This window comes from Schistocerca americana, chromosome 8, assembly GCF_021461395.2.
Source record: "Schistocerca americana isolate TAMUIC-IGC-003095 chromosome 8, iqSchAmer2.1, whole genome shotgun sequence".
NCBI classification, from domain to species: Eukaryota; Metazoa; Arthropoda; class Insecta; order Orthoptera; family Acrididae; genus Schistocerca; species Schistocerca americana.
The window spans coordinates 296093309-296237487 of record NC_060126.1 but is presented as its reverse complement, the minus strand read 5'-3'; the positions used below and the strand labels follow the sequence as shown (position 1 = coordinate 296237487).

The 144179-nt window shown below is 39.7% G+C and overlaps 1 protein-coding gene and 2 non-coding genes across 3 annotated transcripts; 2 read left to right on the top strand and 1 right to left on the bottom strand.

Annotated features, from left to right (window-relative positions):
* The first annotated feature begins 63020 nt into the window (after nucleotides 1–63020).
* On the top strand, nucleotides 63021–63094 carry Trnat-ugu. The gene has a single exon. It is a non-coding gene; the product is annotated as a tRNA-Thr (tRNA).
* A 3473-nt stretch (nucleotides 63095–66567) lies between these two features.
* On the bottom strand, nucleotides 66568–141948 carry LOC124545781 (atherin-like). Its single transcript, XM_047124728.1, has 8 exons — nucleotides 141610–141948; nucleotides 138393–138555; nucleotides 129518–129735; nucleotides 128427–128534; nucleotides 128158–128256; nucleotides 116069–116346; nucleotides 89565–89721; nucleotides 66568–66777 (listed from the first exon to the last, which is right to left on the bottom strand). The coding sequence occupies exons 1-8, from the start codon at nucleotides 141946–141948 to the stop codon at nucleotides 66568–66570; spliced, it is 1572 nt and encodes a 523-aa protein (XP_046980684.1).
* On the top strand, nucleotides 126893–126966 carry Trnat-ugu. Its single transcript has one exon. It is a non-coding gene; the product is annotated as a tRNA-Thr (tRNA).
* Nucleotides 141949–144179: the final 2231 nt, after the last annotated feature.

The window sequence follows — 144179 nt, the reverse complement described above, 5'->3', positions numbered from 1 at the left end:
TCTAGTACCGGTGTGCTTCTCAGATTGTCTGCCATGTTGTGGCATTGCTGGTCTTGGGCCAGTGAAAATCCTGAGTTTCCTTTGATGACAGCCTCTTGTAGGTTGGCTGGTTTCCGGCTTCGTTATATAGGAAGTCCTGTCTTTCTCCCCTCCCATATCTTATCAGTCAGGTCTCTAATGACCTTACTTCTTTTCCTGATGTTTGCTTTATCTGTTCCTCTCTTGGGGGTGGGGGTGGTGGGTCCTCTTCTGTTGGTGATGACGTTGCTTCTTTTTCCTCTATCGGGCATGGTGAGGTTTGTGGGTCTGCTTCTGTTGGTGATGAGGTTGTTTCTTTTTCTTTTATATGGCACAGTGGAGACTTTCCTGCCTCTTTCTTCATTAGTAGTATTATGGGTGTCTGTGTCTGCCCTTGTAGTTTGTGAAATTTTTCCAAAATTCCTTTGCACAGAATAGTTTTTCCGCGGTTGTTTCTGTGCAAACCATGCCTTGTGAAATGATCTCTTTGTGAGCTTGTTGCATTTATGAAAGTCATATTTGGGAAGCTGCTACATATCTTCCTAAATATCCTATGTGTTCTGGTAATTTCTTTATTTACGCAGGACTCGACCATGAAGTCGTGTCTTTGAGTAATGCTTAGCACATATACTTCAGAATGAGTAGCTTTCCCTAGAGTTTCCCACAGTACTCTTCTTGCCTTGATACTTTCGGTTCTATAACTGTCGTTTTCTCCACCTATAATGACACATTTCGCACCTTTTGTTACAGATGTTTCCCAGGATTCCAACACTTCACTTAATGGCGCGCCTGGCTTGGTGATTCCGCTTACTTTTAGTTTGTTTTGCATATTGACTATTTTTTCTGCTAGCCTCTTCCGTGGCTGTCTGAGAAGATGTATACGTCACTCTTTTTATTTCTCTCACTTTCTCTTGTTTCCCTGTTCGTTCGTATCTTCACTAGTGTCTGGCAGGTCATATTTTTTTCTATTATTCTCACTTGTCTCATACATATGATCCTTACTTTTAGTTCCCTGTTTGATCGAGTCTTCCCTGGTGTCAGAAAGCTCAACTTTATTCGTTGTTTTCAGATCGTAATGATTTCTGCACTGTTTCACACGCCACGTTATTTTATGCCTAGTACTCTGCTCGATTTCCACTTTCTTTTGTTTACGATCCCAATTTATCCCTTGTTTCACACGCCAGCTTATTATAGGACTAGCAAATGACTCATTTTCCACTTTTTGTTTTTGTTTTAGTTCCCTGATCGATTTTTCTAGGTTGATTGTATACTCTTTAGTTTGCAGTAGGTCCTGATCTAGAGTTTGTACTACGTTTTCTTCCTGCATATTTGCTTGTTTTAATAAACACATTGATCGTAAACAATAACTGATTACTCCACAGTCACAAATTGTGCTTACCTTTTGAACTACGTCCTGTTCTTGTGTATAGCCAGCGTTTCCTTCCTGTGCGTTGTCTTGTTTTGATAAATACGTCGGTTGAAAACAACAGTAGCTAATTTCCCTCTTGTCACTTTTCATGTTTACTGCGACGAAGCGTTTGGCGCATTTTGTGTGAATCCATTTTTGATTCGCTGTACATAGTCTTAATCCATTTATAAGACTTTCACTGGATAGAATACATTTTATATCGGTGAAATATACGTTTTTCCCGGAGCCCCTTACTACTGCTTCTCTACCCGCCGCCATGTTCACAGATCAGTATTTAAGAAACTGCTGATTAGTGTATCACAGCTTCTCAGGGGTCCCGGTATTTTCACGGGGCTAATATGTTAGAGGAAGTAGAAGCCGACAACATTCTCAGAATATTGTTTCAAACTTTGTATTGAAGATTGCCTTCGCGAGAGGCGTGCGCGAGATAGTCCTTGCAGTCGCACTATCCTCTGTGCCCTCGGTGGCTCAGATGGATATTGCCTCTGCCATGTAAGTAGGAGATCCCGGGTTTGAGTCCCAGGCAGGGCACACATTTTCACCTGTCCTCATTGATATATATCAACGCCCGTCAGCAGCTGAAGGTATTAATATATAATTCTAATTTATTCCAATATCGGTCTTGCCCTACAGTTGTCGTCCTCTGCAGCTCCCTCAAGTACCATGGAAGTTATTCCTTGGTGTCTTAACACATTACTATCATCCTGTCCCTTCTTCTCATGCTACATGTGCCTCGCCTCACTAATTCTTATCCTACAGCTCCACGTATTTTTTGGCACTGGTCTATAACACCACATCTCAAATGCTTCTAATCTCTTCCAGTTTACCAACTTTGCATGGTTCACTTCTATACAATCTTCTGCTCAAAACATACATTCTCAGAATTTTTTCCGCCAATAAATACTGATGTTTGATATTAGGAGACTTCTATCTGCCAGAAATGCTCTCTTTATCTGTGCTAACCTGCTTTCTATGCCCTCCATTCATCATCTGTCATATGTTTTATTGCTTCCATGGTAGCAGAATTCCTTCATCCCATCTACTTTGTGTTTTCGAATTTTGATATTAAGTATATAGTTAATTTCATATCTGCAACTCCTCGTTACTTTTGTCTTTCTCCTGTTTGTTCTCATTGCATAATGTTTATTCAGTAGAGTGACCATTCCATTCAATTCCATTCTACAAACAACCTTGTACAGTCATTTTGTTGGCACATCCCCCAAGGGTCTTGGAGATTCTGAAGGAGGAGCAAGCCTTCCAGTGCTCTCTAACAGTGGATCACTTATATCTACCATATCAACTCCCATGTCTTCTTCTATCATGTCCTCAGACAAAAGAGCATCAAATGTACCATACTCTTTCCATATCCTTTCAACTACCTCTTTTCTCTCTGTGTTTCACAGCCGAATTCCCCTTACATTTTTAATGTTGGCACATCTGTGTAAATTTCACGACAGACAGTTTTGTCATTTCTGTGTGCTGAGTTACTCCTTATGATGACCATTTCCTTCCCAGTTTCTTCATATTTTTTCCTGCAGCCATTTGACATTGGCTTACCCACACTTCCTATTCATTTTATTTCTAAGAGACTTACATGCCATAGTCCGTTTTTTGGGAACACTTTTGTATTCCCTTCTTTCATATGTCAGTTGATCTATTTCTTCTGTTCTTCACAGTTATCTTCTTTGTAGCTATATTTGTATGTCCAACTTCTGTGATTGTCATTTTGTAGATTTCCATTCCTCTTCAACTTAACTGCATATTGTGGTATTCGCTGTCACAGTATGTACAGCCTTAGAGAACATAAAATATACTTTCTCTCTGCACAGTACTTCAGTATCTCACTTCTTTCCACACTGATACTTTTGGACAATTGTGATCTAGGTTTATAACTGCTCCAGGGCCTGCATTACAATCCAGTATCCGATTCTAGAATCTCTGACTCATCATGAGATAGTCCACTTTGTGTTTCAGGGCTTTTTCTAAGTATACCACCTCCTTTTGTGAATTCTGAAGAGTGTATGTGCTATTACTAAATGAAACTGATTGCGGAACTTAATTAGCCTTTCTTCCCTCTCAGTGTTAATCACCAAGTCCAGGTTTTCCCATAAATATGTCTTCTGTTCTTTCCCATACTACAGTCTTACAATCACCCATGAATATTAGATTTACATCTCCTTTTCCATGCTGAATTACACATTCGATATCCTCATACACTTTTCCTATGAATTTATGGTACATTATTTCCCTTCTATTTTTTTAGACTATTTATGATGCCTGAGGATAGCACCTTGGGACAAATATTGCATCTAATGGCTATATTGAAGTGAAACAATATGTTTTTATTTTTGTTGATTCTTATATGTGACAGAGCAGTTTAGAAACTATATTGTACTGATCGATACCATTGCTCTCAGTTCTTTACGGGCAAGTGATCATACAGATTGCAGTTGACAAGATAATTATAATGTCAATACCAAAAATCTCTATCTAGTTGAGAATATAAAATATAAATTATTATGAAATGAGGCACATGAAGCCTACAGAACTCGGTTAATTGATAGGAATGTCTGAAATACTGCATTCTGTTCTAATTACCATAACATGAAGCCGTGTAGTCCAATGTCACTCATTTTCATCCATTAGCCAAAACACCCGAAACAGAGTTTGGAATGAACTGTGAACTGCTATTATTTGTCTGTATAACAAATGTATTTAGTGAAAGTCACTAATTCTCAAAGCAGTTAAGGCAGTTTGCAGAATTATGCAAAGCAAAACATAACAGATCATCAAAAGATACTTTCTATGCAAAAGACAGAAATACTGATAGTAAAATGATAATGATAATAATAATAATAATAATAATAATAATAATAAATATTCAGCAATAATATAAATATGGCTTTTAGAACGGACAAATGTAAGAAAAATAGCATAGTCTAGGGAAAACACACTAAACAAGAAGATTACATATTGGATAACCACAGCGACTGCATAGAAGCGATGGAAAAAACAGATACCTATAAATATCTAGGATACAAACAAAAAATAGGAATAAATAATACAAATATTAAAGAAGAAATAAAAGAAAAATATAGACAAAGCCTACCAAAAATACTGAAAACAGAATTGACTGCAAGAATCAAGACAAAGGCTATAAATGGAGTAACACAGACCTAGAAGCACTCAATACACTTACACGATCACAATGCCACAAATACAGAATACATCACATACATTCAGCAACAGAAAGATTCAAATTAAGCAGAAAGGAAGGAGGAAGGTGATTTATCGACATAAAAAACCTACATTATGGACAGGTAGACAATTTAAGAAAATTCTTTCTAGAACGAGCAGAAACTAGCAAAATACACAAAGCAATCACTCATATAAATACATCGGCTACACCACTGTGGCCGGCCCGGGTGGCCGAGCGGTTCTAGGCGCTACAGTCTGGTACCGCGTGACCGCTACGGTCGCAGGTTCGGATCCTGCCTCGGGCATGGATGTGTGTGATGTCCTTAGGTTAGTTAGGTTTAAGTAGTTCTAAGTTCTAGGGGACTGATGACTTCAGTAGTTAAGTCCCATAGTGCTCAGAGCCATTTGAACCATTTTGAACACCATTGCAATTTCATAACCACTTCTACAACCCTTTAGACCACATAACATCAACAGATACAAAGAAAGTAAATTGGAAAAAGAAAGCACCACATGGCAAGCACCAGTATCATCTAATACAGCCACACATCGATCAAGATGCATCCAACACATGGCTAAGAAAAGGCAATATATACAGTGAGACGGAAGGATTCATGATTGCAATACAGGATCAAACAATAAACACTAGATATTACAGCAAGCATATTATTAAAGATCCCAATACCACAACAGATAAATGCAGACTTTGCAAACAACAAATAGAAACAGTAGATCACATCACAAGCGGATGTACATACTAGCAAATACAGAATACCCCAGAAGACATGATAATGTAGCAAAAATAATACATCAACAGCTTGTCTTACAATATAAACCTATAAAACAACACGTTCCCACATACAAGTATGCACCACAGAATGTACTGGAGAATGATGAATACAAATTATACTGGAACAGAACCATTATAACAGATAAAACAACACCACATAACAAACCTGACATCATACTCACCAATAAAAAGAAGAAATTAACACAACTAATCGAAATATCCATACCCAATACAACAAATATACAAAAGAAAACAGGAGAAATAATTGAAAAATACATCCAACTGGCTGAGGAAGTCAAGGACATGTGGCATGAGGATAAAGTTGACATTATACCAATTATACTATCAACTACAGGAGTCATACCACACAATATCCACCACTACATCAACGCAATACAGCTACATCCAAACTTATATATACAACTACAGAAATCTGTAATTATTGATAAATGTTCAATTACCCAAAAGTTCCTAAATGCAATGTAACATATACCGTACAGTTAAAAGGAAGTCACGGTTGATAAAGGTCCGCGTCACTTTCCACTTTTGACCAGACGTAATGTCTGAGAAAAGAAATAATAATAATAATAACATATATTCAAATACATATTGAAAACATGGTAAGAAAGTTGTACTTAATTTCATCTTCATGTAATGAAGAAAATTATGAAATTCATTGTTGGTTCTGCATATTTGATGTAAACTTGAGTGATAACATTGTTTTTTGACTAAATTGTATTTCTGAAATTGATAAGAGTAGCTGAAACAATTTTGTATATGCATGTAATAATTTTTAATTGTAAAATCTGAAAATTGTACTGTTTAACAATTTGGCAATTGCTCAAAACCTATGTAAGAGTGGGAGTAGTGTTGTTCAACAGTGGTTTTGTCATGCACCACCTCTGAAAAATACAATGAAAACTATAAAGGCATTAAGATATATGAAGATCATAGTAATCCAAACAATCTGTCTGCATTAATTTAAGATCTTTGTTGGTTACTGTTGATAATAACGAATGAAGACTCTTCTCCCTTTGCATCTTGTGTTTCTATGTATTGTCTTAAAATAGAAATAAAAGACAATCCCAAGAATTTTCTGAGTGCTGGAAATCTGGTGAAGTAAAGAGTCGTAATTTGTAAGTGTAAGATGACTGTACTTTTTCATAGAAGAAGATCTGTGTATCATGTGTCGACGTATGCCTTCATCAGCAGAAAATATAGCACTAAACAGTTTGGTGAAATTAAAAGACACTGCAAGTTGTCCAGAATGGGATCTGGAAACAAATGTTATGTTCAGAGCAAAAGGCCTCAGTGGGTATGATACTGGCAGTACCAAGAACCCTGGAGATTGAGAAAAGTCTAAAACAGAACAAAAAGGTGCACTTACAAAATACTATATTTTGAGAACAAAAGATATCAATCCTAAAATCCACAAAATCTGGATTTGATGTCCAATATTGGTAAAGTGCAAATCCTAGAATTCAAACTAAACCATCCGGGGCAGAATAATGATGAAATTGCACCAGTCACAAGAATAACAATGAAACTACCTGTTGTTGTTGTTGTGGTCTTCAGTCCTAAGACTGGTTTGATGCAGCTCTCCATGCTACTCTATCCTGTGCAAGCTTTTTCATCTCCCAGTACCTACTGCAACCTACATCCTTCTGAATCTGCTTAGCGTATTCATCTCTTGGTCTCCCTCTATGATTTTTACCCTCCACGCTGCCCTCCAATACTAAATTGGTGATCCCTTGATGCCTCAGAACATGTCCTACCAACCGATCCCTTTTTCTGGTCAAGTTGTGCCACAAACTTCTCTTCTCCCCAATCCTATTCAATACTTCCTCATTATTTATGTGATCTACCCATCTAATCTTCAGCATTCTTCTGTAGCACCACATTTCGAAAGCTTCTATTCTCTTCTTGTCCAAACTATTTATCATCCATGTTTCACTTCCATACATGGCTACACTCCATACGAATACTTTCAGAAATGACTTCCTGACACTTAAATCAATATTGGATGTTAACAAATTTCTCTTCTTCAGAAACGCTTTACTTGCCATTGCCAGCCTACATTTTATATCCTCTCTACTTCGACCATCATCAGTTATTTTGCTCCCCAAATAGCAAAACTCCTTTACTACTTTAAGTGCCTCATTTCCTAATCTAATTCCCTCAGCATCACCCGACTTAATTAGACTACATTCCATTATCCTTGTTTTGCTTTTGTTGATGTTCATCTTATATCCTCCTTTCAAGACACTGTCCATTCCATTCAACTGCTCTTCCAAGTCCTTTGCTGTCTCTGACAGAATTACAATGTCATCGGCGAACCTCAAAGTTTTTATTTCTTCTCCATGGATTTTAATTCCTGCTCCGGGCTTTCTTTTGTTTCCTTTATTGCTTGCTCAATATACAGATTGAAAAACATCGGGGAGAGGCTACAACCCTGTCTCACTCCCTTCCCAACCACTGCTTCCCTTTCATGTCCCTCGACTCTTATAACCGCCATCTGGTTTCTGTACAAATTGTAAATAGCCTTTCGCTCCCTGTATTTTACCCCTGCCACCTTCAGAATTTGAAAGAGAGATTTCCAGTCAACATTGTCAAAAGCTTTCTCTAAGTCTACAAATTCTAGAAACGTAGGTTTGCCTTTCCTTAATCTTTCTTCTAAGATAAGTCGTAAGGTCAGTATTGCCTCACGTGTTCCAGTGTTTCTACGGAATCCAAACTGATCTTCCCCGAGATTGGCTTCCACTTGTTTTTCCATTCGTCTGTAAAGAATTCGTGTTAGTATTTTGCAGCTAGACTTATTAAACTGATAGTTCGGTAATTTTCACATCTGTCAACACCTGCTTTCTTTGGGATTGGAATTATTATATTCTTCTTGAAGTCTGAGGGTATTTCGCCTGTTTCATACATCTTGCTCACCAGATGGTAGAGTTTTGTCAGGACTGGCTCTCCCACGGCCGTCAGTAGTTCCAATGGAATATTGTCTACTCCGGGGGCCTTGTTTCGACTAAGGTCTTTCAGTACTCTGTCAAACTCTTCACGCAGTATCATATCTCCCATTTCATCTTCATCTACATCATCTTCCATTTCCATAATATTGTCCTCAAGTACATCGCCCTTGTATAGACACTCCATATACTCCTTCCACCTTTCTGCTTTCCCTTCTTTGCTTAGAACTGGGTTTCCATCTGAGCTCTTGATATTCATACAAGTGGTTCTCTTATCTCCAAAGGTCTCTTTAATTTTCCTGTAGGCGGTATCTATCTTACCCCTAGTGAGATAGGCCTCTACATCCTTACATTTGTCCTCTAGCCATCCCTGCTTAGCCAATTTGCACTTCCTGTCGATCTTATTTTTGAGACGTTTGTATTCCTTTTTGCCTGCTTCATTTACTGCAGTTTTATATTTTCTCCTTTCATCAATTAAATTCAATATGTCTTCTGTTACCCAAGGATTTCTACTAGCCCTTGTGTTTTTACCTACTTGATCCTCTGCTGCCTTCACTACTTCATCCCTCAAAGCTACCCATTCTTCTTCTACTGTATTTATTTCCCCCATTCCTGTCAATTGCTCCCTTATGCTCTCCCTGAATCTCTGTACAACCTCTGGTTCTTTTAGTTTATCCAAGTCCCATCCTCTTAAATTCCCACCTTTTTGCAGTTTCTTCAGTTTTAATCTACAGGTCATAACCAATAGATTGTGGTCAGAGTCCACATCTGCCCCTGGAAATGTCTTACAATTTAAAACCTGGTTCCTAAATCTCTGTCTTACCATTATATAATCTATCTGATACCTTTTAGTATCTCCAGGGTTCTTCCATGTATACAACCTTCTTTCATGATTCTTAAACCAAGTGTTAGTTATGATTATGTTGTGCTCTGTGCAAAATTCTACCAGGCGGCTTCCTCTTTCATTTCTTAGCCCCAATCCATATTCACATACTATGTTTCCTTCTCTCCCTTTTCCTACACTCGAATTCCAGTCACCCATGACTATTAAATTTTCATCTCCCTTCACTACCTGAATAATTTCTTTTATTTCATCATACATTTCTTCAATTTCTTCGTGATCTGCAGAGCTAGTTGGCATATAAACTTGTACAACTGTAGCAGGTGTGGGCTTCGTATCTATCTTGGCCACAATAATGTGTTCACTATGCTGTTTGTAGTAGCTTACCCGTATTCCTATTTTCCTATTCATTATTAAACCTACTCCTGCATTACCACTATTTGATTTTGTGTTTATAACCCTGTAGTCACCTGACCAGAAGTCTTGTTCCTCCTGCCACCGAACTTCACTAATTCCCACTATATCTAACTTTAACCTATCATTTCCCTTTTTAAATTTTCTAACCTACCTGCCCGATTAAGGGATCTGACGTTCCACACTCCGATCCGTAGAACGCCAGTTTTCTTTCTCCTGATAACGACATCCTCTTGAGTAGTCCCCACCCGGAGATCCGAATGGGGGACTATTTTACCTCCGGAATATTTTACCCAAGAGGACGCCATCATCATGTAATCATACAGTAAAGCTGCATGCCCTCGGGAAAAATTACGGCTTTAGTTTCCCCTTGCTTTCAGCCGTTCGCAGTACCAGCACAGCAAGGCCGTTTTGGTTATTGTTACAAGGCCAGGTCGGTCAATCATCCAGACTGTTGCCCTTGCAACTACTGAAAAGGCTGCTGCCCCTCTTCAGGAACCACACGTTTGTCTCTCAACAGATACCCCTCCGTTGTGGTTGCACCTACGGTACGGCTATCTGTATTGCTGAGGCACGCAAGCCCCCCCACCAACGGCAAGGTCCATGGTTCATGAAACTACCTAATAAATATAAAAATTTTGGATGTGCATGGGACTGTACTACTAAGGAGGACATCATAAAACCTGAAATCAAGACTTCAGTCTAAAGAACACAAAATGAAGAAAAATAAAGACGAATATGTGTTGCATTCACAGAGATAGGTTATAAGATGAAAGATCAGAATAAGAAAAATGAGATGTTGGTGAAGTGTTTTGGATGTGGAGGTTCAGCTCACTATGTAAGTGAGGATAAAAAGAAACTTAGTGATAAGAAGAACAAAACACAGTGCTCTACATGTGGTTAATGTTATCTGGGTGAGTGTTTGGCAATAAAAGAACTGTCTCCTTATCAATACTGCAAAAACAGAAATCACCCAAGTGAAAAATGGTATTGCAAATAGGAGCATGAGAAGACGAAGAAAGCATCAAAGACAGAAGACTTTTTTCAGAAGAATTAGTGACAGGAGAGCAAGAGAAGAAGACTGATAAAGTAGATACCAAGTTTGTTGTAGACAGTGGAATTAATCAGTACATGTCACATGAAATGAAAATTATGTCAAATGTGAAGAAGTGATGCAAACATACTTAAATTAGGATTTCAGATGGAGATTTCATGTGTTCTAATTTAGTTAGTGAAGTTGAAGCACAGCAGTGACAAATGTGTCCCATCAATTGTCAAGAATTTACTGTCAGTAAATACCATTATTAAAAGAGAGGGAGTGGCAATATTTCTGGGGAAGAAACAATGAAAATTGTGAAAAATGGTGATGCTATTTTTTCGGATTTAAATTAAAGTCTTACCTGAAGAAAATACCAGAACTGCATAATAGTGAGGACATAAATGTGTGGAGAGGACATACCTTCATGGGAAACACGTATCATGGCAAAGCAAGTAAGAAAAATAATTTAGCACACTGCAGTACAGAGCAATGAGACTTATCTCAATGAAGAATATTTTAAATGTATCTTGATGGTTACACACTTTTCTTGAAAGTGTGTTTTTTACACACACAAGATGAAACAGAAGATCATTTCAAGGAATTTGTAAGTGAAAGTGAAGCTCTTTCAATCTGAAGACAGAAAAAAATAAGATTTGACATAGTAGGAGAGCACGAAAGTGCTGACTCCAAGGAATGGCGTAAAGTGAAAGGTATAGTGATTGCCTGCTCTATTAAAGAATCTCCTCAAATCAATGGCTAGGCAGAAATAATAAATCTTACTATAATGAAAAAAGTAAGTTTCATGTTGTTTAATTAAAAATGGGTAAAAGTCTAGAATAGGAGCAGTGGCGTACTTACATGTTTCATGAAGGAACGTTGTCAGTGCTTGCTGTCAGGTATGTTGGGAACAAAAGAAAGTGTGTCATGCAGCTGTGGCGTCGATAGGTCATTCTGACCATGATTAACACCACCTTTGGACTCTTATTTGTTCTGCCAAGCCTCCATGTCACTTTTTAGTTCTGCTCTGTATCTCAAGCTGTGTACACATTTATGACTAACTATGAAATATATCTCTATATGGAATTTAATGGGGATAGTTATTGCATTCTACTGATAATCATATCCCATTCACATAGGTAATGAGAAAACAGCAGGCAGATGGCATACACTCAGAAGAACGTATGAGACATTGAAGCAAATGAAAATTACAAATTTAATTACTCCTTGTTTGAGCCACAGCTATTCAAACTCTGCAAATGGAACAGCATCACAACCCCTGATGTATTCGAAAAAACAGAGAAATATATCTCTGCTCTGTGTTGCTACACAGTCGGTACCCATGATCGATGTTCTTTAATTAAATCAAGGGAGGAGGTAGATGGATCAAAGTGTTTAATTAACTCATGGGAGAAGGTAGGTGGATCAATGTTTTCTTCGTTAAATGATGGAGATGGTAGGTGGATCAATGTTTGTTAATATAGCAAATGTGCAACTGTGTAATTAATAAACATGATCTATGTACCTCCTTCCAAGATCTAATTAAAAAACATTGACCTACTTACTCAGTGTGCTCACTCTGATTGATTGCATAGTCATTGCACCATATACATATTGTCTCTGCAATATATCCACGAGATATGCACCAATGGACAATGTTGCTGTTCAGAACTAAATTACCTTATACCACTTGATGCTATAATCACAAAATATTTATTTAAAAATTTGCTAACACACTTAAAAACAGCAAATGAGACAATGCTTTCAATTTTAGCATTAGAAGTACATTGCCTCTCATTGGTTATGTTAAAGAATCATTATAATGTCTACGTGAAGTGGTGGCACGTTGCCAATCTATGAGTGGTAGGTAAGTACCACTGAGAGTGTCCTGACCTAGACTTCAGCCAATAAAATGTAGGGTTAACTGTTTTGACTCTGCTTATCTCGTGAACAGAAGTTCTACTACAGCTGTTGATGTGGCTTCAGATCAAATGTGATATGGTAAAAAATTGAATTTGTCAAGACTGGATATTTTTAGATCTGGGTGTTCGCAAAACGACTTGGTACTAAAAAAATAATAAAATAAAATAAAAAAATCTGAGTGTGAAAGGTGAAAGAGGTGTCCTTGTAAGATGTACAGACAATGGTTATATCACAATGAATTTCCTTGACCTATCTAAAGCTTTTGTTTGTGTATGCCATGGTATCATATTAGAAAAGCTTCATTGATTTGATATAAGGGGGAAAGCAATAGACATCATTAAATCATGTTTGGAAGATAAAAAGCAGTGTGTAGCAATAAATCAAAAAGTGGAAAATAATATTATAAGTGCCTTTGTGAATTTTGAAATTGTGAAATATGAAGTTCCTCAAGGATCTGTCCTTGGTCCACTACTTTTCATTCTGTATGTCAATGATACGATCAAAACAGTATCTGACAGTATGGTCATGTATACAGATGACGCTTCATTTTTTGTTACAGGTTCTACAACAGTTGACTTGCAAGAGAAGTCTTCGAAAAGTGGAAACAATTACAGGGAAAACAATCTCTGTATAAACGGAAACAAAACAACATGTATGCAGACTCATGCAAACAAAACACACTTTGGACAAAATAATTGTCAGTTTTGGAGATCTAGAACTAAAGGAGACAGACAGTTATAAATTTCTAGGTGTAACAGTTTATAGATATATGACTTCGGAGACTCACATAAAGAACATTTGCAGCAAAATAGTTTCAAGCATATTCCTGATGAGAGAAACTTCAAAATCAGTAAATAGACACACTCTACAAAGATGTATTATGGCCTATGCCATTTGTACCGCTCATATGGCATTCTCTTTTGGGAAAATTCTGCAAATGTGCACACACAAAGGGTATTAAGATTAGAAAAGGGAGTTGTATGATGCATAGCAAAAGTATCACCTAGAGAATCCAGCGGAAACAAATTCAGGGAGCTAAAGATTTGAAGAGTAGCATCAGTGTATATTTATGACACAATTATGTACTTATAAACTTACTGCATTGCATTTCTAAATGGAGAATGTGATGAACATAATACAAGAAGAAAAAATGAATATCATGTAGAAGGAAGTAGACTAAAATTAACAGACAAAGAATGTGTAAATGATGGACACATACTGTACAACAGTTCACTGCAGTGTATAAAGATGATTAAAGTATGTCTCTTTTTTTTAAAAAAAAATTAGAAAGCCATCATTAAGGAATAACTTGAAGTAAAAAATTAGATAGCATGCCAGTAACATTGCAAAGGGAGTCTGTAACAAATTTAAAACTATATAGATTTGCTTCCAATAAGTGAGATGTATGAAATAATATTTTGTGTCAAAATGTTGATGCTGCAGTCCTTTACTTTTTTGTTTTCCAGGCATTGCTGTGCAAACACCAAGAAATTACAGAAAAAGGAACTGTATTATCATTGGTGCCCTTTATAATGTATTCTAAATGACGATTTTGTGAAAATTCTGTAACACACACACACACACTATATATGATCAAATGTATTTGGACACCTGGCTAAAAATGACTTACAAGTTTGTGGCGCTCTCCATCTGCAACACAGGAATTCAATATGGTGCTGGCCTACCGTTAGCCTTGATGACAGCTTCCACTCTACCAGACATACATTCAATCAGGTCCTGGAAGGTTTCTTGGGGAATGGCAGCCCATTCTTCATGGAGTGGTGCACTGAGGAGAGGTACCGATGTCAGTCGGTGAGGCCTGGCATGAAGTCAGGGTTCCAAAACATCCCAAAGGTGCCCTACAGGATTCAGGTCGGGACTCTATGCAGGATAGTCCATTACAGGGATGTTATTGTTGTGTAACCACTCCACCACAACCCATGCGTTATGAACAGCTGCTCAATCATGTTGGAAGATGGAATCGCCATCCCCGAATTGCTCTTCAACAGTGGGAAGCAAGAAGTTGCTTAAAACATTAATGTGGGACTGTGCTGTGATAGTGCCATGGAAAGCAACAAAGGGTGCAAGCCCCCTCCATGAAAAACGTGACCACACCATACCACCACAGCCTCCAAATTTTACTGTTGGCACTACACAGTCTGGCTGATGTTATTCACTGGACATTTGCTGTACCCACACTCTGTCATCAGTCCACCACATTGTGTATCATGATTAGCACCCCACACAACATTTTTCCACTGTTTAGTCGTCCAATGTTTATGTGCCTTACACCAAGCAAGATGTCATTATGCACTTACTGGCGTGATGTATGGTTTATGAGCAGCTGCTCGACCATGAAATCCAAGTTTTCTCACCTCCCGCCTAACTGTCGCAGTACTTGCAGTGGATCCTGATGCAGCTTGATGGTCTGGATAGATGTCTGCCTATTACACATTACAATCTTCCACAACTGTTGGTGGTCTCTGTCAGTCAACAGTCCAGGTTGGCCTGTACGCTTTTGTGCTATACATGTCCCTTCAAATTTCCATTTCACTATCACATCTGAAACAGTTGACCTAGGGATGTTTAGGAATGTGGAAATCTCGCATGCAGATGTATGATACAAGTGACACACAATCACCTGACAGTGTTTGAAGTCCATCAGTTCAGCGGAGTGCCCCATTCATGATGTCTGACTAATGAGGCCGCTGATATGGAGTACCTGGCAGTAGGTGGCACACAATGCATATAATACGAAAAACATATTTTTTTCCGAGCGTCTGAGTACCTATTACACATTACAGTCCTCCACAACTGTCAGTAGTCTCTGTCAGGCAACAGTCCAGGTCGGCCTGTATGCTTTAGCATATGAAACATAAATACATTTGGTAAAGAGATAAGATGTTTAAGTAATGCTCACATACAAGGAGTGCATTGAAGGTGAAGACAAGGAAAAGTGGGTGAAGGCTATAAATGAAGAGAAACAATCATTAAAGAAAAATGAAACACTGACTCTGGTGGATACAGAAATTGCTCGTGGAAAAGAAATAATTATAGGAATATAGATTTTCAAGGAAGTACAAAGGTAGGCTAGTTACAAGAGGATTCACCAAGATCAAATAAAAATTGATTTTTAAAGATATTTTTGATCCTGCTGTGCAAACTAATTACCTGAGATTCCTATTTGCACTTGCTGCCACAAGGAGATTTAACTGCGACATTTAATGTTAAAACAGCCTTTATTAATGGTTTTCTAAAAGAAAATATTATAATAGAAGTTCCAGAGGGATGCAAGGCACTTGGAAAAATTTGCCTGCTCAAAAAGGAATTGTTTGGTTTGAAACAAGCTCCTTTGCAACTGAATAAGAAATAAAGAGTTTCTTGTGAATGAAAACTCATCCAACTGAAATATGATCACTGTGTTTAGGAATCAGACACTAGGAAGAAAATGCATCTTGCTGCACTTGTTGACAATGTGATTCTATCTGGAGAAGACATTTGTCAAATGGAAAATATACTGCAAAAACTGAAATGAAATTTCGACATTACAGTCATTGAAGAACAAATAATGTGTCTCAGACTTCAGATTAAATGAATGAAAGAAGGAATTTATATTCACCAAGAAATAATGCTGAAGAACAGAAAAGATACAGAATTGAAAAATCAAACACTGTAACAACTCCAATTTCACGACAAGGAGGAACTAAAGAAATCAATGCAGCAAAGCCAACCTTTCCATATAGTGAAGAGATAGGCAGTTTCTTGTATTTAGCACATGAAACTAAATGGGACTTGGTATATGCAGTGAACTATGAAAGCAGATCAATGAGTTATCCAGATCACTAGGACATCTAAAATCTGAAGAGAGCGTTAAGATATCTAAATTCAACTTCAGGGATTGGAATATTCTACTCAAAAGAAAATGAGAACAAGAAATAGTGGCTTATTGTGATGCAGATTCTGCAGGTGACAGGAAAGATCGAAAAAGTAGTGGAGGTTACATATTTTTGTACAATAAAGCTCCAGTCACTTGGTGCTGCAAGAAACAGTGTGTTGTTGCACTATCTGCTACTGATTCAGAATAAACATGCAGTTCAATGTCGTGAAGAAATAAAAGTTTCAAAAGTTCCATGGAAGAATTGCTGAATAAAAAGATGAAAATCACACTTTGTGTGGACAACTAAAGCCATGATCAAACCTGGTCAAATGTCAGGAAAAATTAAACACATTGATGTGGTGTATCATATCACCATGATGGACTAAATCATGGCTGGTTCAACTTACAATACTGTCAAACTCAGGACCAACATCCTGACACTTTAACTAAACCTCTCCAAACTATTACTTTTAAAAGAGTGAAAGGAAAGTTGATGTTTAATTGAATGCAAACTCTGTTTTCTTTTTAGTCTTGTGGTTTTCTGTGCTCTCTTAAAATAGAAATAAAAGACAGTAACCAGAATTTTCTGAGTTGTCTTAACAATTACTTAATTTACATAGTGCCATGAATGACTGATGATCATAAACTGGTTCTTGGAAAATATTCCACAACAACCAGAAAACAAGATAAGTACCATACACAAGTTACACAACCCATCTGAACTGATCACATTTCTTAGAGTTTAAAATTTCAGCACGTTTATATCATTTTCACTGCCAAGAATGAAAATTCATTTACTTGAGAATAAGAAAAAAGTTGTATCACACATAATAAGGAACAAACATTATTTGGCATTCTGGTCTGAGCAGCCAGAATTTGCTGTCATCTGCGTTGTGAGGTGCGCTTACTTATGTGAATAAACGTGTGTCTTTTTTTCTGATGAAGGCTGTTGCCAGAAACAGATGTGTAAGTGCCTTTTAATTGTGCCTGTCTGCAACTTAGTGAGACTTGCAGGATTGGAGGTCCGCAGCTTCCATTTTATTTATGGAAGGGTATGAGGTCAGCACATCACTCTCCCCTTTTTCCTCTGGCTGTATTGCCAACTTTCTGATCTTGAAGCCACTACATTTCAGTTTAGTACCTCCTCAAATGACATTATAAGGCTGAATACACCCTGTACTAATCCTCCTTACAAGGAAAAATCCTTTACAATGCCAGAAATAAAACCCAGATCCTACTGTAGCAGTTGGAGGATGGCTGATTCAGTACCATCGTGTTATACTGGTGTCATGAGGCCACGAATCTCAATATTCTAATTTTTCATTTGCCCTAGAATACAACAGGCTAGTGGTACAAGGGAGGGGATGTAAGGGATCTTTTAATAGATTATATGTCTTTCTGATAAGCACGTTACAAATTGCCAACAAGCTTGTGGGCGCCATTGTTTAGTTGGTTTATGTTTACTTATTGCAACAGAACCAGGTAAGGTCACTGTCCAGCAGCCATACTCATATCTATCATACTATTATTGGCAGTAGCATCTTTGGTTGACAAGTCATTCACTTTCCTAGCTCTCATAAGGATATGTGTTTGAGAAATAATAAATAATTAAGGCAATATTATATCATAAATAAGTAAATTAATACCTATTGTAAGCTATGAATTATATGCTTCATATTTATTTGCGTATTTTTCAGAAAAAGAAAAGTGCAAATTTTGGACTAGGTTTTGTGTACATTATCATGTACTATAAGTTACCTGATTATTTCGATATAGTACAGCTTGTGTTATTAGTGTGTTCTTACACACTATCCATTTGAGTCACTACTAAGTAGACAAAGTGAGAAGTAAAGAAATAAGTGAAAAGTTCATCTAGTGTAGGCTCAGTTCTTTGTTTACTTTTGTTTCATCATGTAAACAATACAGATTTAATGGTTTCTGTTTCTATGGAGTTCTGTGTGGTGTCGCAGCCAGACACCACACTTGCTAGGTGGTAGCCTTTAAATCGGCCGCGGTCCGTTAGTATATGTCGGACCCGCGTGTCGCCACTATCAGTGATTGCAGACCGAGCGCTGCCACACGGCAGGACTAGAGAGACTTCCTAGCACTCACCCCAGTTGTACAACTGACTTTGCTAGCAATAGTTCACTGACAAAATACGCTCTCAATTGCTGAGACGATAGTTAGCATAGCCTTCAGCTACGTCATTTGCTACGACCTAGCATGGCGCCATGTTCAGCTACTATTGATATTGTAAATAATGTACAGTCGAGAACGACATTCACCATTTATGGATTAAAGTTAAGTATTCCACCAGCTACGTCCACTTTTTGCTAAAGTCTAATTTCCTTGACCTGTTCCAGACCTCACGCCAGCCTGCGTGAGCTAAAACGTGTGCCTTTCAGCTTCCTCTCATACCGGTGTTGGCTCTCCTGCCAATCCACAACATTCTAAATATTAATTGAGTGGTTTAGGATATTATCCTTATTTAATTTAGACTAAAGCCAAAATTTGTTTGCCATGAGTGAGAAGTGTATGACTTGCCATAGGACTGTTAGTTCTGGGTTGTGGAGTGAGAGTTCTTTCTTCTGGATGCCTGTAGCAGCAAGGGAACAGGGGAAATAAACAAGGCTCCATTGGTTGTGTAGGATCTGCTGTAGAGATAGGAAGATAGTGGAACAGAAGGAGAAGATTGCTGCCATTCAGGCAGAACTAGGTAAGGCAAAACAAGATCCGCACAGGAAAAGGGATTTCCCAGACAGTTGTCAATGTGGAAAACAGGTTTTATCTGTTGTCACCATTGGAAACTGATGAGCCACAGGTAGATGTAGGAGTAGACAGAACACAGCAAACTTTTAAGAAGTGTTCGAGAAGTAAAACGTTAGAAAAAGTTGTGAAGAAGAAGAAAGTTTTGTTGTTACGTAGTTCACATGGCAGAGAAGTTGGCCAACTGTTGCCGGATGACCTAGGGTCAGGCTACAAGGTCACAATTTTTTTTAAACTATTGCAAGTCTGGGTCATGCAATAGAAGATGTAGGTTTCCTTTGCAAAGACTTCACAAAGGACTATGGTAATAGTGGATTGCAGGCAACAGAATAGATAGGGATCCTAATTATTTAATTGAAGGTGACCTGATAAAGTTAGTTTCAGTAACAAGACATACTGGTGGTGGGCTTGTATCTGTTCTGAGGTGCCTTGACTGCCCTCATTTAAACTCTTCTGTTAGGGAAGTTATTTAGAGGTGGAACAGTTGCTGGGATCAGATGTGAGACCTCATATGAGAGTGGCTCCTGTTGACCCTATCAGCACATGGGACTATAATAGGTACGGCCTTCGCCTCAACAGGAAAGGGAAAACTGTCTGGGCTAATAGCAAATAACATAAGGGGGCATTATCACAAGTGATTAAGTGCCATTGGTTACAAGTGACAGAACAGCAATTTTTTATGGTAGGGAGGTCAGAAACAAAAGATGTTCAGAGATAGGCTAAAAATGACATTCACATTGATAAAACAGGCAGCCAGAAAGCAAATTTTATGCACACAATTCATGCAGACAGCCTCTGTTTTAAACTGGAGATATTCAAAAACTGACAGAAAAATATTGTTCGTCCAATTGTGATTCAGCCAATGCACAAAATCAGTTAGCTTTATTGCATCAGAATATCTGAGGACTAAGGAATAAGCTTAACAAGTTGCTTATTTGTATTGGAGAATTAGAGTTGAGCAAACTAGTTGATATAATCTTCCTTTCTGAACATCATGTGGCCACTGGTGTACATATTTGAATATTGCATGATTCAAGTCAGCTTTTTACTTCTGTAGAGAAAATATGGAGAAAGGAGGAGTTGTCACATTTGTCAGTAACTGTTTTGATTTCAAGAATATTGATATTAATAATTTTTCCTCAGAGCAACACTTAGAAGCTTGTGCAACAGACATAGTATTTCATAACACGTCCTTTTTAGTAGTAAATATATACAGAAACAGGAAACTTTAACCTCTTCATAAAAAATCTGGAAGCTCTGTTGTTCCATACCACAGTAAAAAACAAGGGAATAGTATGTAAATGCTCTGTGAATGCCATTGATAATATCATTGCAGACAAATCTAGGAAAAAAGACATGCTACAAAACCAATAGTTAATGGGCTGTCTCATAATGACATGCAGCAGCTTGTATTAAATGTTGCAACTTGTCAGGATAAAAGAAATCTATAATAAATCAGTCAGAAATTGAGAAGTTTAGAAGATTACTCAAATACATGAACTGGATAGATGTTTACAGTAATTCTGACTCAAACAAAAATACAAAGCATTCATTAATAAACTTACTTCATCTTTTGAAAACTGTTTTGCCCTAAGGTAACTCAGATCAGACAGAAGTCTAAAAATAAACCATGGAATACACAAGAAATGAAGGTATCATGTGGGACAAAAAGGAGACTGTATCTACTATCTAGGAGCAGCTCTGACGTTAGCACTGTAATACATTACAAAGAATAGAGCAAATTATTGAAGCAAGACATCTAAGCAGCTTTATTATGAGGAAAAGATAATTACAACACGCAACAAAATAAAAACAATGGGATGTAGTGAAGAGACAGACAGGTAGGGCCAGAAATGATTAGAAACAGATAGTTCTAAAAACAACTGAGGCATTGGTAACAAGCGTATATGGTGTTGCAAGCCTCTTAAACCAGTATTTCGTATATTTTACTGACGGCTTTGGGTTATCAGGTTCGGTAAACAGTGCAATGGAGTATCTGAGACCAGTCTTTACAAATAACTTCAGTAAAATGGAAATGGCACTCACATCTCCCATAGAAGTAGCATCCATCATAAAATCCTTAAAATCTAAGTATTCTAGTGATTATGGTAATATACCAATGAAGTTAGTCAAAGAATGCTCATGTGAGTTCAGTTCTATCTTAAGTTAATTGTGTAATCAGTCTCTTGTCAGTAGAATATTTGCAGACTGGCTAAAATATACTGAAGTTAAGCCTCTTTACAAGAAGGGGGATAAAGAGATACCATCAAACTATTAACCAATTTCACTTTTGCTGGATTTTTCAAAAATATTTGAAAAGTTGTGTTCAAGCATTTTCTTAAGCATCTGGCTGCTAATAATACATTGCCCAAGTCGCATTTTGGGTTTCTTAAGGGTCTGATACAGATAAAGCTACTTACACATATTGTGAGAATGTCCTTAATTCATTAGATAACAAATTAGAGACTATTACATTTTCTGTCACCTGTCAAAAGCCTTTGACTGTATGTGTCCACCACCACCTAGAGAGAAGGCCGTGGCGTACTCTTGTGACATCACGCAAAACAGGCCAGGGTTGATGTGGCACTGTGAGGGAAGAATTGAGACACACGGCCTACAATCTTTGTCAAACAGTTTTACAGAATCTGTTCCATATAAAATAATTGATTTCTGAAACACTTGTAGCTTTATATGCCAGCTCCATGCTGAAGTGCCCATCATTTTAATAATGGTCATAACTGTTGTGGTATTTCACATATAGGTATCAGATTCAAGAATGTTGCAAACAAAAGTAGGGGTTGCTATGAATTTGTGTTTGGTACATATTATACCTTCCTTTGCTGAGTATTAAATACAGCTGAGATTTTGAAATTTCTTTAAAACTCGGGATCAATATTTGCTTCCAATCTCGAAAAAATTGAGCGTCTGCATGAAGTTTGCTTCTGATCGCCTGCACACAGAAATGAAATATTCATAACGCCTCTAATATCTCATAAACCATTTGAGATATCAAAACAAGATTTTGGCAAGGGATACCACACAAAGAGGAGAGAGTGTTCCTTATGGTTAAAATGTGGAACTTTAATTTAATTTATAAATTTACAATTTTTTTAACCAGTAATGCAATTGCTTAAGACTTATTAAAAGCCAGGGAAAATGTATGAGTGCAGGATGTAAATAATATTGTGATATACATTGTAAAACAGGGTACATTTGTGAAAAATATGCCATGAAAAACTACAGTCTATCTGGTTCAGACGACTATTATTTGCACTCACTTGAAAAATTCTCCACAAATACTGTGTATAATATAAAATTCCTCTCCCATCAGTATCCTAAATAAAATATTGTTTCATTTTGGAAGTTTACATTTGCAAGTTTAGTATAAGTTAGTACATAAAAGTTAGCATCTAAGCCTACGGATATAAAAATTTTATTGCTCAAAAGTTTGCTAATTGTTGGGTTTAATTCCTTCTTAATACACTGCCTGTTTGTGTGTTAGCTGTTTATAGAGCTCCCTCAGGAAAGCTGGGTACATTCAGCAAGCAAACAATCACTTTTAACTCATCTGTTCTCAGAAACAAAAACAACCATGCTGTGTTATTGTAATGTAAATTTTCTTTCCTGTAAAAATGCTACAGATTGTGAGCTTGTAATGAGCCAAGTACAGCTGACTTTCTCACAAGAGTTGCAAAGAGCTTTACAAGCCTGATTGTCAATACTCTGCACAAAAAAGAATTAGAAACATATGTGTAATTGAAATTTTAGATGTCTTCCTGACCATGATGGTCAGCTGTTCAAAATGCATGCTGTAAGCACTGCTAACAATGGTATTTTCATCAATAGGACCTATATATATGACAACAGTGAAAATCTGCAAACCTTCAGCAGACGTTTGCAGCAGCTACAATGGGACAATGTAACAAGCTAAAAAAAGTCAATAATAAATTTAACCTGTTTCTATATTAATTTGTTGCATTATTTGAAGCCGTATTCCACAAGAGAATTTCAAGAAGTGTCAACCTAAATGAGTGCAAGAGACAGTGACTCACTAAGGGAATCAAGCTATACAGTAAAACAGAAGGAATGCTGTATATGATATGAAGAATTCTACTAAACTGCAGGACAAGGGGCACTATGATTCATACTGTCAAATCCTAAAGAACTGACCAAAAATTAGCAGTGAAATTGACAGTTCATATAATAAAAAGAATTTGGGCGATTGTACGAGGGCAGTTCAATAAGTAATGCAACACATTTTTTTTCTCGGCCAATTTTGGTTGAAAAAACCGGAAATTTCTTGTGGAATATTTTCAAACATTCCCGCTTCGTCTCGTATAGTTTCATTGACTTCCGACAGGTGGCAGCGCTGTACGGAGCTGTTAAAATGGCATCTGTAATGGATGTGCGTTGCAAACAACGGGCAGTGATCGAGTTTCTTTTGGCGGAAAACCAGGGCATCTCAGATATTCATAGGCGCTTGCAGAATGTCTACGGTGATCTGGCAGTGGACAAAAGCACGGTGAGTCGTTGGGCAAAGCGTGTGTCGTCATCGCCACAAGGTCAAGCGAGACTGTCTGATATCCCGTGTGCGGGCCGGCCGTGCACAGCTGTGACTCCTGCAATGGCGGAGCGTGCGAACACACTCGTTCGAGATGATCGACGGATCACCATCAAACAACTCAGTGCTCAACTTGACATCTCTGTTGGTAGTGCTGTCACAATTGTTCACCAGTTGGGATATTCAAAGGTTTGTTCCTGCTGGGTCCCTCGTTGTCTAACCGAATACCATAAAGAGCAAAGGAGAACCATCTGTGCGGAATTGCTTGCTCGTCATGTGGCTGAGGGTGACAATTTCTTGTCAAAGATTGTTTCAGGCGATGAAACACAGGTTCATCACTTTGAACCTGAAACAAAACGGCAATCAATGGAGTGGCGCCACACCCACTCCCCTACCAAGAAAAAGTTTAAAGCCATACCCTCAGCCGGTAAAGTCATGGTTACAGTCTTCTGGGACGCTGAAGGGGTTATTCTGTTCGATGTCCTTCCCCATGGTCAAACGATCAACTCTGAAGTGTATTGTGCTACTCTTCAGAAATTGAAAAAACAACTTCAGTGTGTTCGTAGGCACAAAAAACTGAACGAACTTCTCCTTCTTCATGACAACGCAAGACCTCACACAAGTCTTCGCACCCGAGAGGAGCTCACAAAACTTCAGTGGACTGTTCTTCCTCATGCACCCTACAGCCCCGATCTTGCACCGTCGGATTTCCATATGTTTGGCCCAATGAAGGACGCAATCCGAGGGAGGCACTACGCGGATGATGAAGAAGTTATTGATGCAGTACGACGTTGGTGCCGACATCGACCAGTGGAATGGTACCGTGCAGGCATACAGGCCCTCATTTCAAGGTGGTGTAAGGCCGTAGCATTGAATGGATATTACGCTGAAAAATAGTGTTGTGTAGCTAAAAGATTGGGGAATAACCTGGTGTATTTCAATGCTGAATAAAACAACCCCTGTTTCAGAAAAAAAATGTGTTGCATTACTTATTGAACTGCCCTCGTAAAAAGTGAAGAAGGCAAAAGTTCAGAGGACAGTATCAAAGTGTGCCATAATGGCAGTATGGTAGATGAAGGTTATATAATGGCCAACATCATATTTTTGACAGAAACTAATCAAATTGGTTGTAAAGTGCACAAAATTAAGTAGATGACTGTACCCTATTTCACTATGTATGATATTGAAAGGAAAGCACATGAAAAACACAAATGTGACTGGTATGGACAATTTATGAAAGTACTTAAATCCTACAGTAAATTTGGTCTTATAATTCTCTATCACATATTGAATGAGTCCCTAATTCCAGGTACTGTCCCTAATAGTCTCAAGCAAGCAGTTGCCTAGTAGATGGTACACCTGCAGTTTCCAACCACTGACCAATTTTATTACTGACAAGTCTATCTAAAATCTGGAGAAGCTTTTGTACAGTAACACTATGCAACATTTTAATAACTACAATATCTTCAATAAAAGTCAGTTAGGATTCCACAATTTAACAGGCCAATTTCTCATCAACTCCTCAAATCCATAAACAATAAAACTTCATCAGATGGCATATTTTATGATCTAAAGCATTTGACTGTAAATCACAAAATACTACTTAGGAAGGCTGAGCAGCATGGCTTAAAGGGTAAAGCAGGGATGTAGCTCCAATCACATCTAGATAACAGGAAGAATAAGGTTGTGTTGAATAACTCTGCAGTGGCATCTATATGTTCTGCTCAACCACAATAAAATCTGGAGTAGAAAAGGTAATCTTGGTCTCTTACTATTCTTAATCTTCATCGATAACCTTCCATGTTGTACATGCCGAAAAGCACAAATCACCCTGTTTGCAGATGACACAACTACTATGTTCAAACCAACTTTAGATTGGTTCATTTCATGTGGTCTGTCATACATTGTTGAAAATATTCAGGTCATGCTATTTCACTAGTGCATGTGTTGAGGTCGAAATAAAGTGTAGTGACAAAGAATTATTGAGTCAAGTATTCCAAATTCCTGTTTGTGACTTCGAAACAAGCATATCTGCATACCTTGGATGTTTCTAGTCACTTATGACATATGGCATTATGTTTTGGGAAAACAGTCACAAGCAAATGAAGCCTTTGTCACAAATGAGGGTCATCTGAATTATGGATAGAGGTAAATCTAGTTTTTATTGCTGAAACTTATTTAAACAGTTTGGGAATCTCACCATACCATGCCTGTATATTTTGTCACTAATGTGCTTTGCTAACAAGAATCAGCTGATTTACAAAATAAACAGTGACTCATGATCTTATACAAGAAGCAAGCATGATCTTCACAGAGATATTTAAAAAATTCTTAGCATGATTCAGAAAGGAGTATGTTATTCAAATAAAAAAGTGTACAGAACTCTTCCAGTTCATGTATTATCATTCATTGCAGATCTGAATTAATCAAAAAACTGCTGGATTTATCTTTTTGATAGTTCCTTTTAGTCTTCATAGGAATTTTTTGAGAGTGTGTAGTAGATTGTGGACTGTGTTTAATTTGAGGCATTTCTGTGTGAACTTACTAAGTGCTTCAAGTGTATCACTTACTGACAGTATGCTTTGTGTATGAAATGGTATGTAAGTCTTAATATTTGTTCATGTGACTTACTATTATAATTTATCTGAGTTATCTGAGCATCTGGATCTCATTTTTCAAATATCTCTTTACATATCATTTCAAACTGTAAGCCTTATGACAGTTTACATCCTCAGATAATTCTACACCACTGCAATAAACTCATGCCAAGAATCCACCGATTTGCACTTAACTAACTCCAGGGATAGATCAGAAATCACTGCTGGTGACTACAGCAAGTTTAATTCTTTGTAATATGTAGACAAATTAATGTAATATGGGTGTTGTAGTCCTCAGCATGCTTAAAATAATATAATTATTAATATTTTATGTTAATGTAGGATGTATAAAACACTAGAACAAAACTGTTAAGGTTTTCGTGGCCACTTGTTGACAAACTGCCTATTGGCTTCTGTCTCGGGTTCTTCAGCCGACATTCATCTAATGATTTTTCTGACGTTTCGCCAGCACGAGTGGCTGGCATTGTCAAAGCTTCACCCTCCATTGCCGATGGTGAACAGCCAATAGGCAGTTTGTCAAAACACTAGAAGTAGTGAACAATAATTTATTTAAGTTAAGACAAAAATACATGTTATGGGAACAGGATCTACCTGGGATATAGAAAACTTAATTCCCATATATGTGGTAGCTCGTATATATTCACACTTGACACTGCGTCCGTACAGAATGAAATATAACAAAGAACTGACTAAAGTAAAGTTAAGATGGAGGCTCGACAGAGCACTTAGAGTACGCAAATATATTAAGTATTTTGTGGTTGATACGAACTATTGATGCCACAAGGGTGAGGGCACGCAAACGTTGACATTGGTGGAAATCATGTATGTAGGCAGGCACACCACAGGTACTTCCATCTCAAATGAGATGGGTTGTGCAGGTGGAGCGGTGAGAAGCAGGTCCACTTTGTAGTCAGTCAGCCACCATGGCCGGATGAGACAGCGGCCGGCTCGGGAGTAAGCGGGCAAGGTGGTTGATGACGTGGTGGAGGCGTGTGTGGTCCTTAAGTGGATCGAGCCCTCCGTAGAAATGAATGCACGTAGAGATGCTTGGTCATACTCGCATGGGTGCGTGAGGTTGTGTGCAATGTTGATGTGTTAGGGACCGTCCGATGGCAGGACCTCAGTATCTGTCAAAAGAATGAGCACTCGGTCATCGAATGTCACTATAGAAACATCGTTCACTCGGTGCGGTGGCACGCTTCAGGACAAACTGATAGTAGGTGCATGTGTCTCCGACGTTGGAGGTAAGTGCATGAAACCTGTGCAGGGTGAAACAGGGGGCGAGGTCGGGAAACCAGCGAACGGTGGCGAACAGTCTTCTGTGGAAGAGGTGTGCGGTGAGGTTGATGGAAAGACATCTTCATTCTCGATCAAGAATGGACCATCTGCAGAAACTGACTGCGGTGGTGTTAGATCATCTGAGTCGACAAAAGCCGGTTTCAGGTGATTCAGAGAAACTGTCTGTGAGCGGTCTTTAATCATTATATCAGAAGTTGCGTCCCCCCACGACAGGACCTTGTAGGGGCCATCATAAGGAGGTTGAAGAGGCTGCCTAATCACATCATCATGCAGCATGATGTGGGAGCAGTTGGAGAGTGCTGTGGGAACATAAGTTTTGGGCGGTGAGTGACTGATGGGTGGGTGCAAACGCGTTCGTTGAAAATGCATGCGCATCCGGCTAATGAAATCTGGGAAGGGGGGAAGATCCTTGCTAACGTGGGGAAGAATAAGTTCCCCCAGTAGGACTGGATTCTTGCTGAAAACAAATTCAGATATAGTCCCCTGTAGGTCAGGTTTACAGATTGAGCGTAGACCAAGTAGCACCCACGGGAGAGCTTCCGACAAGAGGCAATCCCGGCATCGAAGGGCCATCTTGAGGGTGTGGTGCCATCTCTCCACCAACCCATTACTTTGTGGATGATAGGCGGTAGTGTGTATTTTTCTAATACTGCAGATATTGCAGGGGATGGTGAAAAGGGAGGATTGGAACTGTCGACCCTGATCCCCTGATCGGTGGTGATAGTGGTCGGGCACACAAAACGAGCGATCCATGAGCCAATGAAAGCCTTGGCTACCATCTTGGCAGTAATGTTAGAGAGAGGGACAGCCTCGACCCAGCAAGACAAACAGTCGATAGTTGATAAGATATATCTATGGCCATCTGAAGAAGGAAGAGGTCCGATCCGATAAATATGTATGTGACAGAATCGTCCTACGGAAATGTCGAACTTGCCCAGAGGTGTGTTGGCTGATCTTGTTGCACTGGCAAGCAACACAGCTGAGTGCCCAGGTCTGACAGTTCCGTTTGATATTCTTCCAAACAAAATGTTCTGATGCGAGACATGTGGTGTCTCGAACGCCTGGGTGAGCTAGGTTATGCAGGGTGTTGAAAACCTGTCAGCGCAGCCCGGGTGGGAGCAAAGGGCATGGTGTGCTGGTAGAAGAATCACACCACACCTTGTCAGAAACGCCAGGAAATTTAGCCTTTTTAAAAACAAGTGATATTTGTGGGTATCATAGGAGAGCCAGAGAATCTCCGTCAGAAGCTTGGACGGAGGCCAGATCGCAAAGATCAACGATGCAGGAAACAGCAATGATCCCTGAGAAGAAATCCGCAGAGACGTTATCTCCACCTTTGATGTAATGAACGTCTGTTGTGAATTGAGAAACCAGGTCAAAGTGGCAGTAACGTTGCGGGGGTGGGTTGCAGAATGCTTCTGTCAGTGGTTTGTGATGGGTGAGGACAGAAAACGAACCTCCCTTGACGTTGGGTGGAAATATTTAATTGCCTCATAAACAGCAAGGAGCTCTCTATCGAATGCAGAATATTTTCTCTGAGCTGTTGATAATTTCTTGTAGAAGAAATGAAGGAGAGAAACCGTGTCACCCTTGCGTTGTTCCATCACTGCCTCACTGAATAACTCGTCCGAGGGGTTGGGGTGGGCAAGTGTCACAGCATAAGCTAAAGAAGTCTTCAGAGCCTTGAAGGCCTCCAGCATTGGAGCAGTCCAAGAGACGGGTTTTATACCGGAAGTTTGTTTGTCTGATAATGCGTCCATCAGGGGTTCCTGAATAGCAGCAGCGGAAGGCAGATGGTGACGATAGTAATTGATGGTGACGAGGAAATGGCATAGCTCTTTGTAAGTAGCCGGCAGTGGCAGAGACGTGATACCCTGCACACAAGATTTGGGAGTTTTTATTCCACCAGCAGAGATAGCGTAACCTAGGAAGGAGACTGATGCCTGGTGCAACTGAAACTTGTCTTTGTAGACCTCGACACTGTTGGAGTTCAAGGTCTGGGTGACTGTAGACAGATGATTTTCATGTTCCTCTGCTGATCTGCTGAAAACGAGAATGTCATCCAGGTAAGCAAAACAAAACTCGAACTGTTGCAGGATAGAGTCAATGAAACATTGCCACATTTGTGTCGCATTCTTTAGGCCGAATGGCATGAAGTTGTATTGGAATAAACCGAGCGGTGTGATAATAGCCATCTTAGGAATCTCGTGGTAGGCACGTTTACAGTCAATAACACTGAAAATTGTGGCACCCGATAACATATGAGAGAAGTCATTGATGTTCAGCACTGGGTAGTTGTCCATGATGGTACGAGCGTTTAAGTGTCTGTAATCGCTACTCATTTGAAAAGATCCATTGTGTTTGGGGATGAGGTGGATTGGTGAAGGCTAGTTGCTGTCTGAAAGCTGCAGAACACCTGCCGCCAAAAGTTCATTAATCTGCTGCCAGGCCACGCGCAACTTGATAGGGTTGAGGCGTCGGACCTTATGCCTAATAGGAGGGCCGTCAGTTGTAACTATCTCATGTGTCGTTCCATCAGTGAGGGAAGAAACTGACAACTGCACATGAGATTGGTTAATGCCCTGGCGCCAAGTCTTCGGATGAGTAGAGCACAACGAGGCATAGCTGTTAGCACGAGTGGGGAAAGGTAGCATGAAAGTCACATGTCTCTTAATGGAGCATGGCATGTGCTTGTGTGGAGGAGTTGCATCGCTGAGTCGTATTCTGACAGTAGTTCAGTAATGCAGGTCACAAGGTTGCCCACGAGGGCAGAGCACTTGCGTATGATATCGTATGTTGTGGTGGAAACAGGGTGTTGGACATAGGTGCGGGTGCATGGTGTGTGAGTGTTCGTAGGATGGTGGAGCACTGAACCCTGTACCATGTTCGGAGATAGTTTGTAATGAGACAAAAAATCCATACCGAGGATCGGTTCATCGATGTTGGCAATGTAGAATGTCCACGGAAAATGTAGAGAAGGAGATAGGGTCATCGTAACCTTTACTGAGCCTGAGGTAGGTAACATCAACATGTTGACAGCTTGTAGAAGTGACTTAGTCAGTGAAGAAGTGGGTGGAGTCATCGAAGTAGGTATGAAACATACATCAGCACCAGTGTTGACCAGGAAAGCTAGACCTGACGCAATGTCAGTCACATAGAGATGACTACTCGGCGGGGCGGATGAGTGAACGGAGTGTAATGTAAGAGGACACCTGTTAGGTTCCCCGCAGGACTTGGCAATGCTTAGTTCCTGTGGTCAGCATGTGGGTGTTGGCATGGCAACCTGCACTTCTTGGCATCGTCGCCAAACACTTTGCGGTACCAGCAGAAAGGGTGAGCTGGATGAGGAGGAGCTGGAGACTGTGACAGAGGGGGCAGCTTGTCCTTGTTGATTTATTCCAATAAATAGACCAGTACGTAAGGTGGGCGATCCTGGAGTGCTTGGACAGTGGATAGAGTGAGCCGATGCTGCCAGGAGAAGTAGACATGGTGACGGCGGAGCGAGCCCTGCCTCTGCCAGCTGAAGGTTGGTATGCAGGGGCAGCTGTGCTGACAAATGGTGTGGAATGAACTGGCTGATGTTGCCGCAGCAGTGAATACAACTGGTCAGCGATGCATAGGTGGAAGCCGGTGGACTCGAATGAATATGGTAACAGGTTGATCTGTAGATCGGTAGGTAGTTTGGCAAACCACACAGTCCATAGCATGGCGTCAGGCGTAGCAGTTGAAGGCGGTGCCAGAGTTGTGAGGGTGTGTGTTCCCCCAGGTGCTCCTCACAGAGAATCTTGATTATTAACTCTTGTGGCAAGTAGGCTAGTCGTTTCATTATAGTATTCTTTGCAAACTCGTATTTTGGTGCAGGCAGTGGCGAAAGGAGCAGGTCACAAATCAAATCACAGTGGTCATGGAGGTGTGTGATGTGGCAGAGAAACCTTCAGTTGTCATCAGACACATGATGTAACTCAAACAGATACACGATGAGCACAAACCATGATGCCGGGTTGTCCTCATATAAGGATGGTAGCTTCGGCAGGTGGATAGGAGGACGTGACAAAGGCGGCTTTGGTGTATCTTGGGATTGCGGCTGAACTGAGGTTAAGTCAGAGGCCGGCACGGTAGGCCTGGATTTAAACCAGGCGAGCGAATCTGTAGTAGTGGCAGCTGGCATAGCTGACTGTGTGTCATGAAAACACGGTGCAGAAGGCACGGACGATACCGTGGAAACAGGCGGATGGACGGCACATGAGGGGGGTCCAGAAACTGCACCGTGAGTGACAAGTGCTGGATGGAAACGACCTGCTTCTGGAACAGGGTGAGAGACCGGCCTGGCAGACACAGGCAGTGCTGTGGGTGTGGCAGGGCAGTTGAGTTACCAGAAACGGGGATCCCACAAGCAGGGGGGGGGGGGGGGCGACTCAGGGGGGGTTGAGAACACCACCCGCGTGGAACCTATCTGATGCGCAACAAGCCTGTAGTGCATGTGGCGGGCCACTGAGGTGACGTAAGGGGTCCATGTTATGCGAATCACTGAATTATGCATGTAAATTAGACACAACTGGAACACCACACGTGCGGAACAGATGTGGTGCGGTTTGTAGTAATGGCGGCATGGCACAGAGCCCAACATTAACTGATGTAGCATGCCGGTGGATGGCCAAACATGTGTTCAAAAGGAGATCACTTTGTTCTTGAAACACTCGATTTAAAGAGACAATTCGAAATATTGTTCAGTTTACATTTCGCTGTCGGATGAGCATAATCCAGTGACGTGAAGCCTGAGTCCATTGTTCGCTTCGACGGTGTAGTTGTTGACCGTTGAAAATTAATGAGGTTAGCACACAGCGTTGGTTGAGAACGCGAATCACTGCGTGTAAATGATGAATAAGCCGTTGGCGAAGAAACGACAAAACTCGGTGAGCGGAGTTGTGCTTCCACATCTTCGAACAAGGCATTGTTTGGTGTGGTCATTGCATAGTGCATATAACCTGTTGCATAAACACTGGCGTGGAAGATGCAAAACACGAAAAAACTGTGGGATCACCACTATGGGAATGGGATCGGTGATCGGGATGTAGAAAACTTAATTCCCATATATGTCGTAGCTCATGTATATTTACACATGACACTGCGTTCATACCGAATGAAGTATAACAAAGAACTGACTAAAGTAAAGTTAAGATGGAGGCTTGACAGAGCACTTAGAGTTCACAGATATTAAGTTTCATGGTCAATATGAGCTATTGACACCACAATGTACTTCCTGAAAAAACTGTTACAAAATCCAGGGCACAACCTGGTTCCGTTATGAAACTACAATTATCACAATTTCCATCTTAGAAGGCAGCAAGCCTTTTCTACGTTCAGTGGAATTACAAAGAATGACTGATTTATTGTATGCATTTGATATATTGTATTTCATGACAAATGACACAATTGCTAAACGTGTCAGAAGCATATAACAGGTTACATTACCAGTGTTACTGTATATAAAATTTATTAATTGTGACTAAAGATGACTTATGTTGCTGACAAATGTAGTAATTCATACAGAGTAATAAAGCAACAAACGTTTGTTGGAAGGTATGCACCATGATATAAAGGTGTCACTGGGATGATGCACTACCGAAAGACATTCAACAAAGTGAAAATGTAGCTAGTCATTGGAAACTAATAAGTAATGGCAGTACTGGGTATGACGACATATCAGAGCAACCTCACAGTACTGTGGAATACCTGATCCACAACTGAAACAACTCTTTTATATCATTATTGCACAGGTATGCAACATTTGTTGAAAACCCTGCCATAAGCTAGAAGCAGGCCAGTTTCCTTGCAATGAACTTATTTGTGAACAAAATAAATCAGAGGAACTAATTCTGGGATTAACTAAAGATGTACAACATAAATCAAAACTGTAATGATTTTACATTGATTCCAAATTAAGCTGAATGGTGTATGATGTAACATCCAAAACATTTAAATCAAATGCAGTAACTTAACACTCCTTAATGTTTGCAAGAATACTCTCCATGTAAATGTGTGGGAAGAACTTTACCTTCATTACTATATAAACACCACCTTAAGAAAATAACACTCTTTCACTTTATTCCTGCTGTATAAATCTTAGAATAAACTGTTTCAATTAAACTGAGAGTATGGAACAACTAATCTGCATTTTAATGCTGTGAAGGGACTGGTCCAAAGTGATATTTTGTAAAACCTGATTCTACAGTAACTGGCAAAAACTACTTTCACTTTGCTTTCTAATAAAAGAGTTCCTCTTAAAACCAAGAGAGTCATGAACTTTACACTAATGAGATAGTTCAAGAACAACCTTTGCACTCAGTGCCAAAGTGTGTGAGCAGATTAAACCCACGTGCCTTCCAAGTCTGGCATACAGCCTCATGCTGCCAAGGGATTTTATGACTATAGTTAAAAAAAAAAAAGAAAACAATATGGTTAGTGACAAATTAAGGGTCACAGTCTGGATGAGATGCATGTGAAATGTGTTTTATGCATCTCGTAATGTACATAATTCCACAACATATGTCTGATATACAGCAGACACGTCAGGATACAATATGCTTCTTTAAAATTTTGCCACTCTTTGTGGAGAATTTACTTACCTAAAATTTGTGAAACTTTGGTATTTACATCTGCTATAACTATCATAAATTTTTATTCCATTTCAGGGATCCAGCTCAAAGTATCACTTCATCCTTCATGAAATCTTACACAGAGTAGTAGCATCGTTTAGTTACAAAATCATGTAACTTGCTTTTTAAAATATTCATATTCATTATGTCACACCCATTTATTATGTTGTGAATTTTCATGGCTATATACTGAGGAGTCTGAGCACGCAGTTTTAAGCAATGAGAGGTGAGCATAAAGTTTTCTTTATGTCTTGTGACATATGAGTGTTCAAAATGATTTTTTTAATAGATCAGCTCTGCTGCCTAGGAGAAGAACCACCTCAAAGATGTATAAAGAGGGGCAGTTAATATTTTTAGATCTTTAAATAATGGTCGACATGATGCCCTCGGCCATGCAGAACACATGTTAAGAATGATTCTAGTTTGCAACTTTAAAATTCGTATAACGTTTCCAGAGTTTCCCCCAAAAATTATGCCATATTGAATAACTGGTGCAAAGTAGCTGTAATATGCTATTTTCTGGTGATCTTATCAGTGGCACAGGCTAAAACTTCTATTGCAAATGCAAGGCTGTTTAATTTATTTACTAGGTATTCTATATGAGAATTCCAACTCAAAGTTCTGTCTATATTTATTCCCAGGAACCTGACTGAGTCAAGTTCTTCCATTTTTTGATTTTTGAGAGTGATACAGATTTCTTCAGTTTTGGACCATTTGGTATTAAAACTCATCATGGGGGTTTTTGAAATGTTTAGCCTTAATCCATTTACACTGAACCATGTTTCCAGGTTACTTAATGTATTCATGACACACTGTGGTATATTGCCAGAATTTCATTTTCAATTAGGGCAGAAGTATCATCTGCAAACAAAGTTAAATGAGTATTTATATTGAGAGGCAAATCATTTACATAGAACAAGAATAAAATGGGTCGAAGGACTGAGATTGAGGATCACCTTGTTACACAATTTTCCATTCTGAGAAATAATCTGCTCCATTTGATGTGATTACTACCCTTTGTTTCCTCTCCAAGAGATATGATTCAAACCATTTCAAAACAATAGTGCTTATTCCATATCTGTTGAGTTCGAAAAGCATCATGGCAAGGTTTATAGAGTTGAATGCTTTTGTAAAATCACAGAATATTCCTGCAATCTTAGCTTTCCTATGTAGTGATGAAGTAATTTTTCAGTAAACTCATTTATTGCATCTACTGTGTTTTTACATTGTTGGAAGCAAAATTGGTTTTTTGAAATGATATCATTCTGTGTGATGAACCTTTGTACCTGTAAAGCAGCAATTTTTTCATATACTTTTGATATGATGGGGATTGTAGAGATTGGGCGATAATTTCCCATATCATCTTTTGAACCTTTTTTAAACAATAGTTTTACTTCTGCATGTTTCAAGAGATCAGGAAAGTAACCTTCTTCAAAGGATTTGTTTATTATGAGAGAGAGAGAGGATGAGCTATTATGTTGTAAAATTTTTTAATTGTTTTGTTGGGTATCCCATCCCAGCCAGCAAAGTTTTTGTCTTTTAAGGAGAGTATGGCGTTTTCAACAAATTATGCTGTAAGTGTGTTGACATTCACTGGTATTGTCTTTTAACCCAAAACTATTTACTTTCTGCTCGTAATTTGCTATGTCTAAATCAGATTTTGCTACATTTATGAAGTACTCATCGAAGCACTCAGATATCTGAGCTGGATTTACAACCAATTTTTCCTTAAGGTTGATTTTTGAAATGTCTTGTTTGTGATTTCAGACACCTAATTCAGACTTAACTACAGACCACACTGCCCTTGTTTTATTTTTCTTCCCTAGAATGAATTTGTTTATTTGATTTTTGTTTTGAAGCTTTCACAACTTTGTAAAACTAGTCTTATAGTTTCTAACATATTTTACAAAATCAGGATCTTTGTTGTACTTCAGCTGATTGAGTAGCTTCCTTTTCCTCTCACTGGATATTTTTATTCCTGGTGTGATGCATCTTATCTTATTTGGTGTTTTGTTGCAATATGATCTTGGCGGGAAAGTTTCATTAAATACTTCAAGAAAACTGTTTAAGAATGTACTAAATTTTTCATTTGGTCAATGCATGTTGCTGAGTGAATATTTTCTCTGGTGAACTCTGAAAAATTTAGTTTAAAACCAGACTTTTCAATTGAATCAATCAATTTTGTTGGTGCTTTATTGTCATTTTGCAGTGTTTATATTAAAATCTGGTGCTATTACAATCTTTTTCTTCTTTTCTTTCTTTAGTTTATCTAGCAAGCACTGGAATTTAGAGAGGAATGGTGTCACTAAAGCCCTTTCTGGAATTCCATAAACTGAAATGATTAACATATTAAGGTCTTTAAGCTTTATGCAACAACTTGGAATATGCAATCTTCATTTAAACAATTAAACTCTGTTTTCACTTCATAGCTTGTAGAAGAGTCCAGGAGTATGCAGCAACCTCATGAGATTTTTTCTCCCTGCAATAGCTGCTTGCAACATTCAAATTTTCTATTTTCAATATTATTTAAAATTTTTGTTGTATTAGAGCTAAGCCAGTGTTCATTTAAACAAATAATTTTTATGTTTTTACATTCTGGGAATTAGTGAAGTTCAGTGGCAGGAGGAACAAGACTTTTGGTCAGGTGAAAACAGGGTTATAAATACAAAATCAAATAGGGGTAATGCAGGAGTAGATTTAATAATGAATAAAAAAATAGGAATGCAGGTAAACTACTACAAACAGCATAGTGAACGCATTATTGTGGCCAAGATAGATAGGAAGCCCATGCCTACCACAGTAGTACAAGTTTATATGCCAACTAGCTCTGCAGATGACAAAGAGATTGATGAAATATATGATGAGATAAAGGAAATTATTCAGATAGTGAAGGGAGATGAAAATTTAATAGTCATGGGTGACTGGAACTCGACAGTAGGAAAAGGAAGAGAAGGAAACGTAGTAGGTGAATATGGAATGGGAGTAAGAAATGAAAGAGGAAGCCATCTGGTAGAATTTTGCACAGAGCATAACTTAATCATAGCTAACACTTGGTTCAAGAATCACGAAAGAAGGTTGTATACATGGAAGAAGCCCGGAGATTCTGGAAGGTATCAGATAGATTATATAATGGTAAGACAAAGATTCAGGAGCCAGGTTTTATATAGTAAGACATTTCCAGGGGCAAATGTGGACTCTGACCACAATCTGTTGGTTATGAACCATAGATTAAAACTGAAGAAACTGCAAAAAGGTGGGAATTTGAGGAGATGGGACCTGGATAAACTGAAAGAACCAGACGTTGTAGAGAGCTTCAGGTAGAGCATTATGGAATGATTGACAAGAATGTGGGAAAGAAATACAGTAGAAGCAGAATGGGTAGCTTTGAGAGACGAAATTGTGGAGGCAGCAGAGGATCAAGTAGGTAAAAAGACGAGGGCTAATAGAAATCCTTGGGTAACAGAAGAGATATTGAATTTAATTGATGAAAGGAGAAAATACAAAAATCCAGTAAATGAAGCAGGCAAAAAAGAATACAAACGTCTCAAAAACGAGATCAACAGGAAGTGCAAACTGGCTAAGCAGGAATGGCTAGAGGACAAATGTAAGGATGTAGAGGCGCATATCACTAGGGGTAAGATAGATACTGCCCACAGGAAAATTAAAGATATCTTTGGAGAAAAGAGAACGACTTGCATGAATATCAAGAGCTCAGATGAAAAGCCATTAATAAACGAAGAAGGTAATGCAGAAAGGTGGAAGGAGCATATAGAGGGTCTATACAAGGGCGATGTTCTTGACAACAATATTATAGAAATGGAAGAGAATGTAGATGAAGATGAAATAGGATATGTGATACTGCGTGAAGAGTTCGACAGACCACTGAAAGACCTAAGTCGAATCGAGGCCCCAGAAGTAGACAACATCCCATTAGAACTAATGACAGCCTTGGGAGAGCCAGTCCTGACAAAACTCTACCATCTAGTGAGCAAGACGTATGAGACAGGTGAAATACCCTCAGACTTCAAGAAGAATATAATAATTACAATCCCAGAGAAAGCAGGTGTTCACAGATGTGAAAATTACTGAACTATCAGTTTAATAAGCCACGGCTGCAAAATACTAACACGAATTCTTTACAGACGAATGGAAAAACTGGTAGAAGCCGACCTCGGGGAAGATCAGTTTGGATTCCATAGAAATGTTGGGACACGTGAGGCAATACTGACCCTATGACTTATCTTAGAAGAAAGATTAAGGAAAGGCAAACCTACGTTTCTAGCATTTGTAGACTTAGAGAAAACTTTTGGCAACGTTGATTGGTATACTCTCTTTCAAATTCTGAAGGTGGCCAGGGTCAAATACAGGGAGCAAAAGGCTATTTACAATTTTTACACAAACCATATGGCAGTTATAAGAGTCGAGGGGCACGAAAGGGAAGCAGTGGTTGGGAAAGGACTGAGAGAGGGTTGTAGCCTATGCCTAATGTTATTCAAGCTGTATATTGAGCAAGCAGTGAAGGAAACAAAAGAAAAATTTGGAGTAGGAATTAAAATCCATGGAGAAGAAATAAAAACTTTGAGGTTCGCCGATGACATTGTAATTCTGTCAGAGACAGCAAAGGACCTGGAAGAGCAGCTGAACAGAATGGACAGTGTCTTGAAAGGAGGATATATGATGAACATCAACAGAAGCATAACGAGAACAATTGAATGTAGTCAAATTAAATTGGGTGATACTGCGGGAATTAAATTAGGAAACGAGAGGCTTAAAGTAGTAAATGAGTTTTGCTATTTGGGGAGCAAAATAACTAATGATGGTCGAAGTAGAGAGGATATAAAATGTAGATTGGCAATTGCAAGGGAAGTGTTTCTGAAGAAGAGAAATTTGTTAACATCGATTATAGATTTAAGTATCAGGAAGTCGTTTCTGAAAGTATTTGTATGGAGTGTAGCCATGTATGGAAGTGAAACATGGATGATAAATAGTTTTGACAAGAAGAGAATAGAAGCTTTCGAAATGTGGTGCTACAGAAGAATGCTGAAGATTAGATGGGTAGATGACATAACTAATGAGGAGGTATTGATCAGAATTGGAGAGAAGAGAAATTTGTGGCACAACTTGACCAGAAGAAGGGACCGGTTGGTAGGGCATATTCTGAGGCATCAAGGGATCACTAATTTAGTATTGGAGGGCATCGTGGAGGGTAATAATCATAGAGGGAGACCAACAGATGAATACACTATACAGATTCAGAAGGATGTAGGTTGCAGTAGGCACTGGGAGATGAAGCAGATTGCACAGGATAGAGTAGTGTGGAGAGCTGCATCAAACCAGTCTCTGGACTGAAGACCACAACAACAACAACAACAACATTCTGAGAGAAGAATTTGTAACTCATCAAGTTTGTAGCTTAGGCTGCTGGAAGATTAAGAATTTAAGCCAATTATATTCCAGGCATCAAATAAGAATTTTTGTTTGTTTTAATGGTATTAAGCATACATTTTTATAGACACTCTTCAGCAGTTTTCTTTTCAGCTAACAGGCATTTTTCTTTTACATCCCCACCAGTAACTACGTATCCCCACCAGTATCTACATTAGTTTCCCGTAGTTTTAATGATTTTACAAACATTCATAAAAGCTTTGCTGAAGGTCATCAATCCTAGTCTGTTTAGATGCAGTCCATCCTTGGCTAGACATTCCTTGCCCAAAACCATATTTGAGTTTATAAATATAGCACATAGTCTGTCACAACACTCACTGATTCTGCAATTGATTCAACTGATACAACTGTCACTCACTGACCTCCTGTATATGCTTCCATTGATCACTATCCTGGAAATGGGATAATTTTTTCTGGCTGATTGGATGATATTTTCTGATTCATTAATAGTATCCTCTTCACTGTATCCTCGGAGGAATTTGTCCCAACATGAATAAAACGGCTTTGTAATTTTTGTTTGCATCTTTTTCAATGTTTTCTCTTGAATTTTTAATAATTTTGAAATAGTTACTGAGCAGATGGAACCTAATTCCTGGGCAGACTTCAACTTCACAAGTTGGCACTATGACATTCTTCAACATGGAATCACCAATTATGAGAAATTCATTTTCAGCTGCACTTTTATTACTATGACATCTTTTGTTCTTGAACTTTTCACTTGTCCATTTATATGTAGTATTTATGCCTACTATCTGCACTTTGTTTTAACTCAAGTGACGTGAAGCGCTTGTCCTGCAGGGAGCTCATATTTGTATCCCTCCGCAAATGGCGTACTTATTTGTTTGCATCGATCTTCTTCTGGGATTTGTTTGAGTCACAGTTTTCTTCATGAATAAGATCCACATATTCATTTCTATGTCTCAATACTTCTGATTGTCATTTTATTGCCTCATTACCGTTTTTTTAAACACGGCTTTTATCACTCCTCATCCGCAGAAATTCATCGTTTCTGGCGATGTAGTTCCCACAGTCACATTTTTTTTGCCGCATAAGTTTGCTGTTTTCATTTTGTAACACTAACGAGTCATCCTTGAGGGATTCATTTTCTTTCTGCAGCATTTGAATAACAGTTTCTTTTGCAGTCACTTCACTTTGGAGGTCAATCTTTTCTTCACTTAAACGGGTCCGTAAACAATCCTGGCATCACCACAAGAAATCATCATTTATGAATTTTAGGTTCACTTTTGCACACTTTTCATGTAACCAGAAGCGACACTTTACACACAGAATTCCTTTTACAACACGTTTTCTACATTCCTCTCACACTGCACTGCTTAATGGTTTCTTTTTTGATAGAGCTGCACTATTAGACTGACCTATTGGCACCATCTTTCCTTTGGGAATGGAGACCAACTACTGTGTCTGATATTAACCTATTCCAAACTGTCAGTGGAATAAGCAACTACTAGAGCGTAACTGTGTCTCAGTAAAATAATGCAGACAAAGCAATAACTAATTGTTACAAATATACAACAATACTGACAGCTTGTATCAAAATTTAGATGGACAGCTGTTGTGAGAAGTAACCACATTCGGAAACACCCTGGTGTTATTCTGATTCAGAAAAATGGGAGCAATCCATTTTTTGGATTTCCCTAAATACCAGCACTATTGTAATATGCTATGTAAGTTTTATTTGCGTGCATTCCAAATTAATAACCTCTAATTACACACATAATTATAATGAACTACATGAGGTTCACTGCAAAATTACATTAGCAGATTTCTTCTTATTGGCCAGAACAGGCTCAACAAATTCAAAGGAAGAAATAAATATTTCTGTGCAGAATAGCTGGAAGACATAAAGACTTTACTAGGAAAAACTGGCACAGTTTCAACCTTGGCCAATATCAAGTGCACACATGGATGTGTACACAATCTGATAACATTTGGCAGAGATGAGGTTGAAACTAGCCAGTAGGCAAAGCATTTATTTCAGCTGAATAGCCTGCATGGAAACATTTATGACTTTGTGACATTTGAAAGTATTGGAAGCAAACCATCCAAAAACTACAGCCTATGTGGACCAAATGACTATTAGTGTGCATTCAGTTGAAGGTACTACACCAATATGATCATAGAAATTTCCTGTGGCATCTGATAAATGTCCTAGCATGTAAACTGTACGAAAATTAAAATGTGCTAAGCTTCCATTTCTTTAAAGAAGCATTAAAGGTGTCATTCTTTTTCTTAATGTAGTTGTTTAATAATGCATTGGTGGATGCTTTGACTAACAAATTCAGTATTTTGTCTGCTGAGTGACCATTACTGCAAACCAAGTCTGTTAAGAAGAAACTTTTCTCCTGAACAGCATTTACAGTTACATTTTGACCATTGAATGACAAAAATTTCTTTTCATTAGGGGCAGATATCAATTTCTGTACAGTAATGTAATTGTAAATAACAACATTCACAACATCAGGCTGAGGGAAAAATAGACCACCCCTGTACAAATTTTTAATTAAATTAAGATGTCGGTCACTATGCAGGCACATTTCCTTGTCTAAGAGAAGGTATTTGCTGCACACCTCACACTGCTGTTTCTTCAGTACACTGCTAAATATGCTAAGAATGGAAGATGTGATTCTGCCTGCCTGAAATCTTCCTCCAAATACATAATGTCAACCATAAACTCAGAGTCTGTTCGTATAGTCTCTTTTGTGTCATCATTACAATTAAAGACGAACACTTCAGCAACAGGCAGTTTACCAAAAGTACTTGAAATCAACATGAGTGGTAACAAGTTGTGCATCCTCATCTTGGCATCATCCTCAATTGTGTTTGTTTGTGTGTCTATCGACCTGCCAGCACTTTCATTTGGTAAGTCACATCATCTTTGTTTTTAGATATATTTTTCCCATGTCAAAAATACACTCCTGGAAGTGGAAAAAAGAACACATTGACACCGGTGTGTCAGACCCACCATACTTGCTCCGGACACTGCGAGAGGGCTGTACAAGCAATGATCACATGCACGGCACAGCGGACACACCAGGAACCGCGGTGTTGGCCGTCGAATGGCGCTAGCTGCGCACCATTTGTGCACCGCCGCCGTCAGTGTCAGCCAGTTTGCCATGGCATACGGAGCTCCATAGCAGTCTTTAACACTGGTAGCATGCCGCGACAGCGTGGACGTGAACCGTATGTGCAGTTGACGGACTTTGAGCGAGGGCATATAGTGGGCATGCGGGAGGCCGGGTGGACGTACCGCCGAATTGCTCAACACGTGGGGCGTGAGGTCTCCACAGTACATCGATGTTGTCGCCAGTGGACTGCGGAAGGTGCACGTGCCCGTCGACCTGGGACCGGACCGCAGCGACGCACGGATGCACGCCAAGACCGTAGGATCCTACGCAGTGCCGTAGGGGACCGCACCGCCACTTCCCAGCAAATTAGGGACACTGTTGCTCCTGGGGTATCGGCAAGGACCATTCGCAACCATCTCCATGAAGCTGGGCTACGGTCCCGCACACCGTTAGGCCGTCTTCCGCTCACGCCCCAACATCGTGCAGCCCGCCTCCAGTGGTGTCGCGACAGGCGTGAATGGAGGGACGAATGGAGACGTGTCGTCTTCAGCGATGAGAGTCGCTTCTGCCTTGGTGCCAATGATGGTCGTATGCGTGTTTGGCGCCGTGCAGGTGAGCGCCACAATCAGGACTGCATACGACCGAGGCACACAGGGCCAACACCCGGCATCATGGTGTGGGGAGCGATCTCCTACACTGGCCGTACACCACTGGTGATCGTCGAGGGGACACTGAATAGTGCACGGTACATCCAAACCATCATCGAACCCATCGTTCTACCATTCCTAGACCGGCAAGGGAACTTGCTGTTCCAACAGGACAATGCACGTCCGCATGTATCCCGTGCCACCCAACGTGCTGTAGAAGGTGTAAGTCAACTACCCTGGCCAGCAAGATCTCCGCATCTGTCCCCCATTGAGCATGTTTAGGACTGGATGAAGCGTCGTCTCACGCAGTCTGCACGTCCAGCACGAACGCTGGTCCAACTGAGGCGCCAGGTGGAAATGGCATGGCAAGCCATTCCACAGGACTACATCCAGCATCTCTACGATCGTCTCCATGGGAGAATAGCAGCCTGCATTGCTGCGAAAGGTGGATATACACTGTACTAGTGCCGACATTGTGCATGCTCTGTTGCCTGTGTCTATGTGCCTGTGGTTCTGTCAGTGTGATCATGTGATGTATCTGACCCCAGGAATGTGTCAATAAAGTTTCCCCTTCCTGGGACAATGAATTCACGGTGTTCTTATTTCAATTTCCAGGAGTGTATATCTCATAGATATGAGATACTGAGGGCCAGCCATTGACCAGTAGCGGCTAAACCTTGCTTGCAGAGAATCAGTTTGAATTTTTCCACGCAAAAAATAAGTGAAACCAAGCTCTTTAGTTCAGTACCTTGCCATCTCAATCAAACCATAGGTTTTGTGTGTCAGAGGTATATGGGTTTCCTTTGAAAGGGTATTGTTTTTCAGGCCTAAGTCCTTCCACCTATTGAACCACAGAAGAGACTTTTCCCGAAAAACTAATTTTTCATCATTATTGCTTAAAGACAGTGGGCACTGGAAATGATCATTTAGATGAACACCTTTATGAGCCATCTTAACACTCACAATTTTCCACCATGTCAGTATAATTTTAATAAATTCTGCGGTTGGCTGGTAATGTAATAAGCTTTTCTGTTCCCCTACATTTGAAATGGCTTCAGCTGTATATTCATTGAATGCCTACAAAATGAGGCTCACACTCTGTTTCTCAAGTAAAGATAGATAAAGAGAATTCAAAGTAAGAGCATAAGAGTTCTTAAGTAGGCCATTACATTCAATCTTATGAAGCTGCCTCAGTGCTTCAAAAGATGACATTAACACCTGACAATCACTGCTTCCATGAAATTGTGGATGATTGAGCAAAACTTGAGAGTCTATTTATTTATTTTATCCATCATTCAGAATTAACATGCAATCAATGTTAGCAGTAGAATTACAGCTATTTGACATTATGTTTTACATAACAAAATATTACATGGTAAAAAATATAGCAGTGTTGTACCCTATTAGCTTATAACTGCCTCTAGACACATATCTATACATGAAAGTAAGCCTTAATTTGTCAACATTAGCATGCAATCAATGTCGTCAGATGAATTATAGCTATTTGTACATTATGTATCATATAACAAAATATTACATGGTAAAAAATATAGCAGTGTTGTACCCTATTAGCTTATAGCTGCCTCTACACCCATATCTATACATAACATTAAGCCTTAATTTATCTATAAATTAGGTCATCTTTACAACTATTCTGAAATTCTTCTATACTACAGAAAGTATTTTCCTTCATCCACACTTTGGTTTTAGTTTTGAAAATGTCCAGTGAAACCAATTGAGGCTGTACCGGTAAAGTGTTGAATAATTTTATGCCCATGTATTCATAGCTAGATTGGGTTTTCGTAAGCCTGGTTGTGGGTATATCAATCATATTTGTTTGTGAGTACTGTGTTGATGAACAGATTTCCTTATAGTGTAGTGGTTTATGTTTTCTTTTATGTTTAATAGGCAACAATGTAAAGAGATGGGACAGTGAGAATTTTTAAGTCTTTTTGATTAACACAGTTTTTACGTATACACTTAAGGATGTGGACAGAATCAATTTTAAAAAATAGTGGCTGAGTTGGATCAGTTGGATGAGGGTAAACTATATGGAGTTTTGGAGGTGAACTAAAAAGTGCCACAGATTCCCTATTTATATGAGGGTCATTTGAAAAGTTCTCGGAACAGAACAGAAAAAAAAAAGTTCTTACATCATCAAAACATTTTTTATTTTTCAATGTAGTCTCCTTGTAGATTAATGCACTTGGTCCAACGGTGTTCCAGTGCCTTGATCTCATCTTGAAAATGAGTTTCCTACAGGCCTGCAAAATAGTTGTTAACTCGAACTATCAGTTCTCCATTTGAAGAGAACCTTCATTCATCAAGAAAAATTTTCAGTTTTGTGAAGAGATGGAAATCTGATGGAGCCATATCAGATGAATAATGCAGGTGTGGTAACAATTCATACCTTAGTTCATGTAAATTTGCCATGGCAGTGGCACATGTGTGCAGGCACATGCTGTCTTGGTGGTAAATGACTTTTTTCCTTGCTGAACCAGGCCTTTTTTGTGTATCTTTTGTTAAAATTTGTCAAGGAGGTTGGCATAGTATTCTCCAGTAATTGTTTGCCCAGTGCGGATCCCCTTTGCATTCCAGAATGCTGTGCCATGACCTTTTCTGCCAAAGGAATTGTCGTTGGTGGCAGAGAACCAGCCTATTTCCACTGCTTTTACTGTTGTTTTATCTCTGGGGTATAACAGTGCATCCAAGTTCCATCTGTGGTTTGTTTCTCCTAAGATGGGCCAAACATTGTTGCGATATGTGCATTCTCATGCGTTTTTGATCTAGCATCCAGAGCCACGGCACCCATCTTGCTCATAGACAAGTAGAGAAGGGGGAGAGGACAACTGGGTGGGTTGGCAGGATAGAAGGCTGCATTGTGCTGGAGTGGCAGTAGGGAATTGGATAGGCTGGTGAAGGACAGGGACTAGCAAAGGTTGGGGTCTGTATCGTTATGGGAATGTAGGATATGTTGCAGGGAGAGTTCCCACCTGTGCGATCCAGAAAAGCTTCTACAGTTAAAATGTGATATACCATTTTAGATGACATCTGGCAAGTGTGAGCAATTTCACACACTTTCAATCAGTGGTTCTCCATGATCATTTTGTGCTCTTTTGCCATTGTTTCTGGAATAGACACACATCTTGGCTGCCCACTGTGGCAGATCATCATCTAAGCTCTCCCGACCAACTCTAAATTCATTTGTCCACTTGGAATATGAAGGAGCAGAGTCCCCCAGTGTATTATGGGAATCAGCACGAATGTCCTTTGCATTCATACCTTTCTTTACAAAGTACTTAATCACTGCTCGAATCTCAATTTTTTCCATCATTGCAAATCACTACACAGGAGCAACAACAGAGCCACATCACCACCACAGCTCTCATCCAAGACAACTGACATGGCACATGTTTACAGGCAAAAGGCCAATGAATATCACATGAACAACTCGCTAGTGCTGACTCTCGTGGTGATTCCAGGAACTTTCCAAACCACCCGCATAGCATTGTTGTCACTCACTACGCAGACAACTTTTGAACCATGTCATGGAGGTCACATAATATTTTCTTCACATACAAAAACAACTGTTCAGCTACAAGATTTCTCACTGGAAGGACATGCACTACTTCCTTAAAAAAAGACAACAATGATTATATCATAAAGACAAATGTTGTAGTAGCAGCCTTGTCACTATTAAATGCTGCCCCCACAGTGTTTCCTCCCTTGTAATCAAAATAATGTTTAATATGAATTTCATCCATCATTAAATAAATGGTAAAATCACTTTCCTGCAACAATTTAAATCTTTTCTTAATATACAGGAGCGTAGCACCTACATTTTGTTCGTTATGAGGACCATTACTACATGAGGAAAATATTTTCTGTAAAGTCCTGGATGAGGAAGAATAAGACTGCCAGAAGACCTGAAAAATTTGTAGGGAGGGGAGATAGAATGGAGGATACAACAAAATACAGAAAAGTGAGGATTAAACCTATAGGTTTTCTCACTGCTACGTAGCAACTTAACTTGCTCAATTAAGAATTAAATTTGTGTTTGTTTTCCTTCATCTACAGAAGCACACACATCATTTAAAATGTCCTGTATAACAAGGCACTGGCTTTTTAATGAATTTTCTTTTGCACTGGCTCATTCTTTCACTTTGTCTGTTACTGTAAACAAATCTTTGATGTTCAAAAGTCTGTCTGATGTTTTGCTACTGCCTATCTTTCTAATCTCAGTCTTACTTTGATAGGTGGACAACTGCAACTCTTTTGTCATTACAATGGATACAGACACAGATGGAGCAGGTCATACTGTAACCAACAGAAATACGACACAGTCATTTCTCCTAACAATAGTCCACTCTCTGGGAATGGTTTCTCTTTCTAAGCGCAGCAGAAATGCTTCATATCAGAAAATAACTTCCACGAATCATACTCTGTTTTGGTTTTTACACTATCAGTAATTGCTTTTAGGGGATGTTCATTGTCTAATCTAGCTCGCCTTTCCTCTGCACTTTCTTGAGAGCTGGTGTATGGAGCAGACAAATAGCTTGGGCAGCCTGGTAATAGTAATGGAACAGCACGCTCTCTAAGTCTTAGTCTTTCACTTCATCATAACATTCTATTTGCTGGCAGATGTCAGATTTGGTGAACTGAAGTTCACAAATCTACAACAAAGTAGTGTGAGTCAGTGCAGTATACAGCATGATCTAGAGATGTGTGTCTATATGTGAAAGTAAAAAGCAATGGACACTCATTCATTTTCCACCAATATCAGCTTGACAGGTCACACCATAGCAGAAGTATATTAATCATTTAATATACCATGATCTAGAACAACATGCATATTGCATTGTAAAATTCTTTTATTAATTAGTACTATAAACATTAGGAACATGCCTCAACATGCATCAGTATATGATGAATATATCTGTGAACTGCTTGTGCTACAGTAGTACTGTGATATTTATGGAACTATAAGAGTGAAGTTTAGATTTAGTGTCGCCAAATTTCAGGGATCTTTTGGTTTCTGGATGTTAACATAGCAATTATTTTGTAATTTTGACTTTGCAGTTTCTTCATTGTCATGGTATATGAGATATCAAGAGCTGTGGGTGTCATAATGCCAGCACATATTAAAACTGTGTCATTGCGGGTAACACCAAATGAGGATCTTGATATAGCACAAATTTCATGTTTGGATGTAAGAACAGCTGCAAAGCAAGTGCATGAGAAACACAAAATAAAGTTGAACAGATGACATCATAAATGACACACCTCAATAAGACAGTCTTTAGTATCCAATTGGAAGTATGTTAAGAAGATATCAACCAAACACTCCATATTAAATGACACTTGACATGTCAATTAACCAACTGAAACATTTAAGATACTGGTAATATTAAGTAACTGGATGCATTATTAATGTGAATGTTGTTATATGTGTTGGCTCAAGTGATACAGGATGCCACTGAAGTCTGGTTGTCATGACACTGATCTGTAGTGTAACAGGAAGGGTAGGTTAGTTTGAAAGATGATTATTTGGTTGTGAGTTGGCAAAACCAATGATTGTCAATTCCTAACACAGGGAAAAACTAACACATAGAATGACACAGATAAGCTTCACACAGAGAGATGGCTTTTGAACATAAAAACAGCAATTTCAACATTCGTTAGTATTCATGGTAACAAATGTGAGAGAGAAAAACAACACCCACTCACAAATAGAATAAAATGTATCGGTAATGTGTAACAAAATAAAAATTGCAGAGAAATTTAAACACGAATAAAATGTAACATGAGCCAAGAATTTATATTAAATTTTTTAAATTCTCAAAATCAAAATAAAGCCACCTGAAAACAAAAACCATCTAGTCCAAACTTTTGCTCACAATTTTAGTCAAATGCAACCAGAATTTGACGTATTCCATTAGCCGAAAAAAAAAAAATAATAATAATAATAATAATAATTGTAGGTAGATAGTTTTTACATACCTCTGTGTGCTGAGTGGGTTGGAAAATGTCCCGATGAATCACTGAAAGCCATTTTCGATGCAGATTGAAATATTTTTGAAAGGAAAACAGCATTACTTTCAGTCCAATTCCGTAATTCCCATGACGCTTTAGTACACAACATTTGTAAACCACGTTCACAGTAGATTCACTAGAAGTAAACACTATAATTGCAAGTTTTAAGCACAAATGCAGCATCAGAATCCTACAACTGTCTAGGTACACAACCACTTTTAATCAAAAAATGATGGCCCACTTTGAGTGACTTCGCGACCTGCTACGTATTTTGCACTGCGGCCTTGTCTCTAGGTGGTGATGATGAACCACAGCATTCTCTTAATTAAATTAGAGCATCAGGGTGTCATCAGGACTTCTGTGAAATGGTTTGAGTATTATTTAATTAGCAGGAAACAAAGGTTATCATCGTGAAATACCCGTACAGCAAGCAGTCAGTCTTCTCAATTGCATGTGGTGTTCCTCAAGGTCCCACCTTGAGTCTGTTGCTTTTTCTTGTGTACATTAATGGCCTCTCATCTGTTACATTTCCGGATGCTTAGTTTGTTTTCTTTGCAGATGATACAAACAGCAAGTCAAGTCCAGATTTATAAATGGTTGCTAATCAAATTTTCACTGACACTAACAAATGGCATAAAGCTTATTCACTGTCATGAAAATTTAGAAAGTCCTAGTATATGCAGTTCAGATGCTGTAAGGGATTTCCTTCCAGTATGTGTATAACATATGAAGACATGCAGATTAAAGAGGTTGACAGTATTAAATTTGTGGGATTACAGCTTGATAATAAATTCAGTTGGGAAGGGTATACCACAGAATTGCTAAAGCAACTACACAAGTCTGCATTTGCAATGAGAATAATGTCAAATGTAGGAGATAAAAACTTACAAGTAAACTTGCATACTTTCATTCTGTTATGTCATACAGGATCATATTCTGGGGTAACTCCTCAAACCAATCAAAAGGTTTTTGTGTGCAAAAGCATGTAATAAGACTCATTTGTGGTGTCAATTCAAACCATCATGCAGAAATCTGTTCAAGGAACTTTTATTCTAACCACTGCTTCTCAGTATATTCATTCCTTAGTGACATTTGTTGCAAGTAATATATCTCTATTTCCAACTAATAGTTCAATACATAGTATCAATACTAACAATAAGAACAAACTACATAAATACCTAAAAACACTTACCTTGGTCCAAAAAGGGGTCCAATATTCAGGAACACACATTTTCAATAAATTGCCAGCAACCATATAGAACTTGGTTTCTCATATAGCACAGTTTAAAGAGAGTTTGAAAGACATTCTGATAGGCAACTCCTTCTACTCTATAGATAAATTTCTTAACAGGGACAATTAGACCAGATTAAGTATAAATGTGTGTTAGATTTCAGTTTTGACAGAACTTGGTCACAACAGTGAAGATAAGGTATTTTGTGTATGATAAATTTATTAAAAGTGCATAACGATGTTCCATTCTGATAGCGTATTAATTCTGTAAATAGTAGCAGTTCCAGTTTACTGAAATGTACTTACAAATTTTGACAGTCTCCTGACAATGATCAGGGGAGTGACTATTATATTAAGGTGATTTATGTTCTTTATCTTATACTTTCTGACGTGTTCCACACCCAATAGAATTACCTCATTTTTAGGTCTATGGAACAATAACTGAATCTGCTCTAATCTAATCTAATCTGGCAATCAGGACATTAGGATACTGCCATGAAGAGGTAAATAAAGAAGACATTAATTACTGGTGTCATTTTGCACAATTAGCAGTGAAAAGAGTGGCCCACACTAGCTTGATCTCAGTTTGCAGTGGGCCACCAATTAACAGCTAGCTATGTAAACAGTCCTTACCTGGAGGAAGATAAATGTATCGGAGCTGGGATGTGGTGGAAGGAGGGGTTATGCATAATTCCATTAATGGAGTAGTCAGTCTAAAATTTTTTTGATGTGAATTTAAATATGTATAAAGAGGTGCAGATCATTACATAAAAGTAATCATGTCATTTGGTTTGGGTTATAACTGACAGAATCATATTATTTGGGTTACTACCATGTGCAACTGTATTCATAAAATAATAAGGGTTTGTCATCTAGGCATTTATTTTGGGACAGAGGACATACTTAGAAATAAAAGAAAGACAGATCAGTCTACTTGTTCAACACTATTTCTTCTGTTACACGAGTAAAATATATTGAATTCATAATACGGTTAATAATTTTTTTAAAAAATTATGTAAACCTTATTTAGGGTGATTTGCATATCTGTTAGAGGGAATGTAGGTTAATTATATGTATTGAAGACATGTTATTTTAAAAAAATCACAAAATTATGACATAAAGAAAATATAGGTTAAATAAAATTTCTAGATAGAAAAAGATTTTTTGCTTATTTGTCATATACCTCAATGAAAATATTTTATTATCCAGTGATGAAGAATAATCTGTTTATAACCAAAGTATATTTCACTGAACAATATTGTCTACAAAAGAAATTTGTTTACTTTTGAATGTAAATTTGGAATTAATTTAAATATGTCACCAAACGTTGTTCATTTATAATATTAAAGTAGAAGTTTCTGAAGATGTATGTTTTATTGAAATATTCTGCCAATGGCAGTTCAGTTTGTTGGCAGCCCATGGCATTCTTCAGTCAGAAGTTGTCATCTTCACAGCAATGTCTGGCAACCTATGACCACGAACTACATGCAGCTTACCCCACAGCCAAGAAATTCAGGCATTTACTAGAGGGCCGACAGGTCACTATTTATGCAGATCACAAGCTGCTAATTTACACCTTTGCTGTAAAACCAGAGGAGGCATCGCTGAGGCAACTATGCCATTTAGGTTGCATTAGCCAATTCACCATATACACTGTTTATTTACAAGGGAAGCTGAACATACCAGCAGATATGCTATCATGTATGGAAGCTGTGAATGCAATAGCAGACACATGCTCACATGCTGAATCTGTAATGGCTGTCATAGATTTTGATATCCTTGCACAGGCCCAGAAACATACAATGAGGTACAAGATTTGTTAAAACAACTGGGACAAATGAAGTTACAACATGTTGCAATGCCTGAAGTGAATGTTGAATTGTATTGTGACCTATCTGGAGTTAAAGCACGTCCATATGTGCCCAGCTTAAGTAATTGCACCAGTACACAATCTGGCACATCCAGGAGTACAAGCCACTATTAGATCGGTCTGGCCTGGAATGCACGCTGACTGCAAAACATTTGTCAAGCAATGCATTGTGTGTCAGAGGAACAAGATTACACAGCACATCAGAGTGCCACTAGGCACATTTCTGTCACCGAATCAACGTTTTGAATATGTGCACGTCAGTGCTGTAGGCCCGCTCATAGTCTTCCAAGGCTATAATTATTGTCTTATAGTTGTAGACCGATTTACCACATGACCTGAAGCATTCCCCGTGAAGGATATCATGACCAAAATTGTGGCACAGACATTTCTTTGCACTTGGATCGCCTGATTCAGCATACCACTACAGATTACCACAGACCAGGATGACAGTTTGAAGCCTACCTTTTCAGAGAAATAGCTACATTATTAGGCATAAAGTGTATAAGCACCACAGCTTATCATCCTGTACCAAATGGTATAGTTGAATGCCAGCATCACAAACTGAAAGCAACTCTATGATGTCACACGATTCAGAATTGGATGGAGGCACTACCTATTGTACACCTCAGACTAAAGGCATCATTCAAAAGTGATCTAAAAGCTACAGCAGCAGAGCTAGTGTATGGGTAAATGCTATGCCTGCCAGGAGAATTCTTGTACAGCATGGCAGACGATGCATCACACTGCTAGATTACGAGAGCACATATGCCAGCTTTATCTGGTGATTAGCAGAAATGGCCACACGTACCATAAATGGTATGCCTATCACCATTGCACTAGACCGACTCAAGCTCACATTTTTTGATGCATTGGACACATCAAGGACTGCAGGAGGTGAACGAGAAGATGCGAATGTAGCATCCGAAAACGTCTCAGTACCCAACAGCCACCTTGAGACACTACAGATGCCAGGCACCTGATACCTCACATCCTGCTGGAACCAGTTGCTCCAGTGGCACAATGCCAGGTTTCAAGAAAGCAGTGGTAACATATGCATTGCAGCCTGTGAAATTAAATCTCCGGTATCATGAACACTAGGAGTGGGGGGAGCCATGTAGCACCACTTTCTCTCATCACAAAAATGAGTGTACAGTAGTATATTTACATTCCATGTGGCTAGTGTTTGTTATCATAGTTACTCTGTGACATGAGTGATATAGACGATTCGGTGCCTCTCTTAACAGTTACCTGTTCAGCCTTCTATGCTTGCAAGCTATTCTGCAACTACATAGCTATACTTCATTTTGTTTGCTGATATCTGTGCATGGACTAATTGGCTGTCAAGCTGCACAAACCACAACACTGGGACATGTTGCCAGAATGGCGGGGGTTTAATTGTAACCCTGTTAACTTTGCTGCTTGTAGCTGGCTCTGTGGTGATGGCAAATTGTCCATTTTCGCACAAGAGTGAGCATGACGTGGTTGACGTGGAAGTAAAGAACGCTCATGTTACAAAGTGGTCTGGAACGTTGGGGTCATCAAATATGTAGTACCCTGTAGAATTGAACATTTCTTTCTACATAACACACATCTATAAGGGATAGCTTGCAAGCATGGAAGGCTGAACAATTAACTGTTAAGAGAGGCATAGAATCATCTATATCAATCATGTCACAGAGTAACTATAATAACAAACACTAGCCACATGGAATTTTTTATATACCACTGTACACTTGCATTTGTGGGACAGAATGCAATGCTACAAGTTGTTCTCAGTATGTAAACATGCTGATTATATAGATGTTGTTTGCATTCTTAGGTTCAGTCACTCTCTTGTTAAGATGAGCTTTTTAAAACTTTTTTCTGACATATATTTTCACCATGTTGTTTTCTAATAGGTGTTTTAGAAGAAAATAAATGTCAGGAAAGCATGTGCAGAAAAGTGTTTAAATATATCCCTACAGACAATGAGATGGAACCAACCTTCAAATGATTTTAAGGTGAGCCAGAAAATATAAGTGAAATCTTTTAGTATTTGTAATCATTTCTTCTCAGTTATATTAATATTGAGCAAAACTGACAATAGGTTTCACCAAAAATGCAGTTGCAATAATTAATTTTTAATTTTATGGTTATGATTATTTGGGAAGGATGTATTACAAAGGCTGCAGTGACATGGTGAAATAACACTGACCATGACATCTAAATATCTAGATTAGAACCAAGATGTCTGTAAGAGAAGTTGCAGCTGTGAATATGCAAAGAATAGTAATATGTTACTTACAACTGTAATTTAAAACTCACATTTCTCAACAAGCTTCTACAATTAATTAAAATTTGTTTTATTATTATTATTTCAAGTAGTTACTGACTTAAAAATGACGTGTTAGAGAAGGTTTACATTTGTGATATTAGTACTAGTTTTATATACTTTTCTGCTGATAGCACAAATATTTGATAGTGAATTAATGGAACATATCTGTCATTATTCAGGAACTGGCTAATTTATTATAAACACACACATTTCCATTTCATCCAGTTTGCTTGCATTTATCTGTAACAGTTTACAGAAGAATTAGCAACAAACAAAACTGGACAAAACTTACAGATTTTGTGCCTGTCAAAGCTGCAAGGTTCTTTTGTCACTAGGAATATATTTGCAATGTTATTGGTTGCTCACATGAAATTGTAAGTGAAACTGAAATAAGTATACACATTGGATTTATATCCTTGTAATTGCTCTTTACAGCATTCCCAAAAAATGGACGTGAACACAGTAAATATGTGAAGGGACAAATGGATTTCAAATAATTGACTACTGATTTATGTGTGGCCATTTTAGACAAAATACTGGATAAGACGTATTGCTGGTAGTAGAAATTTTTAAAATGCTGTGCTAAATATAATTTGATTATTACAGTGCACATTAAAGATTTGTTTGTTGATGAAAGCCAATCATACCGAGAAGAGCTTCTGATTTCAATTTATTTAGTATTACATATAATTGTTGCCTCTGAAATTTCTCTTCTCTTAAAGCAGTTCCAATTATTTTTTTTATTAATAATATGATAACTTTTGTGGTAAATTGTCCTTTCAGACAGAAAAACCTAAAAGAATGACACAAGGAAGTCAACTGAATTATTTTTTTGAAAACATTAATAACTATACAAGGGTATAAAAAGTAAGTTGGTGGATATATATATTTCTTTCTTTTGGATAATTTTTATACTTTATTAAATGTGAGACCATAGGCCCAGCACTGGCTCATTATGATAAAGATGGGAGAGCAGCATGTTGATGGGATTGTGGTAACAAGTGACCATGCAGCTGTCATCATACAATCAGCTGATCACTTACTATGTGTCAACTGAGTTCATGCACTGTCCACTAGAAGTGCTGACTTGTGGTTAATCCTTGCTGTGGCATGTGGACATTCCACAGTTTGCAAGTCATATTTTTAGACTATTCTGTTGCTGACTATTTTCATGGTCTCTTGCTCCTAGTGTCTGTCAAAATTGTTTTTTTTATGTTTATGTTAATTGTATTTTCATGTTTCCTTGTGGTTCCTGTAATTTGGAAGCATTCTGATTACTGAAATAAATGGCATTCAATTTATGAGCTGCCTGAACACAATTCTTCCACAATAAGAACTTGAAATTAAGCAACAAACATCGTGCACAGTGAGACTTGCGAAAGGATGTTAAATTATGATTTGAGGGGTAGAAATAACCTGATAGAAGGAACTATTCAGGAACTGATTTCACTGATTTGGAATTAACACAAAATAAAATTCACAGACTTGGAAATGGAAATGCAGTGACTTCTTCTTATGTTATACTACTCAGTAGCAGCAAAAATTGTGTTTCAATATAGTGAATACTAAACTATAAAACTTTGCTGGCTGCAATGACTGAATTTCAAATATTTTAAAGAAAAATGAAATCTTCTTCATAACTACTGGCTTTTTGGTTGTTTGATATTTGATAAGACTTGGTATTCCACAATTAAATAATAGTAAATAACTTTTTATATCAAGAAGATTTAAAAAATGTAGAAACACTACAAAGGCCAGTAAGACTATCTTTTGTATATCTACCAGTGACACAAAGAAAACAATATTTATCAAGGCAACTTAGTATATTATTAATTTCTCTCTTTTCTTTCAGTAGTTACATAATGTTACATTTTATAAATACTAGAATATGACCCAAACTAAACAGTTTCTCTTGAGGATATAGTACAGCAAATGCTTATGTTACAATTCACATTAGTGTCAAGCTTATGCTTTCAACTATCTTATGAAAATAATATACACAATTTAATGAATTCAACAGCATAAGAAACACCATAAGAAAATATTGTGCTGGAATATGGCATTGCACATCCTAAAATGTTATTTTGCAAATTTCAATGTCTACATTGAAAGTAAATTATATTGTATCGGAAAACTGCACAGCTTCTGAAGTTCTCTGAATGCTGGCCTCATAATATATAATAAGTACTTTAAATTTTCCTATTAGTTGCATCAGTTTTGTAATTATGTTTGAAAATATCACTGTAATCTCATCAAAAATTGCAGGATTGCTCAAAAATTGGCCCGAAATAAATTTGTGTTCCTCCTGGACATTACCTCTTCTTCCATCATCCTAAATAAAAGTAAATGTCATTAATAAAAACAAACATCATAATGAAACAATCTTGTGGGAATCTTAACATAATAAACCAATTAAAAGTATCTTAACCTTTTTGTTTGGAAACATTCATAGCTAAGTAGCAATAACTCCAGGTAACAATAGCTTTATTTAGGTAGAAAACCTGAGAAGAAGCTGTTGTGGAACTGGCAGATAGTTCAAAGCAATTCTTTTTTCTTTGGAGGGGGGGGGGGGGGGGGGGGGGATGGTGGGGGGAGGGGTTATTAAAGATTTTAAAGCACTTGCTGTTACAGATACAAGGGAATTTCAACAGCTGTTAGAAATTAACTTGGTATAGAAGGTTTATTTTTAGCATTAGATATTCTTCTGTCATAAAACTGAGTTCATTACTCAACTTTTAATTCAACAACTGACCAACTTTTAACAAAAAAGAAGTAGTTAAAAAATAATAAAGTGTTGGTCCTGTTACATGTTAAGTACATGTACTTATAAACAACAACACTTGAAAATATGTTAGTAAATATTTCATGAAGATCAGTATTCCAACATAACACAACTGTGCTATGAGAGCCCAAAATTAAGTTTTGTTCATAGCAAGCAATTAACAAATACCTTCTTTTTACAAAATTAATTAGGCCAATAGAACATAGTTGCATGATAAGAATCAAAGCCTTTTATCTGTGAATGCCTCCAGCCACTTACAGTTCTACCTCTTATTACAGGTTTGAACAAGAAAAAACCAGTGGCAGTCTTACATGTAAGGCATTCATGATTTTTTGATGTTTTGGAATAAAATCATATGGATAACTTAAAGGACGCAAAGTTATACAAGCAAAATGAAAGTTCTTGTAAGTAAATTAACTAAATTTCATTTGATATGTTTAATTTGCTGCATATTTTTCTCATTTAAGAGCAGACTTATGGAGAGTTTCAATGGCACATCCAAATAAGCAGAACTATGACTCGAGGATATATATAAGAGAGCTGCCAACAGAGAAAAGTAAACTGGTGCAACTGATGGGACTCTGAGGGTAGGAAACAAGGTATGAAAATTGTATACTTGCTGTACATATATTTATTTACTTGAGATTTGGTGCCCAGAATTTCCCAAATTTCTTAGCAAAATGGAAAATCCAGGCTCTTCTTGGTGTCTTATTCCTTGTGTGTACATGAAATTAAAATACATATACCAAAGACATATACAGTTATACATTTTTAATTTGTACAGAGGACACATTCCTTGTACAATTTCATTTAACAATAACTTTAAAAACATTAATATTTTTGACTTTCATCATTACATCAAATTTATATAGAATCTTATATACAGTCAATAATCTATATAAACTGGTTATAATTTCAATACAATTGAGCTATAAATTTCAGGATAACTATTCATAGTTCATTAAAACTGTGACAGAGGTATATATGTACTCAATATATATCTGCAAATTTTAACCATACAATAATTATACATAACAGGCATTGTAACAATATTGCATTAATGTAACTAGAGACTGGAGTTTTCATAATGTATTTAGAAAGAGTGTAAAGAGGTTGAACATCCTAGGTATTCAACAAGCAACAAAATAAGATGTTAATTTTACTTATTACCAAAATGCACCATAGTGTCTCATTCGCAACATTTACTTCATGCCACCGTGGCTGCACAATTCCATTTTTCTCTCTGGACGGCTGATACAAAGACAAAATAAAATATTTGGTGTGTCTCCTGCACTACACTGGAAGAAACTCGGAGAATTTTATTTTCAGTTAAAATAATGTGAATATGTAAAATAAATTCCTCTAAATGGGGAAATTACCAAAGTTAAAACTGAAGTATAATTTTAAATAGCTGCAACATTCTTGCCTACTACAGTTGGTGTGGAAACAATTGACTTGCTTCAATGGTTTGCATAGCTGCATTACCATACTTTTGTGTCCTCAAAACATCATCAAATCCACTTCTTATTTTGAGCACCCGTAGCTAAGCATCACTCTGATACTTTGCCAAAGGACATTTAACTTTCACTTGATTCTAAAAATGACTAATGTTTAAAAAGTTAGTTATTACTTGTGCTTAATGATAATTATTAATTATCATTTTATTATTACAACAGAAGTTATTAAAGCATAATTATTTAATGTCAAGTCATTCTGATACCAGGAACATAGCTGCAGAGTATGTGACAACATACCAGATAATTATTGAAAAGCTTGTGGCCGCATGTCTGCAACACTTCTTTTAAAGATCTACGAGTAGCTAAAAAATTAACAGATAAACATATAATACATGTTACATGATTCAAAATGAGTCAAAAGTATAACAACAAATATAATGTACAATCAGTAGGGAGGCAGGACTTAAATGTTGTATATCTTTTATATTGAGAAGGAAATAGCCTTTTTAGAAAGCAAAAATTAATTTTTCTACAAACAATTCACTCATTTCTTTGAGAATGAGCACCTGTTTTCATGAGATTAAATTTTTCTCTCCAGTTTTTAAAGCTCTATTTTGTTTTATCCCAAATAGGAATATGACAGTTATATAGCCATCTAAGAGATATTGCATGTTACACAGTTGCTGTGGCATTTATAAACTCTGGCAGTCACTGATATTTAACAGTCAAATATATTAACACTTTTATTCTTATATTGTAAGTATGCAAATTTTTGGTATCCAAGTGACAGTCTGCAAACATCAGATGGATTGTCTGTGTAATATTCCTAATGGAAATAGCAAACTATAGATTTTTTCACCTTTAATGAATGACTCTGCCTATGCCTGGAAGCACTGTCTTTGGTTAAATTCTTGTCAGTATTTAGCATTATTTTTTTATTGTTGTAAGTGGACAAGTAGTTGTGGACAGAAGTTATTGAGAAATGTCTACATAAACCAGTCTTTTAAGAAATCTTCATATTCCAGGCATTAAAGACGGCCATGAATTAACAACTTTTTACTATGGATATTTATTCAGACAATTTTTGAAGGAGAGTAATGAGAGCTTACAAACGAACTGACAACATATGACAGTGAGTGTACCACTTGTTGCATTACCAAAATGGCAAATGTAGGAGTTAAGATGGAGTTTTTAGAATGTAATAATAAATAAAATAAGACAAACTTGGATACAATGATAGGAAGGGAAATGTTAAAAACCTCCAAAAAGGATAGAAATGTCAGCAAATGACAGAAAGGTATGATGTCTGGAAAAAATGTGAAAAAACAAGTATAAGTAAAACTAATTTAATGTGTTGATAGTAACAAACAAAACATATTGATCTTCTGCTAGTAATGTTATGGGTCATTTCAGATTTCAAGGTGTTATGTTTCCCCTGTTGAGGACAAAAGCTCTTTCATAATATGTTGATGTATTTTATCTCTTTGGATCTTCTTATTTCCAGAATGTTGTAATAATTATTAGAAGAAGGTAGCCAACTTCTGTAACTATCAGGTAGAATTATACATGAAGATATCATGCTGTATGATCAATTAGTCAGATGAATGACACAAAATATGGACAAAATGAACAATGAGATCAATAACAATAACTACCAACAACATGGTGTGGGTGTTCAACAACAGAAAAACAGCTAAAAAAGAACTGGAACATGCTACCTCTGTTTATGAGCTTGTGTTCCTTTTGAGGGTAAACATATACACATCTACCTCAACCTGGAATTGTCATGTGAGTGAGGTGGGGGTCACATTGTGAAGAATGAGAGAAATGAAGAAGTAAGACAGGAAGAGGGAGGAATGAAAGAATGGAAGGGAAGAGCAAGGTCTACAACACTGCACAAGAATAAAACAGCACAGGTACTTGCCTTGATGCAGGCAAGGTTAATAGCAATTTGCCAATAGTCATGTAGGGGGCAGAACATCTGGAAGTCTTTAGGAGAGTTAAGCACTGAACAGAAGGAATCAATAATCTGAAGCTAATATTACTACAAAGAATTAAAAGAGATAAAGACTACTGACGTTCCTTTATAGGTTAAAGCAAAGGTTTCGCACCTATATATAGCCTTCGCCTTTCCGAAAATCATGGCTGCATTTGGATTAGATAACTAAACATAGGAGATTATACAAGAGATACCAGCCGACACAAAGTATAAAGTGAAATTTGTGGGATAAATAACATGCACTTGAAATTAAGAAAGGAGTTTTATAGGAGAAGGTTACTGACTATCTCCAGATTTGTTTAACTGAAAATTGGTCAGAGAATGGAGAAAGATACTTGCAGAATCTAACATTAAAATTCAAGTAATAATTATCTGGTAAAGGATCACTCTCAAAATTTATTGCTAAGCATTTCTAGATAATTTAGCAAGAGTGGAACACAGAGCAAAGATAGCAGAACAAAATTAAAAATTTAAAAAAAAGCAGACAAACAGTATGACTTAAATTAAGTAGAAAGACCATTGTTTATATTTAATTTTAATGGTGAGTAGGTAGATTTAAGTACCTAGAAGACCTCATCGAACATAATGTAGGGAGAAAAGGAAGTTACCAAAGTAACACTGAAAAGATGGATTTAGTATCCAACTCCACAAAATATGTTTATAATATTTCAAAAAAATCATTCTTTATGAATGTGAAAATTCCTCATTACAAGTCAATAATTTCACAAGAATGCACATATGCATAAGAAATGCTCATTATAGGATCAATAAAAGAAAATGAAGAAATTAAAGAAAACAACAGGAAGACTGTGAGAAAGATATTAGGAAACAGAAGAACAGCAGAAACCACTGAGTTATGATACAACACAATGGTGCACAAACATTATCAAAAAACTGTAGGTAAAAACAAGTAAAAGAACACTAATATTCTATGAACCTATCCAAATCATGAGTTTTATAAGACTTAAAAGAGAAATTGTCCAATATGACAAGGTAAAATTTAAATCAACTGGCTTAAAAAGTGAATGACTATCTAGATGAGAGTGACACATATAACCAAGAAATTGAAGGCAGAACAAAACATAGAATCAATGACGACTAACTGAAACCCTCAGCTGCCGACAGTTGTTGTTGACATACCTCGATGTGGACAGCTGAAAATGTGTGTCCCGACCGGGACTCGAACCCAGGATCTCCTGCTTACATGGTAGACGCTATATCCATCTGAGCCACCGAGGACACAGATGAATAGCGCGACTGCAGGGACTTATCCCTTGCATGCTTCCCATGAGACTCACATTCCCAACTGCCCACAATTCTACATATGTAATGTAACTTATAGACATTTGCCCATTCACTCATTACTCGCGCACGCTTTGGCGATTCCCGTAAGAGTTTGGGCAACCTGTGCGCACTCGCACAGATGAAGGTCAATGGCTTGGGTACTGTCTTCATATATGTAGTTAAAGACTACCCAAGCCATTCCCAACTGTCCACAATTCTACATATGTAATGTACCTTATAGACCTTGGGTACTGTCTTCATATATGTAGTTAAAGGCTACCCAAGCCATTGACCTTCGTCTGTGCGAATGCGCACAGGTTGCCCAAACTCTTACGTGAATCGCCAAAGCGTGCGCGCGTAATGAGTGAATGGGCAAATATCTATAAGGTACATTACATATGTAGAATTGTGGACAGTTGGGAATGTGAGTCTCATGGGGAGCGTGCAAGGGATAAGTCCCTGCAGTAGCGCTATTCATCTGTGTCCTCGGTGGCTCAGATGGATAGAGCGTCTGCCATGTAAGCAGGAGATCCCGGGTTCAAGTCCCGGTCGGGGCACACATTTTCAGCTGTCCACATTGAGGTATATCAACAACACCTGTCAGCAGCTGAGGGTTTCAGTTAGTCATCTTTTATTCCAGGGAAAAGCTGCACGGTCATCAACAGTATTCTGTTCTTTCAAGAACAGTTACTGTCTTCATATATATACACAGAATCAAATTTAAGAAGTGGAAAGGGTTCCGAGGTAAAGAAAGTTTTGGGAAAGTGGAGAAGAAAATGAACAGCAGAAGAGAAGAAATAAAAATACGAGCAGGGGGAGTACTAGTAAAAGTGTAAAATTAAATTATGGTCTTAAACACGATCTTTACCATATCTCTGGCACAAGAAGATACACGGACAGGTTTCCTGAGAATGGGCAAGATAGAATAGAGGAAAATACAGACTGCTGAGAGAACTGTTTTGTGGATGAGAATTCATAGGATAAGAAACCTGTTGGGTGAGGGTACTAGAGTGAAGTAGTGAGGAGTCAGAGGGTGATGAGGGAGGAAAGAAAGGTGCAACTGAAGTGGGTACAGGACAAGGACTAGCAAAGCTGGAGGCCAGGGGATTTGCAGGACTCCTTCATGTGATAGAGGGCAACTTCTAATGATATAATTCAGAGTAGCTGGTGTCAAAGAGAGCTAGCAGGCTGGAAGGGACTGAAGGATGCAAATGCTGTTGGATGTGAAGCAGCAATTGAAATTTATCATTTTGTGCCCAACTGCACTTCCCTGTTGATAGTCAACCTTCTACTAGTTCATTAGTTGCTATTCATAAAGGTGGATGCACCTAAAGTTATGTGCTGTCATTACAGCAGAATTTGATGTGGCTGCGTTTATGCATAAATCACACGGAAAGACAAAAGCAAGTTTGTATGATAATCTACAGTTTATAGTTTAAGTACTCATCTACTGCTCAACACTTCTACAATACAGTGAGTGCTTACTGTTATTTATTGCATGCCATCCAAGATTTTCTGTGATAATGGAATAGTGTAGTTACTTTCTTTTCTACACTAATTTAGTGCAGCAGCAATATCTGAAATTTTACCGTTCTTAAATGATTGACTGCAAGAGATAACAAAAAAGAAAGAGTTGTTTCTACAAGTTTATCACCTATCTTGAAAATGCTATTACATGTCACAAATAGAATACATTATTCACCTTTCAAACTAAAGTTTGTTAACAGAGTAATAGGACAGACAGAGATTCTTCTTTGCAGATGACAAAATGTGTTAAGGGGTGATATATCACATTCTCACAGTCTTTAACTGCATGAGGTGCTGACAGACTTCTGAAGATAGGAACAGAATGAGATAATATCAGGAGGGAGGGAGGGAGGAATGAGGGAGGGAGGGAGGAGACTAGATGATAAAGAATTTACCTGTACGAAATTGAGGTAAATATGGTGGAGGTTGTGAAAAACTGAATGGTAATCAACATTTCTATGACATAGATTTGTGACGCTGGTACTGCAGGTGGGATATGAAATGGATACATCCATAAGGAAACTGCAGAAGTCTTGCTCAATATGTATCAGTGAACACAGACCATATAATTGTGATGGGAGTATGAAGATAACAGAGCAGAATTTGTAATGGGACTGATAAATACCAATACGATTACTCACAGTTAGCTTTTTCTGTAATATATGGAAATTATGAATATTGCAGCACATCAGTAATATGAATTATTGAAAGCCTAAGGCAGAAAATGCATTCATGGCATTAACTGTGGGAATCCAGTACAATTTTATTCAGTGTATTTTACAAACTGTCACGTGCTGTAAAAGTTATCTGTGTGATATTACTGTTTTTCTGTGTGAAAACAGCATTACATCACCCATACAATCTGATTAGCATTATACAATATTTGTGTAGACTAAATATTACAACATCCTTTCCACAAATTGTAATCTTGATATATAACTTTTTAGTTCATCTTCTGCTGGCATCTGTTTTCATTATTTATCAATGAAGCAAATTAGTGCAGAAAAAATTTCCATCAAAGTGATACCTTTAAATGAATACTAACTGGTAGTGACATTTATCTGTCAATATCAGACATAAGCAGAATAAAAGTCACACATTCAACAATAATACAGCGTAGGAATGAATGAACTGTTCTCTCCAAATTAGATTCACTGAAGTGAACAAGTATATATTCTTACCAAAATTGATATGAAAAACCACCTTTCCTGACATCTTATATGACAAATTAACCAGTATAGCTAAGCCCTCTCCTTTTCTTCTCTCAGCATTGAGTTTTTTGATGGTACGGTTATATAAACTACTATTGGGTCATTGACAATGTACTAACATTTAAAGAACCTTATTTATCCTCAGCCTTCCCTACTCATCTTTTTCCTTTCTCTGATTTTGTGAAGATTCCTATTTTTCTTCAATGTATGTTTAGCATCTTACTTTACATCCAACTTTTCACTATATACCTTTCTCAAAGGCTAACAAGTTCTAAGGGAACTATTGATATGGAAACATTAGAGCCTACTGAGTGTCTTTTATCTATTACTCGTTATTTGCAACATATCTTGGCACACAATTTTAAAAAATTGAACTTATCGGACCAAGGGTTTTATTGCTTTTACCTTTTCTGCAAACTGACAGCATTTATTTTCAGATGGCACCACATTTCTCTTGTACATTAAGAAACGATATGTGTGAAAGAGACAATATATGTCCAAGTATAAGAAATTAAAATTATTAAGTTTGAGGTACATCTGTTGCGTATCATCGATAGTTCACGTTCACGCATTTTCATTATTATGCAATGTTTGGATTGCCACATCCATCATGTACTAATAATTTTCATTCTCTCCACAATAATTTATTTATTAATTTACAAACTATTGAGTTTCCCACACTTGGATAGTCAAAATACATCATTTTTCTCTCTTTCAAGCAACAACTGTGTGATATGCAATCATAGATGTTTTCTGATGTTCAAGGTTCAGTGATATAACTGGTAAGCAGGCATTGATGAATTAATGAATAATTCTCATAGAATTTCCTTTTAGAGACAAACTAATAGTAATATATTTTCAAGTTATAACTGAAAATGATTTCTAAGTATAATACCCTGTTGGCACTATCTGGTGAGTTCTCACAGTCCACAGCTGAACCAAATGGACTGTGTGAAGGCATTATCAGGATAACAGCAGTACCATGTAAAAGTCTGTAGTGTTTACTTATTTTCTTCATTCCATTCACAGTCAATAGTTTCACTGGAAGAACTTCATTTTGGTCCGCAATCGGACTACACTAAATACTTAGAAGCGCCACACTATTTCTCACCAAAGCCATTAAAAAAAGTGGAAAAAGAAGATATTTTTTTCAGTCAGTGAATTGTCCTGTACAAAAAATTCCTGTTTGTTTCATTTATGAAATAATACTGTATCACTAGAGTTCTAGTGGAGAGTAGCGTTCTGTATGGATGAGCAAAACATGAGGCATGTCATCCAGATATTATACACTCTCAGGTATCTGATGGCACATATGGTTGTCCTCGTGGTGGTACAGGTGGCAACGAACTCAGTGTGGTATCTGTACTGCAGAGTGGTGTCTGTTGGGCTGATCCATCATAAGGGCAACCATTGGTAGACAATTGTGCCCGCAATGGCATCCGTTGCTGGTGTGGAGGGTATTCAAAGCTCTGTGCTCTCATTCCACTCATGGATGCTGGCACCTAGAACAATAACATTAAAACTGTTGGTAAGTCTACAGAAAAGAACTTTGCCAGTAAGTGGGGCAAAGGTACTGCAAGCATTTTGCATGAAGAGGGAGGAAATACTGTTTTGTTTAGTTGTACATTGGTTCGCTGTATTATTGCATTTAAATTTTGGAATATTTTGTGTCAGCTAATCTCTCACATTCATGACTGATTAACCTTATATGAAGTCTGTGCAAAAAATTCCAGAACATTTGCAATTTAACACCAAAGGTGTTTTGTAGCGAAATGCAGTTGGCATACCTACACATGCCTATATTTAACATGCAACTGCCAGAACATTTATTGTTGATTGTCTCTTAGTTATTATGCAGTGCTGTGTTGAGTAGAACATTATCTCACACAGTTTGCAAATTTTGAGAGGGCAGAGTTAGAGGAGCAGCACGTCTGCATTAAATTTTGCATGAAACTCACAAAAGCATTTAGAGACACACCAAACAATGCAGGAAGCCTATGATGCTGAGTGCTTAAGCCATACTCAGTGTTATGCAAGGTTCACACAGTTTAAAAACAGCTGGACAGAAGTTAAAGATAATCTTTGTTCAGGATGCCCTTCGATATCTACCGATAATGCTCATGTCAGGAACATCAATGAAATTGCGTGTGCCAATTGATGATCGACTGTCCAGGAGACTGCAGAAGGATGTAACATTTCAGTTGGATCATGTCATAAAATCCTGACACAGCATTTTGGAATGCATCTTGTTGCTGCCAAGTTCATCCCATGGCTCATGAGTCAAGACCAAAAAGGCCTTTGCCTCGCAATCTGTGAAGAGCTTTTGGATTCTGCAAATGAGAAAGAGATGTTACTTCAGAGAATCATAACTGGTGATGAGACATGGTTCTATGGTTATTATGCAGAGAGCAAGGTTCAATCTTCATAACTGGACAGGAAAGTTTCTCCAATACCAAAAAAAGATTTTCAGTTCAGATCAAATGTCAAAGGCATGCTGATAGTTTTCTTTGACTTTGAAGGCTTAGTTAATCATGAATTCATGCCAAAGGGACACACTGGTAATCATTGGTTCTATCAGGATGTGTTGGGATACCTGTGAGAAAATGCGAGAAGGAAATGGCCTGAAATGTGGCGAGACAATTCATACCTCTTGAATCATGATAATGCAACCACACGTTCATCCCTATTGGTGCATGACTATTGCACAAAAACAAAATATTTCTGCTTCCTCTACCTCCATACTTTCCAGACATGGCCCCTGCAGACTTTTTTATTTCGAAAGTTGAAAAACCCATTGAAAGCATAAATATTTGAAACAATAGATGAGATAAAAGAAAATTTGCAGGCGGTGCTTTATGCATTGCGAGAGGCATACAAAGACTGTTTCTGGAAGAGGAAATCTCATTGGGAGTAGTGTCTCACAAGGGAACCTCCCCATCACACCCCCCTCAGATTTAGTTATAAGTTGGCACAGGGATAGGCCTTCAAAAACTGAACACAGATCAATCGAGAAAACAAGAAGAAGTTGTGTGGAACTATGAAAAAAATAAGCAAAATATACAAACAATGTAGGCAACATCAAGGAGAATGTGGGCTTATGAGCGCCGTGGTCCCGTGGTTAGGGCGAGCAGCTGTGGAACGAGAGGTCCTTGGTTCAAGTCTTCCCTCGAGTAAAAAATTTAATTTTTTGTTTTCAGACAATTATCAAAGTTCATGCACTCACACATAATCAACTTCGCTCTCCAAAATTCCAGGACATGTTCAGATTTGCTTGGACATATGCAGGATTTGACGGTCTACACACGGAAACATTTGAAAACGTAAAAAACATATGTTTTGACAGAGCACAGGGAAAACTGTGCAACTGTGAAACTCTTGCATTCATTTGTTGCAGTTTATGTGACAAACTCTTATGTTTTCATCACTTTTTTGGGAGTGACTATCACATCCACAAGAAAACCTAAATTGGGCAAGGTAGAAGAATTTTTTTACCCATTCGCCAGGTGTGCAAGTTAGGTGGGTCAACAACACATTCCTGTCATGTGACGCACATGCCGTCACCAGTGTCGTATAGAATATATCAGACGTGTTTTCCTGTGTTGATCTATGACCTTGCGATCAATTATTTTCGGTTCCAACTGGAGAGGCATGTACTTTCGTCTACTAATCGCACGGTTTTGCGGTGTGGTTGCAAAACATAGACACTAAACTTATTACAGTGAACAGAGACATCAATGAATGAACAGACAGATCGTAACTTTGCGAAAATAAAGAAAGTAAAATTTTCACTCGAGGGAAGACTCAAACCAAGAACCTCTCGTTCCGCAGCTGCTCACTCTAACCACGGGACCACGGCGCTCCTCGGCTCTCATTATCCTTGATGTTGTATGTGTTAGACATGGACTACTCAGTTTGTATATTTTGCTTATTTTTTCATAATTCCACACAACTTCTTCCTGTTTTCTCGATTTATCTGTGTTCAGTTTTTGAAGGTCTATCCACTGTGTCAATTTATAACTAAATCTGAGGGGGGTGCGATGGGGAGGTTCCCTTGTCAGCTGTGGAGGAGAGTGTTTCAAAGGAGACCAGCAGATAAGTAAAAGGTAAGTGTAGAAAAATTTGTGGACAAAGTTCCAGAATTTTTTGAACAGACTTTGTATTTTGTACCATTATGCCAAAATGCATATTCTGGAAGAGTAAGGTAATTTCCATTCAGCCATTCCAGTTTAGTTTTTCCCTGTTTGCCTGATAGAGTTCCTTCAGTAAGGTCATGGCTGATTTCCTTCTCTATTGAAGACCATCTGAGATAGTGATTTCTTTCTAATGACCTCAGTATCATTAGGTCAATAGGAAGTTAAGATTGAAACTTTTTTTCTCCTGTCAGCTGAACTGTAAATCATTGCATCATAAACAAATTTATAAAAGAATCTTACTTTTGATACGTGAAGCACCACTGTCAGGTACTGTCTTAGACAGGATTCAACACTTTATTCACAAGTGAAATGTTTTGTAATTTATAAAACAAAATCAAAGTAACAGCAGACATTAAAATTAGAAACTACAAAAAGATATGTGAAACAATCTGAACTAAGACTAGAAACATTTTTCAAGCAAAAACTCATTTAGCTAACTTTAAAATAAGGACAATTTCTCTGAAACTGTCAGTAGAAAAACTCTTTATTATGTACTGCATAAAATTAACTGCACCATAAGCCACAGTCCATTATTAGAGCATTTCATGGTAACAGATAGACTTTGTCTTATATCAAGGAACAATATTTGAGGACTAATGTACACCAAGAAGTCTTCCAGAATGGTGGGGTATATCACTGATGGACCCAATAATGCTGAGCTACGGACCAGGCAATGCTATCAAGTCTAGTATCACCATAAATTTGGAGCATGCTTCAAAGACCACTGTTTGGTGTGTCAGTAGAATGGTGTGTCTAAGAGAAGCCAAGGATCTTGGCTGGGAGGATGAGAGAAATTTCTGTTCAAAAACTCTCAACTTCTAGGTAATTTGTGTGCTGATATGTTTGATGGCTGTTGAGCTGTAACAGTTGCTACTGAGCAACCTCTGGATCATCCACAACATCAACATTTATATCATGCTTTTCCAGATAAATTGTTGTTCATATCAGACATTCTTTTCCTAGTTACCCATAGGCTTAAATACTGGCCTCAACAATTAGAAAACCAAAACCGATGGAGGGTTCATGTGGAATATGAGGCAATAACAACATACACAAAGTGAACAGTGTCTAGATTGTGAGGGCTCCGTTGATATTATATCTAATTTGAAAAATGACAGAAAGTAGTAAGACCTGTTGTTTTATTCAGAACAAGTTTATCATCATCATACAGAGAGAGAGAGAGAGAGCAATGTGCATCCATAATTCTAGAAAGAGTGTTATCACTTGCTGATTTTTCTGGAAGCTACCATCAGTGAGGAGAAGTAACAATATTACAAGGTGTCACAGACATCAGAAATATATCTAAATGTATAATGAGGAGATTGCCTGAACTGCTGTGTACATAGGTACCTTCCACTCACCAGTCTTGGAAGAGTTTATTGATAGAGGATTTCTTTACCTCAAGCCTGAATCCTCTTTGTTGCTACAAATGGCAAAATTTTGGTTGTATCAGTCTGATGTGTAAGGGACATGGAACTATGCTGTCAAGAAGCATATCAACATGAAACCATTGCACATGACCCCCACTTTGTGAAAATTGCACTGGTAAAGATAATGAAGGCAGACTGCAAACTTTACATTGAGTGGGAAAAAATTAAGGAGATGAAAATTATAAAATATGCAGATATGTATAGAAAAGGAAGGAACAAAGGTCCTGCAATCACTTATACTTACAGTGTAATGTAACAGCATTATTTATATTATATTCAGTCATGCGATTTTATGATACTACCAGGACTGCCCAGAAACTAATCCACCACACTTTTTTTCCCACAAGGGGAGGCCACCAATTGTGAAATTCAGATTCGATTCATACTGCGCATAATAAAAGCTCTTGGCCAGAGGTGTAATGTGGCAAAGCACCAAGATGCACTTCTCAGCCGTTGTCGAGAAAATGGACAGTTAAAAGAAACCGTTTTGATGAAATACTCTCTACGATTAATAATTTTGCACAGCGTCGTGGCGCAGCGGTAAGCGCTCGGGTTCGTAATGCGAAGGTTGCCGGATCGAATCTCGCGCCATGCGACCTTTTTTTTTAGTATTTGTACTATATATATATAATTCCAGGCAAACAGTTGCAACAATTATGCATATAATAAGTTGTTGAAAGTCGTTTGTCGTGGAAAAACTGGAGACTTCGAACATCATTATGTTTTCCGCAAACAAAGTTGTATATCACAAATGTTATTAATTGTCTTCATAATGTTTACCACGTATAGTTAATGGAAGACGTAGAAACGATATTCCGAAACGAATACGTGTAGTGTAAGTCAAACGTTCGAATTAGAATAGAGACCCCACGAACACAAATTTGCTGTGGCAGGTATGAAATATAAACTCCCTTACTCGCTCGTTACACTTGAAGGACAGGTGTTGATTGGGCCGAAACGAGCCGCCGCATAACAGCGTAGTTGCCTGCTAACTTCGAAAGAAGGTAGATGCAGTCCCTAGCGCAATTTATAACATCGTCGAAATTTGTGATATTGTGTTTTATTTCAAGTATTATTTTTCCACGACAAACGACTTTCAAGAACTTATTATATGCATAAGTGTTGCAACTGATTCCCGAGAATTATATATATATATAAAAAATAGAGGGAAACATTCCACATAAGAAAAATACATCTAAAAACAAAGATGATGTGACTTACCAAATGAAAGTGCTGGCAGGTCGACAGACACACAAACATACACACAAAATTCAAGCTTTCGCAACAAACTGTTGCCTCATCAGGAAAGAGGGAAGAAGAGGGAAAGACGAAAGGAAATGGGTTTTAAGGGAGAGGGTGAGGAGTCATTCCAATCCCGGGAGCAGAAAGACCTACCCTAGGGGGAAAAAAGGATGGGTACACACTCGCACACACACACACACACACACACATATCCATCCACACATGTACAGACACAAGCAGACATATTTGAAGACAAAGAGTTTGGGCAGAGATGTCAGTCGAGGCAGAAGTGCAGAGGCAAAGATGATGTTGAATGACAGGTGAGGTATGAGTGGCGGCAACTTGAAATTGAGGCCTGGTGGATAACGGGAAGAGAGGATATATTGAAGAGCAAGTTCCCATCTCCGGAGTTCGGATAGGTTGGTGTTAGTGGGAAGTATCCAGATAACCCGGACGGTGTAACACTGTGCCAAGATGTGCTGGCCGTGCACCAAGGCATGTTTAGCCACAGGGTGATCCTCATTACCAACAAACACTGTCTGCCTGTGTCCATTCATGCGAATGGACAGTTTGTTACTGGTCATTCCCTCATAGAATGCGTCACAGTGTAGGCAGGTCAGTTGGTAGATCACGTGGGTGCTCTCACACGTGGCTCTGCCTTTGATCGTGTACACCTTCCGGGTTACAGGACTGGAGTAGGTGGTGGTGGGAGGGTGCATGGGACAGGTTTTACACCGGGGGCGGTTACAAGGATACGAGCCAGAGGGTAGGGAAGGTGGTTTGGGGATTTCATAGGGATGAATTAACAGGTTACGAAGGTTAGGTGGACGGCGGAAAGACACTCTTGGTGGAGTGGGGAGGATTTCATGAAGGATGGATCTCATTTCAGGGCAGGATTTGAGGAAGTCGTATCCCTGCTGGAGAGCCACATTCAGAGTCTGGTCCAGTCCCGGAAAGTATCCTGTCACAAGTGGGGCACTTTTGTGGTTCTTCTGTGGGGGATTCTGGGTTCGAGGGGATGAGAAAGTGGCTCTGGTTATTTGCTTCTGTACCAGGTCGGGAGGGTAGTTGCGAGATGCGAAAGCTGTTGTCAGGTTGTTGGTGTAATGGTTCAGGGATTCCGGACTGGAGCAGATTCGTTTGCCATGAAGACCTAGGCTGTAGGGAAGGGACCGTTTCCATTCGCATGAATGGACACAGGCAGACAGTGTTTGTTGGTAATGAGGATCAACCTGTGGCTAAACATGCCTTGGTGCACGGCCAGCACATCTTGGCACAGTGTTACACCGTCCGGGTTATCTGGATACTTCCCACTAACACCAACCAATCCGAACTCCGGAGATGGGAACTTGCTCTTCAATATATCCTCTCTTCCTGTTATCCACCAGGCCTCAATTTCAAGTTGCCGCCACTCATACCTCACCTGTCATTCAACATCATCTTTGCCTGTGCACTTCTGCCTCGACTGACATCTCTGCCCAAACTCTTTGTCTTCAAATATGTCTGCTTGTGTCTGTACATGTGTGGATGGATATGTGTGTGTGTGTGTGTGCGAGTGTATACCCGTCCTTTTTTCCCCCTAGGGTAGGTTTTTCCGCTCCCGGGATTGGAATGACTCCTTACCCTCTCCCTTAAAACCCATTTCCTTTCGTCTTTCCCTCTCCTTCCCTCTTTCCTGATGAGGCAACAGTTTGTTGCGAAAGCTTGAATTTTGTGTGTATGTTTGTGTTTGTTTGTGTGTCTGTCGACCTGCCAGCACTTTCATTTGGTAAGTCTTACCATACGAAAGCGCTGGCAGGTCGATAGAAACACAAACAGACACATACATACACACAAAATTCAAGCTTTTGCAACAAACTGTTGCCTCATCAGGAAAGAGGGAAGGAGAGGGAAAGATGAAAGGAAGTGGGTTTTAAGGGAGAGGGTAAGGAGTCATTCCAATCCCGGGAGCGGAAAGACTTACCTTAGGGGGAAAAAAGGACGGGTATACACTCGCACACACACACATATCCATCCACACATATGCAAACAACAGCAGACATATTTAAAGACAATATTTTATATATATATATTACAAAAAACAAATAATAAAAAAAAAGTTGCATAGCGCGAGATTCGATCTGGCGACCTTTGGATTACAAACCCGAGTGCTTACCGCTGCGCCACGACGCTGTAGAGACTTATAAATCGTAGAGAGTATTTCACTACAACAGTTTCTTTTAAGTGTCAATTTTCTCGACAATGGCTGAGAAGTGCATCTTGATGTTTTGCCACATTACACCTCTGGCCATGAGCTTTTATTATGTGCATTATGAATCGAACCTGAATTTCACAATTGGTGGCCTCCCCTTGTCAGCTGAAAACAATTCTACGAATGCAAAACATTATGTATGTACTATTTGAAGTTTCCTGAGTAAGTGCACCAAGTTTCCATCACTTCCAACTGACAGCTGTTTTATGAACAGACAGTTTCTCTCAGTGGTAACATGAGATGTAATCAAGGGTAAGAAGATACAGGGAAATAAGCATTTGTCATGAACAAATTAGTAGTAATCAAGTAAGTAAAGTGATACCCTCAGTTGTCATCAACATGTGTGTAAGCAGACACGATCGCACAACATTGAGGGTCCAACGTGTGAAAAGGTTAGGGACTGTATAAGTAATTTTTCTGTTTTCTTCAAAGTTTCTTAAATTTATTAAAAAGTCTGATGTATACTGTGCATTGATGTTTGAAAGTATTGTTTGAATGTCCTTAATTTTTTAAATGTATGCTAGCATGTGGTACATACTAATTATTTCACCAGACAGATGCATATGTGCATCTTCATATTTTCACCGCACAAAGACTGATTCATAAAATTTCTGGCATGCAGCTGCATATACTCAACTTCTTCTTGTAATATTTTGGGTGAATACCTTCCAGCCATTTTCAGAGTGAGCCAAGGTGACTGATGCTCCAGCACTTGCTCTGTCCTTTTAAACCCATGGACCGTACCACTGCACATGCAGTCACAGATACACAGGGTGCCAGAGATGCTAATCATCGGCAAAGAGGTATGGCATACGCATGGAAATAGATCTATGGCTGCGCAGTTGATTCACATGGTGATAATGATGTATCATTGCGACCTGCACTGTTATGATGCCTTTGTTATTTTATTACAGAAATTGCTGGATTCCATGATTTGTTCAAGCTGAAGCCACTATCTCTATTAATTAAATTCATCACCAACCGAATTTCGATTGCTTTCTTCATTACTGAGTTCCAGAAAGATGAAGTCGAGGCTAAAATTTCAACATTATCATACACCATGTAGTGCCCAGTGTCATACAGTGCTCTGCCACCACAGCTTTATTAGGTTGTAAGAGACAGGTGTAACTGCAGTGCTCTGTGCATCTCTCCTGGACAGTATGTGTCATCTGTCTGATGTATGAACAGTAACATTCACAGGGGATCTTGTAAACCCCAGGCTTCTGAAGCACCAAATCATCTTTTACAGAACTCAGGAGTGCTGCTGTCTTTGGTGGAGGATGAAAAATTACTTTCACTTTATGCTTACTGAGGATCCATCCTATTTTTGACAATAGGCTTCCCACGTTGTTTGTTGTGGTCTTCAGTCCTGAGACTGGTTTGATGCAGCTCTCCATGCTACTCTATCCTGTGCAAGGTTCTTCATCTCCCAGTACCTACTGCAACCTACATCCTTCTGAATCTGCTTAGTGTATTCATCTCTTGGCCTCCCTCTACGATTTTTACCCTCCACGCTGCCCTCCAATACTAAATTGGCGATCCCTTGATGCCTCAGAACATGTCCTACCAACCGATCCCTTCTTCTGGTCAAGTTGTGCCACAAACTTCTCTTCTCCCCAGTCCTATTCAATACTTCCTCATTAGTTATGTGATCTACCCATCTAATCTTCAGCATTCTTCTGTAGCATCACATTTCGAAAGCTTCTATTCTTGTCCAAACTATTTATCATCCCTGTTTCACTTCCATACATGGCTACACTCCATTCAAATACTTTCAGAAAAGACTTCCTGACACCTAAATCTATACTCGATGTTAACAAATTTCTCTTCTTCAGAAACGCTTTCCTTGCCATTTCCAGTCTACATTTTATATCCTCTCTACTTCGACCATCATCAGTTACTTTGCTCCCCAAATAGTAAAACTCCTTTACTACTTTAAGTGTCTCATTTCCTAATCTAATTCCCTCAGCATCACCCGACTTAATTCTACCACATTCCATTATCCTCGTTTTGCTTTTGTTGATGTTCATCTTATATACTCCTCTCAAGACACTGTCCATTCCATTCAACTGCTCTTCCAAGTCCTTTGCTGTCTCTGACAGAATTACAATGTCATCGGCGAACCTCAAAGTTTTTATTTCTTCTCCATGGATTTTAATACCTACTCCGAATTTTTCTTTTGTTTCCTTTATTGCTTGCTCAATATACAGATTGAATAACATTGGGGAGAGGCTACAAACCTGTCTTACTCCCTTCCCAACCACTGCTTCCCTTTCATGCCCCTCGACTCTTATAACTGCTATCTGGTTTCTGTACAAATTGTAAATAGCCTTTCGCTGCCTGTATTTTACCCCTGCCACCTTTAGAATTTGAAAGAGAGTATTCCAGTCAACATGGTCAAAAGCTTTCTCCAAGTCTACAAATGCTAGAAACGTAGGTTTGCCTTTCCTTAATCTTTCTTCTAAGATAAGTCGTAAGGTCAGTATTGCCTCACGTGTTCCAGTATTTCTACGAAATCCAAACTGATCTTCCCCGAGGTCGGCTTCTATTAGTTTTTCCATTTGTCTGTAAAGAATTCGTGTTAGTATTTTGCAGCTGTGGCTTATTAAACTGATTGTTCGGTAATTTTCACATCTGTCAACACCTGCTTTCTTTGGGATTGGAATTATTATATTCTTCTTGAAGTCTGAGGGTATTTCGTGTGTTTCATACATCTTCCTCACCAGATGGTAGAGTTTTGTCAGGACTGGCTCTCCCAAGGCTGTCAGTAGTTCTAATGGAATGTTGTCTACTCCCAGAGCTTTGTTGCGACTCAGGTCTTTCAGTGCTCTGTCAAACTCTTCACGCAGTATCGTATCTCCCATTTCATCTTCATCTACATCCTCTTCCATTTCCATAATATTGTCCTCAAGTACATCCCCTTGTATAGATCCTCTATATACTCCTTCCACCTTTCTGCTTTCCCTTCTTTGCTTAGAACTGGGTTTCCATCTGAGCTCTTGGTGTTCATACAAGTGGTTCTGTTGTCTCCAAAGGTCTCTTTAATTTTCCTGTAGGCAGTATCTATCTTACCCCTAGTGAGATAGGCCTCTACATCCTTACATTTGTCCTCTAGCCATCCCTGCTTAGCCATTTTGCACTTCTTGTCGATCTCATTTTTGAGACGTTTGTATTCCTTTTTGCCTGCTTCATTTATTGCATTTTTATATTTTCTCCTTTCATCAATTAAATTCAATATTTCTTGTGTTACCCAAGGATTTCTACTAGCCCTCGTCTTTTTACCTACCTTCCCACATATGGCAGAAAAGCCAACGATTTAAAACTTTCCTTCTAATTTTCTGCTTTTCCTATACCCACAATTGGTTTCATTTGTAGTGCCTTATGTATCTGCTGTGGAGAGTACCCATTGGCTTAAAAAACTCTTCTCAGGTGTCGAAGCTCATCCTCCAGACTGCTCTCATCAGCAATGACATGTCCTCTGTTTACTAGAGTTCTGAGTAAACTCATTGTCTGTTAAGGTTGGTGGCAGCTATTTGCACTTAAATATAAATCTGTTTAGGTTGGTCTTTGATATACTGTGTGTCCCAAAGTGCCATCATCTTATCGCCATACCCACACATCCAAAAATGGAAAGCATCCATCTTTTTCAATTTCCATCATTAAATGAATTTGTCTGTGGATGGAATGCAGAGCATCTAAAAATTCTGTTAACTTGTCTTCACCATGGGGCCACACTAAAAATGTGTCATCAACATACCTCCTAACACTGTGGGCTTCCAGCTGGAGAAAGATGTCACGACAGTGCAGCTCAGAATGATACATCTATATCACCGTTTGGATCAACTGCGCAGCCATAGATCTATTTTCATGCATATGCCACACCTCTTTGCCGCAAATTAATGTCTTGGGCACCTTGTGTATCTGTGGGCACATGCGCAGTGGTGCGGTCCACGGGTTTAAAAGTACAGAGCAAGCGCTGGAGCGTCAGTCACCTCGGCTCACTCTGAAGATGGCTGGATGGTATTAAGCCAAAATATTAGAAGAAAAAGTCGAATTATGCGGCTACATGACCAAAATTTTCTGGATCAGATGCATAATATTTGTTCAATGTTTATTTATTACCCATTTACTTATAAATAGTCCCTAAGATAAAGGAAAATGATTGAAAAGCTGTGCTGCTCTTGTTTGTAATTGAAATACTAATGCCTACTATGTTTATTCAATTGTTTATTGTTTCGCTCTGAGAGACAGGCCTCACCAAGTTTGGAAAATAAAGTCACCGCATTGGTGAAGATTTAACAACTGAGAGAATGGATCAATGAGCAACCTGAACATGTGTCATTGGACATCCGTCCCAAACGAATTCAATGAACAATATAGAACAAAATGAGACAAAAGAAGGGGTAACATCTTCAATTAGTAATCAAAACCCACCACTGCTTAAATTGTGATTAATAATCAGCATTGGTGGCTGAAGACTTCCTGCATAGGAAGTCTTCCTCATTCTGGCAATGACCTTGTCAAAGAGGGCAGAGGAGTAGACAGAGATTTAGGGCACTCTCTTGTCCTAGGGATGGGAAACTGCCCCTGAAGGTGGAAGAATCAGCAATGATCAATGGCATGAGGGTGTAGAAGGCAATGGAAACCACTGCATTAAAGACACGTAACATGTATCTATGGTACACATTTCCTGTAACTGAAAAAGTGTCATGATGATCTCTCCATTGGCAAAAGGTTCCAGAATAATCCCCCATTCGGATCTCCAGGAGGGGACTGCCAAGATGGAGGTGACCATGAGAAAAAGACTGAATAATATACAAAAGGATAATGTACTATGAGTCGGGGCATGGAATGTCAGACGCTTGAACATGGTAGGCAACTAGAAAATCTGGAAAGGGAAATGCAAATCCTCAGGCTAGATATAGTACCGCCCAGTGAAGTGAAATGTAAAGAAGACAAGGATTTCTGGTCAGATGAGTATAGGGTAATATCAACACCAGCAGAAAATGGTATAACAGGAGTAGGATTCATTATGAATAGGAAGGTAGGGCAGAGAGTGTGTTACTGTGAACAGTTCATTAATAGGGCTGTTTGTATCATAATTGACAGCAAACCAGCATTGCAAGCTGAAGATGAAGAGGTAAAGAAAGTATATGAGGATATTGAAAGAGTAATACAGTACATAAGGAAGATGAAAATCTAATAGTCATGGGGTACTGGAATGCAGTTGTAGGGGAAGGATTAGAAGAGAAGGTTACAGGAGAATATGGGCTTGGGACAAGGAATGACATAGGAGAAAGACTAATTGAGTTCTGTAATAAATTTCAGCCAGTAATAGCGAATATTCTATTCAAGAATCACAAGAGAAGGGGGTATAGTTGGAAAAGGCTGGGTAATTCAGGAAGATTTGAGTTAGATTACATCATAGCCAGACAGAGATTCCAAAATTAGATACTGGATTGTAAGGCATACCCAGGAATAGATACAGACTCAGATCAGAATGCAGTAGTGATTAACAGCAGGCTGAGGTTTAAGACATTAGTCAGGAAGAACCAATACACAAAGAAGGGGATACAGAAGTACTAAATAATGTTGAGATACCCTTGAAGTTCTCTAAGGCTATAGATACATAAGGAATAGTTCAGTAGGCACTACAGTATAAGGGGTATGAACACTGCTAAAAAGGACCTTCACAGAAGTTGGAAAGTAAAACATAGGTACAAAGAAGGTAACTGTGATGAAACCGTGGATTACAGAAGAAGTACTTCAGTTGATCGACGAAATGAGGATGTACAAAAAAGGTTCCAGGAAACTCAGGAATACTAAAATACAAGTTTCTGAGGAATGAAATAAATAAGAGGTGCAGGGAAGCTAAGACAAAATGGCTCCACAAAAAATGTGAAGAAATCGAAAAACAAATTATTGTGGAAAGGATAGACTCAGTATACAGAGAGGTCAAAACAGCCTTCAGTGACATTAAAAGCAAGGGTGGTAACATTAAGACTGCAGTGGCAATTCCACTGTTAAACACAGAGGAGATAGTGGGTAGGTGGAAAGAATACATTGAAAGCCTCTATGAGGGGGAAGATTAATTGGATGTGATAGAAGAAGAAACAGAGGTCGATTTAGAGGAGGCAGGGCATCCAGTATTAAAATCAGCATTTAGAAGAACTTTGGAGGGCTTAAAATCAGATACGGCAGAGGAGATAGATAACATTCCACCAGAATTTCTATAATCATTGGTGGAAGTGATAACAAAATGACTATTCACATTGGTGTGTAGAATGTATGAGCCTGGCGATATACCCTCTGACTTTTGGAAAAATATCATCCACACAATTCTGAAGACTGAAAGAGCTGACAAGTGCAAGAATTATCACACAACCAACTTAACAGCTCATGCATCCAAGTTGCTGACAAGAATAGTATACAGAAGAACGGAAAAGAAAATTGAGGATGTACTAGATGATGATCAGTTTGGCTTTAGAAAAGGTAAAGGCACCAGAGAGGCTATTCTGACATTGCAGTTGATAATGGAAGCAAGACTAAAGAAAAATCAAGACACGTTCATAGGATTTGTTGACCTGGAAAAAGTGTTCAACAATGTAAAATGGTGCAAGGTCTTCGAAATTCTGAGAAAAATAGGGGTAAGCTACAGGGAGAGATGGGTAATATACAATATGTACAAGAGCCAAGAGGGAATAATAAGAGTGGATGACCACAAACAAAGTGCTTCAATTGAAAAGGGTGTAAGGCATGGATGTAGTCTTTCACATCTATTGTTCAATCTAAACATCAAGGAAGCAGTGATGGAAATAAAAGAGAGCTCAGGAGTGGAATTAAAATTCAAGGTGAAAGGACATCAATGATATGATTTACTGATGACATTGTTTCCTGAGTGAAAGTGAATAAGAATTACATGATCTGCTGAATGGAATGAACATTCTAATGAGTACAGAATATGGATTGAGAGTAAATTGAAGAAAGAAGAAAGTAATGAGAAGTAGCAGAAATGACAACGGCAAAAAACTTAACATCAGGATTGATGGACATGAAGTAGATGAAGTTAACGAATTCTGCTACCTAGCAGCAAAGTAACCAATAATGGATGGAGGAAGGAGGACATTAAGAGCAGCCCAGAACTAGCAAAGAGGGCATTCCTGGCCTATAGAAGTCTACTAGCATCAAACATAGGCCTTAATTTGAGGCAGAAGTTTCTGAGAATGTACATTTTGAGTATAGTATTGTATGGTAGTGATACACGGACTGTGGGACAACCAGAACAGAAGAGAACAGAAGCATCTGAGATGTGGTACTACAGGCGAATGTTGAAAATTAGGTGGAGTGATAAGATAAGGAGTGAGGAGGTTCTACACAGAATCAGAGAGGAAATGAAATGTGGAAAGCACAGACAAGGAGGAGGTACAGGATGATAGGATATCAGTTAAGAGATCAGGGAATAATCTCCACAGTTCTAGAAGGAGTTGTAGAGAGCAAAAACTGTAGAGAAAGACAGAGGTTGGAATACATCCAGTAAATAATTGAGGATGTAGGTTGCAAGTGGTACTCTCTGAGATGAAGAGGTTGGGACAGGAGAGGAATTCATGGTGGGCTACATCAAACAGTCACAAGTTTGTTTTTGGATGGCCTGTAACTCTCAAACATGGCCTAGTCAGCTGCCAGCCTTCATTGTTGAAGCACAGGAGACTAGCCAGTACATATTTAGCTTTTACCGTTTGTTTGCACAGTTTAATCTGTCTATAAATCCAGCAGAAAACTCAAAGAGATTCTGGTCATATGTAAAGTACACCAGTGGCAAGACTCACTCAAGAGCTTCACTGCATGATAACAATGGTGACAGGGCAGACAGAAATGACACTACAGTGTAATGCCAGTCATATGGTATTGGCGTGAAATGTTTGTAACACTGTGAAACTGCTTCTGCACCAGCTGCCAGAGGCAATGTATTCTACGATGCTTGTGCATTTACTCTTAGAATAGTTTCTTATTTCATTTTTACTACTTACATAGTTGATTTTGTCTATTATACAAAGTATGGTCTAGTTGTCAAGTTCATTCTGCTTCCATGTAAAACGCCTTGATCTTACACACATCATTAACCTACTCTGTGCATTTGAATGAACTGTTACTGATTCTGACATGAAGAGTCTATTTCGCTATATTGGCTGCTAATAGTATACAAGCAGTAATTTGTTCAGATTGCCACAGATGCAAGGCTACTCCAACAATGTTACTGATGACAGTGCCACTAAAGCAGAGTTACTAAAAATGGTTTTCCAAAAGTTATTCACAGAAGAAGATGAAGTAAATACTGAACTCGAATAAAGAGCAGCTGCCAACACAAATTACTTAGATGTAGATACCCTTGGTGTAGCATAGCAGCTTAAAACACTTAAGAAAGGCAAGGCTTCTGGTCCACATTATTTAACAGTTAGGTTCCTTTCAAAGTATGCTGATATGATAGCTCCATACCTAGAAATCATACGCAACCACTCACCCATAGAAAGAGCTGTACCTGGAGACAGGAGAGTTGCACAAGTCACACCAATGCCCAAGAAACAGAACTAATATCTGGCATTTCTGAAGGAAGTGTTATAGGTTCTCTGTTTTTCCTGATCTACAGGGTGATTATAATTGAACTTTTAAGATGCTGTAGAAATAACACCACTGGTCAGAATGATGTCAAATTGCAACGTAATATTATCGGAGAAGGGAGAAAACGTATGTCAGAAGAAAAAAATAGTGTGAAAATTGATCAACAGATGGCACTGTATGCATCAGAATACATAAATGAAAACACCTTCCAAGTGCATAACCCATTGCAGTTTGTATAAACAATCCGTGTACACGGGTTTTCCTCCTTTCGCGTCTGCGATTTTCGTCATGCTTGTCTCAATGCAGGATCATGCTCCACTTGTAAAGCTGTATTACAAGAATGATGACTGTGCACACATTGCTCTGCAGAAGTTCTGGACACTGAAAGGTTTGGAAAATGGTCTGATGACTGCCATGGGTCTGGAGAAAATGATTTGGAAATTTGAAAAGATGGGTTCTTTTGGTGTGCAACCTGGTAGAGGGAGGAAACGAATTGATTATGTCAGTGGAAGCAGTGGTCACAGAAATGCAGGAGGAGACAAGTGGTGGTGTGCAAACATATAGTGCAAGGAGAATTGCTCAAAATTTGAACATACACATGAGCATGGTGTATAAAATCCTGTGGAACATCCTTCTTTGCTTTCCATTAAAAATTACCAATGTGCACAAGTTGCTTCCTGTTGACATGCCAGCAAGAGAGATCTTTGCTTTATAATTTCTTGCTTGCATGGAAGTGGACAGTGATTAGCCATGGAAGATTTTGTGGACAGATGAAGCCCACTTCCATGTGACAGGATATGTCAATGCACAGAATTGTTGAACATGGGCAATGGAAAATCCACACACAAATGAACCAGTACCACTTCATCCTGAAAAGGTCACTGTGTAGTGTGGGTTTATGGCATCATTTATCATAGGGCCATATTTTTTTGAAGAGACAGGTGCTTCCAGTCTTGTTAACTGTACTGTCACTGGGAAGTGCTTTGGCTGTCTTTTGTGCAACCACATCATTCCAGCTCTCCAACAGTGTGGATGCGATCATTTTTATGCAAGATGGTGCACCTCTGCACATTAAAAATCGAGCTCAGCAACTGCTGAAGTGCAATTTCAGAGCTGCTAGAAATATCAGCCACCATTTCCCTGTCTCGATCACTTGCTCTTAATCTGTGTGACATCTGGCTGTGGGGCTATCTGAAATATCTTGTGTTCAGTGTTTGAAACACAAACTTAGCTGCATTGAAGGCATGCACGGTGCAACACATTCTGAACCTGATCCTGGAAACACTTCAATCAGTTGCAGAACATGCTGTTTATCGATTTCAATTTGTATTGGAAAATGGTGGACAGCTTACTGAATATGTTTTGTGCCAGTCACACAGAAACTAATAATCCAATTTGATTTTGATTGATACTTGATATACAGTTTTTGGCCTCAGGACAATTAAAAACTGATGTGATTGATGCTTTTTACGTGGTTTTTGGCCTCAGGACCATTAAAACCGATGTGAGTGAAGCTTTTTATGCAGTTTTTGGCCTCAGGACTGTTAAAAACCAATTTTTCCCATCTGATGTGATATGGCCTCGCCACAGTGGATGGGCATACGTAACTAACAGTATCACACTTGTACACCCATGCTTACTGAGTAGTACAGTTTGTTTTTGTCAAATGTACACCTTAGGCATTGTTGTATGGTTCATTTGTCATTTGTAGTCGACCACTATTAAATTATGATGCTCACAGTGCCATCTATTGCTACATTTTGTAACTATTTATTTTTCTTCTGACACATGTTTTCCCCCTTTTCTGATAATATTCCGTTGCAATTTGATGTCATTCTGACCAGTGGTGTTATTTCAACAGTTGTTTGATAGTTTAATTATAATCATCCTGTAAATAAATAATTCAGGAGACAATCTGAGCAGTCTTCATAGATTGTTTGAAGATGATACTGTTGTCTATCATCTATCAGACATTTAATTATGACTTGCAACTTAAACACGTAGATGCAGATTTAGGTCAATTCTCAGATTACTAGTAGTGGGCTGGATGGAGCGTATACATGCTGTGTGCAGATGCAGGAGGTGCTGGCTGCAGTTTGTGAACAACTGACGACATTTATGCCCATGGTGAACCACTTGCAGACTGCTGCAGAGAAACTGGCACATTGCATGGGACATCTCAGGTCTCACTTGTTTCACCAATGGGCTCTGCTGCTGAGGCACCTTCCAGTGTACCCAATGTGGGGGGGCTCATGATTGCTGCACAGTGACTGGTCGCTCATTATGTGATCACGTCGCTTAAGATGGAGAGTCAATGTGGGCACTGGACATCTGGCCTTGCCCATTCACCCTGTGGGTGGACAGATGGCCACTCTGTCGGCAGGGTCTGAGCAGGCACGTGGGGAGAGGGATTTATTAGTTATTGGGACTCCAATGTTATGTGCTTTATGGAGGCCCTTCAGGAAATAAACATCCAACGCCAGAAAGAATTCCTGTGTCCACTCGGTGTGTCTGTTGGGGAGGGGTGGGGTAGGGTCGGGGGGGGGGGGGGGGCGGTGGTGTGGAGAGGGAGCGGGGAGCGAGTACTCATGCGAGATGTGGAGGCGGCCTGGTCTGCAGCTATAGAATGTGCAGGGTGCAATAATCTGAGGAAGTTTGTGCTCATGTTGGTGCTGATTTCATAAGAGCTCCAGCCTGATGTGCATCTGCACAGAAAAGATCATTGGCCATCTTTGCCTTAATTATATTTTGATCCAGCAGCCTTTGTGAATTAAGACACATTATGTCTGGATGGCTTAGTGGTCATAGCGTCTATCTAATAAGCCGGAGACCTAGGTTTGCATCCTGTTCCACCACATATTTCTTTCTCCATTGATTTCAGTCAATGCTTGCTTGCAGCCAATGTCTGTAATTCCTTTGCATCTTAATTCAATATGGTTGCTGGATCAAAATGGTGTCTGTTGTTTTAGACATTTCTGAATTAGGGTGAAGATGACCAGTGATCTGTTTAGTATGAATGCACATGAGGTTCAAACTCTTATGGGAATCAGTGAAATGCCATGAGTAATAAGGGTGATGCACAAGGGTTAGTGGATTAGTAGAGTGTGGATAAGTTGAGAATTTGGGTCTCATGGGAAGTGTGTCAGGACAGTCTGTGCAGCTGCCATGACCAATGTGTCTGAATGGCTCACTGGTCAGAGCATCTGCCTAATACATCTGTGGCTGCATCAATCCATTCCCAATCCAAAGTTGAGAGTGACTCTATCAGCTGCAGATGGATGGCCTTAGCTTGCAGCCAGTTGCATCCTACTGCTTTCTGGTATGATGTATCCTCACTCACAAACACAAAAACCCTTCTGATACTGTGACCTTCCAGAGGGTGTTTTTGAAATTTAGATTTCTTAAAACGTCATTTTAATTCTTTTACAAACATTTGAAAAGTGTGAAGACAACATTTGTTTTACATCACTTTAACCGCAGTGGAAGTTCTATTGTACCATATCTCAAAATCTGTGGTTCTGATTTTTCCTTGTGAGAGGTACCGGCACAGCATATCAGTGTGTACTGTCACAAATCAAGCTCTATTATTTCTTGTAAAGAAGATTGCAATAAAAATATTAGTTAGAAGCTTTTCAAGAACCTTGGGACTCTTACACCCACAGTCCAATACATTTACTATCTTTTTTGCACAGCCCCCACAAGCCATGGACCTAGCTGTGGTGGCATGGCTTGTACACCCCTCTATGATGACAGATACCAGTGCTGTATGCACAACCACATTTGCAACATGCCTATGGAAAGACCAGACTAACAAGTGGTTCCTGAAGAAGAGCAGCATTCTGGAGAACTGTCTGATCTGGCCTTGCAACTTTAGCCATCATGATCATTGTATGTTAGTATGTACTTGTGAATGGCTGAAAGCAAGTGGAAACTACTGTTATTTTATTTCCCAAGGACAAGCAGCTCTATTGTGTGGTTTAATGATGATTACATCCTCTAGCATAAAATATTCTGGAGCTAAAATGGTTGTCCATTTGAATCTCGGGATGAGGACTACTCAGAAGATTTTTATCATTAGAAATGACATTGGATAGAAACGTTACAGAATTTAAAAAGTGAAATGGATCAGTTGAAGTTAGACATAGAGGGAAATAGTGAAGTGTGATGACAGAAAAACAGGATTTCGTGTCAGTTGATTGTAGGATTCTCAAAAAAATTTAAATATGAGCAATGTCAGCTCACAAGTATTCATTCTGGGTGTTCACAAATTTTTGAATTCAGGTGTGTATGAGAGTGTGAAATTAATAGCATCTGCTGTATAGCAGATATGCTTATCAACATATTTATACAATTTCAATCAATGTTAATTATAATAATAATAATAATAATAATAATAACCAAATGTAACATCTGAGACAGGAAATAATAATAATAATAATAATAATAATAATAATAATAAAACCAGTTATAATAAATAATAATAATAATAATATGAATAACGTGTCTGAAAAACAAATAATTTTTGTGGAATTTTATTGCTTTGTACCTAATTAAGTACAGTTTATCACAAGAATGAAATAATGTTTAAGGTTTCACTACTCTCCGTTTCACATTTTTGTGTAAGTGGAAGTGTTTGTGTTTTGTTATTTTTTTGGAAAAATGTACAAGATATCTAATACATGTACTAGTTAACGAATTAACTTCTGGGCTGAAAATCAGACATTTTTACGTTGCACCAACAACTTACACTTATTATACATTTCTTTGTTAAATGTTCCCTTGTGGTCATGCTTATTTGATTTCGACACTTTCTTGGACAATAGATTTGGTCTGGGAAGCCTTAGTTCCTTTGTGGCTAACTTTTCCTGGTGATTTTCTTTTCTGTTAGCTCTTAAAACAGATTCAACAGAGTTCATGTTGACACTGTACAGGAAAGCCGATCCCTGCACAGTAAATAACTAACTCCAAACACAAACTGCCAAGTTTCACCAAATCTAGAGGAAAAATGTAGCATAATGCAGTAGATTTAGTGTCCTGTATTTCAGATTGCCATGTCTACATTATGCTTAACACCATTCAAAGAAAAAAAAAACAATAAATCCACTAGGTGTCAAAAGATAGGCTGTTCAAGTGCTCTTCTGCTCTTACACAACAGCTGCTACTGAACAGCCACTGAGCATGGGTAATTCAAGAGTAAATCTAATAATTATAAGAACATAGAAATGCTATAAGGAGCATAGTGAATGCATTATCATAGACAAGAGAGTCACAGAAAAAGTTTTAAACTCTGGTGAAAGTTGCCAGTGGCCACCAGGCAGAAAACTGAAAATATGCACATATTTTAAAAAAGTAAAAGAGCCCCTTTCCAGCCACTCTTATGATATAGTAGAATACTGGGGCTCAGCAGATGTAAATTTCAGTCAACACCAATGTTCATATTAAACAGTCATTAACTTTTCAATAAGGAGACATATTATAGTTGTCTCTGATACTAGTAAGGTTACATAAATGCTTGGTATGAAGCAGGAGCAAAAACAGAATCTGTGAAGTGCAAGAATGAAAGCAGTGCCTTTTCGTAAAGTAGCTGTTTTTCTTTTTAGCTTGATACCAATCATTTGTTCATAGTATACTTTCCAGAAGTTGTCTACAGTGGTTGCTTCTAATAATTGATGTACAGCAGAACTCACTTCACATCTCTGGTGGTTCTCCTTCATAATGGGATTTATTCAACATCATGTATGAAGGGATGAAATACTTGCATTAATTTTTTACTATCAACTTGAAACGACATTAAGGACTGTTGACAAATCAAGATTCAGTACTTTAATACCATAATTGTGCATTTTGCTTGACAATGTCTAAACATCACTGTGAAGAGCTAGGTAGCAAGCATAGCAGCTATGTTTCCAACAGTTGCCATATACAGGTAAGATACCAAACACACTCTCTCTAGTCCTCTTTACACTAAATGAAAGATCCTCAGCCAGGATTTGGAGAAGTTAATGACACATTTTGCTGTCTATTTTTTCCATTTCGACTCACTGTACTTCACAACATTCATCAATCAATAACCACAATGTTAATTCAATGAGACTGTTGTGGAAAATGTCATGTGATGAAGCTTAATTCTACAGTAATTTTGAAGTTCTTCTATTGTTTCCTTGATTGTACATACAGCTGGTGGTGCATTACCAACACTGGTCTTCATTTTGTCTTACGATAATACACTTGTCTGCTCTTGGACATTTCCAGTGAACTTACAATTACAAATACTGCCAAATTTTTGTGATCATATTCAAAACTAATTTCAATTACTAACATTAGAAATAAAATAAAACCAAAAATTTGACTGTGAGCTCATATCATTCTCATTGATTTTCCACAAATCACTTGTTGCCTTATAGACGTGGTTTATGCATGCCCCTTGAAGCTTGAAGTCAGTAAAGACTTACGTTATCAGTAGATTTGTTTCCCATTGCAGGCACTTGTTTTAAATCAGTTGTATTGGAAAATCTTGTAGATAGAATTAACTTTAGTATCTTTCACTTGCTCCTTACCTCTGGATGTTGTTCATCAACAAGCCTTTGCAGCATATTCAACTCAGAATTTGTAATTCGTTGCTGTTCTTGCTCTTGCCTCTCCATTTCACGAGCCAACATTTGCACTTCCCACGACACACCTGCTCGTTGGTCAAACCCTTCTTCCTCGGCACCACTGAAAAATAAAATTGTAGCTTTTATTGTCTTTATAATCTGGTGTAATGTTCTTATTTACCAAATCTTAAATGAAGAGATATGTCCATGTGATATGAAGTTCCCATTTTGATGCTTAAAATGTTTCATTAGCAGAACTATAACACTGCATGCTTTGCTGTTTCTTTAACAGTTGTATGCCACTATAACTGCAATTCTGAAAGAAAGAAGTGCAATTCTGATTTGCCCATAACATACAATACTTGTTATCAGAATTCTGAGGAACATTGAAGTGTAATGGCTCTAATTTTTTTTAGGTGAAAACTCTAGAAGATGTTTAAATAAAACGAACTTAATTAACATTCTACAGTGTTATTCTTCATTCCTACATATTTTTTCATGAACATAGTCGCCCTGACGGTGAACACATTTCTTCCAGTGAGAGATCAGGTTGTTGATACCATCACTGTGGAATGTTTGACTTTGTTGATAGTGCCACAATCTCACCTCTGCTTCATCACTATCAAAGTGAACTCTTCAAAGGCGTTCTTTAAGTTTTGGAAACAGATGAAAATCAGATGGGGCCAAGTCAGGACTGTTTGGAGGCTGATCGATGACAGTAAACCCAAGGCATCGGAGTATTAGAGATGTTCCACTGGTTGTGTGTGGTCTGGTGCAATTGAGCTGGTGGAGAGGGTACTCCAAGTGTGGACGAACTGTTCTGTAGCTATAAACTCAATTACAGCATGTTGTTTCTCACACACTGACACAATTATTTTACACACCTCCATGTTACACACCACAATTTGGCACCCTCTAGCAGCAGAGGGTAGCAACTTGGATCAATGAAGTGGGAATGCTGACTGAGTAATGTGCATGACATGTAATACCTCAAGTGATTTTGGGAACAGAATTAAAAATTCAGTAGCTTTTCACCACACCCTCATATCAAGACCTCATAAGGTAGTAAATGATCAGTGAAGTGCTCTGGAAGAACGTTTATGCTTGAAGGGCGAATTAGAAAATAAGATAAGTACAAAGCTTCCAAGCCATAAAAAATGTTTCAGAATATTAGATATAAAATACCTTCGTAGCTGAAGTTGCTAGTAACCACTTGTGTGATCACAATCAACTTGGAGGTAAGCCAGTTCAGATCCTGGTGGTGGTAAGTTTTCACTGCCAGTATTTGGCTGGTAAGGAGTGGGAAGGTGGTGGTGTAAAGTTCCTAATCACTAGTCTTTGCAACAGTGTCCTAGATTAAAACGTAAAACCTGCCCATACCAGTCATGAATGAGAACATGTCACACTGTTGACAGTGATCTATCCCCAAAATGGGGGTGTTAAACTAGAAAGCCCCTTACGTGCTTCTGGAGAGAAGTAGGCATCAGCTGCCACAAGGTTTCACCCTTTCCCTTCCATTCATTCACAACAACTAAGCACCACACTGCACTATCATTCATCACAGTTACACACTTGACACTTCATAAGGTAGAGGAGGGCAATGGCAAAACACGTCTGCTACGACTTTGCCTAAAACAGCAATGCAGGTTTCCTGCATCAGCTCCCATACAATCATTCCCTGAGTATGGGACTACATTGAATTTTGACATACAAAACAGTGTGCAGTGTATGGAAACACAATTACTTAATGAATCAAATGATTTAAATGTGAGGTGACAATGGCAAATAATTACACTAGTCAACAAATCTAAACTTTTTTGTGTCTGGTTTGTAATGGACAGATTTAGCTATATTTTTGGTGCTAAATTCATTGGTAAAACCAGTCTTGCTCTATCATGTCACATTTACTAGACATTCAGAAGAATCAAAAACAGTATTAGTGAACATTGAAAGAGTTAAAATAAACATGAATTACATGTTCAGGTCTGTAGGCCTACCATTTAATATGTATATATGAACATGATGCCAATAGAATAACTGAATTAGTGCAGAACATATTTCCAACTTTAATCTTCTTTGATATTCGAAAAATGCAACTATGTTGCTCTGATTTTGACTACTATTTCATCTCTCTGCCTAGCAAGACTCCAGCAATAGTCACCTGCCATTGGTAACAGATTTCCAGCGTATAGGTTTCTTGATGAAAGTGTTCGACCTGTTTGTCACTAAGTCTTAGATCATGATTCTTAAACCAAATGTTCGCAATGATTAAATTATGCTCTTATCCGAGTTCTGCCTGGCTGATTTCTCTCTTTCATTCCTTCCTCCCCATCTACATTCACCTATTATATTTCCTTATCTTCCTTTTCCCACTATCGAATTCCAGTCCCCCATCTCATTTAACTATCTGAAAAATTTCTTTCTCCTCTTCATACATTTCTTCAATCTCTTCATTATTTAGAGAGCTAGTTGGCATATAAACTTGTATACTGTGGTGTGTGTTTGCGTGTGTATTGGTTCCCTGTCTATCTTAGCTACAATTATCTGTTCACTATCAGTTCATAGTAGCTTACCCACATCCCTATTTTCTTGTTCATTGTTAAACATACTCCTGCATTACCGCTATTTGATTTTGTATTTAATTAGTTAGTTACAGGTTCCATGGATCATTTTGCATGCAGATTAATTTGTACATATGATTCCATTTCGGAAATTTATAAGATATATATATCTACATTACAAAGAAAAGATATACATATGTGAGTTGGTGATTTCTACCCACCAACTTTTGCCTATTACAGTAATAGAAATTCTTCTATGGAACAGAAGGAGTTATCAAGGAGAAACTATCTCTGTTCGTTTTAAAATTTCGTTTTGCAGTCGGTCAGACATTTTATATCACTGGGAATGAGATAGTAATATCATATTAATGAATGAAAATATGCAAAATACAACTTATTGAATTGTTCCTCCCTAAGATTTGCAGTGATTTTAAGTGCAAATGTGGCTGAACTAAGTTGTTTTACGTGTTCCAAATAGTCCATTTTCCAATTTAAATTCTCATCAACAATGGCACCCAAGTGATGAAAGTGCAATATTACTGGTTTTATTTGTGATTTCACATAAAATAACTTCAAAGATAAAAAGCTTTGCTGCCGTCGGTATTCTGTGCTCAGTTGTCTTCAGTTATTTTTTAAATTCAATAAAACCGACCAATAACAAGCCCCCAACATTTTGTGAGTGTTATTTGAAGGTGAGAAGCTTAAATTTGTCAGGTTATGGGCTCTGGTTTGTTTTAAAATGGAATTTGTAATAAAATAGCTGGTCACAAGTGGACGGTCATGTAAAGTTTTTTCAGGATGGCAACTGAATTGGAAAAATATCGTATTCCATTATTTATTGGACAAATTTCAACAATTGGAAATTGAGGATATAGACTATCCTCGAGGAACTTGAACTTTTACCGTTTGTGAAAGCAAAATATCTCACAAAGGTGAAATTTGTGGACGGAGAAGCAGACACGCAGCGTGTCGCAAAGGAAACAAGACTGGCTGAATTGGTAAGCAAGATCTGAAATGTCAGCAGTGGCAGCTCGTCAGCATACATTCTGGGTGTTCACAAATTTTTACATTCAGAAAACTGAGTGTGTGAAATTAATAGCATCTGCTGTATAGCAGTTACGCTAATCAACAAGCTTCCACAACTACAGCCGCTGCCAATAATAATAATAAATGTACTAATAATAAGATGCATACCTTATCTGACAAAAGAAATAATTGGTTTTTGTGGAATTTCGTTGTTTTGTACAATTAAGTACAGTTTAGGGCAATAACGAAATAATACGTAATCTTTCGCAACTCTGCCGGCCGGTGTGGCCGAGCGGCTCTAGGCGCTTTAGTCCGGAACCGCGCGACTGCTACGGTCGCAGGTTCGAATCCTGCCTCGGGCATGGATGTGTGTGATGTCCTTAGGTTAGTTAGGTTTAAGTAGTTCTAAGTTCTAAGGGACTGATGACCTCCGATGTTAAGTCCCATAGTGCTCAGAGCCATTTGAACCATTTCGCAACTCTCCATTTTTTGCGTAAGTAGCAGTTTTTGTGCTTTTCCATTTTTCCGGACATGATCCCTAAAGAATGAATTAGTTCACTAATTTGCCTCCGGGCTGAAAATAAGATATTCTTCGCTACAACCGCACAACAACTTGTGCTAACTGTACACTTCCTTGTTAAACGTTCGCTAGTAGTCACGCTAATTTGATTTCGTCACTCTGTCAATCAAAGGACCTGTTTTCAGAGGCCCTAGTTTCTTTGCGCGCTAACTCCTTCCGCTAAGTTGCTTTTCTCTTCGCAGAATGAGATTTACACTCTGCAGCGAAGTGTGCGCTGATATGAAACTTCCTGGCAGATTAAAGCTGTGTGTCGGACCGACACTCGAACTCGGGACCTTGCCTTTCGCCGACAGGTGCTCTACTGACTGAGCTACCCATGCACGACCGCTCTACAAGGCTTTACTTTTCTGGTAGCATTTAAAATAGATTCAACGTAGTTCACGTTTACATTGCACACGAAGGCCGATCTCTGCATACTAAAAACCACCATACAAAGTGCGGGTTTGTTGTTGTTGTTGTTGTTGTGGTCTTCAGTCCTGAGACTGGTTTGATGCAGCTCTCCATGCTACTCTATCCTGTGCAAGCTTCTTCATCTCCCAGTACCTACTGCAACCTACATCCTTCTGAATCTGCTTAGTGTATTCGTCTCTTGGTCTCCCTCTACGATTTTTACCCTCCACGCTGCCCTCCAATACTAAATTGGTGATCCCTTGATGCCTCAGAACATGTCCTACCAACCGATCCCTTCTTCTGGTCAAGTTGTGCCACTAACTTCTCTTCTCCCCAATCCTATTCAATACTTCCTCATTAGTTACGTGATCTACCCATCTAATCTTCAGCATTCTTCTGTAGCACCACATTTCAAAAGCTTCTATTCTCTTCTTGTCCAAACTATTTATCGTACATCTTTCACTTCCATACATGGCTACACTCCATACAAATACTTTCAGAAAAGACTTCCTGACACTTAAATCTGTACTCGATGTTAACAAATTTCTCTTCTTCAGAAACGCTTTCCTTGCCATTGCCAGTCTACATTTTATATCCTCTCTACTTCAACCATCATCAATTATTTTGCTCCCCAAATAGCAAAACTCCTTTACTACTTTAAGTGTCTCATTTCCTAATCTAATTCCCTCAGCATCACCCGACTTAATTAGACTACATTCCATTATCCTTGTTTTGCTTTTGTTGATGTTCATCTTATATCCTCCTTTCAAGACACTGCCCATTCCATTCAACTGCTCTTCCAAGTCCTTTGCTGTCTTTGACAGAATTACAATGTCATCGGCGAACCTCAAAGTTTTTACTTCTTCTCCATGAATTTTAATACCTACTCCGAATGTTTCTTTTGTTTCCTTTACTGCTTGCTCAATATACAGATTGAACAACATCGGGGAGAGGCTACAACCCTGTCTTACTCCCTTCCCAACCACTGCTTCCCTTTCATGTCCCTCGACTCTTATAACTGCAATCTGGTTTCTAAATTCAAGTAGTAATGTCCACCAACACGGTCACTAGACCACAATACAAATGGCCCTAAATCTCGCCGCTGTCTATCCCACACTTAAGTGAATATCAGAGAAACCCTTGATACAGCTTTTCGTGAATTTTCGTTTATACAATGTGGGCCTACAGCACACATAAGCCCGACTGACCATAAGATCAACAGACTTCGCCGTCCAGAGTGGCCGAGCGGTTCTAGGCGCTACAGACCGGAACCGCGCGACCGCTACGGTCGCAGGTTCGAATCCTGCCTCGGGCATGGATGTGTGTGATGTTCTTAGGTTAGTTAGGTTTAAGTAGTTCTAAGTTATAGGGGACTGATGACCACAGCAGTTAAGTCCCATAGTGCTCAGTGCCATTTGAACCATTTTGAACAGACTTCGGAAGCATGAAGAAATGCTTCTATCTCACAATCGACGGTGATGTGCATTAGGCCCTCATGATTCTTTCTAGGGAAACTCCCCCATTGCACTCCTCTCACATGTAGTGAGTGGTAAGAGGGCCCAGTGCACAGCCCGTCTAAAACTGAACACAGATCAAGCATGAAAGCAGCTGTACCGACTGTGAAAAAAAAAAAAAAAAAAAAAAAAAAAAAAAAGGAGGCAAAGTAGAAATAATGAACGGTCCAAGTTAAACAAGTGTAACATCGAGCGACGTAGTAGAGCCACATCATCCTGATTAAGTGGCCACGGTGCGGACAACAATGTGGAAGAGCTATGTTCAAAGTTCCCTCGTGCTAATTTTTCTTTCTTTCGCTGTTCGCCGTATTCAAATTTGTGTCTGTGTCGTGGTGTAACATCCGTTTGCAACAGCAAGGTGTAAGGAAAGGACCTATACTGAAAGTTCAGTCTGTACAATTACTCTATTAACAGGCAAAAGGAAGTGGCTTTCGAATGGGAACCGCAAACATTTGATGACAAGGCGACAAGTCAACCGAATCCTCCACCTGGAAACACGTCTAGCGTGTCATACACGGCAATAGTGACAGTACGTTATTATAAATAGGAAGCTGTTATCGACGCACCTAATTTGTTGAGTGAGTGAGATACGGCTTCTTGCCCGATTTAGGTGATAGGATTAATGTGAATGCGATCGCTCCCAAGGAATTGATGAAAGCGTGGTAATTTGTCACATAAGCTGCAACGAATGAACACAACAATTTCACAATCACACTGCTTTCCCCGTGTCTATCAAAAAATACATTTTTAGCGTTTTTGAAGTTGTGTTCCGCTTTGGAAGTTTTGACTTTTGAATTCCTTTGTTGTCTTGTACTTCAAATCCATTATTTGTTGTTTTCATTTCTGTGAGACATCTACGTGGTATCTCGCCTGGTCTCACTATTCATCACATTTATTTGCGACGGTAACATGTTTTTATCACATGACTCATATTCCTTAACCAATATATAGTAGGACAACTGTCAAAACTACAGAAAGAGAACAAACATTTCAATGACCAGACGGACAGTTCATCATAACGTAAAAAAAAGGCATGAAGGGGTTCGTCCGCGATGCAGGTCTACATCATGACCACGTAACCACGACACCAACACTGTTCGAATTTCTTCCGTGTTGCATTTGTTGGGCTTAGGCCTTTCGCTGTTTCTGTTTTGTTTTTTTCATAGTTCAGTACACCTTCATCTGTGTTCAATTTTTGATGGGCTATCCACTGGGACATCTTGCTACTAAATGTGAGTGGGTGCGATGGGGAGTTTCCCTTGTCAACGCCTCAAATGTGTGAGAAAATCCGGTAATTTTCAAGAATGGTTGCCTAACGAAGTTGTGGTGTCATAACGATACATATCGAACGTGCGATAGTAAATCGATCATGCGACTCTGGTGGCGGGCGTTATGAGTATGTTTACTATGGTCGCTACAGCAACGACAAAATAAGAGCGTTACAAAAATACTTGTAATTGCAAAGGAGACGACTTACCTTACTCGTCATTGGTCTTGTCATCATGTCAGAGTCCATTACAGTGGTCTGGATGGATAATTTGGGACAGTCGAACCATGTATTCTTCCTGATACTCGTTCGTTTTCCGCACTGTTCGCAGTGAAATTGTAAACGATATTTCAGCATCGAAACTGTTCTTACGAAGTTTTACACACTTTGCACCATCACAGTCTACATAGTTCCTTCTTTCCTCATCCAGTGGTACTCCATATTTGCGAAAAATAGTCGAACAGTTTTCTATGCTGGATAAACATGAAATTAGATTTTTCCATGTGAGAGAATCCGCCGAAGAAACGTCAAGAACATCAGACATACCACTCACTAACGACATAAATCGTCTGGGATTCCATAGCAACCCACAAATAATTAGCGGAGGTATGTTATTTAGAGCAACTAATGGAACGACGGAAAACATAAGAATGACGGTCACAAATAATTGATCACAACGCCAGCCACCAGAGTCGCATGATCGATTTACGATCGCACATTCGATATGTATCGTTTGTACACCGCAACTTCGATAGGCTATCCTTCTTGGAAATATACTACACTCCTGGAAATTGAAATAAGAACACCGTGAATTCATTGTCCCAGGAAGGGGAAACTTTATTGACACATGCCTGGGGTCAGATACATCACATGATCACACTGACAGAACCACAGGCACATAGACACAGGCAACAGAGCATGCACAATGTCGGCACTAGTACAGTGTATATCCACCTTTCGCAGCAATGCAGGCTGCTATTCTCCCATGGAGACGATCGTAGAGATGCTGGATGTAGTCCTGTGGAACGGCTTGCCATGCCATTTCCACCTGGCGCCTCAGTTGGACCAGCGTTCGTGCTGGACGTGCAGACCGCGTGAGACGACGCTTCATCCAGTCCCAAACATGCTCAATGGGGGACAGATCCGGAGATCTTGCTGGCCAGGGTAGTTGACTTACACCTTCTAGAGCACGTTGGGTGGCACGGGATACATGCGGACGTGCATTGTCCTGTTGGAACAGCAAGTTCCCTTGCCGGTCTAGGAATGGTAGAACGATGGGTTCGATGACGGTTTGGATGTACCGTGCACTATTCAGTGTCCCCTCGACGATCACCAGTGGTGTACGGCCAGTGTAGGAGATCGCTCCCCACACCATGATGCCGGGTGTTGGCCCTGTGTGCCTCGGTCGTATGCAGTCCTGATTGTGGCGCTCACCTGCACGGCGCCAAACACGCATACGACCATCACTGGCACCAAGGCAGAAGCGACTCTCATCGCTGAAGACGACACGTCTCCATTCGTCCCTCCATTCACGCCTGTCGCGACACCACTGGAGGCGGGCTGCACGATGTTGGGGCGTGAGCGGAAGACGGCCTAACGGTGTGCGGGACCGTAGCCCAGCTTCATGGAGACGGTTGCGAATGGTCCTCGCCGATACCCCAGGAGCAACAGTGTCCCTAATTTGCTGGGAAGTGGCGGTGCGGTCCCCTACGGCACTGCGTGGGATCCTACGGTCTTGGCGTGCATCCGTGCGTCGCTGCGGTCCGGTCCCAGGTCGACGGGCACGTGCACCTTCCGCCGACCACTGGCGACAACATCGATGTACTGTGGAGACCTCACGCCCCACGTGTTGAGCAATTCGGCGGTACGTCCACCCGGCCTCCCGCATGCCCACTATACGCCCTCGCTGAAAGTCCGTCAACTGCACATACGGTTCACGTCCACGCTGTCGCGGCATGCTACCAGTGTTAAAGACTGCGATGGAGCTCCGTATGCCACGGCAAACTGGCTGACACTAACGGTGGCGGTGCACAAATGCTGCGCAGCTAGCGCCATTCGACGGCCAACACCGCGGTTCCTGGTGTGTCCGCTGTGCCGTGCGTGTGATCATTGCTTGTACAGCCCTCTCGCAGTGTCCGGAGCAAGTATGGTGGATCTGACACACCAGTGTCAATGTGTTCTTTTTTCCATTTCCAGGAGTGTATATATAGCTCATTCAGAAACCCACAAAACAGGTTTACTGTCAGTGCAACTTTAACATATACTGTCATCCGATCTAATTTTACTACAATATATAGTGAATAAATTAGTATAGCTTAGGAGTGTGCTATCATCTAGTAGGATTTAGGCTCGATTCACACGGTGGGCAACGTCACGTCAACTTCAACGCGGGTCACGTAACGTCAAAATATTCGTCCAATGCTTTGAAATGGCGAGGTTCACATGGTGGGAAACGTCACGTCAACGTCAGTTTGCCTGTCGGCCTGTATACGGCTCGATTCACACGGGGGGAAACGTCACGTCAACATCAGTGACGTCACACACCGTCAAAAATCCACTTGCAATCACACTGGACGGAACGTCAAGCGACGGCAAAACTTCAACCACGTTTTGGCACGTTATTGGAAACTCGCAGAATTGTTCACGAGAGAGGATGGCGGACATTATATTTAGTCTTGATGAACTTGCTACGGTTGCAATTGCTTTGGATGATGAGGAAAGAGAGCGGAAATTGTCAAGGCAATCAAAACGAATGTGGGTGAAGAAAATGATTTTGAAGAGAATGTGTGAAGGCGAATATCACACATTCTATAGAGAGCTGGAAGAAGAGGAGACGTCATTTTATAAATATTTACGAATGTCGGGACAGCAATTTTTTAATTTGCTGTCTTTGATAAACAGCAGCATCAAGAAAGCAGACACAAACATGCGCCGTGCAATTTCTCCACGAGAAAAACTAATGGTTTGTTTGAGGTGAGTCTGATGCTTCAGCTTTACCAATTCCTTTGAGGGTTCCTGTTCTGTACCTTTACGTATTTTATAGAACAGAATATGTATTGTAATACTCCACACTATCAACAAATTGATCTATAGGCTAAACAATCACAATTTATGGCCCCTTGTTATGTAGATCTAAATCTGCTACAGTTCGTCCTGCATAAACTTTGGCACTGCAGAACCAACTGCACACTGTATATGAATGTGGAAGTTCGAACTTTTTACTGCAGTTGTACTTAAATAATCTGTATCCATACGAAATGTTGAGTGAGACTCAGTACCACAAAGTATGTAAATAAATACTATACATAAGTAAACTACTAGCCAAAATGACAATGTGGCGTAGGATACACATATTTGCTTAGGAATGATAAGTATTACATATAAACATGGTCGAAATAAACCTTCACGACTCGCGAATAATTGTGAAATTGGAAAGCAGGAAGGCTCTAACCTCAGCTAAGCGTTTTCACGTCCTAATCTTGAGTACATACATACATAAATAGATGCAGGTGTGATGTTATACATCTAAATACATTACATACAAAATAAATATAATCTGCAGTAGGCCTACAATATTCATAGAGTTATTTACCTGGGCGACCGATAACCAATCCAATTTTCTTCCATATTTCTTCCTTAAACAAAGTGTCGCTGTATTTTTTTTGCAGCTCATGTCATACAACTCCACATTTTGGCGAACAAGTTCGATTAACTTCTCGTCGTTCATGTTTATATAAGAACATTTTATAACTAAAAACTCAGTATATACTTTCGATGTGGGGAACACTGCTAGCAAAAGCAAACTCGTGCCATACGAGCAACCAGAGAACAGACAGAAAAGTAACAGCCAATCGTAAGCAGTTCGCCAACCACGTGACCCCCACCGTCAACGTCAAACTATTCTTTCGAAGTAAACCGGCCGGCAGGCAAACTGACGTTGACGTGACGTTGTCCACCGTGTGAACCTCACCATTTGAAAGCATTGGACGAATATTTTGAAGTCACGTGACCTGCGTTGACGTTGACGTGACGTTGCCCACCTTGTGAATCGAGCCTACTTTCTGGTACTGAGTCTCACTCAACATTTCGTATGGATACAGATTATTTAAGTACAACTGCAGTAAAAAGTTCGAACTTCCACATTCATATACAGTGTGCAGTTGGTTCTCTGCAGTGTCAAAGTTTATGCAGGACGAACTGTAGCAGATTTAGATCTACATAACAAGGGGCCATAAATTGTGAATGTTTAGCCTATAGATCAATTTGTTGATAGTGTGGAGTATTACAATAAATATTCTGTTCTATAAAATACGTAATGGTACAGAACAGGAACCCTCAAAGGAATTGGTAAAGCTGAAGCATCAGACTCACCTCATACAAACCATTAGTTTTTCTCGTGGAGAAATTGCACGGCGCATGTTTGTGTCTGCTTTCTTGCTGCTGCTGCTTATCAAACACAGCAACTTAAAATATTGCTGTCTCGACATTCATAAATATTTATATAATGACGCCTCCTCTTCTTCCAGCTCTCTATAGAATGTGTGATATTCGCCTTCACACATTCTCTTCAAAATCATTTTCTTCACCCACATTCGTTTTGATTGCCTTGACAATTTCCGCTCTCTTTCCTCATCATCTAAAGCAATAGCAATCGTAGCAAGTTCATCAAGACTAAATATAATGTCCGCCATCCTCTCTCGTGAACACTTCTGCGAGTTTGCAATAACGTGCCAAAACGTGGTTGAAGTTTTGCCGTCGCTTGACGTTCCGTCCAGTGTGAATGCAAGTGGATTTTTGACGGTGTGTGACGTCACTGACGTTGACGTGACGTTTCCCACCGTGTGAATCGAGCCTTATGCCTAGCGAACAGGGGTAAAAGTCTGCCGCCATGTGCTACCACCTAGTGGCACTGACGTAAACTTCTAGTTGATTGGCAGGGGCTAGCTGTGCACATCCACCGTGCAGGTTCTTTATCAAATTCGTATATATTTGGCCCTTAAGGCAATTACGTCACTCGAGTGAGCATGCGCAAATGTACACAACTGTAGCTGTGCCCACAACCATGATGTGAAGTTTCGAGGAGTCTAGAGGAGCAGTAGCCTGGTGTATTTAAGTGCCGTATCTTTCAGATTGCAGCACCTTTGCTACGTTTAACAGCATTCAAAGAAAAATAAGAAATAAGTCCGCAAGGTGTCGAAAGTTATTGCGTTCACATTCTCTTGCGCTCTTACACAGCAGCCGCCACTGAATGTAAGTCTCATCTTATTCAACACACCGCCGACAGTCACTTGGAATATGCGAAAGATAAGGTAACCTCTTGCGATATGTAGACACCTCTGTGCAATTATTTTGAGAGAAAAGTAATTGCTAGTCAACTTCTGTTGAGAAAACAGCTCTCAACTATGAAATTTTATGCAAAAATTATATGCTAATTAATCACTTTCATAAGTTTGATAAATTGATTCGAGAATTACTTTCGACTGGAGCTGCCGTCGAAGAAACCGACACCGTATGCCTTCTACAGGGGATAGGCAAAACATTGTGAACACCTGTACTTAGTTGTGAATAATTTTTTAATAAGGGATATAACCCCCATTTGCCCGTAATACAGCTGCGATTTTTCTTGGAATATTGGCGCATAATGATTGTATAGTCTCCAGTGGAATGTTGTGCCACTCTTCGATCAGAACCTCTTCTAACTCCTTTAGTTACGTAGTAGACGGAAATCTGCTCCGGAGACTGCGCTCCAATACCGCCCACAAGGATTCGATAATGTTCAAGTCTGGGGACTGTGCTGGTCAGGAAAACGCTGCAGTTCAGTTGCATGCTCCCCAGGCCACGATTGTACTGTGCTGGCCTGGCTGTATGAATGGGTGCATTATCGTCCTGGAATACGGCATCATTGTTGGAGAACAACATTAGTTCTGTAACACGACCTTTGAGAGTAATGATGGGACCAGCAGAATACCATGATATGGCTGCTCACACCATCACACTTCCACCTCCATGCATAACCGATGGAGTCAAGCAATCAGGATTGTAGGCTTATTTTGGCTTTCTCCAGACGTAAACTGTGCCCGATGTTTGAAAGAACGAAAACGCTTATTCGTCGGACTATATGACGTGTTTCCACTGATCAGACGTCAAGGATTTATGCTCCGGACACAATGTTTTACGCCTCTTTGCGTTGGTTGTAGCCACTATTGGTTTCGGTATAGCAGCTCGTCCGTACATATTAGCTTTATGGAGTTCTCGACGGACAGTGTCGTTAGATACGTTGTCTCGAAGATGGCTATTGAGCATCGCAGTTACTTTAGCCGCCGTAGTTTTGTGTTGTTTTGACACAATTCATGTAAGTGTACGAAGATCTCTGTCATTTAGTTTTGATTTGCGCCCATTATCACGTTTATGCAATGATTTGTTTACATGTTTTGTGTAGGCTGTCGTGACTGTTGAAGCAGTTGCTCTTTAAACATTCAATAAGTTGGCTGCCTTGCTCTCTGATGCTCCAGCTAATTGGGCCCCCACAATCTGCCCTCTTTGGAACTTGTTACGTATTTCACTGCACGTCGACCTCGGCCTCTGAATGCACTGCTCCTACACAACCTGCACCGATGCCTAGTCGATACTGAAAACGCCCAGTCCATTGCGATACGTGCCTTCCTGCGTTGTTGACCGTGAAGCACAACAATCCCATAACTACCACTGTTCACATTATTTTGCCTCTCCCCTGTACTTTTAACGATGCTTGCAGAACACAGTGTAATGGTCACTGCAATCGAAACGCTCTCAATGAGGGACTTGACGCTGAGCTTCATGAAAAGTAGGCTATTGTATGAACAGTCGAAGCGGGAGTCCTTGCGAAAAACAAAAATGAAGATAAACTGCCTCTTACAGCTTTTCAGATTCAACGGTGTCAGAAAAAAACTTTCATCAAACGACAGTAAAACAAGAAATCGCAAGGAACTTCAGCGAACTCATTCAACTTTACTTGTTGTCGTTGTGGAAAGCCTGGTCATAAAAGGGATAACCCCAAAGTTATCAAACAAGAAATCAGGAACCAGCAATTCAGTGGTAGTGGCTAACGTCAAAGAGGAAGATGATTTTCGTTTTGCAGCATCAAGTGAAGATCAGTCAGCGAACAACATAAATTTGTTCTTGGGCTCTGGAGAAACTTGATTAACCGTAAGATACCACTCACTAATTTAAAGAAAGTGGAACAACGAACTGACGTTAAAGTAGCCGAGTCAGGCATTTTTCTTGAGGCTAAAGTAAAAGGACAAATTATTGTCACTAGTGTTGCAAAAGGAATGGAAATTCAGATAACGATTAAAGATGATTTATCTGTGTCTGATCTTATCTATAATTTGCTGTCAGTTAGAAAATTGGAAATTAATGGTTTTAGTATCAAGTTCGAAAAAGCTCAAGCTTTAATTACAAAGGGAAAAGAAATCATTGCTACTGCAAATAGGAATAAATCTCAGCTATATATTTTAAATTTTTTTGGTAATATGAAGCCTTCTCACCTACTTCAGCTGAAACTATTGTGAAAATGTGGCATCGCAGATTTGAGATATATTAACATTAAACTACGTATCTCAAAATTTGCGATGCCACATTTTCACATATTAACATCAATAAACTCCCATCCCCCCCCCCCCCCCCCCCCCCCCCCCATGGACCTTGACGTTGGTGGGGAGGCTTGCGTGCCTCAGTGATACAGATAGCCGTACCGCAAGTGCAACCTCAACGGAGGGGTATCTGTTGAGAGGCCAGACAAACGTGTGGTTCCTGAAGAGGGGCAGCAGCCTTTTCAGTAGTTGCAGGGGCAACAGTCTGGATGATTGACTGATCTGGCCTTGTAACACTAACCAAAACGGCCTTGCTGTGCTGGTACTGCGAACGGTTGAAAGCAACGGGAAACTACAGCCGTAATTTTTCCCGAGGGCATGCAGCTTTACTGTATGGTTAATGATGATGGCGTCCTCTTGGTTAAAATATTCCGGAGGTAAAATAGTCCCCCATTCGGATCTCCGGGCGGGGACTTCTCAGGAGGACGTCGTTATCAGGAGAAAGAAAACTGGCGTTCTACGGATCGGAGAGTGGAATGTCAGATCCCTTAATCGGGCAGGTAGGTTAGAAAATTTAAAAAGGGAAATGGAGAGGTTAAAGTTAGATATAGTGGGAATTAGTGAAGTTCGGTGGCAGGAAGAACAAGGCTTTCGGTCAGGCGAATACAGGGTTATAAATACAAAGTCAAATAGGGGTAATGGAGGAGTAGGTTTAATAATGAATAAAAAAATAGGAGTGCGGGTAAGCTACTACAAACAGAATAGTGAACGCATTATTGTGGCCAAGATAGACACGAAGCCCACGCCTACCACAGTAGTACAAGTTTATATGCCAACTAGCTCTGCAGATGACGAAGAAATTGAAGAAATGTATGATGAAACAAAAGAAATTATTCAGATAGTGAAGGGAGATGAAAATTTAATAGTCATGGGTGACTGGAATTCAGTAGTAGGAAAAGGGAGAGAAGGAAACGTAGTAGGTGAATATGGGTTGGGGGTAAGAAATGAAAGAGGAAGCCGCCTGGTAGAATTTTGCACAGAGCATAAGTTAATCATACCTAACACTTGGTTCAAGAATCATAAAAGAAGGTTGTATACATGGAAGAACCCTGGAGATACTAAAAGGTTTCAGATAGATTATATAATGGTAAGACAGAGATTTAGGAACCAGGTTTTAAATTGTAAGACATTTCCAGGGGCAGATGTGGACTCTGACCACAATCTGTTGGTTATGAACTGTAGATTAAAACTGAAGAAACTGCAAAAAGGTGGGAATTTAAGGAGATGGGACCTGGATAAACTGAGAGAACCAGAGGTTGTACAGAGTTTCAAGGAGAGCATAAGGGAACAATTGACAGGAATCGGAGAAAGAAATACAGTAGATGAAGAATGGGTAGCTTTGGGGGATGAAGTAGTGAAGGCAGCAGAGGATAAAGTAGGTAAAAAGACAAGGGCTAGTAGAAATCCTTGGGTAACAGAAGAAATATTGAATTTAATTGATGAAAGGAGAAAATATAAAAATGCAGTAAATGAAGTAGGCAAAAAGGAATACAAACGTCTCAAAAATTAGATCGACAGGAAGTGCAAAATGGCTAAGCAGGCATGGCTAGAGCACAAATATAAGGATGTAGAGGTTTATCTCACGAGGGGTAAGATAGATACTGCCTACAGGAAAATTAAAGAGACCTTTGGAGAAAAGAGAACCACTTGTATGAATATTAAAAGCTCAGATGGAAACCCAGTTCTAAGCAAAGAAGGGAAAGCAGAAAGGTGGAAGGCGTATATAGAGAGTCTATACAAGGGCGATGTACTTGAGGACAATATTATGGAAATGGAAGAGGTTGTAGATGAAGATGAAAGGGGAGATATAATATTGCGCGAAGAGATTGACAGAGCACTGAAAGACCTGAGTCGAAACAAGGCCGCGGGAGTAGATAACATTCCATTAGAACTACTGACGGCCTTGGGAGAGCCAGTCCTGACAAAACTCTTCCATCTGGTGAGCAAGATGTATGAGACAGGCGAAATACCCTCAGACTTCAAGAAGAATATAATAATTCCAATCCCAAAGAAAACAGGTGTTGACAGATGTGAAAATTATCGAACTACCAGTTTAATATGTCACGGCTGTAAAATACTAACGCTAATTATTTACAGACGAATGGAAAAACCAGTAGAAGCCAACCTCGGGGAAGATGTTTGGATTCCGTAGAAATATTGGAACACGTGAGGCAATACTGACCCTACGGTTTATCTTAGAAGCTAGATTAAGGAAAGGCAAACCTACGTTTCTAGCATTTGTAGACTTAGAGAAAGCTTTTGACAATGTTGACTGGAATACTCTCTTTCTAGTTCTGAAGGTGGTAGGGGTAAAATACAGGGAGCGAAAGGCTATTTACAATTTGTATAGAAACCAAATGGCAGTTATAAGAGTTGAGGGGCATGAAAGGGAAGCAGTGGTTGGGAAGGGTGTGAGACAGGGTTGTAGCTTGTCCCCGATGTTATTCAATCTGTATATTGCAATGAAGGAAACAAAAGAAAAATTCGGAGTAGGTATTAAGATCCATGGAGGAGAAATAAAAACTTTGAGGTTCGCCGATGACATTGTAATTCTGTCAGAGGCAGCAAAGGACTTGGAAGAGCTGTTGAACGGAATGGACAGTGTCTTGAAAGGAGGATATAAGATGAACATCAACAAAAGCAAAAAGAGGATAATGGAATGTAGTCGAATCAAGTCGGGTGATGCTGAGGATATTAGATTAGGAAATGAGACACTTAAAGTAGTAAAGGAATTTTGCTATTTGGGGAGCAAAATAACTGATGATGGTCGAAGTAGAGAGGATATAAAATGTAGACTGGCAATGGCAAGGAAAGCGTTTCTGAAGAAGAGAAATTTTTTGACATCGAGTACAGATTTAAGTGTCAGGAAGTCTTTTCTGAAAGTATTTGTATGGAGTGTAGCCATGTATGGAAGTGAAAGATGTACGATAAATTGTTTGGACAAGAAGAGAATGGAAGGTTTTGAAATGTGGTGCTACAGAAGAATGCTGAAGATTAGATGGGTAGATCACATAACTAATGAGGAGGAATTGAATAGGATTGGGGAGAAGAGTTTGTGGCACAACTTGTCTAGAGGAAGGGATCGATTGGTAGGACATGTTCTGAGGCATCAAGGGATCATCAATTTAGTATTGGAGGGCAGCGTGGAGGGTAAAAATCATAGAGGGAGACCAAGAGATGAATACACCAAGCAGATTCAGAAGGATGTAGGTTGTAGTAGGTACTGGGAGATGAAGAAGCTTGCACAGGATAGAGTAGCATGGAGAGCTGCATCAAACCAGTCTCAGGACTGAAGACCACAACAACAACAACAACAACATTAAACTCCTTCCGCCACAAGTGGAACTCGACACTTCAACAATCCCTACGGAACGATGCTCAGATTGTGTCGAAGGAAAAAATCACAGCTGCCATTCGATCACACTGGAAACGTGCCATGAGACCTCTTGAGTCGATCCACAGTGACCTGTGGGTCAATCTCACCAGAATCGTTCGACAGTAAGAAGGGCGTGCTCAAGTTCGTCGACGACTTTACTCTTTTTACAGTGGTCTACGTACTGAAATCAAAGTCGGAGGTAACTCGCTCTCTGAAGATGTTTCACACCATGGCTACAGCTCATTTCAGCTTGAAGATCAGCAGATTGCGGTGTGACAATGTTGGTGAACATATGCCGAAAGAGTTGAAGCAATTTTTTGATGAATAATAAATATTGTTTGAGTTTAGAATCAGATATACTCCTCAGCAAAATGGTGTCTCGAAGCAAATGAACAGAACTCTTACTGATAAAGCTCGCTGTTTGATACTTCAATGTGAATTAAGACGTTCTGGTTAGAAGCTGTTCATACTGCTGTATATCTGCATTAAATAGAAGTCATACTGGGACTTTGGAAGGAAAGGTTTCTGCAGCTTTGTAGTACAACGAGAAACCTAATTTGAGTAAGCTGAGAGTATTTGGATGTATTGCTTATCAACTGGTACCAAAGGAATTGAGAACAGGGAAGACCGACAGCAATCCTTTGAAGTGTTACGTCACTGGCTCCTGTCCTAAAGGCTACAGACTTTGCTGTCCGGAAGAAGGAGAAATAGTCACAGGAAGCAACATTGTTTTCTACGAAGGAAGATTTGAGGACTGGATTCCGGAATCTGTACAGGAATCATTAGAAGAGTTACACAAATGCGATAATGGAGGTTAATTCACCGAAAACGATGTTAAACCAAATGATGGAGGTCATGGAATAATTCCAAAACAAGAACTGTCCAGCGACTGAAAGGAATCTGAAGTTAAAGATGTTCAACGTTGTACAGGAAGAGGAACGCTTCCAAATACCTGGATGACTATGCTGTTCTTGCAATGAACGCTGAAAATTTGTCGGTGATATGGCGAAAACCTAGAAGGAAATTATAACTTGTAAAGATAAGGAATACTGGTATAAAGCTATACTGGATGAAACAGATTCTATAAAGGAAAACAAGAATCGGATGTATATTAAATTACCCACTGGAAGATAGACAATCGGCAGTAAGCGGGTGTTCAAATTGTAGAAGGACAAGGATGGAAATAAGACTTGTGGCTAAAGGATGCTCACAGACAAAAGGATTTGACGATGAGGAAACATATGCTCCAATGGTTCGACTTGTAACTGTTAGAATAATGTTAATTATTGCAATCCAACAATGACTGTTTCTGGAACAATTTGATGTTGCTAGCCCTTTTCTTCATGGATTACTCAAGAAGGAAATGTGCATAGTTATTCCTGAAGGAGTGGCTATTTCTGAAAAACTGAAAGACACAACTGGTTTGGTTCACAGGTTGCAGAAGTCTTTATAGAGTTTAAAGCAAGCACCACTATTCTATTCATAGGTTTCTTATCTCTATAAGATTTACTCAGTCTGAAGGAGATAAATGACTTCACTATATGATTTTAAAGGAAGTAGTCATTTACATTGTGCTCTATGTTGACGACATTCTGATGTTAGGAAATAATAGAGAGGAAATGGAGAGAATGAAATTTAAGTTACAGAAGCAGTTTAAAATAAAGGAATTAGGAGAATCACAATCTTACTAGGGAATCGAGATTTCAAGGAACAACGAAGAAATATAACTGAGTCAAGCGTCATATTTGAAGAATTTGTTACAACTATTCAACATGCAAGACTGTAACCCGGTCAAGGCACCTATGGAAGTTAAACTGGAAATCAAGGAAAGAAAAAGGATATATTAGCCATGGAAAGAATTGATGGAATGCTTGATGTATGCAATGACAGCAACGAGCCTTGATTTATGTGCCGCTGTCAACTTCTTACGCAGATGCCATAACAATCCATCGGAAGAACTCTGGGGATGCTTGAAAAGAGTTTTGAGATGTATCAAAGGAAACATCTACATGAAACTACATTATCGTCAAGGGAATCATGAAGCTCTTCTTGGCCTACGTTATGCAAACATGCACAAAAAGCAAGACGCAAGATCTAACTCTTGTTACCTATTACAACTGTTTGAAAATACTGTCTACTGGGCAACGAAGAGACTGACTGGTGTTTTTTTGTCGTCTGCAGAGGCAGAACATGTAACTCTGGCAACAGCTGCTGCTAAGCTACTCTGGCTGAAATGTTTGCTGGACGGCATTAAAGTTCTACTCCAGCTACCAGTTCGTATATTCGAGGGTAATCAGTTCTGTGTACGGTTTCTGCAGAAACGGCAACACCGTCGGTCGAGGTATGTCAAAATTAAATGTAGCTTTGTGCGTCATCTTCACCACTGCAAAATAATCACCGCCAAGCATGTATGCTCGGAGGATCAGATTGCAGACATCTTCATCTAATACCTACCAGCTCCTAGATTAGTCGCTTTGAGAAGCTTATTGAGTGTAGCTTATTATTCATGTTAAATTTAAAATAAATGAATTGCAGAGGGGTGTTGAGAGTGCAATCAATATCTGTGGTTTACGTAAAATAACTTTGAAGATAAAAAGCTTCGCTGCCGTCGTTATTCTGTGCTCAGTTGCCTTCAGTTATTTTTTCAATTCAATAAAACCAACTAATAATAGTCTCTAACATTTTGTGTGTGTGATTTAAGGATAGTCTCTAACATTTTGTGAGTGTTATTTAAGAGTGAGAAACTGAAAATTTATCACTATGAATTTTGAAGTTCCATCATATTCATTATTTCCTTACCATGTGTTAACATTTATTCGTGTAGTACCCCTAATTGTTACAATATCCCTGCCTCAAGCTAATTGAAATAATGTACCAATTCTCTCTTGAATGACTGTGTACTGTACTGGGCGACTGTGCAGATAAAAAATGAAAAAAATAGGAATATTATGAATGTTTGTGAAGTTGATAGCAGGATTTTTCCTAACAAGAATCTTGAAGATTCTCTAAAAATAATAATAATAATTATTATTATTATTCTATATCCAGCAACAGATTCGCTGGCGGAAGAATTCTTATTCTGAATCACGGCGATGTCAATCCCGGGATTTCACAGCTGCGGAGATCGGTGATTTTGTATTGACGGCCCGCATCTCGTGGTCGTGCGGTAGCGTTCTCGCTTCCCACGCCCGGGTTCCCGGGTTCGATTCCCGGCGGGGTCAGGGATTTTCTCTGCCTCGTGATGGCTGGGTGTTGTGTGCTGTCCTTAGGTTAGTTAGGTTTAAGTAGTTCTAAGTTCTAGGGGACTGATGACCATAGATGTTAAGTCCCATAGTGCTCAGAGCCATTTTTTTTTGTATTGATGGTTCTACACAATCTCAAAAAAAAAAAAAAAAAAATAAATAAAAAAAATAAAAAATAAATAAATAAATAAATCGGGAGGGTAATGAAAATGTCAGCAGATTCTTAATCGTTGCAGCGAGAATAAATCCACGTCCGGGCTACTGAATGTTACTTTTGAGAAAAGACGGCAATGCCACTCAGCACTGGTTTTAATCCGGGTTGTTATAAATTCGATGTAGGCTCTTGAAATTATTTTCGGCACAGGATGTAAATCTTGCTGGTAAAACTTAAACATAAACAATGTGAAATGTCGGGGTTTGAAAAGGATGAATTACTTTTTCCTGTTTTGTCGTCTTTGACGATGAATACATTTGCCGTTTATTCATCAAGATGAGCTCTTACGAATGACAATGGTTTTTAATCCTTCCATCTTTTCTACATAGACACCAAACATTAAAGTCACAATTTTGATTACAATGGCGAACTAACCCTTTCACACAACAATATATACCTCTCTCTACTCCCGCTAGGATGACAATAAATTACATCCAAGTCAGCTATCAAAGCCAGAGATACAGTGAACAACAGTCTCTTCTAAGCATCGCTGCTGTCACTCGCAGCCACTATAATGTTGCGTGTCAATATTACCTTTCGTAGTTTGGTTCTCTAACTTTTGTACTCTGCACAGATCGGACGTAAAATAACCATTATGCATTATATTTCAAATCATGTGCGATATTAATATTAGGCTTCGAAATCTTTTAAGATAGTGATAAACATTTCCACCTCGTGGACACCTTCGCACACGCTTCGTAAGACAGAGAATACAATGAAATAGCATATTCTCTCGACGTGATACTACAACGGTTAGAACTGAATAAGTTGTGACTCTTCAAAACAGAGGGTGAGACCAGTTGCAGAAAACCAGTCAAAAGACACTTTTAAGAAACTTGTTTACCATTCCTTCTGTTTCTGTATTTACGTTTGGATTGGTTAGAACGCAAAAAGAACTAATTCTGCTTGTTGTATATTAGACGGAAGATCATTTACATTTGTGAGGAACAACAGCGTATCTAAGACGGAGCTTTGGGGAACCCCATACGTAATTTATTCCGTCACATTTATGTCCCTGGGCCATGTTGGTTGAATTACTAATTATAACTTTCTGCATTCTTTTGGCTATATATGACATTATCCATTGGTTAGCCATATCATCAATCCCATAAAATTTCAATTTATCTAGACAGGTCGCAGAAAATAACAGCTGGAGCTATTTTGTTATATAACGCTTGCAAAATCTGGTAAGTCAACTTGTAAATGTCATTCTCAGTAGAACAACACTTACGAAACCCAAACTATGTTTTGCTGAGGATATTATTGTTGCTAAGGTAAGATACTATTGCAGAATACGTCACCTTCTCAAAAATTTTTGAACTTTATAACTATATTCACCTACATTCTTCCTGCCATTGAACTTCATTAATTCCCATTCGTCTAAACTTAACCCATCCGTTTCCCTTTTTAAAGTTTCTGACCTAGCTGCATTATTAAAGGATCTAACAGTCCACACTCCAATCCACGGAACGCCAGTTTTGTTTCTCGTAATAGCGACATCCTCGTGGGTATTCCCCACGGGCTATCGGAAGGGGAGACTGTTTTGTCTCCAGAATATTTCACCCAAGAGGATGCTGTCATCATTTAACCATACAGTACAGCTACACGCCCTCAGGAAAAATTACAGTTGTAGCTTCCCCTTGCTTTCAGCCGTTCGCAGTACCAGCAGAGTATGTCTGTTTTGATTTATGTTGCAAGACTACATCAGTCTCTTGCCCCTCCCACTGCTGAAAAGGTGCTACCCCTCTTCAGGAACCACATGTTTCTCTGGCCTTTCAACAGATACCCCTCCATTGCAGCACCATCTACAATGCTACTTGCTGGACCACTGAGGCACGCATGCCTCGTTACTAACAGAGAGGTCTTTCTACATGTACATCTACGTCTCCATAGATACTCCGCAAGCCACCGTACGGTGCATGGCGGAGGGTACCCTGTACCACTACTAGTCATTTCCTTTACCGTTCTACTGGCAAATAGAGCGAGGGAAAAACGACTGTCTGTAAGGCTCCATATGAATCCTAATTCCTCGTATCTTATCTTCGTGAGTCTCACGCGCAATACATTTTGGCGGCAGTGGAATAGAACGGCAGTCAGCTTCAAATACCGTTTCTCTAAATTTTCTCAATAGTGTTTCTCGGAAAGAAAGTTACCTTGCCTTCAGGGATTACAATGGGAGTTCTCGAAGAATATCCAAAACACTTGTGTGTTATTCGAACCTACTGGTAACAAATCTAGCAGCCTGCCTCTAAATTGCTTCAATATCTTCCTTCAATCCGACTGGGTAAAGATCCCAAACACTCGAGTAGTACTCAAGAACAGGTCACACCAGCGTCTCTTTACATGTGAACCACTGTTTCCTAAAATTCTCACAATGAACTGAAGTCGGCCATTCGCCTTCCCTGCCACTGTTCTCACGTGTTCGTTCCACCTCATATCGCTTTGCAACGTTATGCCCAGATGTTTAAATGACTTGATCGTGCCAAGCAGGACACAAATAATGCTGTATCCTAACGTTACAAGTTTGATCTTACTGTTCATCTGCGTTAACTTACGTTTTTCCACATTTAGGCAAGTTGCCATTCATCACACCAACTGGAAATTTTGTCTAAGTCGTTATGTATCTTCCTACAGTCACTCACCTTCGACACCTTACCATACACCACGGTATCAGTAAACAACCGCAGATTGCTGTCCATTTGTAGCTATAAGGTCTGAGATATTTGCATTGCGTGTGGGCTCTTGAGCTAGCTGCTCAAGACAATTTCCAGAAGACGTGTTCAAAAATATTTCACATGTCTGTCTGTCTGTACCTCCCGCAATGAACCCATAGACATCTCAGTATGTATTCGGCAGGTTAAACTAGCCTCCAACTAGTATTGCATGACCTGGATATTTGCGCTCTATTGACCGTAGACTTTCTTTGAATGACTCTTGAAGTGTCACATCAGAATCGGGTGACCGGTAAAAACATCTAGCAATTAACTTGATTTTACCTACACCTGTTATACGCTACCAAATGACTTAAACTACCACTCTCAACTTCGACCTCAATAGAGACAGTATTTTTATCAACTGCAATGAACACTCCCCCTCCAACGACCCACTAGTTTTCTTTCCGATATAAGTTCCACGCCTCGCTAAATATTTCAGAGCTTTCCACTTCTGGTTTCAGCCATATGTCGACTCCAAGAATATTTTGAGCGCGAGAACTTTTTGGAGGGAAGTAAATTCGGAATCTTTATGACGAATACTTCGACAGTTTACTGATAAAATTGTGACAGTCTAAGTGTCTTTATTCTGAATACGGTTCGACTTCCCTTGCTGCATATGGACTGGCTAGTGTTCGTCAGAGCACCTCAAACTAGGTTCTTGATTTACTGGGGGGGGGGGGGGGAGGGGCTAATCAATTAAAGACGTTTCATGGTCTGATATTGTTGTTAAGTGAGAGATTAAATAAACGTATTTTCATGTATACGAATGAAAACTCATTACAATGAAGGTATTCCACATAAAGGCTAGAAACTAGAGACGAAATATTTTAGTCTAATTCTAAGTAAGATACTTGAAAAACTCAAATCAGTAAAGTCTACAGCAAAGGAAAAGTATTATGAGAAATGCCACTTGGTTTTAGTAAAAGTTACTTAATTAATGCTGCCACTATATGGTAATTGTTGGAGCATACCTTGTGTCACTTAAGTCATTTCCTTTCCTGTTCCACTCGCAAACAGAGCGAAGGAAATACAACTGTCTATATGCCTCCACACAAGCTCTAACATCTCTTATCTTTGTGGTCCTTACCCAAAATTTACTTTGGTGGCAGTAGCATCGTCCTACAGTCAGCCCCAAATGCTGCTTCTCTAAACTGTTTCAACAGTGTTCCCCCAAAAAGGATGTCGTCTACCCTTCGGTGATTCCAATTTGAGTTCACAGAGCATGTCTGTAACAATCGCGTGATGATCAAATCTACGGTAATAAATCTAGCAGCACATTTCCGAATTGCTTCGATGTTTTCCTTTGGTCTGACATGGCGGGGAAATAATAGATCGCGCGAGTGTTCCTTACATGGTCTTCTTTAGAAATGAACCACACATTCCTAAAATTCTCCCAATAAAGCAAAGTTGACCATTCGTCTTCTGTTTTGACATCTGTGCTCCTTCCATTTCATATCACTTTGCAATATTAGGCCTGGATATTTTAATCGATGTGACCGCATGAAGCAGCACACTACATATGCTGTATCCGAAAACTACAGGATTGCTTTTCCTATTCATCATCATTACTTTAAGGTTTTCCACATTTAGGGCAGGCTACAGATTCTAAGTCTTCTTGCATCCTCCTTCAGTCACTCAAGAACGATAGCTTCCTGTACTCCAGCGCATCATCACCCTGTTCATCAGGGTAGTTGTATATATAGAGAATAGGAGCAGTGCTATCACACTTGTCTGGGGCACACCTTGTCTCTGATGAACACTCACCCTCTACAAAAACGTACTAGGCTCTGTTACTTAAGAAGCCTTCGAGCCACTCACATACTGGGGAACGTAGTCCACATGCTCTTACCTTCCTTGACAGTCTGCAGTATTGCACCATATCAAACACTTATCGGAAATCTACGAATATGAAATCTACCTTCGTCGCTAGATAAAGGAAGAGTTGGAACTGACCTGCTAGAGGACTCAGAAGAGTCTTCGGAAGAACTGCCGAGGTCCACAGAAATGGACTCCTGCCTCCAGGAAGGCTTTTTGGGCGCTGGCGGCAGAGGCAGCGGCAGTGGGACCGGTGGCGGCAGCACGCCCAGCTCGACACGCTCCTCACGGGACACCTCGTCCCAAGATGGCGGCCGCGGTCGACACCGGCCCGGTGCTGGGGGCGCCTGATCGTGACGGGCACGAGGCCGAGCCGTCTCAGGGGACCCCAGCACTGTGTCCACGGAGTCTCCCCTCTGAAAATGACGTGCTATTGTGCTACACAGTTCGATGGTCAGAAATAGATGCTCATTGTTACACTCCATCTTCAATCACTATTACCTTTCTGCTCTTGCAGTGTGTTCCAGTGGATGGCGCTTGCTTTGGTCCTCATGCTTTTCCAGAACAATTTAAAAACTATTACAGTGCTGTTTGCAACAGTTGACCTTATACTGAAAAAGGATAAGGACCAAAATAGCATCGACTCCAGACATTGGTGATAAGGAAATCCAAAATCTTGTCTAAACTTTGGTATGATGTGGCTATAGATCTGACTTTATGTAATACTAGGGTCATTCAGCTATGGTATATCTTGCAATAACGTAACAACATGGTAATTCCACAATGTGCATTGAATCAGTAAGGCAATGTTGGTCGGAAAGCCAACATAAATAGGGTTCCACTACAGGAGGGCATGGAAAATGTTTGAAAGAAACGTATGCATTGGAACTGTGTGTAAAATTGTTGTGCACAAGTAAAAATGGAACAAAAATGAATCAGAATCAACTACTGTCCGTCAAAATAGTACCCCAGAACATCCACAAGGCGTTTCGAGCGACGAGGCAGGCGGTGAAAGATACTGGTATTGCCATCAATATGTACCACTTGTAGACGAAATGCCTTGGGGATTTCTGGCCTGTTTGCAAAGCGTCTCTCACTCTCCTTCAGTTGTGTAATAAGGTCGAAGTCGTGCTAACTGAGGTCTGACGATTAGTGTGGGTGGGGGAGGATTTCCCACTCCCATCGTTGCACAGAATTATGGGCGACGACTGCAGTGTGGGCTGTAACATTATCAAGGACTATTATTTCATTATCCAGCAGTGGCGGACGTTTTCGCCGGATTGTACATCGCAGATGGTACAGCACAAAATTACGGCGATGTTGGGCATTGACAGTATAGCCGTAACTAACAAGGTGACACTCCTGAGTACCATGGCCATCACACACTATAAAGAGTATGATCTTTGTGGGTGATGCCCTATCACCCACAACTGCTCACAGTTCCGCATGACACTGAGTAACATTTCTGCCAGCGAGAAAGGTAATTTTCACCTACTTTCGCTGTTCCACTATGCCTACGTCCCAATTTTAGCATGGCCAAGCTCACACTGAACGTTTCAGGTGCTGGTACGGAACCATCCTCGCATGAGGAGGCAATCTGTAAGTTGATTTTGGTATTGTTTTACACGGGCTTTCGAATGTGTTTACTGCGATTACAGCGATGCCACATGTTTGCACGATATACCATAGTTACCTTGATTTATTGAATGACCCTGGTGTCAACATGCAAAAGTAATGAAAATGGGTAAAATACGTAGAAAAATTTACGAGGGCATTCAACAATTAAAGAGAAAATTTGGTATAGAAAGAACTAGATTTTTACAAAACGAGACCTTTATTACTTCTCAGAATAATGTCCATCAGTGTTAATACACTAGCCGGCCGAAGTGGCCGTGCGGTTAAAGGCGCTGCAGTCTGGAACTGCAAGACCGCTACGGTCGCAGGTTCGAATCCTGCCTCGGACATGGATGTTTGTGGTGTCCTTAGGTTAGTTAGGTTTAACTAGTTCTAAGTTCTAGGGGACTAATGACCTCAGCAGTTGAGTCCCATAGTGCTCAGAGCCATTTGAACCATTTCTTAATACACTGGTCCCAGCCCACTTTTCTCATTGGTTTGTTGGATCAGCCGGGCGGTGTGAGGGCGAACATTGTCGTGTAGCAATATCATGCATTTTCTTTGTGATCTGCTGCATTTTTCTCTTATTGCTGGCTTTGTTCATTAGCATGCCTGAATAGTACTGTTTATTGCACGCTGATCGTGCAAAAATCTCATAAGATGACACCTCTAATATTTTTAAAATACGTTCAACATGATTTTTCCCTGTGATCCTTGTGTTCTGAATATCTTTCGGACAGGTGAGCTGATGTGCTTCCATTCCACGCTTTGCCTTTTGGCTCTGGTCAAAATGGTGAACCCGAGTTTCATCACACTTTAAAGTCTTCCCTTTCACAGCGTTCTTTCGACTCTGTACACACTTTGAGTCTTGTGTCCTTGTGTTGTTGCGTTAGCTTCTTTGGTACCCATCTTGTACTTGTTCTGCTGTACTTGATCTTGTTCCAGATAACTTTATGAACAGTGTCAACACTTACTGCAACTTTTTCTTTGCTATATGTTCAGTTGTAATATATGGGTCTTCACGAATAAGGTCATCAATGCGGGTTTCAAGCGAAGCAGCTGACACTTCAACTGTTCAACTGGCAGGCTAGGAAGCTGCTCTACTGTCGCTGAGGTTCGACCATTTCGTGAACAGTTACACCCACTTTTAAAACTTTCCACAGTTCACCGCAGTCTGAAATTATTCGAGAAAAGATTTTAGCAGATTTTTCACCCTCAGAATTAAAAGGGAAATGGATCACTGAACGTTTTCAAATAATGTTGAGACTTCAAATGGGCACACTGCCATTAAATGCAATATTGAGGTTATAAACAAAACAATTTTTATCCGTCTGCTCTTCCCAGCTCATTTCAGTGATGTCAGCCTAGTCATAAAAGTAGGAAACTTCTCCTTACATCGGTCTGTGTCTTCCAATTATTGAATATACGTCATGGAATCACGAAAATAGTTTATTAAATATTTAACATAAAACAATAATTTGAACTGAAATCAACGTCTGGTTTACACTGTAACCTTATATATGCAGTTAAACGTACCATAAACACGAAAAGGGTATCAAGAAGGTGCGTTTTACATAGCTTAATTTTTATCTTGAAACTCTATACTGCGCTAATAAAAAAAAATATTTTCGTTGACATCTGTCAAATGAAGTGTCCATCTTCACTGAAATTACGAACGTACTCTACCTTACATTTTATTCTGAAGCGCAATGAACGTGCAGTACTTTTCTAAATTCTCTGCAATCATAGAATGTCAGAGGCTAGAAACAACTTTTTTTCTTTCTTTTAGGAGCAAAGTAATTCCTCCACATCACAGGGCGTTAACGATGGTGCTAATTTTAGGAGATTAATTCCTGGAGAGGTGTCAGTTGGAGCGTCTTCTTCTCCCCTATGAGGATATTGCTCATGGTACAAAATTCGAGTAGCCTGGAGTTCTGGCCAAAAAAAGGATTAGATTTATTGCTATGCCTCTGCCAATATCATCTTTAATGTGTCAACTAATATTTTACAGTTTCAACAATTTATAGAGATTTTAGCAAAGGCAGCCAGTAGATACTAAATATTTAACGCTGCTAGCAAGAAAAAAAATTCCTATGAATGTGTGCCACATTTTTTATTTTCAATGAATTCAGTTTCTGCCTCTCGTGCTGAAGTTGGGGAGTCTCTCGAAAGTGGTTCAGTCACAGATTTCACGTCTTGAGAAAATTCATTATTAAAAACCGACAGCTTTAGCCCTGTACCCGGCCTACCGCCTCAATTGAATTGGCTCAGGTGACAACGTAGAGTACGGTAATACGTTGCAGTGCATTGCCAGACAGGTGAACTGGATTAAATGTAAATTAGGGAAAATACAGCCTTCAACATATAGGCCGCAGCATCCGAAGACTTGACAAGGACTTTTACTTCTTGACGACACGTAAAACTGTCATTCAAAAAACGAGCCACTGTTGGAAGTTTTGTCCGTTCCATCATTTTGTAGGAAATCAACAACGGCTTTGAGGGGTATTCTCCGTCGAGTTTGTTAATGAAACGGCCACATACGTCCGTCTTTTCGTTGACGGCTATCGGTGTGTGGTGGGTCAAACATAGAGCCGCATGCTCTTCTGAGCCTCCTGGTAGCAAACGTCTAATTAGTTTTTCCCTAATGTCATTCACCAGCCATGGCCGGACAGACAGCGTCAAGTTTACAATAATGTTACCACAATAAAATGAATACAATATTGCAGTTTGAACTATGATATTAAAAAGGATACTGTAAACAAAAATAATGAGATAATCAATAATAGAATGTATTACTGATACTCAGTCAACATCATTCACTGGTCGTGACTGGACAGATGACATCACGCGGTTACACACTGATCAGTGAGAACATTGTGGCCACCGACCTACTACTGATGTAACGTCGTCTAGGAGATAGCACTATCAACTATTGAGGAATGACTGCCAGTCAGACACACGCACGGTGCATGTAGTCTCAGTGACCTTGCTGTCCGTGTGTAGAATGGGGAGGGGTCGCGATCTCTCTTAAGTTTGATCTAGAGCAGATTGTGGTGCCCTGGAGACTCGGTACAAGCACTTAGGAAACTGCACGACTTGTCGGGTTTTCGGGAAGTCCTGTGCTGAGTGTCTTCAACAAGTAGCGAAACTAAAGTGAAACCATCTTCATACGACGTGGGGTTCAGCGCCCACCCTTCATTACAGATGTCGGACATCGTAGGCTGGTCAGACTGGTAAAACAGGACAGCCAGTGAACTGTGGCGGATCTAACGTAAGGCTTTAAGGCTGAGCACAGTACAAGTGTGCCTGGACATAGTGCACAGAACACTCCTAACTATGGGCCTCCGCAGCCGACACCCACGCAAGCGACAATGTTAGCACCATATCACTGAAAGTGGGACGTGACCGTCGGCAGTGGACATTGCACAGTGGCAGAGCATTGTATGGTCTGATTAAACCATACAGCTTCTTCATCATACCGATAGGAGGGCGCGAATCCGTCGTCTTCTAGGGGCACAGCTTCTTGGTACCTATACTGCCGGACAGAGACGGAGACAGCGGCGGCTCCATTATGTTCTGGGGATAATTCATGTGGGCATCCATGGTCCAATGGAGCTCATGCAAGGCACCATCGCGGCCAAAGAGTATCGTACACTGGTTGCAGATCACGTACACCCCTTCATTACGATCATGTTTCTCGACAGCAGCGACATTCTTTTTAAAAGGATAAAGCGCCATGTCACAAGGACAGCAATGTGATGGAATGGTTCGAGGAATACAATGTTCAGTTCCAATTGATGTGCTGATCCCGCAACTCACCAGATCAGAACAGGATAACCTCCTCCCCGGAATTTACGGGAATTAGGTGACTTATGTATGCAGTCGTGTTGCCAATTCCCTCTAGCGACCTACTAAGGCTTCATTACTTCACAGCCACGACGCGTGGCCGCTGTTATCCGTACCAAAGATACATTCCGGCTATTAAGTAGGTGGTCTAATGTTCTGCCTGATCATTGTACGCTGTAGTGTCTCCGCTATTATCAGAAGGTTCTGGGAAGTCCAATGTTGTAGCACTGAAGCACATTCAAAATTTTTGTGTGCGTTAAATTTCATTTTGGTATATTTGAATTTCACACACGTAAGCAATCAAAATGTTACTGACCCATAAAGTTCTTTTCATATGAGTGCTGTTTCCTGCCTTGGCAGAAGGGAACCAGCGGAAAAAATGCTCCTATCGGAGTACAAAAAAGGCGGATATACTTCTGTCTGAAAAGTGGGGTACCAGCTGCTTTTTTCTACCTTCCTCAGCACATTGAAAATCTTTCCAACGACCAATGCTTCTTGCACCGATTTTCATTCCATACTGAAAATCGATTAACTTGCGACGTGCTACTATGGGCCTCAAGCGTCTGCGCAGGTACTGAGTGTACACTCTAAGCGCAACATACAGGCATCATACAAGGTGTATCTTCAAATATAAGGGGCAATGAATATAGTGCGACTCCGATGCGCGTATACAAGCACCGAAAAGTAGGCAAGGGCTTAGTATGGGATTCGTGTCTTCCCGATGTGCATGCGGTAAATGCGGAAACATAAACTAAGGCGACGTTGTTACCAAATGCGTCCAGTCATAGCCAACCAGATGCTGGGAAGATGACGCTAGCCCAGGTCTTTGATAACCAGAGTCCATCGTTCATTGATTTCAAGAAACCTGATGTCTCCATCACTGGGAAAGGGTCCTTCGCAACTCTGGAGAAATTACTTGACATGCGGTGCTGCTGCTCCGTGGTGACACGCGTCCCCATATCACAAATGACGTAAAGCAGAAATTACGCCAACTTAGGTGGGAGATACTCAAGCACCTGCTCTATAGTACTGATTTCTCCCCATGCGATTATTCCGCCTTCGTTCTCTTGAAAAAGGCGATTCCTGTCGGACGAGGATGTGCAACAGGCAGTTAAGTACTTCTTCACGCAGCGGGACACGGTGTTTCGCCAAAGGCTTATATTCAACCTGGTGCGTCGGTGATGGCGACTTTGCCTGGTTGGCGTACAGGTTCTGGACTGTACGGCCTCAGAAGCGAAACTTTCTGATCATCCCTTATAGTACATCCTTCCCATCAGTTTTCGCTACTCGAATTTACATGTTCAGCTACTTCCGTTTTTTGCTTACGCAGAAGTTTTCAGTTTTACATTTTTTATGTGACAGTAGAAAGCTTCTACATCTACATCAGCAATATTAATCGAAATGTGTTTTGTAAATATCATTTTCGGGTTAATTGAGTAAAAGGTAACTAAGGGTCAGTATACGAATAGGTGAACGCGATGAATTCCCAAAACCACTCTCAGACTGGCCTGCCTTCGTCCCATAGGTTCATTACATTACTGTGCAGCCTTTCCTTCTTATGTGGACAGTTCACAGATACATAACGCACGTGTCATTCTGTTGCTCCCAGTAGACTGATAATCTCCCAATCGCTTCGCTTCAACATTGAAATATCAGTCTTCCCTTTTTTTCTTCTCCTAGCGCATAAAATGGTATTTGATATTTTTTTTTTTTGGCTGATGGATTTGGTCCCAAACGTAAAGTACAGGTAGACGCGCACAAAAACTGTGTCGTTCAGAGTCTGCTACAATAGCTCTGCTGTGTAGAACAGAATGTATAATGCGTGAGGCAACTTCGGGTCTCCTACACACACAGACAAACAGTAAACTAACGTTGTGATCCCTGTTGAATCCCGTTGTGGGAGGTGCAAACCACAATGCGTAGATATGTCCAGTTAGCCAAAAGATAAACAGAACTTTGTTACACTATACCTTAAGAAAATACATCAGAAAGTAGCTTGCAAAATAATACCACTAAAGACAGTCCTGGTGTGAAAAGGGTTGACACCAAACACGTCGACAATTTCTCGAATGTACGAGCCACGCTGTTTGCTACCTTACCCACACTGTTCGTCCTAAATTGGATAGCACTGACGTAGTCCGGAAACGTCCGTACGTGGGTATAGTCAAAATGGTTCAAATGGCTCTGAGCACTTTGGGACTTAACTTCTGAGGTCATCAGTCCCCTAGAACATAGAGCTACTTAAACCTAACTAACCTAACGACATCACACACATCCATACCCGAGGCAGGATTCGAACCTGCGACCGTAGCGGTCGCGCGGTTCCAGACTGTAGTGCCTAGAGCCGCTCGGCCACCTCGGCCGGCCGTGGGTATAGTCAATAGCTGAAGCACTAGCGAAGATATGGCAGCTTGGACGCTGTATGGAAGGCTGCAGACTTCGACTAGTGTGTGCTGCACTTCGACGAATGGAACTCTGGCTCTGCGACCTTCTGGCTCAAAGAAACGTAGCTGCGAAATCCGATATCGACTGACAGGCGAGCTGCTGGTTGGCATCGTATAAAACCGTCTGGCGGAAAAATATCAAGAAATCATGATAATGTCAAGTGGCTCGCGTAGGAGAGCAAGTGCCGGCGATAGCAGCACAGCATCCGGCGGATATAGCTCCACCAGATACCGCAACGACTGCTGCACTATTGATGTGCATCTTGTGCGTAGCAAGCGCCTTAGTTGTGCGGCAACCCGCGGCACTCTGGTGTATCGCTGGTGGCTGGATCGGAAGGTACCAGCTGCAGTTAGAATTCCGCTGTGCAATAAACGAAAGCGGTCTTCTCTATGCGAAGTAGGAATGTTTGGCTGGGGTGTATAGACCACACTGTTACAATGTTTATGTTAAGCTAAGAATTCACATTGAAATCTGGGCGCCGGTGTATTGGACCGATCCCTTTCAGCATCTTGGTAAGGGTTGTACGGTGAAACGCCAAAGAAAAATTTAAGGACACTGGGCACAGTTTTCCACCTATTATTACTGTAGAACAGCACCACCACATTAAGCAAATGATGTAATTATCTGTGAATCTTAAGGGAGGTAGGACGTCAAACGGGCCGTCTTGGTGCAGGAGAGACACCATAGGATATTTTAATTCCCACTGTCTATACTTTTACGAATAAATTCATAAAATTTTGTCAGCATGACCAGGAAGGATTCAGGATTCGCACTTGTATCAGTGGAAGTTCAAAAACATTAAAAAATAATTTTTTTACATGTGAACTTACATCATTTTTTGCACTTACTATTGGCTGCGTTTGTTATTACAGGTACACGTTTCTTCATAAGTAAGAGAGATTCTTTGATGAATTTTGCACAGCATACAAACCATACTTACAGGTGTATGAAACTCTAGAAATTATTTAATTTATGAAAAAATGAATTTGCTGTTACATTTTAAACTTCGTGTTTAGAAAAAACTCAAATTTTATAGTTAATTATGTCAATTATTACCACAGTTTTCAATAGATTTGGAAAATTCTAGAGTTTCGTACACCTGTAAGTATGGTTTGTATGCTGTGCAAAGTTCATCGAAGAATCTCCCTTACTTATGAAGAAAAGTGTACCTATAGCAACAAATGCAGCCAATGATAAATGAAAAAAATGTCAACTTTTAAATATAAAAAAAATTTTCTTATATTTTTCATCTTCCACTGCTATGAGTGTAAATCCTGAATCCTTTCTGGCCATTCTGACAAAGTTTTATGAATTTATTCGTAAGTATAGACAGTGGAAATTAAAATGTCCTCTGGTACCTCTCCTGCTCCAAGTCGTCCCGTTTGACGTCCTACCCCCCTTAAGACGGATGTGTGCAGACCAACTGATTCTCCACTGTTACTAATGACCTGAAGTCGGCCAACTACTTGACCTACGTTTCAGACTGTGTAATCATTCCATTTCATATACTCACAGATTGTTACTCCCAGGTATTACTATGATTCGATTGTTCTACGCTACACATAAGAATTAAAAGATCGCTTTTTCGAAACCCCGCAATTGTCTCCGATTCTCATGTACAACTTTGAAATTTGGCTCAAAGATGCCTACAACATTTCTTTGCAACGGTGAAAAATTGCGGCGCCCTGCGTTGACGCCATCGAGGTCTATAGAAAAGTGTCGGCACATGCGAAAGAAAAGACCATGCTCGGAAGTTCATGTGGCGTGCAATGTGGGTTAATTATGTCACATTGGCGCCAAATTTCACCACAATTCTGCCCAACGCCATCGTGGACGTGTCATATGATCGGAAGGACGCCACAGCTCCTATTACATTTCACCCCTTCTTTTGACGCTTTTGCAATGGTGGTGAGAACCTCGACTCCCAGTTTTGAATTCACGCGGTTTTCTTATGAGTGTCCGAGGTAAACATTTCAGACACACCATCGCTCAGCATCAGCACGAAAAGACGTGAGGGGTGGGGGGTGGGGGTGTGACGTAAATGGCGTCAATGAAACCACCCCTGTCCATCGGACGTTGATTCCTGTTCATTTCCTGTCCTAAGGAAAGGACTGGTTTCATTGACGCCTTTTATGGCAACCCCTGAGGTCGATTCTGAGCGGCTGTGTGTCTGAAATGTTTTCGTCGGACACTCATATGAAAGCCGCGTGATTTCAACGCTATTCCAAGAACGTAAAAAACTAAAACTTCATCCGAACAGGTCACGAAGGCCCAACCGTACCGACCGGCCGCCGTGTCATTCTCAGTCCACAGGATGGATGCGGATATGGAGGGGCATGTGGTCAGCACTCCGAAGAGCGTCAAAAGAAGGGGTGAAAAGTGAGTAACACACTTTCCACGTCTCATGAACTTCTGAGCTCTAGTCTTTCTTTTGCATGTTTTGACACCTTGTTGTGTGAAGCATCGTGAGTCCGAGGGTGATGTCGCAGGGCACCACGCTTTTGTACTATAAAGGGGAATGTTGTGGGAACCTTTGACCCAAGTTTCAAACTTATGTATCGCAACGGGGGACATTGCAGGGTTTCTGAAAAATGATTCTTTAATTCTGCTGCGCAGTGTAATTGCGACTCATTGATTTTGTTGCTACAGGGTAACATGTTTTATATATACTAAGCAGGAGATCCCGGGTTCGAGTCCCGGTCGGGGCACACATTTTCATCTGTCCCCGTTGACGTATGTCAACGCCTGTTAGCAGCTAAGGGTGTTCATTTCATTGTAATGGTCACCGATGGTATCTGTTCTTTCCGACATGTCTGAAAGAACAGATACCATCTTAGTATATATAAAGTTAAGGCTCACCGGCCACTTGACCATCTTCTTCTTCTTTGCGAATGCACAAACAGTGCCCGGACTCCTACGGGAATCGGCAACGCGCCGCGAGTAATGAGTATAATGGGAGGGGACACTACGAATGTAGTGCGGGACAATACGATGAGAATGTGGGTTTCGCGGGAGGCGTTCCAGAGATAAATCCCTGTAGTCGCGCTATCGTCTGTGTCCTCGGTGGCTCAGATGGACAGAGCGCCTGCCATGTGAGCAGGAGATCCCGGGTTCGAGTCCCGGTCGGGGTACACATTTTCATCTGTCCCCGTTGACGTATGTCCCCGTTGACGTATGTAAGGGTGTTCATTTCATTGTAGTAACATGTTTTCATGTCCTGTGAAGTGGAGAAGGCGCTTATGATGTACAAAGAGCGCTTCAGTGGCAGAAATATCGAGGACACCCCCAGGATGACGTGTTATTATTTCAAATTTGTAATGGAAAACAAATTCTGAGGATACAAAAAAAAAAAAAATGCAAAATAGCGTGGGTGGTAAATGCGCAGTAGCCCGCATCTCGTGGTCGTGCGGTAGCGTTCTCGCTTCCCACGCCCGGGTTCCCGGGTTCGATTCCCGGCGGGGTCAGGGATTTTCTCTGCCTCGTGATGGCTGGGTGTTGTGTGATGTCCTTAGGTTAGTTAGGTTTAAGTAGTTCTAAGTTCTAGGGGACTGATGACCTAAGATGTTAAGTCCCATAGTGCTCAGAGCCATTTGAACCATTTGAAATGCGCAGTCGGCAGGGCACACAAAATTGTTCAAATGGCTCTGACCACTATGGGACTTACATTTGAGGTCATCAGTCCCCTAGAACTTAGAACTGCTTAAACCTAACTAACCTAAGGACAACACACACATCCATGCTCGAGGCAGGATTCGAACCTTCGTCCGGAGCGGTCTCGCGTTTCCAGACTGAAGCGCTTAGAACCTCTCGGTCACTCCGGCCAGATTCTGAAGATACAGAATTCACAAAAAGTAGGTGAGCTCATGACAACTGTTACAGCCTATTAACACCAACATTTAAATTGTTGTAAGGTTCAGTAACAGTATACATAAAATTTATTTTGAGCAAGTGGCTTATCAACAACTCATGATCTTTTATGTATAGTTGATCCGTAACACGACCAGCCACAAATGAGTGTTCTTCTTCAACAGTTTTAACTTATTAACATCTACGGAGTTCAACAAGATCCAGAATAATTGGAATAACTTGTAAACTAATTCTGTTCAGTTTGTCTTCAGACACCTGAGTGTGTTGTTCTACAATGTAATTAATAAAAATGAGGCGTTTCCGAGCATTGGACTTTTTTCTTGCTTCTGTTTAAGAGCCTGCCCCAAAGTCTGTCCACATATTGTGTTTTTCATAGCCCTATATTTAGATGATTAGAGTACCATGGCGAAATGACCGTGTGAAACCTTTATTTGAAGAAATCTCAGGTCGCTTACCATAAATGGTTGGTCATCGGCATCAGATTGGTCACTGCTGCTCTCTTCTCCACCGTTAGGCACTAAAGGGTGACTTTCTGCATCTCCTTGCGGGGGGTTCTACAAAATAAGTTACAAAATCAAATGAAACAAAAGTAAAAGAATAACTGACTAGTTTTAGAGACTATACCTTTGTGGTAGCAACATAGACATTATTTAAAATAACTGGAGACTGACTTTAGACAGAAAGGTACCAAAAGTAGAAATAAAATGAAAATGTATTCCAATACCTCAAGTTCGTGAATTCTCTTTTGCAGTTGCTGAATGATTTCATCTCTTCGCTTGACCTCCAATTCTAAGGACTGAAAACGTGATTGAAATTTGTTCTGTATGTCCTCCTGAAACAAAAGGTATATATATGGACTATCACTGATAGCAGATAGAGCAAAAGTCCTTTAATTTGTTACAGATAAAAGCTGCAGCCGATGGAAAAATACCACAAAAGAATTCTCATACTGAATATAGTTCTGCTGTGACATGTTCATAATTTTTGCTATTATGTCTGCAAGGGAGGAATGGAGGTATTGGCTTGTTTGAGTTACGAGTCGGGGAAGGATATCCCACATAAAAAAAAAAAAACAACAAGAAAACATAAGTTTTATGAACAAGACGCGTTGTTCGTAGTCAGCTTAAATTATTTTGCGGATCATTACATGACATTGTGTTTCGCGGAACACACGTGTTCTGCAGGAAGTGAATACGTGCTCCGTGAAAAATATTAATAACATGACTTTTTTGACATTTTCCTTGTTTTATTTTTTAAATTTTATTATTATTTTTGCCTTATTAGTTACGGTTTAAAACTGAAGTAATCACCAAAGAAACAAGTTTTTTCCTATTTTTTAAAACTGTGTTAATATTATTAACCTCCAAAATAAACAAGGTATTCCATCAAAGTGTTAGGATTATCAAAGTGTTTTGTAAGAGGAAAAGTTTTGTAGCTCCTGGTCCAGAGAATGTGACTAATGCTCCCTATTAATTTCGTACACTTGAGATTTGATAAATAAAACAAAAAAGTAGTACAGTTTCAATTTTGTCTCTTATCGCAATATGTTTAGGAAGCAGTGTTAAGGTTCGTAACTCAGGAAAATCTAGCTTAACTTGTTAGTTACAACGATGCTGGAGGGAACGGTAATAAATTTCGCAGAACGTTGTGAATATTTCAGCTAGAGGTACGTGAAAAGTGAACATACCCGAACTAAATCAATATTCATGTATTTTTCCAATAAATAGTTTCATTCAACTTGTACATTAAAATGTATGAATTATTACCATAAGAGGCGCAACATCCAGACTAGTAATGTGTGTTCTTAATGCTTACGAGATGGCCCTGGATGACTTGCTTGATGCCACTGATTATGTCACCAAAAAATTCTTCATCTCCATTTTGTGATGGTAGGAGCAGCGATGTTCCCAGAAAGTTTTTCTGATTCGCTGCTAAGACGGAAGCAGGCGGTTGTGGCTTCTTCTGGGCAATAACTGGTGGCGGAGGAGTTATCAATCGATTGTCTTCCGCTGTTGTTGTCGGACTAGTGGGACCTGTGTGAAATTGAATTATATTGAATACATTAGAGTGGAAAACTGAAACACGTATAATATAACCATGAACAGCAGTATATTTTGAAATATGGTGTGAGACCTAGTTTCTTAGTATCATTAATAAAAATAAACTGCAATAGATTATCCGTCTAGTAACACAAGAGGGGGGGATGATGTCTTTGAATGTCAATGGTCGAGCTTGCTGACCCTTCTTTAATTCTGTTGTTCATTAATAGTGCGCTTTGGGGTGTTCTGAAGAGCTATTGTTCCATTGCCTGCATTGCAACAAAGACTCATCAAAAGGCCCGGAAGCACACCGTTAATCAATGGCGCCGAGAAAATCTGATAGATCAATGTTGTTCACTGTCCTAGGCGAAAATGAATATGTACGTTCAAGTGCTGTTTATGCTTCTGACTGTGTCTAAGATGGGCATGTGCTTGATTATATTACACGAATTTCGCTGATGTATTGACATTACGAGCAACACTATTTGAATCACCACGAGCTAAAAGGGCTGCAGTCATCCCAACCTAGTTTAGAGAGTACTAGTAGAAACGTAATTACAGTTAAACCACTCTTTTGCTTCTCCTTAAAAAAGCAGCCGCAACGCATTAGATTGGTGTAAATACAAGGGTTAGTTTCACATCGAGAAAAATAAAAATTGTGCACATAAAAAGTATAAACTTCGGTGACTGAGTTCGTTCTAGAAAGTCTCGGTATTCCTACACTACATACAGTTTTTTCTTTTAATAAATGCTTTCTACAGTGGCTTGAACGATAACCAATGCTTGCAAATTTCTGCCATAATAAATGTTTGACCTTTTGCTGGAATTTATTGAGTTTTGTTAGTTTGCGTATCGTATAGAACCTGTCATGCTTTCTAAGCTCTCTTTTGATTATGCTGAAATCCCAGTCAGAAGGGTGGAAGGAATGTCCCCTGACAGGGAAACAGTTTTCAGTTTTCTTAGACCGATTACTCAGCCAGAGCCAACCAGATTTTCGATACAACATGATTCTTTTTCTGTCGTACACAGTTTTCGGAATATAAGTGTACTTCAGTGACAGATGGAAAAACGTTCTGCAGAAACTTATAGGGGAAAGTGTATATTTTGTTGGTCACCTGTTTTGGATTGCCTTCATTACATGCATACATACTGTGCATTATTTTTAATGTCATGAATACAAAATATATCAGCTGTCAACTGTCACAGATAAAGTATATCATGGACAAGAATCTGTGAGATTTGGACATTTTGCAGGAAGTCAAAACTAATAGCAAGTACTTAGGGCTCGTCTGTCCTTTTAACATCTTCTACAAGCTTAGTACGAAATTTTTGGGACCTTCTTTTGTGACCAGTTAGCTCTCCAGTGACACTTCGTTTTGTAACATCGTTAAGGTGTGGGCTTCTCATTTTCACCTTCAGCTCTTCACGTGTCCAAAAGACATCTATGTGAGGGTTCCCGAAATGTAAACTGCAATTTTTCTATAAAGATGTTGCATAAGTTGATCTTTATTTGGGGATGTTTCTCCTTAAACAACTTATCTGTCACTAAAGTGTTAAGTCTGGTATCTAAATATTTTATATTCGTGCCAGCATAATGACTTACTTTTAGTGGAAAACTTTCAGTGTGTGGTGGGGTAGGTTCTCTTGTTTCTGCTGTAAGGGCTCCCTTGACATCCTATCAGAGCTTCAGTCACTGACTGAAATCCTTGTAGCACATAATGTGATTTCTGTAGGATCTTTCCTATCATAAACAAGCATCTGACAGAGTGCCTTCTAGCATTGAAAGAAGCGGGTATCCTTCAGCAACGCGTCGATGCTGTTAACTCCATTTTGGATATTTCGTGAGTGGGGTCCTTTTGGGATGTGGTGATTCATTTGATATCTCTACTAATATCTGCAATTTTAAGTTCTTGATTTAACAACCCAGTCTTGAATATCAGTCGTTACTTATTACCGACAACAGATGACGAATTGTGTGGTACTGTGAAATGTCTTAGGCAGGCCGCCCTCTTCAAGCGTAAAAAGCTTTGTAGTACGCCTTATACAATTTTGGTTCACACAAAAATGTTATGTCATTTACTATAATATGGCGACTTCTGGTATCGTATTAGATTTAATGAATAAAGACGTCTTGGACGCCTTAGACCCACAGATGAACGATCAGTATGCTCCTCCTCGAGGAAAGTCTACCAAATCCGGTTGCGTATGATATTCGAGGGCAGGAGGTTAATTGGAGCAAAAAAAAAAAAAAAAAAAAAAACACCAAGTAAAATTACTATTAGTCTAAAGACAGCCTCATTTGATTATTTGAATACTTTAGATCCACGGTTACAATTTACAACTCTCTCTTCCCAATCACTGTTCGTACATTCGCTTCGTCTCCATTAAACTAAGATGTCTCATACCAAAATGTTATAATCCACTTGCATCTGCCCCTAGCCGGCGTTTCATTATGACAATACTGATTACCTTCATCGTTAATAGCGACGTAATAAGCAGTAATTCGTATCTGAATTTCGAGATACCTAGGCCAAACTTTGGTTTCTGTTCGACGTGACGTCTTCGGAAGGACCTCGGTTTTTCTTTTTTTTTTAATTCTGCTCCAATATCTACCATACACTCCGAATTCACAGCATGCGAAGTCGTCAGTTATCACTGTTCCTTTTCTGAAAGGCACCCTTTTAGCAGGCACAGTTATTGGAAACAAAAAAACAGTGTACACTGTAAGAAGCCTTCGTTGACAGTTACCAACATCTGAGTAAACATTACTAAAAGTTATCATGGCCAACTGGTATTCCATTTGTCTGAGTTTAGACTGCTGTAGTAGATTCTGGTCGTGGCACATTTCTCGGATACATTTGAGGAAAGTTTCAACGCTAACATTCAGAAATGTTTTATCAGTGTACCAGCAATTTCAGTAGCTTTAAAAAGCCGCTAGAAGTATATCTCTCTGTTTATTTAAACTATCATACTGGACATCTAATCACGACTTATAAAATATTACACAATATCTCTCTGTGTAGTATCATTTTCTTGAAACTCTTTTTGAAATCTTGAGCCTTTCACGAAGTAAAAGAAGTATTACGTCTCGTGCGACTAGCCTGTACACATGTACACGCTCATTTGACCTACGTAGTTAATGCAGATGGAAGGAGAATGAGTGGATCTGGCTAGTATCTACTATTCGGATTTCGGACTAGTAAGTGTATTCTGTTAGGAGGGCTTGAAATCCACTGAATTCTGCCTTGCACACACAGTGTCATAACTTCTAAAGCTACTCACCAGCTAAGACGTTTTAGAATTTTATAATCTCAGTGAGAATAAAATCGAGATATTTTCAAAAAGGCACAGAAAATCTCAGACAAATTGGCACACCATAATGCAGTCTATGGACGAAAATCATGCCATAAAGCTAGCAAGATTTAAAACTAGAAGCAAGACGCAGAAGTCAGAGAGAGCCTTGGAACAGGAGTGAAAGAAGGCCATAGCCCTTATACTCAAGAAATACTGGCTATATGCAAAAGCTTTTAGGTAATCACGATGTGTTTACACGCTTCCAGTACAGAATTAAAACAAATAAGAAAAAATTCTGTTACGCATAGTTCAGAATTGGCTGTAGTTTTCAGAGAATGTGACTATGAATAATTAATTGTCTACAAGAATATGACAGCACTAGTGCAGGGTTAGCAGATACAATGAATAAAGTAAGGAATATCTCTATAAACTAGACACTAAGTTATCACAGAGGTCAATTCACTAACTACGTCGGTAAGTGACATTACAAACTACCACATTAGCTCATGTAATCGTATAGGTATGGCAAAAATGTGTTGAGCTGTACAATGGGCATGGTCTTTGGAAGGCTGCCCTTTGTTGTGATCTGAACAATGTGTAACGTTACACATATGTAGGTGAGTTATTCAGCCACATAACATTGGTATGAGGTAAGATTAATTTGTTTATGCAGCTAAGCACTAGACAGTAGGCAGAGGATGAGGTGTGTCCAGCTCAGCCAAACGACCAGTGGTGCAAAAGCAGTCAGCAGCATGACCAGAAATGGATAAAGCCTAGAAAAGGGAGAATTTGAATGGTAGAGCTCGCGTAGCCGATGGACAGAAGATGACCCAGAAATGGCGGAGTTTAACACAGTTAACAGCTCTCAGAAATTCAGTGATAAATGACACTTACATATAGTACAGAAAATCTGAATACACCCGCAAACTCAGAAAAATAAAGCGCTTCCAATTAAACGAAAATATTATTAGTAACTTAAAAACCATAAAATTTTATAATTTACAATGACTAAAATTTTCGTAAACAACTTTTAAACGCTTAATGTAAGTTCAACAGAAGACATCTCAGATGATATCATAGTCCTATAGCTATCATTCCTGAAAGCTAAACATCTGTATCTATTTTATTTATCAATTTATTACACTTTTATATCCTTTTCATAATGAAAATGTTTGTCAGAACACCATAGCGTTCACAATAACACAGCAACTGAGTGTACCATGAATATCTCATATCTTGTGATATTGTGTCATTATCTAAGGGATATTTATTTAAATAATAATAATAACATTAATAATAATAACTGATAATAATAATAACCGATAATAATAATAAAATCATGGTCATTTAAGAAGTCGTCAACGGTATGTACTACTGAACCCACCATTGAAAAGGGTGCCAAAATACGCTTCCATCAAGCAGACATTGTATTTAACAACATTTTGCTGTCATTTAAAGTGAGTGCACATGCACAAGAATGCTGGCTTATTTATTTATGAACAAAATATTATTTACATTTATTGTGAATGGTCTGTTACCTAATTTTTATAACATTTTCTTTATTAAATATTGTTATAATATATTAGTTCAGCAAAGAAAGTGGTCAAATTCAGTCAAATCACGTATGTAAAACATAAGAACGACGTATTTTTGGTAGGGATGACTGCAGCCAGTGAGAGATAGATATTGGTGGAATACTACTGAAGTTAACTGGAGACAGATACTTTTTTGAATGTTGCAGTCAAGGGAGCGATTCACCGTGAGATCCAGAAGGCAGGCCTGCCTGTGGTAACTTACGAGATTCAGTCGTGCAGCTGATAGATTCTAGACGGTATACTGCCTCTAAAATACTTTAAGTTTCCAAGTGTCTTTCACTTTCGCGAACTCGGAATGTTCTATAGTGTAGAACTTCAACCTAACCACTTGCATTACGGAACTGAGGCTAGAGAGAGTATGAGCTCCTACTCGTTATTGTAAATCCCCATCGTGAACTGTGAATTATTTTGAGCTGACGAATATTTCGTGGACTGTATTGTGATCATGAAAGGAACTTGGATGACTACTTAGTTTAGGGATGCTGCTACCACTCTCCTAACGCTCTTACTGAAACTTTACTGCATTTTAATAAGGTTATCTTTCTGTCTGTATTACATCTGGCTATCGCAGGACCTCTTTACGTTACTTAATATTACTTTCTTGAATAAACATTATGCAGCATAATTATTTGCCATTTACATCAGTTACAGACATTAGAATAGAACCCATTTAATTCATATCTTATTTATTTAATATTTCTGACTATTTTTAATATTTCGCAATTATGCCCAATACATAGACCATTTCACTGCAGGACTGCAGTTACAGCTTATTACTTCCAGCGAGTTAGCTACTGGGCATGAAAGCAAACATGTACAGGTCCACATTACTACTTCATCAAGCTATCCCTTTTTAAACAGAGCCATGCGTTGACCAATTACCTAAGACGTGAGTAGCCACGGGTAAAGTCGCAGTTGATCTGCTCGTCTGGGATTCTATCTAAAGAATTTACTCAGCACAACCACACACACGAGCGACGGATTGCAGAAATCCGTCGTCAGATCGTTCTATCTGTCCGCAGACCGCACACATGTGGTAAATACCATGCAATCTAATGATTTATATGTGAGGGACGGGCCATGTGTGCCAATATGGCTGCATGGCTGCGACTTGTTTGTCTATTAGTTAAGAGTAGTTATGAAGGCTAAACTTTACCACTCATGGATTAGGCCTTGGGCTGATTTGACTGGGCGAATGCTGCTTGTAAGGCAATACAATGCGCGATCTCTGAAAGCAGGACATGTGATCAATATGTCGCCAATCCCTCCAGCCATTATTGTTACCAGATGAATCCTGATAATGCCGCTGATTCTTTTTTCAAGCAGCCCCTCATTTGACTTCACGAGGCTGAGTTAACCCCGTTCCAGACCTGCCTAACTTAGAAAAATCCGAGGATATACGAGGAATCGAACTCGAGTCCTTCCACACCGAAGGCGGCAACAATAAATATTCAACTACTTAGGACTTTAGCTTAGTATTAATAGTTATTCAGAGAGCACAAACCATTCTGGAAAGTGAAGTTGAATGCAAAGCTGCCACTAATATTAAGAAGGATTGCAAACCGGAAAACAATGGTATTCATAAATTTTGCAGTGACCAGCATTTTTAAACTTTTGATCTAGAAATAGAAATTCATGTAAATTCACTATATACCGGTCTCCACCTAGTGGTTTTGAGTTATTTGTGGAACCACTAGATGCATTATTGAAGGTTTTAGCTTCAAAGGAGAATAATGGAATATTAAACGGCCGTTTTAATTTAGTTTAGTCTGCGTTTATGGTATCTATAAACACATGCAGTTGAACTGCAAGATTAATGAATGAGGAATTTAAAAGGAATTTGGTAAATTCAGATCGGTAAGATGCACGCAGTATCCTTATTGTGAATGAAAAAAATAACATAGCCTACAGTACCCAAGAAAAGGGTTCCAAAATGAGTTTCAAAAATTTTAATTCCGTTTGTTATTATTTAATCCCTCTTTTAAAATATCATTCGATGTATGGTGACCAACTGCCACTGCTCTTAAACATAGTTCATTTCCCGTAGCAGAACTCAATGACGAAGTGGCGTTCGAAATGCTGGATGAAACGGCCTGGTAAATCGCTCGTGTGACGCGGTCGAAACTAGCGATCGATTGCAGGCGATATTCCTGGTCATCCGTTGTTAGTGTCTGGAGTCCTTAATAACTGCATGGGTAGGGCCATACATCTATATGTATTCATGGGCGTAAGTGGAAAATCATCCAAGGAGGGACAAGTACTTAAAACTGCCATTTTTATATAAATGATTATGGTGCTTTAAGAATGTGTTATCTCCAAAGAATTTAATCTGATGGGAAGTATTATTGTATCTCATACGTTTGACGATTGTTCTCTCAGTATCTATTTTGATAGAAAGTTACTTTCATGTCTAAAAGAAAAGCACATCTCATTAGTATCTGCGAAATACACTTTTTTATCATTAAATCCAACAAGCTACGAACGTATTGTTATTAGTAAATCATTAATGTGTTAATGGCTCTGAGCACTATGAGACTTAAACATCTGAGGTCATCAGTCCCCTAGAATTTAGAACTACTTAAACCTAATTAACCTAAGGAAATTACACACATCCATGCTCGAGGCAGGATTCGAACCTGCGGCCGTAGCCGTCGCGCGGTTACAGACTGAAGCGCCTAGAACCGCTTGGCGACATCGGGCGAATAATGTGTTAATACTCAAGGATGTCCTACTGATTATTAGCGAAAGTATCCAGCAAAAACTGACCCTGTTTGGCACTTCTATAATGTAGAAACAGGAAATAAACTTCGTTACTACGAGTTTTGTTTTCATAACTTCACATCTGCACATGCTTCTGGTTCTTATTTCATTATTTTCAAGGTTTCTTTAATTTAGTGTTGATTACCATATTAAAAGGTCAATAAAATGTGACATGAAAGCTACATTTTTTAGGTTATTTGCGTAAAGTGTTCGTTGGTTCGGCAGCTGTGAAGGTTGCAAGATAGGTTCTTCTGTAATTTCGAAACACTTGTATGAGGTGAAAGTGAAGACATCTGTTGGAAGTAATTATCACAGTACATGTCACACATTATGGAAAATGTTGTGTTATTATGATATGGGCTACACGTCGATTAGTCTGCACTGAAGATGGTCACATAGTGACCTAAGTCGACCTGTAAAATAAAGGATTCCAATCTTTACGATGGATGTTGCTATTTATCCAAAATATGTTGACAATAATTCGATCGTGGTGCATATGGTTCAAATGGCTCTGAGCACTATGCGACTTAACATCTGAGGTCATCAGTCCCCTAGAACTTAGAACTACTTAAACCTAACTAACCTAAGGACATCACACACATCCATGCCCGAGGCAGGAGTCGAACCTGCGACCGTAGCGGTCGCGCGGTTGCGGACTGTAGCGCCTAGAACCGCTCGGCCACACCGGCCGGCGGTGCATATGGTTCCAAATGGAATTCGACATCAATTAAATGTCAAGTGCTGCGTTATAAGCTTTCAATTTGAAAACTGTTCTAAAACGATGTTTTTATGATTTAGTTACGACTGATTTTTCCCATGTTAGAGCTCGCAACACGGGGGCAGCCTAGAAGTCTGTAGCTTCTAAATATGGCTCTGGCTGTTTTCGCGTGTGAAATACTCGAGGATAACAGTCTAATCCAGCAGTTCCCAAGTGAATACGGAATAGAGTTTGGATTTAGAATGTCGAGTACTGGGACATGCATCCCTGTGAATAATACTGACCTGTCTGCGCTGGAGGCTGCTGAGATGCGACAGGCGACGCTGGAGGAGACGCTGGAGGCGACTGGAGTGTGTCGCGGTTGAAGGTGACGCTCTTGGTGAGCTTGGAGTGCCTCGCAGCGTAGCCTTCCACCGTGGGCGCACGCATCAGCTTGCGCATGTCCACCTGCAACAGCAACGTTACAGGTTACAGCCAAAACAGCGAAGACATGTTTTACTTTGATTTTTAGTGTACCCGTACATGATATTGATCTATTTGGGACATACACTACCTGATCAAATGTATACAGTCACCTTTATGTAATGCAGAGAGGCTCATCCCCGGTAGAAGAGGAGTACTGTGTTGTCAGTAGAAAAGAAGTAACACACTGAATACGCCGATCAGGAGTTCTCGGGGTGACTTCCAGCGTGGCTGTCACTTGAGTATCAGATATCTTAGAGACATTCACCCCTTCTAAAGATGTCCAAGTTCACTGTTGCTGACGTGACTGAGAAGTGGAGATGCGATGAAAAAACAAAGACTGTACAAAGACAGGCAGATCACATGTACTGACAGAGAAGGACCGTCAGGCATTGCGGAGAGTGATTGTGAAAAATCGCATGAGACCAGTGGATGGAATCACTCGTTCGGTTTGAAATGCTACCAGCAGTCCAGGTAGCACAATGACTGTGTGTAGGAAGTTAAAAAAAGTGGAGTGCATTGGCCGAGGAGCTCGTCAGATGACACACATTTCTGTAGTTAGTTCTGACCCACGCATGAGGTGATATAAAGAGCGACGCCATTCGACAGTGGATGACTGGATACGAGTGATTTGGGGGCGAATCGCTGATATACCCTGTGAAAGTCCTTTGGAAGGGTTTGGTTTGGCAAATGCTTCAAGAACGTTACCTGCCCTGATGTGAAGTGGCAGTACTGAAGTACGGAGTAGGTGGTGTTACGACGTGGGATGTTATTAGAGCTGAGGGTGTGGTCCCCATCTTGGGCTTAAGAAAACCACTAAACGCACAAAGATATGAAAACGTTTTACAGCATTTTATGCTACATACAGTGGAGGAATTGTTCCAAGATGATGAGGCAGTGGTTTGAGGAAAATAACATTGGTGAAATTGACTGGTCTGCGAGATTCCCAACCTTCACTCGATGGGACATATTTGCGATGAATTAGGACGTCGACTTCAGTCCAGAACCCAGCGTTAAACATCACTTTCTTCTTTGGTTTCAGCTGTTGAGGAAGAATGGGCTGTCATTCCTTCACAGACATTCTGACACCGCCTTGAACGTGTCCTCAGCAGAGTTCAAGCCCTCATAAAGGCGAAGAGTGGAAACACCTCATCCTATTTACGTCCACTGATAAGTGTCCGGATACTCCAGGTTGTCGGGCCATTTGGTGGGCTACAGTCTTGCTGGTATCCCACTACTGTATGGGGCGTCTCGAGACACGTCTTCGTCCAGCAATCTCATTGACTGGAGTGGAACTGTCTTCAGTTATGAGTCCCACTTCGAATTGGGGCCCAGTGACCAGCGAAGACGTGTCTGGATACCCTCCAGGCAGTGGTGTGATACCAACCTGACTGTCGACAAGTGGTTCAAATGGCTCTGAGAATTATGGAACTTATCATCTGAGGTCATCGGTCACCTAGAACTTAGAACTACTTAAACCTAACTAACCTAAGGACATCACACACTTCCATGCCCGAGGGAGGATTCGAACCTGCGACCGTAGCAGTCGCGAGGTTCCGGACTGAAGGGCCTAGAACCGCTTGGCCACAGCGGCCGACGACTGTCGAGAACCTTATGGTCCGACAACGAGGAGTGATGGGCTTGGGTGCCATTTCTTTTCGTAGCAGGTCACCGTCGATTATTACCTGCGGCGCCCATACAGCACAGCGTTATGTCAATGGTATTATATACCCCGTTTTGTTCACCTTGATGTCAAGCCATCCTGGGGTTACGTTTCAACAAGATGATGACCGTCTGCACACGGAAAGAGTTTCTACTGCTCGTCTTCCTGCTTGCAAAACCATAGCGTGGCCAGAGAGGTGGCCAGAGCATATGGCAAGACCCTCCAACCGGCTCGAATCCAACGCACCCATTGGGCGGAATTTGACACGAAATCCCCCTGGAGGATATTCAACAACCCTGTCGATCAATGCCAAGCCTAACAAGTGCTTGCATAAGTGCCAGAGGTATACCAACGCGTCAGTGACTTGCTCAATTTGTGAAGCTGGTTCAAATGGCACTAGGGGACTTAACATCTGAGGTCATCAGTCCCCTAGACTTAGAACGACTTAAACCTAACTAACCTAAGGACATCACGCATATCCATGTCTGAGGCAGATTCCCACCTGCCATCGTAGCGGCCGCACGGTTCCGGACTGAAGCTTCTAGAACGGCTCGGCCACAACGGCCGGCCCTGTGATACTGTTTCTATTGGAGGCTGTTTCTCTTGGATAAATTATCCGATTTTTTCTGAAATTATCATCATTTTTTATTCTGTACATGTTGGCTAGCACACTGGACTCGCATTCGGGAGGCCGACGGTTCAATCCCGCTTCCGGCCATCCTGATTTAGGTTTTCCGTGATTTCCCTAAATCGCTCCAGGCAAATGCCGGGATGGTTCCTTTGAAAGGGCACGGCCTATTTCCTTCCCCGTCCTTCCCTAATCCGATGAGACCGATGACCTCGCAGTCTGGTCTCCTTCCCCAGAAACAACCCAACAACCCTCTGTACATGTACGTTAGACCTACCGATTTTCGTCCTATTCGGATGATTCCTTTGTGGTGTGTTTTTTCTTTGTCTTTTTTTTAATATGGAGATCCTCCAGGGCTTAGAACATGTGAGAAAATAAGAATACACAAGAAATGTTTACAAAGAAAAACGGATATTCTACTACACTTTTCACTTTAGCAGCTTTAGAATCCCTGATGGATTTATTACTCGGGTGAGATGCAACGACTAGTCGAAGTTCGAAGTCACTGACCTCTGTTAGACCCATTCAATTGTTACTGCGTCTCTACTGCCCACACAATAATCCTCGCCTCCTTTTATGCTGGCCGGTCCGGCTCTCCTGACATAGTGGTCAGTTCCGCATTACATGTGAGTGATCCTAAACTTTTGGTCAGATAGTGTACGGTGTTACTGGTGATCGCTAATACCCAGGAGGCAGGTCAGTGCGCACTGGTAGGGAAGGAGGCAGAGAATTTGGTGCAGAGACAGACCTGACGTTGCTTGGCGGCAGCGGTGGGGGAACAGACGGTCTGCGCCCCGGGGGCGGCGCCTGCGGGTGGAGCCTCGTCGCCCGGACCGCCAACAGCTGCGGGGGCGGCGGGGGCGGAGGTGCGGGCGGCTGCCGAGTCGTCGCCTGCTGCCGCGGCGGCTGCGGGCGGCGGCACCGCCGAAAATAGCGAGCCCGCCGAGAGCTTCTTGAGGATGCTCTTGAGGTTGCGCCGCTCGGGCGTCTCGTTGCTCTCGGGGGACGTCGGCGTCTGCAGCTGGTGCTGCGGCGGCTCCGGCGGCGCGCCGTCCCGGCACAGCTGCTGCGAGCGCACGTACTGCATCGCCGTCGCTTCCGAGTGCGACCTGCCGGCACGCAGCCGCGGGCGGTTAGCGCGCCGCCTGCCCGGGAACTGACCGCGGCTCACAGCCAACGGCAGCAGCCGCCTCTTCAATGCTTACACCAACAGGGGGACCTCACGTCTTAGATACTCTTCATACATATAGGAAAGTCAGTGTCCAAATGTCAGTCTCATAAAGCAACGAGTTGCAGTTCTCCTAATAACTTGAAGAAATTGCTCGTGAAACTTGGAAGGCCACTTCGTCTCGCTAACTACAGATAATTTCAAACTCATTACCACAGCAGCTGGCTGCTCAGTGCCTGGTGTGTAACTCTAGTAATCGTAATGTCGTTCGTTCGAATCTCACTGGCGGCAAATTTTTACACTTTTATTTAACCTAGATGTTTACTAAACGTGGAAGTATCAATTAACAAATACTGAATCATTCCTGATAAAATAGTATCGATCTATTTTTTAATCACTAAATGCAAGAAAGTAGATAAAAATTTTGAAAGACATGCGAAATGCCTTATTGTGAAATGAAAACTTTACATACATCAATAATACTGTTCAGTATCTTTAAATAGCAAGGTGTTTTATTTTCAGTTTGATGTTTCGCGTTTTTGCAGTAACTAGTTCATTGTGAAAACTTGCATTTTCATTCGCTCTAATAAAAATATATATTGTCTAATACATAAAAATGAATATTTGTTTATTTCTTTGTTCGTCTTATATGCTTTCTTATAGGGTTGACCCCATGGCAATGAAGATTTGTTTGTTTTTGTGCGCACGTCCGTAAGGGTTTCTACGGGTATAAGCACTACCTGCTGCCCATAGTGGTGTGGGTGTACTTAACTCAGGTACGTTGGGAGCTATTTCAATAAAATTCTGTATATACGAGTTTTATTATCTTTGGCAAGTGTGTGTACGTAATGGCACACATTTCTCCGTGGCCACCCACTGCTACGTACTCGTGATTGTTCTGGCAGATATCCCTTTGTCTCCTGTTTTAGTAAGGGGGTTTGGTCGTGGTGGGTGGATGTGAGTGACAAAAATCGTTTCCTCACACATTGTGTTTATGAAAAGCGTCAAGTGGCGTTTCATGTGTTTGAGAGGGACGGAGGCTTATTCGGAATTTTCTACAAAGTATGCTTTGAACCGTTTTTTTCCAGAAAGTTCCAAAACGTTTGGAGATGTGCGTGATTGAGGCTGGGACTTAGCTATGAGTGAATAGTTCAAAAGGGGAACACCAAATCAGAATCGACAACTGTTCGCGATAACATGAACTACATGCAATCAATCAAATCCAAATCGACTTTGGCTGCAATGTCGAGAGCCCCGACTTGATAATCGATTTAAACGAGGAACTTTTAACAAAGCTTTGATATTGATGGAAGACAAAGACTTAGCGACATCCAGCCAAACGCTAATGCAACTGGAAGTTCAGTCACCTCGACGAAGCCAATTTGATACTGCAAACTTTGAATTACTAAGAGAAAAAAGTTACAAAATCAACCAACTGCAGCGCTACGTTCAACACAACAACCCTCATTAATTCTGTATCAAAAACAGGCATATGACGTAATAACACACTATTATAAATAAAATTACTGGATGCACCTGGTGGTACCGGTAAACACTTTTAATTAATTTAATCCTAGCTTAAATGTGCCGTAACAGAGAAATAGTACTTGGCCAGACATTATCAGGGATAGCGGCTACGCTAATAATAGTGGGACGAACAGCACATTATGCGTTAAAATTCGCTTTCAATGTAGTTGAACGTAAACTTCTGCTATGCATCGTAACAAAATCATCAACACGTGAAGAAATGTTGGAAAGACTTTGGAAGCACTGAATAGAACACTCAGGACTTACGAGATAACGCGAGTGCAATGGGAGGTTTATTACTAATAATGCCAGGTGATTTTTGTCAAACGCTGCCTATCATTCCGATATCGGCGCCAGCGGACAGAATAAACGTCTGATTTAAAAAGAACTATACGGTAGCACGTAAAAATAATCAAGTTAACCACAAATATGACAACGTAAATTTCGGCAGACGAAAGAGCACAAGAATTTGCAGAAAATCTTTTACAAATAGGAGAAGGCACCCATCCAATAGGCGAACATTCTGGCCAACTGATATTGACAAATGAATTTTGTGGTATAGTTGATACAACTGAGCAACTCATAAGCGAAATATGCCGTCAAAGACTATACCGATCCTCAAT

Coding starts and splice junctions, on each gene's coding strand:
- LOC124545781 (XM_047124728.1), bottom strand. CDS start 141,948: ATGCAGTACGTGCGCTCGCAGCAGCTGTGCCGGGACGGCGCGCCGCCG. Junction 138,556..141,609: donor CTGCCGCCAAGCAACGTCAG/GTCTGTCTCTGC, acceptor TTGCTGTTGCAG/GTGGACATGCGCAAGCTGAT. Junction 129,736..138,392: donor GCAGCCTCCAGCGCAGACAG/GTCAGTATTATT, acceptor AATTTCACACAG/GTCCCACTAGTCCGACAACA.